General features: G+C 35.1%; 1 protein-coding gene across 2 annotated transcripts; it reads left to right on the top strand.

Moving 5' to 3' along the window:
* The first annotated feature begins 23,001 nt into the window (after positions 1–23,001).
* Positions 23,002–141,139, top strand: BRWD3 (bromodomain and WD repeat domain containing 3). Of its 2 annotated transcripts, none has more exons than XM_070606232.1 (41): positions 23,002–23,455; positions 23,579–23,637; positions 23,840–23,869; positions 24,278–24,337; positions 35,397–35,547; positions 37,150–37,248; positions 73,288–73,448; positions 74,778–74,999; positions 78,997–79,097; positions 79,610–79,680; positions 80,659–80,759; positions 83,054–83,094; positions 85,708–85,812; positions 86,872–87,025; positions 91,024–91,158; positions 92,162–92,290; positions 93,214–93,439; positions 95,509–95,676; positions 97,229–97,412; positions 98,814–98,907; positions 100,816–100,965; positions 102,566–102,642; positions 103,225–103,393; positions 104,241–104,354; positions 107,047–107,154; positions 108,748–108,872; positions 109,676–109,758; positions 110,849–110,960; positions 111,922–111,983; positions 112,086–112,241; positions 112,906–113,026; positions 114,307–114,432; positions 114,520–114,598; positions 120,479–120,535; positions 121,678–121,818; positions 122,777–122,851; positions 124,233–124,385; positions 125,714–125,877; positions 129,004–129,101; positions 129,669–129,827; positions 135,383–141,139. In XM_070606232.1, the coding sequence occupies exons 1-41, from the start codon at positions 23,425–23,427 to the stop codon at positions 136,135–136,137; spliced, it is 5,406 nt and encodes a 1,801-aa protein (XP_070462333.1). In that variant the 5' UTR covers positions 23,002–23,424; the 3' UTR covers positions 136,138–141,139. The 2 variants fall into 2 exon arrangements, with proteins under 2 accessions (XP_070462333.1, XP_070462334.1); XM_070606233.1 differs by having other exon boundaries at positions 23,031–23,455; positions 129,675–129,827.
* The last annotated feature ends 3,040 nt before the right edge of the window (positions 141,140–144,179 follow it).

Here is a 144,179-nt window from a genome sequence, read left to right as displayed (position 1 = left end):
AAATTCATTGCAATACAGGCTCACCTCAAAAAACAAGGAAAATCTCACATAAGCAACCTCAAAAGACACCTTACAGAATTAGAAAAAGAAGAACAACCAAAGCCAAAAGTCAGTAGAAGGAGGGAAATAATAAAAATTAGAGCAGAAATAAATGATACTGAAACAAAAAAGACAGTAGAAAGGATTAATGAAACAAAGAGTTGGTTCTTCGAAAAAATTAACAAAATCGACAAACCCTTAGCCAGACTCAATAAGAAAAAAAGAGAGAAGTCTCAAATAAATAAAATCAGAAATGAGAGAGGAGAAATCACAACGGATACCAAAGAAATACAAGGGATCATGAGGGAATACTATGAAAAACTATATGCCAACAAATTGAACAACCTAGAAGAAATGGATAAATTCCTAGACTCTTACAATCTCCCCAAACTGAATCAGGAAGAAATAGAGAATCTGAATAGACCAATCACAAGTAAAGAAATAGAAACAGTAATCAAAAACCTCCCCAAAAATAAGACTCCAGGACCAGACGGCTTCTCTGGAGAATTCTACCAAACATTCAAAGAAGATTTAATACCTATCCTTCTCAAACTATTCCAGAAAATTGAGGAAGATGGAGCACTCCATAACACATTGTATGAAGTCAACATCACCCTGATCCCCAAACCTGACAAGGACAACACAAAGAAGGAAAACTACAGGCCAATATCACTGATGAACATAGATGCAAAAATCCTCAACAAAATTCTGGCAAACTGAATACAGCAATACATCAAAAAGATTATACACCATGATCAAGTGGGATTTATGCCAGGGGCACAGGGATGGTTCAACATCTGCAAGTCAATCAACGTGATACACTATCAGTAGCAGTTTCACAGAAAGTCTTGCAGACTCTCCTTAACTATGGGAGGGCCTTATATTGGGCCCTCCTCCAAAGGTATAATACAGGGGTGTCAATAAAGCCATGACTTAATAACCTTTTCTTTCAGATACCATTTATAACAATTTTTATTAGCTTTTTGCAACAATATTTGTAATAAGGTTACTTTGGAATTTTGAACTTTTTGGTTTTAAATGCAGTTCTTAAATGACTTATCCAATTGAAATGTTCCCTCTAATGGCTAATGTACAAGTTTTGGAGGCTCAAAGGAGCCCCAAAGTGGCCACTGTAATTTAAAATTATCCTAGGTTATCTTGATCAAAAGATCCAACCATTTACCGTTATCCCCATTTTGTTAAGCACTTGCAAGTGTTTGCTCCATATGTATTGTACATGAAGCCAGTCAGAGTTCCAGGAGGAGGCTACCCACTTAGGAACTGGTCAGCTTTTACAAGCCTGCTTTCCCATTTTCTTTTAGTTTCATTTTACTGCAAAGTCTGAACAATTTCTATTAAATAATTTGTTCAGACATTATAGACACAATTATTTCTAATTTAAAGACAAATTAAAGATCAGTATGCCTTGTTCACTTCAAAGTCCCTCCTAGGCTCCCCTGGCCTAGGAAATTCCCCCTAGGTTTCTCTTACCTAGCAAATGTACCAGTAGTCCTTTAAGACACGTAGTCTTAACACTTGAAACAGCTCAAGTAAAAATCAGGACCTATGACTTAAATAAAGAGGTCTGGCTTTCAGGAGAAACTCACCAGGGGCACCTGAAGAGTACTTCAGGTGCGTTTTACCAAGCAGCAGTTCAAAGTAGATCCAAGGTGGTGTCCAGGGGGTTTCTCTGAAATCCTGCATCCTATGCCAAGAAATATTAATGCAAAATAACCAATAACCATTTTACAGATAAGAGAGATAAAGTGAATTTTACTTGAGCCAAACTGAAGATTATATTCCAGGAAGGACTTTTCCAGAAAGGAAGAAAGTGTTCTGGAGAAGCATGGTTTTCAGCACAGTCTTATACATTTTTAGAACAAAGAACACACATTAAACACACCCTGGATACATATTCATCGAAGTTTAAAATAGGTATTCTGTTGCAAATTAGCAGGTCAACATGATTCTCATGTCTGGAAAGGGACTAAGTGTTACCAATAGGGTGTAGGAGAGGATGTATGCATTCTTATGTTAAGAGAGTGTGTTCTTTACTTAATGGTTAAAGCTGATGTACAATGTATTTTTGATAAGGCATAAGTCAAGCATCTTTAATTCAAGCAAAATCAGTTTTGAACCTGAATAGTTAACCCATAGGCCTCAATATGTGAAAATGTCTTGTCAAGAGTTACCTACCTCCTTGCTTACTAGCATTTTTAATCCAATCAGATTAGAGAGTCAATTCCCCAAACCCCAGAGCCAATTCAGAATACTCATCCATAAAATTCTGTTCCTTTAGGAATTGGCTCACATGATTATGAAGGTTTAAGAAGTCCCATGATCCACCCCTCTTCAAGCTGGAGACTCAAGGAAGCCAGTGGTGTAGTTCACTGAAGTCTGAAGCCCTGAGAACCAGGGGAGACAATGGTGTAAATTCCAGCCCAAGGGCAGAAGAAGATAAGATGAGGTGTTCTAACTCAAGCAATAAAATAGGAAACAAGGGGAGATCTCGTCAAGATGGCACTGTGAGCAGACGTTGAACTCACCTCCTCCCACAAACGCAACCAGGTTACAACAATTTTGGGAAGAATCACCCTGGACTGAAAACTGAAAACTGGATAAAGAGAACCCCCACGACAAGGGACAGTCCTGACAAAAGCAGAAGAGGCAATAACTCTGGCAGGAGAGGAAAAAAGCCACCTTTGGGAGCAGCGGAGCTTCTCAGCTGGCCAGGCAGGAGCCACCCTAAGCTATGCAGCGCTCCCTGGAGGAGTGAGGTCCGGAGCAGGGGCAATACTGCTATAACCATCCTTCCGACTCAGCCCAACTGAGAGGGGGGTCTTACTGTCTGGCTTTGCTGGCTATTAACTGCAGCGAGGACACCCCAGAAAAGCTATCAGCCGAAAGCTGAAAAGATCCGTGTCTTAAAGGGCCCATGCGCAAACTCACTCATTGCAGCAACCTAAAATCACCAGAGAGAAGGCTGACTGTCCTTTGGTGAAACAAGACTCACCTGGTGGGCTCTGGGGGCATCTTGGTGACAGGAGGATCCTCTCCTGTGACTGAGACATTGGTGGGGGCCGTTGTTCTGAGCTGGTCCAGGTGTGCTGATATGGACACCAGTGAGGGCCATTGAGGTGCATCCCTTGGGCTGTTAGCCCAGGGGTCTGCCACACCCACTAGAGCACAGATTTAATCCAGTTCAGCCAGGGGAGGCAACCTGCCCTAGGGACTGGCCCCACCTAACAGCAAGCCCTCAGGCTACTTTTCAGCCTGCATTAACTGAGTGCCTTGATCCTCTACAGGCAGGCAAGAGTGTCTGCCTCTGTGGGGCAGGGCTTGTGTGAGGACCAGGTGAACTGTGGGGGGCATTGGGGCAGAAGTGGGGGCCTCTGTAGTGTGGCATTGGGGTACGCTCCAGGGGTTAAGTGTGCACGGACCAGGACTGTGTTGACAGTGTATGTGGTCCAGTGGGGGGTGAGGCTTATCAATGGCAGAAGACTTGTGCTTCACAAATAGCCATACAAAGGATCAGCCCCACCTTCCAAAGCCTGAAACAACTGAGTGCCTCCATGCCAAGGGCTAGCCCCACTCAGCTGCACTCCTAAGAGAACTGACAACAGCCTTGCTGGCCTCAGGCCTATCACAACTGTACACCCCTGAGCCTAGCAACCAGCTACACTGGGTACCAATGCAATTAAGAGGACAATTGCAATAAGAGTATGCTAATAGACTTTGTAGCCAATAGTGCTGAGGCCCCTCCAAACTGGATTTACAAATAGCTGGCCAGGGAAGGAAAGATCAGACTCCCTGGGTACCTGCAGTGGGAGCAACCCTGCCACAGCAGAAGAACACAAGTAGCCCACAAAGGGGTCACTCCTGGTTCTTATGGTCTGGTGACGAGAGGGAAGCACACTGCTGGGCCTCATAAGGCATCTCATATATAAGGCCACTTCTCCAAGATCAGGAGACATAGCCGACTCACCTAGTACAAAGAAAATAGCACAGAGAAAGAGGCATAATGAGGAGGCAAAGGAATACTTTCCAAGCAAGAGAACACTACAAAACACCAGAAAAAGAACTAAGTGAAACAGAAACTAGCGACCTCCTTGACAAATAATTCAAACAAAATATAATGAGGATGCTCACAGATATATGGAGAAGAATGGATGAACACAGTGAGCACATCAGCAAAGAACTGGGAGATATAAAAAAGAACCAATCAGAAATGATGAATACAATACTCAAAATGAGAAATTCACTAGAGGGACTCAATAGCAGAGTAGAGGATGCAGAAGAATGGATCAGCAAGCTAGACGAAAGATTAGAGGAAATCACCCAAGCAGAACAGAAAAGAGAAAAAAGAATTAGACAGAATGAGAACAGTGTAAGGGAACTTTGGGACAATATCAAGTGTGCTAACATTCGGATTATAGGGGTCCCAGAAGGAGAAGAGAGAGACAAAGGGGCAGAAAATTTATTTGTCAAAATAATAGAGGAAAATTTTCCTGACCTGAGGAAGGAAACAGACATCCAAGTTCAGGAGGCACAGAGAGCTCCAAACAAGAGAAGCCCAAAGAGGACCACACCAAGACATATTATAATCAAAATGTCTAAAATTAAAGACAAAGAGAGAATCCTAAAAGCAGCAAGAGAAAGGCCACAAGTGACATATAAAGGGAAGCCCATCAGGCTGTCAGCGGACTGCTCAGTCGAGACCCTACAGGCAAGAAGAGAATGCCACAACATATTTGAAGTGCTAAAAGGAAAAAACCTACCACCAAGAATACTCTATCCATCAAGGCTGTCATTCAGAATAGAAGGAGAGATAAAGAGCTTCCCAGACAAGCAAAAATTAAAGGAGTTTATCACCAAGAAACCAGTTCTACAAGAAATGCTGAAGGGACTTATTTAAGTGGGAAAGCAATGACCACAAATAGAGATAAAAGGAAAAAAATTATCAAAAATAACCCAAAACAACAACAAGAAAAAACAGGCAATAAAATCACTTGTAAGGTAAAAGTATAGTAAAGGCAGCAGATCAACTACCTGTGAAGGTACTATGAAGGTTAAGAGACAAATGTACTAAAATTACCTATTTCAATTATAAGAGGGTAATGGATAGACACACACTAAACAAAAGACTATATATGATGTGAAAAACGTATAATGTGGGAGGAAGGGAGTGAAAAAGTAGATCTTTTAGAAAGAGGTCAAGCTAAAGAGGCTATTTACTCAATGTAGACTGTTATATGCATAGTATATTAAATAGGATCCTCATGGTAACCACAAACCAGAAACCTATAACAAGCAGGAAAAAAAGTAAGACAAAAGAAATCAAACATATTACTAAAGATAGCCATCAAACCACAAGTGAAGAGAGGAAGAGAAAAAGAAAGGAACTGAGAAGAACTACTAAAACAACTAAAAAAAAGAAAAAGTGACAAAATGGCAATAAATACATATTTATCAACAGCTACTTTAAATGTCAATGGACTAAATGCTCCAATCAAATGCCATAGGGTGGCCAATTGGATAAAAAAACAAGATCCATCTATATGCTGCATACAAGAGACACACTTCAGACCTACAGACACTCACAAACTGAAAGTGAAAGGATGGAAAAAGAGATTCCATGCAAATGGCAAAGAAAAGAAAGCGGGGGTAGCAATACTTATATCAGACAAAATAGACTTTAAATCAAAAACTGTAATAAGAGACAAAGATGGGCACTACATAATGATAAAGGGAACAATACAACAAGAAAATATAACACTTGTAAATATCTATTCACCCAACATAGGAGCACCTATATATATAAAGCAATTATTAACAGACATAAGAGGAGAAATAGACAGTAACACAATAATAGTAGGGGACTTTAACACTCCGCTTACACCAATGGATAGATCATCCAAACAGAAGATCAATAAGGAAACACTCCCCTTAAAGGACACATTAGAGCAGATAGACTTATTAGATATATGCAGAACATTCCATCCAAAAACCACAGAATACACATTCTTTTCAAATGCCAATGGAACATTCTCCAGGATTAATCACATATTAGGCCACAAAACAAGTCTCAATAAATTTAAGAAGATTGAAATAATACCATGCGTCTTTTCTGACCACAAAGGTATGAAACTGGAAATCAACTACAGAAAGAAAACCAGAAAAGCCACAAAAATGTGGAGATTGAACAAAATGCTACTGAACAATGATTGGGTCAATGAAGAAATCAAAGAAGAAATAAAAAAATTCCTGGAGACAAGTGAAAATGAAATCACAACATGCCAAAATCTGTGGGATACAGCAAAAGCGGTTCTACGAGGGAAGTTTATAGCAATTCAGGCCTACCTCAACAAAGAAGAAAAATCCCAAATAGACGATCTAAAAGTGCACCTAAAGGTACTGTAAAAAGAACAACAAACAAAGCCCAAAATCAGCAGAAGGAAGGAAATAATAAAAATCAGAGCAGAAATAAACGAAATAGAGACTAAAAAAACAATAGAAAAAATTGATGAAACCAAGAGCTGGTTCTTCGAAAAGATAAACAAAATTGACAAACCTTTAGCTAGATTCACCAAGAAAAAAAGAGAGAAGACTCAAATAAATAAAATCAGAAACGAAAGAGGAGAGATTACAACAGACACCGCAGCAATACAAAAGATAATAAGATAATACTATGAAAAGCTATATGCCGACAAATTGGATAATCTAGAAGAAATGGATAAATTCTTAGAAATGTAAAACCTTCCAAAACTGGACCAAGAAGATATAGAAAATTTGAATAGACCGATCACCAGTAAGGAGATCGAAACAGCAATTAAAAATCTCCCAAAAAATAAAAGTCCAGGACCAGATGGCTTCCCTGGTGAATTCTACCAAACATTCAAAGAAGACTTAATACCTATCCTTCTCAAACTCTTCCAAAAAATTGAAGAGGAGGGGAGGCTTCCTAACTCCTTCTACAAAGCAAACATTATCCTGATATCAAAACCAGACAGGGACAACACAAAAAAAGAAAATTACAGGCCAATATCACTGATGAACATTGATGCAAAAATCCTCAACAAAATTCTAGCAAATCGAATACAACAATACATTAAAAAGATCATACATCATGATCAAGTGGGTTTCATTCCTGGGATGCAGGGATGGTTCAACATCCGCAAATCTATCAATGTGATACACCACATTAACAAAATGAAGAATAAAAATCACATGCTCATCTCAATAGATGCAGAGAAAGCATTTGACAAGATACAGCATCCATTTATGATAAAAACTCTAAATAAAATGGGGATAGAAGGAAAATACCTCAACATAATAAAGGCTACATATGACAAACCCACAGCAAATATCATTCTCAATGGAGAAAAACTGAAAGCTATCCCTCTAAGAACAGGAACCAGACAAGGATGCCCACTGTCACCACTCCTATTTAACATAGTATTGGAAGTCCTAGCCAGAGCAATCAGGCAAGAAAAAGAAATAAAAGGGATCCACATTGGAAAAGAAGTGAAACTGTCACTCTTTGCAGACAACATGATTGTATATCTAGAAAACCCTAAAGAGTCCACTAAAAAACTTTTAGAAATAATAAAGGAATACAGTCAAGTTGCGGGATACAAAATCAATGTACAAAAATCCGTTGCGTTTCTATACACTAACAACGAAGTAGCAGAAAGAGAAATTAAGAATACAATCCCATTTACAATTGCAACAAAAAGAATAAAATACCTAGGAACAAACTTAACCAAAGAGGTGAAAGATCTGTACACAGAAAACTATGAAACATTGTTGAAAGAAATCGAAGAAGACACAAAGAAATGGAAAGATATTTCGTGCTCTTGGATTAGAAGAATTAACATTGTTAAAATGTCCATACTTCCTAAAGCAATCTATAGATTCAACGCAATCCCTATCAAAGTTCCAACAACATTTTTTACAAAAATAGAACAAAGAATACGAAAATTTATATGGAACAACAAAAGACCCCGAATAGCCAAAGGATTCCTGAGAAAAAAGAACAAAGCTGGAGGTAAGACACTCCCTGATTTCAAATTATACTACAAAGCCATAGTAACCAAAACAGCATGGTACTGGCACAAAAACAGACACACAGATCAATGGAACAAAATTGAGAGCCCAGAAGTAAACCCACACGTTTATGGACAGCTAATATTCAACAAGGGAGCCAAGAGCACACGATGGAGAAAGGAGAGTCTCTTCAATAAATGGTGTTGGGAAAACTGGACAGCCACATGCAAAAGAATGAAAGCAGACCATTCCCTTACACCCCGCACAAAAATCAACTCAAAATGGATTAAAGACTTGAATGTAAGACCCAAAACCATCAGACTTCTAGAAGAAAACATAGGCAGTACGCTCTATGACATTGGTCTGAGCAGCATATTCTCAAGTCCCATGTCTGACCGGTCAAGGGAAACAAAAGAAAAAATGAACAAATGGGACTACATCAAACTAAAAAGTTTCTGCACAGCAAAGGAAACCATCAACAAAACGAAAAGACAACCTAACAATTGGGAGAAGATATGTGTAAACCACATATCAGATAAGGGGTTAATATCCAAAATATACAAAGAACTCATACAGTCAACAACAACAAAAAACCACCAACAATCCAATTAGAAAATGGGCAAAAGATCTGAACAGACATTTCTCCAAGGAAGATATACAGATGGCCAACAGGCATATGAAAAGATGCTCAACATCGTTAGCTATCAGGGAAATGCAAATCAAAACTACAATGAGGTATCACCTCACTCTGGTCAGAATGGCTATAATTAACAAGACAGGAAACAACAAATGTTGGAGAGGGTGTGGAGATAAGGGAACCCTTGTTCACTGCTGGTGGCAGTGCAAACTGGTCCAGCCACTATGGAAAGCAGTTTGGAGTATCCTCAGAAAATTAAGGATAGATCTACCATATGATCCAGCTATTCCACTGCTGGGTATTTATGCAAAGAACTTGAAAACACAAAGGCATAAAGATACTTGCGCCCCTATGTTCCTTGCGGCATTATACACAATAGCCAAGACTTGGAAGCAACCTAGGTGCCCATCAAGGGACGAATGGATAAAGAAGATGTGGTATTTATACACGATGGACTACTACTCAGCCATAAGAAATGACGAAATTCGGCTATTTGTGACAACATGGATGGACCCTTGAGGGTATTATGCTGAGTGAAATAAGTTAGAGGGAGAAAGTCAAATACCGTATGATCTCACTCATAAGTAGAAGATAAAAATGACAAAAAAAACCCCACATAGCATTGGAGATTGGACTGGTGGTTACCATTGGGGAAGGGGGGAGAGGGGATGGTAAAAGGGGTGATTAGGGTCACATGTGAGGGGATGCACTATAATTAGTGTTCGGGTGGTGCACATGATGTAATGTATACAGAATTTGAAATATGATGTACATCCGAAAAAAATAAAAATTTAAAAACAAATTTAAAAAAAGGAAAAAATGATCAATCTTCTCCTTCCTCCTCCTTCTGTTCTTTTCTGACCCTCAATGGATTAAATGATGTCTACCCACACTGGAGAGGGCAATCTACTTTACTTAACCCATCATTTCAAATGTTAATGTCATGCAGAAACACCCTCATAGACATACATAGAAATAGTGTTTAATCTGGATACCCATGGACAGTCAAGTTGACACATAAAAGTAACCATTACAACATTCACAAGAGGTATTGACTATGGTTTTCTTTTCTTGTGATGTGTTTGTCTGCTCTTGATATCAAAGTAATATCTCATAGAATGAGTTACAAAGTATTTTTTCCTCTTCTATTTTTTTTGGAAGAGTTTGTGAAGAACTGTCATTCATTCTTCTTTAAATGTTTGCTGGAGGGTCAGTCCAGTGGCATAGTGGTTAAGTTCATGTGCTTCGCTTTGGCAGCCGAGGGTTCATGGGTTTGAATCCCAGGCGTAGACCTACACACCACTCATCCAGCCATGCTGTGGTGGCATCCCACATACAAAATAGAGGAAGACTGGCACAGAAGATAGCTCAGGGCCAATCTTCCTCACCAAAAAAAGAAAAATAACATCTGCTAGAATTCACCAGTGAAACTAACTGGGCCTGGGCTTTAGTTTTTGGAAGTTTCTGGATTACTTTTTGTTTCTCTGAGCTTGGCAGTAATATCTCATCTTTCATTCCTGATTTTAGTAATTTGAATGTTCTCTACTTTTCTTCTTGGTCAGCAAATCTAGTTTTATTGATTGCTTCAAGTTAACAACATTTGCTTTCACTGATTTTCTCTATCATTTTCCCAGTACTTTATTAATTTTTTCTTTAATTTTCTTATTTCCTTCCTTCTATGTGTTTTGCATTTCATTTGCTCTTCTTTTTCTAGTGTATTATGGTGGAAGGTTAGTTTATTAATTTTGGACATTTATTCTTTTCCAATAAAGGCATTTACATCTTTAAATTTCCCTCTAAGCACTACTTTAGATGCATCTCATAAGTTTTGTTATGTTTTGTCTTCATTGTCATTCATCTAAAAGAATTTTTAAATTTCCCTTTTGATTTCTTCCTCTTTGGTTATTTAGGAATGTGATGTTTAATTTCCACATATTTATAATTTTCCCAATTTTCTTTCTGTTATTGATTTCTAATTTCATTCCTTTCCATGTCACTTGAGATGAATGTATAGTCTGCTGTTGTTGGGTAGAGTGTCTGCAGATGTCTATTAGGTCTAGTTGTCTTATAGTATTGTTCAAGTCTTCTATTTCCTTGTTGATATTTTTCCTGGTTGTTTCATCCATTACTGAAAATAAGGTATTGAAGTCCCCAACTATTATCATTGAATTGTCTATTTCTACCTTAATTTTTGTCAGTTTCTGCTTCATGTATTTTGGTACTCTGCTATTAAGTATATATATGTTTATAATTGTTATATCTCTTCCTGATGTATTGAACCTTCTATCATTAATGTTCCTCTTTATCTCTAGTAACATTTCCTGGTTTTAATTTTATTTCTTCTGATATTAGTACAGACACTCCAGCTTTCTTGTGGTCTGTTTGTATGATATATATTTTTCCATCATTTAATTTTAATCTATTTGTATCTTCATATCAAAAATGTTTCACCTATAGACTGCATACAGTAGGATAATGTTTTCTTTTAATCCAGTATGACAATATGTCTTTTCATTGTGTTTTTTAATCCATTCATATTTAGTGTTACTATTAATATATTTGGATTTACATGTGTCATTTTACCTTTTTCCAACTTTATTGAGATATAATTGACATATAACATTGTGTAAGTTTAAGGCGTACTATGTGATGATTTGATACAACTATACATTGTGAAGTGATTACCATACAATATTAGTTAACACATCGTTCACCTCACATTATTAGCAATTTTTATTGCTGTTATGGTGAGAACATCTAAGATTTAATCTCTTAGCAACTTTCAAATATACAATACAGTATTGTTAACTATAATTGCCATGTTGTACATTAGTGTTGGGAGTTTAGCTGAACTACTCCACAATATTGCTGCCTCAGTATCCATTTTGTATAGGCAAGCAGCCTACAGGGCCCTTGAACTGACCTTAGCTTCTCCTAGGAGCACATGCCGTATATAACAGCCTGCAGAGTCACAAGTAAATATATGTTCCTGATATGACTCCCCTAAAGGCCCTTGTGATAAACAGTCTCCACTGCTTGCCAGAGCCTTCCCTTTGTGGACCCCTTAGATAAAACTTCTGTGCAGCTTACCAAACACCTCCTCCTTTGGGTTTAAATTGACCAATCTGGGGCCAGCCCGGTGGTGCAGCAGTTAAGTTCACATGTTCTGCTTCTTGGCAGCCCAGGGTTCGCTGGTTTGGATCCCGGGTGGGGACATGGCACCGCTTGGGACGCCATGCTGTGGTAGGTGTCCCACATATAAAGTAGAGGAAGATGGGTACGGATGTTAGCTCAGGGCCAGTCTTCCTCAGCAAGAAAGAGGAGGATTGGTGGCAGATGTTAGCTCAGGGCTAATCTTCCTCAAAAAAACCCAAACAAATAAATTGACCAATCTGGCTTTAGCCCAGGAGCCCCAAACTACTCCACACTTGGACCCTAACAAAGGCATGTGTCCCAGGTCCTGTCACTCTTTCTCTGCCTGCACCTTGCCTTGATCTCCCCACATGGCCCCTCCTCCAGGATTTGTGAGTAATAAACTTCTCGATTTCAATTCCCTTGTGGTCTTTTGTTGAACCGAGGCTCACCATTCCACAGCCCGGGACTCTACTTAACAAATGATACTTTAATGAAGTCACAACAATTAGATCCCCAGAACTTATTTATGTAATAACTAGAAGTTTGTACTCTTTGACCATCTCCCCATTTCCCCCAACTCCCTTGACCCTGGCAACCATAATTCTACTCTGTTTTTATGAGTTTGTTTTCTTCAGATTCCACATATAAGTGAGATTATACAGTATTTGTCTTTTTCTGTCTGACTTATTCCACTTAGCAAAATGCCTTGCTTCATACATCTTGTTGTAAATGGCAGGATTTCCTTTTTTAATGGGTGAATAATATTCCATTGTGTGTGTGTGTGTCATATTTTCTTTATCCATTCATATGTCTATGGACAGTTAGGTTGTTTCCATGTCTTGGCAATTGAGAGTAATAGTGCTATGAACATGGGGGTGCAGATATCTGTGAAATCAGTGATTTCATTTCCTTCAGATATATACCCAGAAGTGGGATTGCTGGATCATATGGTAATTCTATCTTCAGTTTTTTGAGGAACCTTCAAACTGCTTTTCATAGTGGCTGTATCAATTCACATACCCACCAACCGCTATATCATTTTACTTTTTCTTTTCTATATATGTGTTGCCCTTTTGTTCCTCTCTCCTTCCTTTACTGCTTTCTTTTGCATTAAGTGAATCTTTTCTAACAGAGCATTTAAATTTCTTTAAAAATTCTTTCTCTATATTTTTTGAGTTATTCCCTTAGTGTTTATTCTGGAGCTTAATATGTTCATTGTAACTCATCAGAATCAGCTTACAATTTATACTAACTTAATTCTGCTGAGATATAGAAATGTTACTCTGACATTATTCCACTTTCCCCCTTTTTGTGGTGTTAATGTTAAACATACTACATCTATAAATGTTTCAATCCAAACTATCTATTATTATAATCATTGCTTGTATAATTTAATGTATTTTAAAGAACTAAAAGAAGAAAGAAGAGCTGGTATATATTTACAGCTTTTGTTATATTAACCTGATTGTTTGTCATTTCTTGTTCTCTGCATTTGTTCCTGTGGATTTGAGTTAGCATACGGTATTGCGTCCTTAGCCCAATATACAGCTTTGTTCCCATTCACCTCCTTTTTGCTGTTATTGGCAAATATATTACATTTCTATAGGTTATAGACAAAACAATACATTATATACACATTATTTTATACAATTTTTAGAAAAATAATGTAAGAAAAGAGGAAAAACATGTATTTTCATTGTCTTTTATCATTGCATAGTTATCTTTTCCATTGGTCTTTGTTTATTCTATGGATTTGAATTACTGTCTGGATTCAGTTGCTTTCAGCTTTCAGCCTGAATAACCTCCTTTAATATTTCCTGTAATGTGAGTCTGCTGGCAACAAAGTCTCTCACTTTTTGTTCATTTGGCAAAGTCTTTATTTCATCTTCATTTTAAAAGATTGTTCTTTTGGATACAGGATTCTTGATTGATTTTTTTCTTTTGCTGAGGAACATTCATCCTGAGCTAACATCCATTGTCAATCTGCCTCTTTTTGCTTGAGGAAGATTCACTCTGAGCTGGCATCTGTGCAAATCTCCCTCTATTTTGCATGTGGGCTGCCACCACAGCATGGCTGCTGATGAGTGTTGTAAGTCTATGCCTAGGAACCAAACCCGGGCCCCCAAAGCAGAACTCGCCAAACTTAACCACTAGGCTATGGGGCTGGCCCCTTGTTTGATTTTTCTTTTTAATATGAGCATACTGAAGATGTTATCTTACTGCCTTCTGGTCTCTATTGTTTTAAATGAGAAATCAATTTTCAATCTTCTTTTGTAAGGTAGAAATCATTTTTATTTTGCTGCTTTCAAGATTTTTCTTTTGTCTTTCAGCATTTGTACTATAATATGACTATTTGTGGATCTCTGCATTTTTCCTACTTGCATTTCATTGAGTTCTCTTAATGTTTAATGTTTTTCAATAAATTTTGGAAGTTTTCAGCCATCATTCCTTCTAATATTTTTTTCTGCTCTCCTTTCTCACTAATACTCCCATTCCATATGTTGGTACTCTTAATATTGTCCAACATTTCTCTGAGGTTTTCTTCATTCTTTTTTTCTCTGTTCTTCAGAGTTCATAATTTTGTATCAATTATTCATCGGTTGTTAATTTTTTATTGAGGTATAATTCAAATAAAAAATACATTAGTTTAAGGTATACAACATAGTGATTTGATATTTGTACATATTGTAAAATGACCACAACAATGTCTAGTTAACATCCATCACCATACATGGTTACAAAAATTTTTTCTCGCCATGAGAACTTTTTTTTGAGGAAGATTAGCCCTGAGCTAACATCTGCTGCCAATCCTCCTCTTTCTGCTGGGGAAGACTGGCCCTGAGCTAACATCTGTGCCCATCTTCCTCTACTTTACATGTGGGACGCCTGCCACAGCATGGATTGACAAGTGGTGCGTAGGTCCACACCCAGGATCCAAACTGGTGAACCCCGGGCCGCTGAAGCAGAACATGCAAACTTAACCACTGTGCCACCAGCCTGGCTCCATGAGAACTTTTCAGATCTACTCTTTTAGTGACTTTCAAATATGCAATACAGTATTAGTAACTATAGACATCATGCTATACCTTACATCTCCATGACTTATTTATTTTACAATTGGAAGTTTGTACCTTTTGACCCACTTCATCCACTTTGCCCACCCCCAACTCCCACCTCTAGCAACCACCAATCTATTCTCTGTATCTATGAGCTTGGTTTTTTCCTTGCTTTTGTGTTTGTTTTTTAGATTCCATTTGTAAGTGAGATCATACAGTATTTTTCTTTTTCTGTCTGACTTATTTCACTTAGCATAATAGTCTCAAAGTTGATCCATGTTGTTGCAAACGGCAAGATTTCATTCTTTTTTTTTATGGCTGAATAAGATTCCATTGTATATACAGACACACCACATTTTCTTTATGTAGTCATCTGTTGGTGGACACTGAGGTTTTTTCCTTGTCTTGGCTATTGTAAATAATGCTGCAATGAACATGGGAGTGCATATATCTTTTTGAATTAGTGTTTTTGTTTCCTTCAGATAAATACCCAGAAGTAGAATTGCTAGATTATATGGTACTTCTATTTATTATTATTTGTGCCGATCTTCCTCTGTTTTCTATGTGGGATGCTACTGCAGCATGACTTGATGAGCAGTGTGTAGGTCCACATCCAGGATCTGAACCCACGAACCCCGGGGCCACCAAAGCAGAGTGCACAAACTTAATCACTATGCCACTGGGCCGACCCAACTATTTTTAGTTTTTTGAGGAACCTCTATACTGTTTTCCATAGTGGCTTCACCAATCTACATTCCCACCAACAGTGCACAAGAGTTCACTTTTCTCCACATCCTCACCAACACATGTTATTTCTTGTCTTTTTGATAATAGCCATTCCAACAGGTATGAGATCATATCATTGTGGTATTTTTTTTTGCTGGGAAAGATTCGCCCTGAGCTAACATCTGTTGCCAATCTTCCTCTCTCTCTCTTTCATTTCCATCCCTAGCCCCAGTACATAATTGTATATTCTAGTTGTAAGTCCTTCTATTTCTTCTATGTGAGCCACTACCACAGCATGGCCACTGACAGATAAGTGGTGTGGTTCTGTGCCCAGGAACTGAATCCAGGCTGCCAAAGTGGAGCATACTAAACTTTAACCACCAGGCCATCTGGGCTGGCTATCTTATTGTGGTTTTGCTTTACATTTCCCTGATAATTAGTAATGTTGAGCATCGTTCTCATGTACCTGTTAGCCATTCATATGTCTTCTTTGAAAAATATCTATTCAAATCCTCTGCCCATTTTAAAAGGAATTGTTTGGGTTTTTTTTTGCAGAGTTGTATGAGTTCTTTTTTTTGAGGAAGATTAGCCCTGAGCTAACTACTGCCAATCCTCCTTTTTGCTGAGGAAGACTGGCCCTGAGCTAACATCCGTGCCCATCTTCCTCTACTTTATACGTGGGACGCCTACCATAGCATGGCTTTTGCCAAGCGGTGCCATGTCCACACCCAGGATCTGAACCAGAGAACCCCAGGCCGCCAAGAAGCAGTATGTGCAAACTTAACCACTGCGCCACAGGACTGGCCCCTGTATGAGTTCTTTACATAGTTTGGATATTAACTTCTTATCAGATATACGATTTGCAAATATTTTCTCTCATTCAGTAGGTTGCCTTTTCATTTTGTTGGTTTCCTTTGCTGTGCAGAAGCTTTTTGGTCTGATACAGTCTCAGTTGTTTATTTTTACCTTAAGTTTGTTCATTCTTTATTCTGCCAGTTCAAGTCTACTCTTGTTTCCTCTAGTGAGTTATTAATTTCAGTTGTTTTTCTTTTGAACTCCAGAGTCTCCATTTGGTTCTTTTTAAAAATAATTTCTCTCTACATTCTCTATTTGATGTGACATTGATGTCATACCTTCCTTTACTTCTTTAATCATAGTTTCCTTTAGTTCTTTGAACATATTTATAATTGCTATTTTGAAGACTTTGTCTATTAAATCTAACATCTGGTCATTTTCACAGAATTTCTGTTGCCCCCTTTTTGCTGGTGTATGGTTCATACTTCCCTATTTCTGTGCATATCTCATAAATTTTTTTTGGAAACTGCACATTTTAGATAATATATTGTAGCAACCCTTGGTACTGGTCCCCTCCCCACCCAGGTCTTGTTATTGTTATGTGCTTGTTTTCTTCACTGTGTGAAGCCCCTTGATGTTGCCCCTCAGAGGTTGCAGTCTTGAGTATGCACACAGTCATCTTGGGAAGACAATTTTTGCAGGGCTCTTTTTGTCTTTATTCATAACCACTCCCAGCTCTTAAGTTTCTCTTAAGAAACTTGCCTGTTGTTTTCTCTATCGTTTTCAACAATGCCCTGGAGCATAAATTGCTTCACAGTCTGATCCAGTCAAATTTGAGCTCCTTTAAAGGAATATTTCCCTAGGTCAGTTTTTGAGATTTGCTCTGACCTTAGGAGGGCTCTTTTCAGTTGTGTTTTTCCTCTGTTTCCATCCAGCAAACTAACCAGCCTAAGGTTTAGCCCATAATTTCCATGAATCTAAGAATTTCCTTCCAATTGTGTTTTACCACAACTTTCACTGTATTTAAGAGTGCTCTTAGGCTTGAATTTCTCCAAACTCAGTTCCTCTGGGGAAAGATTCAGAGCTCTCTCTTCTAAGCCCTGCTTCCCAACTTGGGCAAAATCTCTGAGCTACAGCTCTGGTACTGGGGACCAGGACAATGGCAAACTTCTCTCTGACATCTCTGCTTTTGGATATGAGTGCTCAGTATAGGAGGGGGGCAGCAGGCCTAGGTTTCTTTGCCTTGCCTCTCTTAGCACATATCTCCTGTGCCTCGACCCAGTGCAAGAGTGATTGAGGCCCCAGTACTCTTAGTGACATCATGTCCAAGATCTAGCCTTGTCCCATGGTGGAGGATTAGTGAAAGATAGAAGTCCCCACTTCTTGGCTGCACTGTATTACAACTTAGCCTCAACAGGTAGTTGGGAGTTAGTATGAGAAACACTTATGTCTTGTCCCACTCAAGAACATAGCCTTTCAACTGAGAACTAGGGGGAGAGGAAACCTTGTTTTCTTGGTTGTTCTGCTCTACCATGGTGTTTCCATCTTGGTAAGTTTGAGGGGAAGTGGGTCTTGGTTCAAATACCATAGACGTTCACTGTTCTTAAACTTTTAGTAGATTTTATTGAGTACATGATTTTTTCACTTGTTTTATGCCATTAGCACCATTTCCAGAGACTTTAAATGGTTGTTTACATTTTATAATTTTCACTATGGAGCTAGTTCACAAAGCTCTTCATGCTGTCATGATGGAAGTGGAACCTATCCATTCACATGTAATGTTACTATTGATGTAGTTGGATTTATGTCTGCCATTTTAATTTTGTTTTCTATTTGTCTCATGTCTTTTTTGTTCTACTTCTCCTTTCTTAGTTTCTTTTGCATTAACATTTTCTAGTGAAACTTTTTAATTCTTTTGTTTTTTCCCTACGTTTTTTCAGTGGTTCCTCTAGAGCTTACCATATATTTCTTAACTTAATGAATATAGTTCACTTTTATACTAACTTAGTCCTTTTGAGATATACAAATGTTACTCCTATATAGCTCTATTCCCTCTTCCTTCTTTTTTTTGCTATTTTTGTTATGCATATTACACCTATGCAATATGTTAAAATATTTAACATATCATAATGTATGTGATATGTTTAAAGTTTAATACATTATTTTAATCATTACATTATATAATTTTGGGTTTTTTAAAGAAACCAAGATAGGCAAAGAAAGCAACTATTTATTTATACAGTGTGTTATATTAATCTTCTTATTTACCACTTCTGTCCCTCCATCTCAGGATTTTCTACTTTTTTTGCCATTCTAGGAAGAACTGTTAAATTTTCAACCTTGATTGTTAAATTTTGAACCTTGTGATTTTTTTAAGAGCCAGAATAAAATAAATGATTTATTAGATTGAATTGTGTCCCTTCGGAAAGATATGTCCGTGTCATAACCTCCAGTACATGTGAATATGACCTTATTTGAAAATAGCCTCTTCACAGATGTAAGTTAAGGTTCTCAAGATGAGATCATCCTGGATTTAGGGTGGGCCTCAAATCCAATCATTGGTGTCCTTATAAGAAAAAGAAGACAGAGACTTAACACAGGGACACATAAGTAAGAAGGCCATGTGAAGATGGAGGCAGAGATTGGAGTTATGTTGCCACAAACCAAGGAATGCCAGGAGCCACCCGACGCTGGAAGAGGCAAAAAAGATTCTTCAGTAGAGATTTTAGAGGGAGTACGGCCATGGAGAAATTTCGATTTCAGACTTCTGGCCTACAGAACGTTGAGAACAAATTTCTGCTGTCTTAAGTCACCTAGTTTGTGATACCTTGTTAGGGCAGCCCTAGGAAATTAATACACGTATAAGATAAACATTCCAGATTTTTTTCTATGTAAATCCATATTTGTTTTAGTTTATAAAATTTTCCTTCCTCTCCCAATTAAGAATTTGGCTACAGGGTTAAGATTACTGATTTTAATTGTGATAAAGTAATTCAAAGCATTAGGCTTATCTTGTACAAATGAACACTTTTTATGTTAACATATACATTTTAATAACTTTCCTTTTATCAACCTCATCATTACAGTCAAGAAAACAGCAAGGGGGGCCAGCCCAGTGGCACAGCGGTTAAGTGCGCACGTTCCGCTTTGGCGGCCTGGGGTCTGCTGGTTCGGATCCCAGGTGCAGACATGGCACTGCTCATCAAGCCATGCTGTGGCAGGCGTCCCACATATAAAGTAGAGGAACATGGGCACGGATGTTAGCTCAGGGCTAGTCTTCCTCAGCAAAAAGAGGAGGACTGACAGCAGTTAGCTCAGGGCTGATCTTCCTCAAAAAAAAAAAGAAAGAAAAAGAAAAGGAAAGAAAGAAAGAAAGAAAGAAAGAGAGAAAGAGAGAGAGAGAGAGAGAGGGAGGGAGGGAGGGAGGAGAGAGAGAGAGAGAGAGAGAGAAAGAAAGAGAGAAAGAAAGAGAGAAAGAAAGAGAGAAAGAAAGAAAGAAAGAAAGAAAGAAAGAAAGAAAAAGAAAGAAAGAAAGAAAGAAAGAAAGAAAGAAAGAAAGAAAGAAAGAAAGAAAGAAAGAAAACAGCAGGGAAGTTGGGCCAGTTTATTGATTTGTGACTTATCATCTCCAAATTCTCCCTTACTGACTGCTCTATGAAAATGGATCCAGGCGATTTAAACATTTTTCCTTTGGTCAGCTAGAATGGAAGCTTTGTCAGTAGAGGGAACCGGAAGGACAGTGGAGGAAGAAAGGGTTTTGCTTTCCCTTCCAGTGTGCTTATTGGGCAGGCTGCCCCTGCAACTTGTGCAACATTCTCCAGTGCCTGGCTCCTATACTGCATGGTTTTGGTACACCCAACAGCTTCCCCTGGCACCCTCCCTCTGCCGATTTTGTAGTAAAGTGCTTCCAGTGAGACACCTCCCTGTGAACATATGTCCTAATCACCCTAGAGTGCTGATTCCAGAGGGTAGGCTTCTAACAAGTTCCAGAGGGCAGTGTTCCAGCAACTTCCAGAGGATGGAGTTTCAGCAAGTTCTGCAGGTAAGGTACCACAGCATCCTTCCTGCCACTGAACGAGCCTCGGCTGGCTCTGTCCTCCCCAGCAAGGTCTGAATCTTAGCCCTGGGTAGAGAGTAGGGATTGATGGTACTCTCTCTCAGCTCTAAGGGTAGTGGTTATTATATCTGCTATTATATTATATAACTAGCCCTATATTCTTTAGTATTCTCTTTACTCCTTACTAGGCAATCCCTCATTACACAAATCTCCTGTTATTGTTAATAATTCTGTATCTTAAACTTTCTCTATTTAAATTCTGTATGCTTTTTCTCTCCTGATTGCCCCCAAACTAATATGGAAGTTATCACTGGACTAACAATCTAACAATGCTCTATAAAGTTTGAAATACGACACAAATATATTCACATGCCTTTTACAGCAATTCCTGTGAAGTGGGTACAGCAATTGCTATTACAGTAGTCACCCTTTATCCATGGTTTCACTTTCCACAGTTTCAGTTACCTGTAGTCAACCATGGTCCAAAAATGTTAAATGGAAAATTCCAGAAATAAACAATTCATAAGCTTTAAACTGTGTGTTATTCTGAGTAGCATGAAGAAATCTCGAACTGTTCTGCTCCATCCTACCGGGATGTGAATCATCCCTTTGTCCAGTGTATGCACAGTGTATACTACTTGCCTGTTCATCACTTAGTAGTTGCCTTGGTCATCAGATTGACTGACGCAGTATCACAGCGCTTGTATTCAAACAACCTTTATTTTACTTAATAATGCCCCCACAGCACAAGAGTAGCGATGCTGGCAATTTGAATATGCCACAGAGAAGCCATAAAGTGCTTCCTTTAAGTGAAAAAGTGAAAGTTCTCAATTTAATAAGGGAAGAAAGAAGTCATATGCTGAGGTTTCTGAGATCTACAGTAACTTTTATTACAGTATATTGTTATACTTGTTCTATTTTATTATTAGTTGTTAATCTCTTACTGTGACTAATTTATAAATTAAACTGTATCATAGGTATGTGTGCATAGGAAAAAACGTAATATATATAGGGTTTGGTATTATCCACAGTTTCAGGCATCCACTGGGGATCTTGGAAAGTATCCCTCATGGGTAATGGGGAGACTACCACATTCACATTTTATAGATGAGGAATAAAGATCACAGAATTTAAGTGAGTTGTCCTAAGTCACATAGTCAATTTTATCATCTATAAAATGGGGATAACAATAGAACCTAACTTCTAGGGTCATGATAAAGATTAAGTGAGGTCAAGTATGTAAAGTACTTAGTACATGGTAATGGCTTGATAAATGTTCACTGTTACATACATTATACTTGACCTGTAAAAAATATTCAGACACCCTGCAGTTTTGCTAAACTACTTGCAATTAGGTATCTAGGGCTTATATATATTTTCAATATCTAATTTTTTTTTCAGTTAATGTGATTTGTTTTATCCCGTGCTATAGCATAACGACCAAAGACAGCCCTATCATATCACAATTACCTTGTGCGGCTATTTCTTTCTTAGGGGAAAAAGTGGCCAGTGAGAGCTAACCAACCTAGGCCAAGTTTACGTCAGCATAATGCAGCTCTAGGTCCACTGTGGTCTATGGTTGAACTCTGAGCGAGGAAACCAAATTCCTAAGAATCCGGCCCTAAACTTAAAGGTAAACCTTTTAATTTGAAAGTAAATAGTACATTCAGTTTAATCAGCATTCTGGTCTCATCACGTTCAGCTTCTATTAGTGACTTCTTTGGTCAAAGCTTCAAGTGGGACCAAGATATTAAGGGAAAGTAGGGAAGTAGACTCAGTTTACTATACCTGTGTCAATTACTCTACAAATCCTTTGATCACTTAAGATTTCAGTGAGCAAATACCACAAGTCGGTACTGTACTAAGAGCTTGGGGCTATACATTAAACACCAAAAGCTGCCCCAAACTTGCAGAAACTACCCTGCATACAAACATGGAATAACACATAAAAATCCACGGTAATGTAAAATACTTTGGCAGTATTTGAAAATACAACTTAATATTATCCTATAGGAACGGAATATGGAACTTTCAGAAGGTGAAAAAAAAGGCTTCATGTCTTTTTTTCGTCAAATTCCTCCCATATATTTACCAGAACTGAGGGACATTTTCAGAACTGGTCTTTCTCTGTAACAATATGAGCTCTGCATTCTGGACTGGGAATTACAGCCTTTTCACCAGGTACAAAAATTATTTTAAAGAGAAATAAGGGACGACCAAGTTGGGGCTTCTTTCCCTCCCTCAGTCCCAAGATCCTGTAGCGCCTAGCCTCCCGTCCGCGGAGGAGAGACAAAAAAACAAAGCCTCTTGGCGGCCGGGAGGAAAACGAAGAAAGCAGCTAAGTCGAGCCCGCACCTCACACGTTCCTCACGATCACGCCAGAGAGAAGCGCTCCTCAACAGGAAAGGGCCGACTGCCCTCACAGGAAGGGCAGCCGGCTGGGGAGCTCGCGGAAGAGAACGCTACCACTGAGTTCTACGCGGCTGCCAGAGCGTCGGCCGTCAGCTCACACCTCCCCCTCCTTCCGGGAGCGGTAGCTAGGCAACCGTCGGCCATCTGGGAGAGCGGAGGCCGGGCAGCTGCGTTAGTGCCTCTGGCGGCGAACTACCAGCGCTGCAGGCCCCTCTCACAGTTTTTACCCTCCCCTATCTCCACCCCTTTTGCCCCCGCCCACCCCCTCCGCCACTTTGGCTCCTCCCTCCTCTTCTCTCTCTCCCTCTCCTTCCTCCTCCGCCTCCTCAGCTCTTGGGCTAGAATATCTATGGGTCGAAACGTGATGCGATGAATCCGAGAGAGACTGAAACTGGGACGAGGAGTGCGGCGGAAGCGGCGGGACTCCTGGGCATGGGGGCTTCACCACAATAGAGGCAGCGCCCCCACCCGCCCCCGCCAGCCCCTCCGGAGCGAAGCCCCCAAACCCCCTCGGGAAAAGGATGGCGGCGGCACCTACCCAGATCGAAGCCGGTGGGTAGCTGTGTCCGGGGGGCTAAGGGGATAGATGCTTAGGGAGACGGCTGTCAGTTTCTTTTGAAAAAGCTTCTATTTCTCTTTGCCTCCCTCTCAACCTCTTTTTCCCCTCTTCCTCAGAGCTGTATTACCTGATTGCTAGATTCTTGCAGTCCGGACCCTGCAACAAATCTGCTCAGGTGAGAGGCAGGAGGAGATCTGGGAGTCGTGGGGGAATGGTCCCAATGGGGAAATCGAGGCAGCGGGGTGCGCGGTTCGGCTGAGGGTGAGGGAAAGGCCGGCCTTGACTAGTCTTAGCGTCAGCGGCTGGGTTAGAAGTGGGAAGGGAGGAATGGGTTGATGGCCCGAGCTGCTCCTCATATCCGTTTCCCTTTTGCTCAGGTGCTAGTGCAGGAGCTCGAGGAGCATCAGGTACGGAGCCCCTTCGGGAAGAGGTGGGGAGGGTTGGGGTGAGACTGGAGGAAGGGGAGGGCAAGTCGGGGGGGAGGGCAGCGGCCGGGAGGGAGGCTTGGATCTGGGCACTCATGGCCGTTGTCACAGGGGTGAACCGGCTTCTTCCCTCAAAAGGGGCGGATATCGCTGGGGTCTTAACTCGCCCCCTCTTTATGCCTGTGGGAGGCGGTTTTTCAGGATTTCCTCTCCCTCGGCCTCCTCCCCCCCACACTCGTCTCGCTCTGAGGCAACAGCTATCGGGCCAAGAGAAATAAAGACGCTAAAGGGTCGAGGATCGGGACCCAGGCTGGGTCGGGTTGATGGGGAGCGGAGGCTTGGCTTTTATCGTTTGCCACCCCCACCCCCTTTCTTTTCTCCGGCCCCCAGCTGATTCCGCGCCGCTTAGACTGGGAGGGGAAAGAGCACCGAAGAAGCTTCGAGGATCTGGTGAGTAAAGTTTTCGTTTCAACTTAACCCAACTCTTTCTCCACTCGCTCCCCACCTTGTTCCCCCAACCCGCCCCCGACCCCTCAGCCAACAGGGCTATAGAGCTCGCCGCTGAGCCCAAGAACGACAGCCCCTTCCCCCCTGCCCGCGAGTCGGAGAAAGGGTACCTTGCCCTCCCCTTGGCCTCGCTTGTTTCCACCCGAAAACTTTGAAGAATGTGAGTTGGTTATCAGAAATGCCGTATTGTGGATTATAAATACGTTACAAACATCGGGAAAGGCCCATTGTAGGGGGAAAACGGAGAGAAACCAGGGGGTTATCTTGGGGCACGTACCAAGGACTGACGCTGGCCAATGACAGCGTTGGTAACAACCCGGAGTTCCGGATTAGTGGAAGAAAACTGGTTTCTGGTTGGTCCTGGCTTGAAATACGGGAACTGAGGCCAGGCTTAGTCTTTTGGGGCGGGGGGAGGGGGGGCATACGGGGGAGGGGGCTTAGGAACGGAGTTGACCGACCCAGGATTGAGAAAAACCACACAATTAAAAATAATAGGGAACATCAAGCGAATTCCAAAATTTGCCGGATTTAGATATTTGACTACCGAATAAAAAGCATAGTCGTTGTATATCTCAGATTTTAGAAAATAGCTCATCAAATCATTATTAAATCGCGTTTGTGCAGATACGTTTTCACTAAATAACAGCCATGGATTATGACCTTTTTGAGAATTGACGAAACACAATTTTGCAAGGAGACAACAATAGTCATGTTTTAAAATACACCGTACTTTAGTAAAGGAGGCATTGGATTGATTGTGTTCTTTCTCCTACGAGTATAATTCGTAGTGTAAATGCACCTTCTGTTCCTCATTGACACCCACAAAAAGGTGATCCTTTTTATTTTGGGGAGGATGTTCCCTTGTGTTAGCCGCTGGCACAGTGAATTGGAAGGAAATGAAAGGAGAACGGGGTGGTGTTACTAAAATCTAAATTCAGCTATCTTCCCTTGAAATAAGATCCAAATGGAGGAAAATCGGACAAAGTTAAAGAAAGTTGGAGGGGTACCGTAGATTCTAAATGTAAATTAAATGATTTAAAATTTGTTTACAATAAGATAATATGTAATTTGCTTTGGTGTGCATTTGGTATTTCTCTTTGTATTAAATTACAGAGGGCACTTTATTACTAAATTTTTTTATTAATTTTTGCAAATCACAGAAAATGGTATAATTGTAGTAAGGAGAAGCTCTACCAGCTGTACTATTAATGGTAAAAAATTCTTAGATGGATAAAAATTATTTTTGAAAAACCACATGTATTACTAGTTTATTTAATTTGTAGTCAGACTTTTTGTTGGACTTAAGTCCTGCCGAAAAAAAGGGCAAAAAACAACAGTGCCTACCAATGTGTGTTTTGACACTTTATGACTTATGTGGTTTTGAAAATACAATTTTATACTTAGGTGTGTTGAAAATGTTTTTGTTTACATTTGTCTCCAAGTGGACCATTTTAAGCAAGTAGCAAAAGGAGACTTAAAAGGAAAAAGCTTTCCTAAATTAACTTGACAGTGATAAAAAGTAAATGAACGTCAAAATAATTAAAAATACAGTCTCCTAACCATACACACACAGAAAAACAAAAAAAACAAAACTCATTTTACAAGACTTCCTTTCCTTGTATTGTAAAGGCGTATTTATGTAATTGTAATCAATGTCCATTTTATGCTTTATGTGTTCTTAACACTTTTGCATATACTTATCTGTATTTGAATGGTCATTGTTATTTTAATGGTAAGAAGAAATTCAGTTGTATTTAAGTTGCTGTGGTTGGAACTCAACTTCCAGTTAAGCATTTGGGTTGCTTCCAGTTTTTCACTAATATTTTTGCATAGTTAAGTAGTCTTTCTTCTTTTCTCTTTTTTCTTTTGCGTTATTGTCCTGGGCTATATTCCTAAAGTGGAGTTATCAGGTCAAAGGGTCTCATCAGTTTTATAGCTCTTGTTATATATTGTAAGATTGCTCTCCAGAAGATTGTACTAGTTTATAATGTCACTTGGTACTTAGTGAGTTTTTTAAAATATTTTTTAATCTTCTGGTGGCTTTAATAGGTGAAAATAGCCTCTAGTTGGTTTAATTAGCACTTTTTTCCATTATTAGCGAGGCTTAAACTTTAACCAATTATTTTTTTTTTAATTGTTGTTAATCCATTTGTATATCCCCACATATACTGGATTTTCACCTTTATCTTTTATTTGTTTTATATTTCCTTATACATTTCAAAATTTTTAAATACGCAGAATTTCTTCTCTTTGAACATTATCTGTAGTTTGGATAAATAGAGTATCTTTTTTTGTTTTTAATTTAGCTTTTATATTGTACACCTAGATTGTTTTTTTCCCACACTGGGATCCGGTTTTTCTAGTGATACTACATTTTGACAATATAGCCTTATTTTAAGTCAAATGTCTGTTCTCTACCTATAGATTTCATTGTAAGGGAAGATGGGGCAGGGCTGAGTGAGAATTTGAACAGAAGAAAAAGAAATGTAGAGGCTGAGAACTAAGTGTGCAGTGGTAGATTGATTGCTAGATTCATCAGTTGTATTGTTGATTACAATTATTTCACATCTGACCTCTGATTTTGAGTGGCTTCTTTGTGGGCAAGATGGATCTTTTTCCTTGGGGTACGTGTTTCTTAAAATGCTATTAGAACAATGGATTTATACAGTGTGATGTTTGATTTGGCTAAATGTTTTGAATTGAAATTTAGGACAAAGTATTTGTAAGTAGTATAATCTGGTGTGTTAATTTCTATAGCAACACTTCAAATTTAAGATGTACTGGCTTATGAAAAGGAAAGACTACAAATGCATAATGATGAGGTGAAAGACTACAAACAAGGATATCAACATACTGACTTGGGGTTGCATAGCCATGTGTACTACATATTTGAAACAAAAGTCCTGCCTTTCAGTCCATATGTATACTTTCACTTGAATTGTCTGTACTGCTTAACTTCATTTATACAGAAGAATATTAAGATAATAAGTTCAATTTCTTCAACACTTCATTATACTGTTACTATTACGTATTCTAGAAACCCTCTTTTTTCTTTTATAAATCTGATTTAGTGTTTTTACTTATAATTTGGAACCCAAGGGAAGGTGCTTTTTTGTTAAAGCTACTGACAGGCAAGTATTGACATTTCTAGATCTGAAGTGCCTTTCAAAAAGTGAGTCCTTACATGAAATGTTTGTTAGTTTACGTTGAACCGTAAGATTTTTGAATATGGCATTCAAAATAAAACATTCTAAATTAATTTTCAGAATTTTAAGTAATGATATAGGGAGAAATTTCAAGTTATTGTGATTGTTTTTGAAGTTTGATCTGAGCATTTTTCTTTATTTCTGCTTGACTGTTAGTTACAACATAATAGAATTAGATTTACTTCTTAGAATTCATCTTAAGGTAGATAATTTAAATAATTACAGATGTCCTTTCATTTGTGGTGACCCTGTTGAATTGTTGGCTATTTTATTGCTTCCTCCTTGGACCTTTACTGGGGACAACAAACATAGTAATGAGCGGTGTGTGTGTGTGTGTGTGTGTGTGTGTGTGTATAAATAGACAGGTTTTGTTAATATACAAATTTTGTATATTGAAATGGTGACTTGGAAACTTTTTTTAAAGACACATTTTAAGAGTTTTGAATCATTTTAAAGACACTCCTATCATAAGAGTGAACCAAAGGCATAATTATCTTTAAGTGTGGTATATATTTTTATATTTATTCAGCATTTTTCATCCATAGACTTGAAAGAACCAATTAGTGCTTACATTTGGAATGATAGAAATTATATTACCTTCATTTTATATACAAAAGAGAAAGCAATTTTATGCTATTGAAAAAAGCTTTTATCAAGATTGTTTGTTCACTACTATCTTTAAAAAGAATACATACATCTATGATGATATATGTCATTATAAGAACTTGCATCTGCATATAACATATTGGAGTTTAAAATTGTTTTCACATTGTCTCATTTGACCCTTACCAACTACTTTAAAACACTGTATTTGAATTCCAGACATACCTGTATTTTTTTCTTACCTTACTCTGCTCATGTTCTCTAATTACTAGTAATAGTTTAAATTGTCTAATAGAACAGTAGAACGATCTTTGACTGCTAGTAGCATAGTTATTGCATCTCTAAGTGTGGAAGCAATTTAAGCATGTGTGATTTATTAACTGCTATGTGGATACACAGCCATAGTTAGGAAGAACAGAATGCATCATGGGAAGCCAGAAAGCATGTGTTGCTCAACCCTGGTGTGGATATAATGCTGATAGGTATATGGCAGAGAGCAATCAGTGTCTGGAAACTAGTATTCCTCAGTACTGATTTGCTTGAGCCATGTGTGCACTCTTGCTATCTGTAATATGCTGGCTTTAGCTATTTGTCTGGATTGATCCTTGGCTTTTTTTTTCACCCTTAGGCTCTAGGAACATACTTTAAATGATTAAAATCCTTTTAGAGATTTATCATTAGTCCTAGGAGAACTAGTATCTGAGTACACATGAGATGGGATTAAGAAAGTGAAGAGAGCTGCTGTTAGGGACAAAGAATTTGGATTGGGTTAGTGTTCTTAGTAAAATTTTGTTCTGAAAGCACCTTTGTCAAATTTGAATATTACTTTAGTTTGTGTGTTTGTGTTCTTGTTTTACTGATGTTGATTACTGATTAATGAATAATTTTTTTTGGTAGGGAGCAAAATAGTAATTTAAAGCCAATTTAGTAGTTGTACCATATTTTAGAGATAGCCTTGTTTAACATTTCTCACATAGGATGATTTTGTGGGTAGTAGAAAAGACCATAAGATTCAATCTGTAAGATAGCTGTTTTTTGCTGAGTGACCCTGGGCAAGTTACTTAGCCTTTCAGAGATTTAATTTCCTCGTTTATATAATAAAAATCCTTACCTATTTTACAAGGTTGTTTTGTGAACCAAATGAGATAAATATGAAAGAATGCATTTTATTAATTGAAATGCTGTGCAAATGAATTGGTTACTACATTTTTTTTTTTTGAGGAAGACCTGCCCTGAGCTAACATCCACGCCCATCTTCCTCTACTTTATACACTTTATACGTGGGACACCTACCACAGCATGGCTTTTGCCAAGCAGTGCCAGGTCCACACCCGGGATCCAAACCAGCAAACCCCGGGCTGCCAAGAAGTGAACCGTGCGCACTTGACCACTGCGCCACCGGGCTGGTCCCTGGTTACTACATTTAAAAAATAGGATAGAGAGGTTGAATGGCTAGCATGGAAATCTGGAGAACTATGACCCAAGAATTTACATTTTCTTAGCTAATTATTAGCACCTGGTTTTCCTAATATTTTATTAAGGTAAGGGACATATAAAATAGTACCATTAAAAAAAGAGTATTTAGAAAGTGTCAGAATTGAACCCAAAATGCGTGTTTGAAGTGCATCTGTGTTAACTCAAACAAGAAATGATAATTATGTCAAAATATATTTAGTGTTTGCATTTTTATGAATTACAGAAAAATAATTCCCTATGATACTGGTATAGTATTCACTTTTTTAAGTGGGAGGTATGTCTTTTTGATGTCTTGTTGCAGGGATCCTCAACCCTTTTGATTGATATCTTCTTATCCTGAATTTATTTTCTATACATTATCGATAATTTGTTGTATTTGAATTTACCTTGTTGAAGATGTTTTCTCATGACCTTTGTTATCTACCATAGTGCTTTATGTTTAACTGGTCCTCAGTTATTATTTATTCAGTTTTCTTAACTTTTGTTAGAAGAATTCCATGACGTATTTTTTTAGGCTTATTTAATCTGCTAGCTGGTACTGAGTTGTTTTATTGGACCTTTCTCTACTGAGAAACTTGTAGGATGTGGGTGAGTCTCTTGTCCTTGTCTTAATATCATCTGTCGTCAAGGTTATAGTACTTGTAGTGCTTTCTTGAGGCAGTGTAACCCAGAGAATACTTGAGCCTTTGTGGGTTGCTCTGGCTGGCTCATTTATGAGGAAATCTTATAACTAATAAAAAGAAAAATGCTGTGAACAATGATTAACATTTTCAAAGGAAAGTGATAGGAAGTCTTAACACTTTATAGCCCACTCTGCTAACCAGTAGTATCACTACAATAGAAAAGCTTACCTGTTTTCTTTTCCTTTCTGCCCAGTTTTTCCCCCTCTCCTCCTTCAAATTTAGCAAACAGTAAAACAACATTTAAACTATAAAGATATAATATCAGATTATTGCAGACATTTATATTTTACTGAAAAATGTCAAGAAGAAAATAAACTATTAATTTTTTTGTTTTCTTCCAGTCTTTTTTTTTTTTGTACGTGTAGTTTTTTCCTTCAATATCAGATGATAACTCTGGATAGAGTTTTTATACTTTTTCTTTTTTTAACAGCATTGTAGAGGAGCATCTTAAACATTGAGGAGATATTGTGTGCTAGTCACTGAGCAAAGTGCGTTTATTGGGTGGGGGGGGTGCCTTTCTCTTTGCCTGGAATGCCCTCCCTTCCCTATATCTGTCTTGTGAACTTTTACTTAGCTTTCAAGTGCGAGAATGGACATGAACCCGTACCCCCAGGCCAAATTTAGGTACTGTACTTCTTTGCTTCTTTAGCTCTCTGAACAAACCTCTGGGCATTTACAGCTTTGATTTATTTCTATTTAGTACTAGTTTATTTACCCCACTGGGACTATGGGTTCCCTGAGGGCAGCAGTTCAATCTCCTTTCCATTGCATCCCTATACTTTAAATGTCTGAATGAATTAATGAATGCATGAGTGAATGATTTTGTTTTGGTTTTAACCAAATCATATGAGGTGGTTATCATTACTCCCTGTTTTACAGCTAAGGAAGCTCAGGCTCAAAGAGACGGCGTAACTTTTCAGGTCAAGAAAGTAGGAACTGAGGATCCTGGAAAAATTCAAATCTAGGTCCTTTCTACTGTATCACACTGCCAGAAAGAGTAACAGCTAGTAAATTTTAGAGCCTGAATAATCCAGGCTCTCAGACTTCAGAGTACCATGCTTGTCTCTATACTATACTTATATCGATGTATTTAAAACCTTGCTATATTTTTCAACATCTGTTTTGTTTTCTGTCCCTAAATATCAAAAATCATGCGACTAATTTTCTGTATGTACTTCTTCTATCTCCCCCACCAAAAAAAATATAAAAATTTTTTTAGATAAAATGTTGCCTTTTACTTCTTAAGCATATGATCCCAGTTTGATTATTCTTTTTACCTGTGTAGGCATGATCTTAGAAAACAAAACACATAAACAATTCTCTGTTTTGTGTTTTAGAGTTACTTGTCTGATCGTATTATTTCTAAAAGCTAAAGTAAAAATGATATCATTGCCATTTGAAAATTAGTATTTCAAATATAGTTCTTGGTATAGGCCTGGCCCCCTGAGATTAGGTGCCTTTTGCATTTTATTCAGTGCCCAGCTGGACTCCTTTTAACTAATTATGATGAGTAGGATCATCTCAGTGAGCCCTCTGGTCTTCTCAGTTGTCATGATTCTGATGTGTGATAATTCAGTTTGATTTTCTCTTTAGGTCAGCCAATCTTCCTACCAAGAAGGTATATATTCTAGGTTTCATTTAATTTATTTCAGTTTATTCAAATTTATAGTTTTAACTTTTTGCAGTCTTTGTGTTGTCTTCATAATTTTTTAACTGCCCTACTAGGACAGTAATAGAGCAGTGGGCAAGGAGACCCAGATTCATTCCTTGTGACCATTGGACTTCACTTTTCTGGATCTGTTTTTCCTACTGTAAAATGTGGAGTTAGGTTGATTATGTATAAGGATCCTTCCAATTCAGGGATTCTGTAATTTAACTTTTTGGAGCTGTTTTCTAGAATAACATAGAAGTTTATCTTATACTCTTGAAGTTTGTTTTTAGAGAATACTTTTCTTCTGCAGATCTGAAAGCACTTGTCCTGTTACTTGTTGGCATTATATTTCAGAAAGAGAAATATGGCTAAATAACTGAAATTAGAATATTTGAACTTTAACTGAAAAGTGACTCATTAAGTCACAAATTTCATAGAATATTTTAAATACATACTTTTAATAATACATTTTATTATATATTACATTGTATTCATACATAATTCTAATGTAGAATTTTAAAAACTTAAAAAATAATTACTGAGGATAGATGAGTGCTTATGCCTAAAAAGATCGCCTTTAAAAAATTCCAGCTTTAATCAAAGTAAATGGATTGAAGTAAATGTTAACTACCACTTATAAGTTCTGAAGTTTGATTTAGAAGAAATTATTATTGCAAGAAGTACGCTGATATAGTCTGGAAGCCTGTTAGTGTTGTTTAAAAAAGAGAAACTATCATGTTTAAACTCAAAAGTATTTTTATTATTGTGTTGATAGATTCTGTGTTTCTCTAGTACTGTTTTATAATCAAATTTTTTTTGATTTCAGAGGAATGGACTGTCTGAATGGGACCACTTAGAAATTGAGCAATTTTCTATTGTAGGGTGAAAATCAAACTTGTGAAATTTATTTAATAGTTTACAATACAAATCTTCAAGGGGAGAATTTGGGATTAGATAAGCCTTGTTTTAGTTGTTTAATGATTTTGTAGTTTTAAATTATTAGTGAAGAATTGATAAAAAAATTTTATATAATTAGCTGAAGATCAAACATCATTGTTTCTATGAAATGAAGTAGCCAGGGGGCTTAAGATGTCAGTTTAAGATATAATTCTGACAGATTTTCTGTAAGAGGATAATTCTAAAAATTCATATAAGAGAACTCCCATTTTCTGGATTATATATTGCTGGATATATTGCAATTTCTTGGATAGTTACTTAGATTTTTGTAACAGGTGAATAACTCTTGAGATGGTAATAGGATGAAGAAAAGAAAATTTTTAGAAAAGAAAATGCCAGTAAAGACATCAACTACCATCCTATGAAAAGACTCATATAGCATTTACTTGATTAAAAAGTAATGACTGATATCAGAAGCCCAGTTTATCCAAGACAGTGTTGGGGGGGAAAATGGCATAAGTTATTATAGATCTTAATATGCAATATTTAAGTATTTTCTTTGAGATATATATTTTTAGGGGTATTAACTATGTTTTCATGTGGGCATGTTTAGGAAATGCCCTAATACAGAGGGAATGAATTACAAATTAGGATTTTAGGATATCAGTGTCTGTAGATAACAAGAAATGGTTTTTAGATGGAAACATCAGCTGCTTTGGGTTTAATATTACCTGTATATTTTACTGAAAGATACTTCTATATAGTTATTTGCTTGAGAAAAAAACTAGAGATGTGAGAAATAACTGAGAGAATTTGCTTGATCCTTTGTTCCCATTCAGAAGTTAAACCTTGTAGATGCAGATAATACAGTAAGCAGGTTAAGTTGCCATTCTTCCTGAGCATTGTGACAGTTGCCCAGGCTGTACTTTTTTTTTTTTGAGGAAGCTCAGCCCTGAGCTAACATCTGCCAATCCTCCTCTTTTTGCTGAGGAAGACTGGCCCTGAGCTAACATCCGGGCCCATCTTCCTCTACTTCATATGTGGGATGCCTGCCACCGCATGGCTTGATGAGAGGTGCCATGTCTGCACCCGGGATCCGAACCGGTGAACCCCAGGCCGCCAAAGTGGAACATGTGCACTTAACTGCTGCACCACTGGGCTGGACCCTCCCAGGCTGTGCTTATTTTGGTAGATTAAAATTGGTTTTTGTAAGGACTTACAAAACATAATTGGCGGGAAATAATTTTTAAAAATCACAATAGAATCACTTATTCCTAGAATTCTGAATACATGTTGGATTGTAGTTCTTTGACCTGTTTGCTAAGAAAACAAGAAAAGGCACTCAAATGTGAGAATCTACAATTTTTCCTCTATGTATTCATGTGATATTGCTTATAAATAGACTTTATTTTGGTTTCTATTCATCATTGATTTGATGATCAAATATTTATCGAGAACACACAATCTCTTCTCTCATGGTAATCATTAGGAATGATTTTACAAAATTATTCTTTTGTGTTGTATTGTTCTTGACCTGGTGGTGGTTCTCTGTATTGTATGTGATGATAGACATATGTATTTATATTTTTCTCCTCTCTCTCTATATAAAATATTATTAAAATTGGCATTGTAGCCAGAAATAGATTGATTTCAGGACCTTATGTCAGGATGAGAATGTAGATTTTTTTTTTATCTAAGCATTTTTAATATTCTAGTTTTCTCTGCTTACTGTTTTAATAATTAGGTATTTATGAAACACATCAGGGACTTGAACATTAGCTTAGATAAAAAATGAAAAATTTTGTTGTTTTATTGTCTCATCACTATCTACCTATGTTAACCATCTTCAGGAATTTACTTGTGTGTTTTAAAAATGAGTTAATGTTGCAATGAACTTTGAGCACATAGTTGTTTAGGGCATGATATTTATAAAATCATTAATTTGATACTATTTTGGAAATTAGTTAACTTTCTTAGGAAAAACAGTTGTGCTTTATTAAGCAAATGTGTCCTGTTAATCCTAAAGGGACTTAGGTGAAAGTTTGGTGTAAGTAATACTTTTTGTTTGCGTTCTTAACATTGGTATAGAATCTAGAGCCTCTGATTTTTTATCAGTTCATCATTATTGAATAAATTGAGTACTGGTAGAGTTGACCTGTCATCTTTGTACTTTAATTTTAGACATGCTGACTTTTGCTGTTTTGTAATACTTATTTCCTAAGATTAACAGCTAGGCAAATGATTTAATCAAGGCATGCAAAAGTAAGTTAGAGTGCTGTGTCATTTAAATCTTATGTCATCTAAATGTGCTTAATTTTTGTAGCTGTTTCTTAAGTTTAGTTTAAATATTAAATATTTTAAATGTTATTTTCTTGATTCCATATTTTATAATTGTACTTTGCTCCGTGATGGAACAGTTTGGTAATGGAATAGATTAAGGCCTTTAAACCACATTTGTTTTCCTGTGTTTTATGTATGCTTTTTAGGTGGCAGCCAATGCACACATTCCTCCAGACTACCTCCTTAAAATTTGTGAGCGGATTGGTCCCTTACTAGATAAGGAGATCCCTCAGAGCGTTCCTGGGGTGCAGACATTGCTAGGTGTTGGTCGGCAGTCTCTGTTAAGGGATGCCAAAGGTAAGATTTTCACAGTTTTAATAAGAGGGAGTGGAGAGCAGCATATTTTTATGTTAAGTAAATGTTCCCATGCTTTTCTAAATACTAATGTTCTTCTAGTTTTTCTTATCTTGCCAATCTTGTGTTTTTGTTCTTAGTTTACAAGTAATCTTTTAGAGGCCTAAAAAGGAGCCCTTTTCCGTAAAACAGTGATACTGTAGAGGTAAAGAATATAAAATCTCTTTGTAATCCTGTGGAATAGAGATCTCAAAAGATCACTACTCTATTAGTTATAGTATAAATGCTTAAGATATTCTTTCATTACATTTTAATGTTAATTGTTATGAGTCTTGATATTATCCTAATCACATTGTATATTTCATAATGGGTAAATAAAAATGATGATACGTAAAAATTTTTATAATTGAAAATATTTAGACAAAAATATCAACCCGTCAGTGACTGTTCAATAACAGCTTCTCTCTTCCACTATTTCTCAGGCTTTTACAGATTTTCTCCAAAGTTTTACACGGAACCCCTATATATGTAATATATAAAGTAGTATTTTATGAACATAAAAATGTGAGATTAGGTGTTAATGATGCCTCTTAGTGAATAATACTTCAGGTCTAGCAACCAGTTTATTTCTATGTTTAATTTTATTATAATGTTTTTAAAAATCCTAATTCACAAAGATAAATAGTTGAATAAATCATACCGGTTTTTAAACATCTCATTTTATCATTTAAGGAAATTCTCCTATTCAGTTAATTTGGATGCTTTCAAGAGAATAGTAGAATATTTTTGTTTCAAAGTTGAATTATTAGGAATATTTCATATTTGCTTGAGTTTTTTGACATAAACCTAAAAGACAAAAAACACAACTATTTATAGTTGGTTATCATCTGATTTGCAATGTTGAAACCTGTTGTGTCACAATTGGCAGGCATTCCATAGCATGAGCATGTAACAAGTATAAATGATTCTGAATTTTACCCAGCATATTTGTGCTGTAGTCATATCCTTGCTTATACAGTTTTATACGAGTAGATGTGTATAAGCCTAAAGATCAAGAAGGAGCAATGTAAACTTAAAACCTTATTAATCCATGGCATAATTACATACGATTCAAATATATGTACAATGGAAGCTTTAGTTCTAGATCAGCACAGAAATAAATTATTCTGGTGATATATTAAGGTGTTGCTGTTTACCAGTCATAACATGGTTTATAACACATTTAAACTTATGCATGTTACTTTTTTGTTTGTTTTTCTTTGTTTTTGTGTGTGTGTGTGTGAAGAAGATTGGCCCTGAGCTAACATCTGTGCCGATCTTCCTCCATTTGTATGTGGGATGCCACCACAGCATGGCTTGATGAGCGATGTTTAGGTCTGTGCCCAGGATCTGAACCTGTGAACCCTGAGCCGCCCCAGTGGAGCGTGCAAATTTAACCACTATGACACCAGGCTGGCCTCTGCATGTTACTTTTTATTGTGGTGTTTTAATAGTTAAAAATGTATTCTGAAATTGAAAATAGACATTTGCCTCTGAGGTATAGTTAAAAAAAGACAAACGAACACTGTTCTATTCCTTGACTGACTTTTGAATCTTTTTCTGTAGACTGTAAGAGTACACTATGGAATGGGTCTGCTTTTGCAGCTCTACATAGAGGCAGACCTCCAGAACTACCTGTAAATTATGTGAAACCTCCAAACGTGGGTGAGTAATGTCCATGTGAGTTATAAACATATTCTTGATTTGTTCCTTCCTGAACTCATTATAAAGCCAAAAATAGGTACCAGAATTAAATTCCAAGTATAAACAAACTGCTTACATTCTTGAGGAGTTTCATGGTGGGTCCAGATATTTTATAGCATTTTTACTTTAAGCAAATATAATCATGGTTTTATAAAAGGTGACCTTGTTTTCTTTATTTCATTTCTTCCTTCCTTCCTTCCTCCTTTCCTCTCTCTCTCTCTCTTTCTTTCTTTCTTTTTTCTTAGCAGAAGCATTTCTTTTTTTACGTGCTACAGGTGTTTTTTAACCGTATGAATGTCTATTTACATATCTATGTGCTAAGCTCAAAAATTTTACAGGAAACTATGTAAAGATTGCTTTCAGAAGGAAACAAAAGTACATTCTGCTTATATCTGCTTGCCAAATTTATAATGATGTAATAAATTTTATATGTCTTTATTAAAATGAAAAATCACTTGTCCCACTTATAGTTTACTAAAATTCACATGTCCGATTCAGAGTTTTTCTGGGACATCTCTGATCAGACCATTATGAAGAAATACTAGTAGTGGTTCCCAAGGAGATCTAGCTACAAAAGCATATATACTAAAGTTAACTCTTACAAAGAAGGTACAAAACCAAGCATCTAGATGAGTAACTGCCACTCTACTTCCCTAGTTTCTCACTCTTCTAAAACATTGTTATTTCATATAGTGCCTATTGCCTAGAGTATCTGCCTTAAATTGAAAAATAATACTTTTTTTCAATTTTATGTAATAAGCTTATAGAACTTATTTACGCTGAGGTTAAATAAATTTAGGCTAGAAGTAATTTTAAAAGATATTTAGATTCATAAGGGTTATTAAGGTAAATTGGGTACTTTAATGTATATTGCCAACAGTACTCTTCCATAGCTTGTATATTACTGGGGAAAAGTACACTACTGGATTAGGTCTAATTGAACTTGGTCTTTTTCACTTCTTTTTTTGTTTTTAGAGTTAGTTCATCTGCCCTTCAGAATTTTCCAGTGTTCACTTTTTCCTTAAAGCTTTATTCATAATTAATTTATTGAATTGGATTGAGATAGCTTTTATTAGTCATGCATTTATTTATGTTCAAAAGATAGAATATTTTTCGCCACACAACATTATTTGTAATGCTTTATATGTCCTTCAGTGGTCACAGGTGAAGCACTATTAGCCTTTGAAGTGTTAGTTTTTCAATCTTTCTTTATTCTTTCTTCCCTTTTCAAAAAGTCTTTTAACTATGCACAAAAATTCAAACTTCTGCTGATTTTGTGCAGTAAATGCTTTACATTCTCCCTTAAATCACTTTGTTGTTCTTACAGTAATTATTTAGGAATTTTAGACCCTGGCATTGATGCTTTCACGCCTTAAATCTGCCCTGTTATTTGAGGAGGAGCTGTTAGAATAGAGATAATTCAATCATGTCTTTTTGTGTAGTATATACCAGTTAAGATCCTTAAGTTTAGGATATTTAGAATTCAGAACCTGATGAAAGCTCAAAGTAGTTTACTAGGAAAGTAAGCAAGATGAAGAAGAAATCTTTTTAAATTTGTGATTTGACACGGTTTTGTCATTGTGGGCTACAGTTCTCCACAGCCGCTTTAAAAATCAATGTTTTTTACTTTTCCAGTGAAAATAAAACTTAAGGTAAATCTTGAAAGTTTCTTCAAAGAATTTTAGGATTAGAAAGAATTTTAGCAACACTATTTCTTGATAAAATGGTTTCTTTGTCAAGTAAATGTGGGAAACAATGAGTTTAAAAAATACGGGAAAAAATGAATGCTGTGTAGGACTACTCAGAGCCTTTCATATGCTAAAAGGCATTGTTAATCACCTGATGGGGAGCATTTCCTAACTAATTTGACAGTGGAAATTCTTTTCCCAGGATACCTGTGACATTCTGAAAGTTTGCTGGGAACAGATTTGGGAAACTGGATTGTAAACCCCTGTTTAGAGCAGAAACCCAAAGCCCAGAGAAATATGTGACTGCCATGAGTTGCACTGCTTGCCCTCCAAACAGTCTATCTCTAAACCATTTCATGGTCAGATGTCACCATACTTACTTGTTCTAACAGATCTACACTTATAGAGCTCCAAAGATAGAGGATTAGCCACATTACATTTATTTTTTATGTCAAAGATTCACATAAAACTCTCCCTTTTTAAGTGTGCAGTTCAATGAGTTTTGAGAAATGTATATATTTGTATAATCACCCACACAGTAAAAATATAGAACATTTCTGTCAGCCCCGAAATTTCCTTCATGCCTCGTTGCAGTCAGTCTCCTACCTGTCCCTCAACCACTAGAAACCACTAATCTCTGTCATTGTACTTTTGCCTTATTTAGCATGTCATCTAAATGACATCATACCCATATAGCCTTTTGTGTCTGATTTCTCTTGGACCTAATACTTTTTTGATTCATGCGTGTCATTTCATGTATCAGTAATTTGTTGCTTTTTGTTACCAAGTAGTGTACCATTGTATGGATATACCACAATCTGTCCATTCACCAATTGATGGACATTTGAGTTGTTCCAGATTTTGGCAGTTACAAATACAACTACTGTAAACATTCTTGTACAGGTCTTTTCATGAACATCTGTTTTCATTTCTTTTGGGTAAATAGGTAGTGGGATTGTTGGATCATACAGTAAGTTCAGGTTTAATTTTTTAAGAAACTGCCAAATTATTCAAAAGTAGCTATTCTATTGTGTATTCCCATCAGCAAGGTATAATTTTAGAATTAGCTTCTCAATTTCTGCAAAGAAAGCAACTGGGATTTTGATTGGGATTACATTGAATCTGTAGTACATAGTATATAGTAGATCAATTTGGGGAAAATTAATGTCTTAAAAACATTGAGCTTTCCAATCCAGGAATATAGTAAAATTCTCCGTTTATTTAGATCTTCTTTAATTTCTCACAGCAGTGTTTTGTAGTTTACAGTGTACAGGTCTTACACATCTATTGTGAAATTTTTCTTTAAAATTTCATGGTTTTTGGTGCTATTTAAATTGTTTATTTTAAAATTTCAATTTCCAGTTGTTTGCTGATAGTAAGTGGAAGCAGTTTTTTTTTTCTTTTGTATATTGACCTTACTAAATTCACTAACTAGATCTAATAGCTTTTGTTTTTTGAGATTCTTTGGGATTCTCTACATAGATGATCATGTTATCTGCAAATAGACAGATTTACTTTTTCCTTTCTAATATTTTCCACATTATAGTTCTTTTTCTTGTGTTCTTGAACAGCTAGTGCCTCAAGTACAATGGTGAATTGAAGTGGTGAGACTGGACATCCTTGCCTTGTTCCTGATCTTAGGGAGAAAGCAGAGAATCTTTCATTATTAAGTATGATCATAGATGCCCTTTATCAGTTTGAGGATGTCCCTTCTGTTCCTACTTTGCATAGAATTTTTATCATAAATAGATATGTCCCATTGTCTTATTTTATCGACTATAGTTGGAATTATGCCAGTTATTTCTTGGGGCTCATTTTAACTGATATTTTATGTATAATAGTGCTACCCAGTAGAACTTTCTGTGATAATGGAGATGTTCTGTCCTGTGATATCTGAAACAGTAGCCACTAGCCACATGTGACTATTGTATCTGAGGAACTAAATTTTTATTTTTATGGAATTTTAAGTAATTTGACATTCAGTAACCACATATGGTAATGGTTACTATATTGGACAGTGCAGATCTAGAACAATATAGAAAACAGTAAGTAGCTTTCTGGATAGGTGCATAATTTGGTAATAATGTATTGAGTAATGATTCATTTTACAAATTTAACCAGAAATTTTACCTGTTTTTGTACTTAGAAACTACTTTTAGCTTTTCCTATTTTGATTTTAGTCTCTCTCTTCAAAAATCACATTGTGCCATTTCTTTCCAATGAAAATTTTGTAATTATCTTTGGCCCAAAACAGTAAATTCTGACCTTATCTAGACTCTCGACTATATTGGCTTGTTTATTCAAATGTTCACCATCCTTTATGCACTTAACAATATTATTTAGTAATTTAATGAAATGGAGGTGAGGGAACATGTGGATGGAATTTGGGAGTTAATTCCCAGTTTCCGTTCTCCAAAGTAACTACTGTAATTCTTTAAATTACTAAGGGTGAATTTCCAAATTCCTATAGGGCAAAAGCAGAGATGCCTATAATATTCATATTATTATAGGTCTAAGCTCCAGTCATGCCATTTAATTAGCTGTATGATTGACTAATCTAATTGGTTTTGCATTGTGCCTAAATCAAATCAGAGGAAGAAAACTGAACTAAATTGGAAACAGTATTAATACCTGATGCCACTCAAAGAAATTCTGGGACATATGTAATTATTATTTGTAGTATTATTTGAGATCTTGCACTATAATGACTATGTATTGTTATTTTTTCATCTCTTTAAAGATTAGTATTTGTTTTGGAAACTTTGTAGTAGTTACACTAAAACTTGAAAATAAAATTTCACGCAAACACAACTCTGCTGCTGAGCTAGTTTGTCAGTACAGAAGTAATTTTAAAAGTCTGTTTCATGTCTGTTTGAAATGAATATTTGGAAGAACTAGTATTTCAGCTATTATCTGTTATGGTAAAGGTTTCAGCAATTTCTTACATTATCATATTCTAAACAATTTTTATAAAATTATCTGTAGAAATGGCAGCAAGATGCCTTGTTCATTTGAGTTAGAGACTGACATTATACCCAAGGAACAAATGTACATACTTACATTTCTAAACTGAGTCAAGGGCATGATGCGTTAAGATTCTATTCTTAAACTTTTTGTTCCCCCTTTTATCTTTTAGTACAATTGACATATAGCAGTGTCCTGTAATGTACATAGTAGGCCTGTAATTTATACTGTATATGCTCAGGAGGTTTGCATTAACTCTGTAGCCAAATTAATGTTTATATGTTGCCATAAGCTTCCATTTATCATTGATTGGCATTTGACTTCTTGGCCATTGTATGGTTATATGTCACACTTAAATCCAGAATTCACTTGGAGGTGGGAAACCTGCCTCTTGTTAGTATGTAAATGTAAATTGAAAGAAAGTAGTTTAATCTAAACTTTTTATTTGGCTGAGTGATTGGGTTTCTGCCAGGAATATTTGTCATCCTCACTCTAATTTTGTGTGGTTCTTATCTCTTGCCCATGGATCACACTTTTGCCAGGCCTTGCTTTCTGTTGCCTGCTTTTCTTGACTTAACCACCTTCCTCCTTTTTGTACTCATATCATTGTGCATGAAACAAGTTGCTCCCAAAGTCATTACTTTTACATATCTGGAGAGGAGCAAGGGATTTTTGTCACACCTGCAAGTAATTAGAACTGGAATATAAACTTAGTATCTTTTGTGTGTGCTACATTGTGAGTGCTCACTAAATATTAAATGAATGGAAGTGCTATAATTGCTGCCACATGGAAATGGAAGCATCCCTTTTAAAGACATTTATATGGTTTTATACTGCTCATATGAGTTTCTAGCCCCTTTTATTAATTTCTGGAATTAATATTGTATTAATATTAGGTTTAATTTAATTTTTTTATTTAAAAAAACAGATTTTATTATATGAGCCTTAGTATCATCATATAAAATATAACGAAAAAAGAATTTCTTGGTTTAATCCTATTATGAACATTCTTTTCCTTTCATCATTATTCTTTGTCATTCCTTTAGCTTTTTCTTTCAACATAGACCAAAGTATTTTAAAATAATCTTTTAGTATTTGTTCTATACATTTTACTTAGTACCAGGTAGAAATAGAACTCTATATTTACAGTTCATAAAAGGAATCTGTAAACAGTTTTGAATTTGTTTAGTTGAAGGAAAAGGCAGTCTAAAACATCTGTGTATAATAACCAAATCAGGTTAAATCGTTTAGAAGAAGATAGTAAAATAAAGATTTATGATATTTATTCTCAAATTATATTAAGTGAACTTGGCAGAAAGGCTGAATGGAATTAGAAATACTGTGTCTTTACCATATCTCACTTAATGTTGTCCTAGCAATAAAACTTTCAATGACCATGAATATCAATAGTTTGTAGGACTTAACAGTGTTATTTAAACTGTACTGTGGATGGGTGTTATGGGGGTAGGAATGGCATCAGCCTTACAGACTGTAAAGCTGTTACTCTGTGTGGTCAAGATTTCAGAGACATATTTTGATCCATAGTAGCATCAAACCCATGAAAGAAATAATTCTCTTGTGCTTTTGCTGCAGTTTTCAGGTTTTATTAAAATTCATTTTTATTCTTTTCCTGGCATCTTTCAAGATTTTATATTAATTTGTTTAGTTGTTAGATCTTTTTTGGGAAACCCTGCAGGCTACACATAGAAAACATTTCTAGTCATTGTAAATCTAGAATTGACACTGAATTTCTTCAGTCACTTTGCAGGGTTCCTTTTTTTTGAGGAAGATTAGCCCTGAGCTAACATCTGCTGCCAATCCTCCTCTTTTTGTTGAGGAAGATTGGCCCTGAGCTAACATCCGTGCCCATCTTCCACTACTTTATATGTGAGACACTTACCACAGCATGGCGTGCCAAGTGGTGCCGTGTTCGCACCCAGGTTCCGAACCGGCGAACCCCAGGCTACCGAAGCAGAATGTGTGAACTTAACCACTGTGCCACTGGGCCAACCCCTGCAGTGTTCTTGACAGAGTATTTTCTTAGTCTGTTGTTGTCCTCTCTACTTACAGGAGCTGATACGTTCAACTGCATTTTAACCAATCAGAAGGTTGCATGTATGCTATTATTCTATTTTTGATTAAAATTTTAAAAAAATGAAGCTACGGATGTTGACCAAGTGACTTTTTTGTAAAAGAGAAAAGACTAATCCAAGATTATTTTAGCCCTTTTTAAATACAACTTGTTCTCTGAGAAACTTTGTATTTGAAGATGATATTGATGGTGATGGGCATGCTACGAGAAGCTTGTTCTGTGAACAATAGTCCTTTCTGCTTTGTGTGTATAAAGCCTTAAAACTGTTACTTGGTTAGCAGTTTATTGGCTGAGCCTGGTACTGTTTTTGATTCAGTCTTAAGCTTTTGCTGAAAGCATCCCTCTCCCCGTTTCATTCTCCACCCCACCCTCACATTCCTGAGGTTTGTCTTTGAGGTAGGAGTGTAACTACTGTTTCTTAGAAGTTAAAAACTTGCTTCATTATTTTGTAGTTACTTTAGTGGATTTTCCAACATTACTTATTGATCCTATAGGCATCATACTAGAATGTGATTTTGGTAATTGTGTCCTTTGTCCTTCATGTCCCTCACAAGGCTGACCTAGCAAAGTTGGGTTGAGATTATTCTTTAAAATACCTAGACCTGCTATTTTCCAAAGCATTATTGGTAACGAGGCGCCTTTAAACTCTCTGGGTTGTTTATGGCTTCGATGGATGTGAAGTTTGCTTGACCTGTGGTTAAAAGAATTAATTCAGTATATCTTTCAATGCTATTTATGGAAGAATTGGAAACGTTCTATTTTTTATATAATCTGTATTAAAGTTTAAAAATTAAAAGTTAGAAAATTACACAAGGATTTCATCAACACTATGTATAGCATATTATTAGATTGTGACAGATAAAATTTCTCAAGAGTTATGTGACTCATTTGTATTAAAAATCGGTTAATATCATCAATTTGTATGCTTCTGGTTTTATCTGGATCTTGATGCCAAGTTGATCATACCCTCTTTCGCCCAGCACATACAGCACTTGCCTGGCTTTGGTTAAGTACTATATCACTTAGCATCACTGATCAGATATTTCCCGTGATATGAGCAGTAGAATTCAGTGAGGTATTCATCTTTCTTGGCAGTGAGAATCTCTTATGGTTAGTGATTTTCTGGTTTAGGCTTAGAAAATTTTTTTTCCGGGTGGGAGGGCTTTTGTCAGTACTAAACTGCTGAATCTGTAGGGCAATTCAAAATAATTTACCTTGGTAAAGACTTGTCAACCAGAGACCACCAGGAACAAGCCTGACAAAATCAGATTTATTGACTCATAGTGAGGGAGTTACACTCTCTAGGAATCACAGAAGGCCTCTGGATAAGAGGGAGGAGGGAAGTGTCTTTTTTAAGTTTTGGTTTACTACTGAAGAATTCTGAGGAGGGTCTGAAGGAAGCCAGGATTAATTCTGGGTTGGTGGCTCCTTCTGAGGCAGATTGAGAGAAGTGGGGATTAACTAGAGATAGGGTGCTGTCATGAAACAGGGCAGTTTAGAAATTGGGTATCTCCCTCTAGTAATAAATTAAAATAGCAAAATGAGTCTGGGGGCGTTATTGGTAAGAAAGCAGTAATCACTCAAAGAGGGGGTTGTTATGATATTTTACAACTGCTTCATGACCTTGGGAAAACAGTCTTTCCTGTTAACTTTGCAGCTGGCTTTATCTGTTTCTGTCCTTCCCCCTGATTAATTGCAAGGCTGCTTTTTTCTTTTTCAGTCCTGGCTGATATTCACTCTTTCAGGCCCAGATAGATTTTGATTCTTTTAACGTGTGGTTTTAAAAATCTTCCAGAAGCACTTTGTCAGCATACAACAGTTTGTTATTAGTTGTATTTAAGGGCTTTTCTGGATGTTCTTAGACTGTTGAGTTGAAAATCCTTTGTTTTAGCCTAGAAACATTTTCTGACACCAGTTCAAAGTTCCATGCCAGTGTTAAATGATTTTAATACAAACAGATTTTTTTCCACTGTAAATAGAGAATGATTGGAGTAGACTAGTTGTCTGACAACTCAGATGTGGCCATCTTAGAATACTCTTTGGATCTTGGGGAACTTTTTAGTACACCCCAATTTAGTAGACAGCAGAGTGTTGATTTTGTTCATTGTCTTTTGTGAGTAGAGGGAAGACTGAGGAATATAATGTAGAATTTTTGTTGTTAAAAGTGATTTCCTATTTCAGGCTCATAGCAGATTATATTTTCTATAATGTCATTGAATAGATAGCATTGAAAAGGGGGAAGACTATTGAACTAGAATCAGGAGACCTGGATTGATCCTAGGCTCTGCCATTTATTGGCTCTGTGATATTAGGCAAGTCACTTAGTTTCTTTGGGGTTAATTTCTTTGTTTACAAAGTGAAGAAAATGCTTGCCTTCATATGTCACAGGATTACTGTGAACTCAAATGAGATGTCTGTGGAATTACTTTATAAACCTTAACATTTTATGCCAATGTAATTTGTAATTATGAAATTGGGTCACAGATGCTGATAATGTTGATAATAATAATAATGACTTATAGATTAAAGATCCAGTATTTGAGTTTTCATGAAAAGATTTTCCAGCTCACATGCAACTATAGTGGGGCACTACTTTAATATCTAAACCTAAGTCTCAGACCTGACCCTTGACTCCAAATACACTGCTCTTCCCACAAAATTCTCAGCAAAGTAAATAATTTGTATTTCCTAGTTGACATAATAGAACATCCTGTCAACCATTGTAACTGCTCTGAGATATTTATAATATTCATATTTGCTATCACTTTCCCAAATAGTTTCCAGCCTCTGATTTATGTTTAGAATCATAGTTTTCACATTGATGTATGTGTTTTAAATAAAACATGAGAGAATATGGTGGGTATTGGTAAACACCATCATTTTATTCAATATACTTTGAGGTCCAACTGTATCAAGTACACCTCTTTGAAAAATGAATACTGATTTTATTCAGAATAGAATTTCCTATTTGATAAAATAGTAGCCTAGATTTTAAAGTGGGAGATGAGACTGGAAAGGGAGGTTGAAGCCCAATTATTCTGAACAGTCCATGCTAGGAGTCTGTAAAATTTTTTATAAAGCACCAGATAGGAAAAATTTTCAACCTTCTGGGTCATTTGGTCTCTGTTGCAAATACTCAGTTCAGTGGTGGTGTGTAAGCAGCCATAGATAATATGAAAATGAATGAGCATGGTTGTTTTCCAATAAAACTGTATTTACAAAAACAGGTGGTAGGCTGAATTTGGCCCCTGGGACTTAGTTTACCAACCCCTGCTCTGCACTATACTGATGAGTTTAGACTTTGTCCTATAGGTGCTGAAGAACCATTGGATACTTTTGAGTAGGAAAATTACATGATTGGATTTTTATTTTGAAAAGATAACTCAGGTGGCAGAGTGTAGGATAAATTGGAGAGGAGAGAGGCTGGAGGAGGCAGACAGGGAAATCAGAGGAAAGGCTATTACTGTAGATGTAGATGGGAGATGATTAGAAATGGAGATAACTGGATTGATTCAAGCAAAGTTTTGGAGGTGGGATTAATACTACAGTTTGATTGGATATGAGTCATAAAAGAAGAGTAAAAAATAATTTGTTAGTGACAAAGTTGAAGAGAGGGAGAATATAGGAAACTTGTGATGGAAGGATAATAAATTTGATTTGGGAAATCTTCATCTATGGTACATCTAGATAGAGGGGATGCATGTCAATTAGGTGGTTGAAAGTGTGGACCAGGACTTAACGTTAAAGATAAAGGTTAGAGATAAAGATTTGATGGTAATTAGTATGTGGGTAGGTAAGATTGCAGGGACTGCATGAAGACAGAGAAGAGAGCTCTTGATAGAATTTGAATGAACTATTAGAATTTCATCATGGGTGAGTCAGAGTAGAAAAAACAATATAAGAAACTAAAAAGGCAAGGTTTAGAGAGGCATGGGTAGAATCAGAAATGATATCTTATAAGTCATAAGAAGGGAATTGCAGATTTGATCAATATTCCTTATGAAACCTACTGGCTCTATGGAGGTTATATTCTCAGTGGTTTTGGAGAGTTGAATAATAAGAAAAATTCCTTAAGTTTCTAGAAATAATTTTTATTCAGTTCAGAAAATACTTGAACACCAAATATATGCAAAGCCTTTTCTAAGTGTTCAAGGAAGTCTTTGCTATAAAGGATTTTACTCTTTGATTGGGGAGGTTTAGACAGATGCTGGAATATGATGGTAGTACAGGGCATTGCCTCAGTCCTTTCATCCTGCTGTAACAAAATAGCATAGACTGGGTGGCTTATAAACAACAAACATTTATTTCTCACAGTTCAAGAGTGTGAGAAGTCCAAGATCAAGGCTCTGGCAGATTCAGTGTCTGGTGAGGACCTGCTTTCTGGTTCATAGATGGTGCTCTCTCACTGTAGCCTCACATGGAGGAAGGGTCAAGAGAGCTTTCTCTCACCTCTTTCATAAGAGCACTAATTTTGTTCATGAGGGCAGAGCCTTCATGACCTAATCACCTCCCAAAAGGCCCCACATCCTAATACCATCACATTGGACTTTAGGTTTTCAACATATGAATTAGGGGGAGAGATACAAACATTCAATCTATAGCAGGCATAGACTAAGTGATTTAAGGGAAATACAAAGGGTAATGGGAATTCAGGAAAGAGAGATGAAACTGATTAAGAGAAGCAAGGAAATATTTTAAGGAATAAATGACATTTGAGATGAACTTTGAAGGATTATTTATAACTTGAGGGATGGGACATTCCAGGAGAGAGAATATCTGCATAGGATGGGGGAAAAAAAGACTTGTCTGAGAAACACAAGTAAAAAGAAACAATGGAAATATAGCGCAACTAGAAAACAAAAGATAAAATGGAATATTAAGTCCTCATATATCAATAATCACTGTAAATGTAAATAGATTGAATTCATCAAAAGACAGAGTGGCTAGGTGCATTAAAAGACAAGACCCAACAGTATGCTGCCTCTCGGCGATGCATCTGAGCTCTGAATACAAACATAAAATCTACGAGATGCAATGGAAGATGATACTCCAAGCAAATGGCAACCAAAAGAAAGCAAGTGTAGTGATAATTGTATCAGACAAGATAGACTTCATGCCAAAAAATAACAAAAGACAAAGATGCACCTTATATAGTGATAAAGGGGACAGTCTATCAAGAAGACGTAATATTTACTTATATGTATGTACCCAACATAGGAGCACCAAAGTATATAAAGCTACTGTTAATAGACCTAAAGGGAGAAGTTGACAGCAACATAATAATAGTAGGGGACTTTAGTATCCCACTTACATCAGTGGAGCAATCATCCAGGGAGAAAGTCAACAAGGAAACAGTGGCTTTAAATGAAACACTAGTCTAGATGAACTTAATAGATATATATAGAACTTTCCATCCGAAAGCATCAGAATACACATTTTTCTCAAGTGCACATGAAACATTCTCAAAGTTAGACCATATGTTGGGAAACAAAACAAGTCTTAATAAATTTAAGAAAATTAAATCAAAGCAAGCACCTTTTCTGACCACGGTGGTATGAAAGTAGAAATCAACTACAAGAAGAAAGTTGGAAAAGAAACAAATATGTGGAGATTAAACAACATGCTACTGAACAACTGTTGGATCAATGAAGTAATCAAAGGAGAAATCAACAAATATCTGGAGACAAATGAAAATGAAAACATAACATACCAAGATCAATGGGATGCAGCAAAAGCAGTACTAAGAGGGAAGTATATAGCAGTACAGACCTATCTTAGGCAAGAAGAAAAATCTCAAACAATCTAACACTCTACCTAAGAAACTAGAAAAAGCAAATGAAGCCCAAAGTCAGTAGAAGAAAAGAAATAGTAGGGGCAGGCTCGGTGGGATAGTGGTTAAGTTTGCATGCTCTACTTTGGTGGCCTGAGGTGTATGGGTTTGGATCTTGGGTGCGGACCTGAACACTGCTCGTCCAGCCATGTTGAGGCAGCATCCCACATACAAAGTAGAGGAAGATTGGCGCAGGTGTTAGCTCAGGGCCAATCTTCCTCACCAAAAAAATAATAATAATAGTAATAATAAAATAAAAATCAGAGTGGAAATAGATAAAATGGAGACTAAAAAGACAATAGAAAAGATTGATGAAATTAACAGCCTGTTCCTTGAAAAAAATAAAAATGACAAACCTCTGGCTAGACTCACTAAGAAAAAAGAGAAGGCTCACGTAAATAAAATCAGAAATGAAAGAGGAGAAATTACAGCGGACACCACAGAAATACAAGGCCTCATAAGAGAATACTGTGAAAAGCTATATGCCAACAAATTGGATAACCTACAAGAAATAGCTTAGTTCTGTGGCCTGCCTGGTGGCACATGGGTTAAGTGAGCACCTTCCGCTTCTCGGCAGCCTGGGGTTCACTGGTTCAGATCCTGGGTGTGGACATGGCACCACTTGGCACACCATGCTGTGGTAGGCATCCCACATATAAAGCAGAGGAAGATGGGCACGTATGTTAGCTCAGGGCCAGTCTTCCACAGCGAAAAGAGGAGGATTTGCAGCAGTTAGCTCAGGGCTAATCTTCCTCAAAAAAAAAAAAAAAAGAAATAGCTAAGTTCTTAGACACATACAACCTCACAATCAAGAAGGAATAGACAATCTGAATAGCCAGTCACTAGTAAGGAGATTGAAACAGTAATCAAAAACCTCCTCCCCAAAAAACATTCCAGGGCCAGATGGCTTCTCTGGTGAATTCTACCAAACATTCAAAGAAAATTTCATACCTGTCATTCTCAAACTCTTCCAAAACACTGAAGAGTAGGGAACATTTCCTAACTCATTTTCTTTTTTTTTGAAGAAGAAGATTAGCTCTGAGCTAACTGCTGCCAAGCCTCCTCTTTCCGCTGAGGAAGACTGGCCCTGAGCTAACATCCATGCCCACCTTCCTCTGCTTTATATGTGGGATGCCTACCACAGCATGGTATGCCAAGTGGTGCCATGTCTGCACCTGGGATCCGAACTGGCGAACCCTGGGCTGCTGAAGTGGAACGTGCGCACTTAACCACTGTGCCACTTGGCCGACCCCCATCCTAACTCCTTTTCTAAGGCCAACATTACTCTGATATCAAAACCAGACAAGGGCAACACACACAAAGAAACAAAATGACAGGCTAATATTGCTGATGAACATAGATTCAAAAATTCTCAAGAAAATATTAGCAAATCAAACAAAATACATTAAAAAGATCATACACCATGATCAAGTGGGATTTATTCCAGGGGTGCAAGGATAGTTCAACATCTGCAAATCAATGTAATACACCATATGAACAAAATGAAGAGTAGAATTTACATTATCATCCCAATAGATGCAGAGACAGCATTTGACAGTATTCAGCATCCATTTATGAGAAAACCTCAGTAAAATGGGTATAGAAAGAATGTACCTCAACATAATGAAAGCCATATATGACAAACCCACAAACAACATCATACTCAATGGTAAAACACTGAAAGCTGTCCCTCTAAGAACAGGAACAAGACAAGGATGCCCACTCTCACTGCTCTTATTCAACATTGTATTGGAAGTCCTAGTCAGAGCAATTATACAAGAAAAAGAAGTAAAAGGTATCCAACTTGGAAAGGAAGAAGTAAAACTATCACTATTTGCAGGTGACATAATTCTCTAGATAGAAAACCCTAAAGAATCCACCAAAAAACTATTAGAAATAATCAATTAGAGTAAAGTTGCAGGGTACAAAATCAACAGAGCAAAATCAGTTGTGTTTCTGTACTATCAACAAACTAGCATAAAGAGAAATCAAGAATACAATCCCATTTACAATTGCAACAAAAAGACTAAAATACCAAGGAACAAATATAACCAAGGAGGTGAAAGACCTGTACACTAAAAACTGTAAGACATTGTGGAAAGAAATCGAAGAAGATGCAATGAAATGGAAAGATACTCTGTGCTCATGGGTTGGAAGAATTAACATAGTTAAAATGTTCATATTACCTAAATCAGTCTACAGATTCACTGCAATCCCTATAAAAATCCCAATGAAATTTTTCAGAGAAATAAAGTCTCTTAAAATTTATATGGAACAACAGAAGACCCCTGAATAGCCAAAGCAATCCTGAGAGAAGAAGAACAAAGCTGGAGGTATCACGCTCCCTCATTTGACAATATACTACAAAGCTATAATAATTAAAACACCATGATACTGGCAGGTAAACAGACACACAGATCAATGAAACAGAATGGAAAGCCCAGAAATAAACCTACAGATTTATAGATAGCTAATTTTTGACAAAGGAACCAATAACATACAATAACAAAAGGAAAGTCTCTTCAATAAATGGTGTTGGGAACACTGGATAGCCACATGCAAAATAATGAAAGTAGACCCCGCTATCTTACACCATACACAAAAATTAACGTAAAATGGATTAAAGACTTGAGTAGAAGACTTGACAACATAAATCTCCTAGAAGAAAACAAAGGCAGCACGTACTTTGACATTAGTCTTAGAGGTATTTTTTTAAACATGTCTCCTCAGACAAGGGAAACAAAAGCAAAAATCAGCAAATGGTCCTACATCAAATGAAAAAGCTTCTTCATGGCTAAGGAAACCATCAACAAAAGGAAAACACAACCTACCAATTGGGAGAAGATAGTTGCAATTCTTATATCTGATAAGTGGTTAACATCCAAGATATATAAAGAACTCATACAACTCAACAAAAGCAGCCAAGCAACCCTAATAGAAAATGAGCAGAGGATCTGAACAGACATTTTTCCAAAGAAGATATACAGACGGCAGCAGGCACATGAAAAGATGTTCAGTATCACTAATTATTGGGGATATGCAAATTTAAACCACAATGAAATATCACCTCATTACCATCAGAATGGCTGTTATTAAAAAGACAAGAAATAACAAGTATTGGAGAGGATGTACAGAAAAGGGAATCTTCATAGCCTGCTTGTGGCAATGTAAACTGGTACAGCTGCAATGGAAAACAGTGTGGAGATTTCTCAAGAAATTGAAAATAGAACTAGCTTATGATCCAGCTATTTCACTTTTGGGTATTTATCCAGAGAACATGAAAACACTTAATTCAAAAAGATATATGCACCCTTATGTTCATTGCAGTATTGTTTACAATAACCAAGACTTGCAAACAACCTAAGTACCCACTGATGGATGAGTGGATAAAGAAGATGTGATATATATATATAATCAGCAATAATAAAAGATGAAGTCTTGCCATTTGCAACAGTATAGATGGACCTTGAGGCTGTTATGCTAAGTGAAATGTCAGATGGAGAAAGACAAATACTATATGATTTAATACATATGTGGAAGATAAACAAAGAAATAGATATGGAGAACAGATTGGTACTAGAGGGGAAGGGAGGTGAGGATTGGGTAAAAGGGGTAAAGGCGTACATTTGTACAGTGATGATGGCAGCTAGACTTTTGGTGGTGAACATGATGTAGACTATACAGAAATCAAAATATGATGTACACCTGGAATTTATATAATGTTATAAATCAATGTTACCTCAAAAAAATAAAAAAAAGAAGCCTTGTTTGATTTCAAGGGGAAAATTTATGCCCCGGAGGAAAAGGAATTACAGTTGGATATTTTGGGAAAGATTGGACCAGATTAATTAAACAAATACTTGATTGTCTTTTACTTCCAGGGTACTGAGCTAGGTCAGTGCATGATGCATTAGACATTAATTTCTATCATAAAAGTGCTTACAGATCAGAGATATGTACAGATAACTAATACAAGGACCATGGTAAGGTTCAGAAGGGAGGCTGGAGAGTTCACTTTTAGCTAAAGTGATTGAGAAAGATTTCATGAAAAAGGAGGTGATTTTAGGCTGTGCCTCTAAGGATAGGAAGGATATTACCAACCTGAAATGGCAGAGGTAAGTGTAAGGTTAAAGGAATAGCATAAGCAAAGGTGTTGGGGGTGGTTAAAAGATGACAACTCCCTAAAGGTTCAGATGATGGTTAGCATATTTTATCAATATTTTTTAATTAAGGTATGTACTTTATTTAGACATATTGTACATTTAATAGGCTACAATATAGTGTAAACATAACTTTTATGTGCACTGGGAAGCCAAAAAATTCATGTGACTATTACAACACTTGCTTTATTGCTGTGGTCTGGAACCAAACCCGCAATATCTCCAAGGTATTTATACAGTAAGCATTGACACGGGAAGGAGTAATCCCTCCCACTTTATTTTTTGTCAAGATTGTTTTCAATATTCTAGGGTCATTGCCTTTACATATAAATTTTAGAGTAATCTTGTCAATGTCTGCAAAAGCCGTTTGAAAGGAATTGCATTAAGCCTGTAAATCAGTTTGGGAGAATTGACATGTTCACTACGTTTGGCCTTTCAATCCGTGAATATAGTATCTCTCTCCATTTATTGAGGTCTTCTTTGACTTCTTTTATCAAGATTTTGTAATTATAGCATACAGAATTGTACATGTTTTGTCAAGTGTATATCCAAGTATTTAGTTGTGATTATAAATGGTGTTGTGTTTTTAATTTTGGTTTCTGCATGGTCATTGTTAGTGTATAGAAATGCAACTGATTTGTGTGTGTTGATCTTATTTCCTGCAACCTTGCTGAGCTCACCTATTATTTCTAGGAGTTTTCAATGTCTTTTTAAACATATTTCATCCTGCTTTTCTTATACGACACTTTTGGAATTGGATGTTAATTATGTTCTGGGTTTGTTTGGGCTAGAATTTTAAGGTTTGGAGTGAAACATGTCATAGTCATCGGACTGTAATTTTACCTATTGGGGCAAATGATAATTTTTAAAAATTTTTGTCTCTTAAAATTTTCAAGAAAGGTGTTTTAGAATACTGTTTAAGAGATCAGCCTCTGTAGCCAGATTCCCTGGATTTGAATCCTGCCTCTGTGGCTTACTAGCTTGTGATCTGGGAGAAATTACTTCTCTATGCCTCCATTTGCATATCTTTAAGAAGAGGATATTAATAGTACTCACTTCATATGGTTAAATAAGTTAAACATTTAAAGTGCTTAGTACAGTGCCTGGCACATAGAAAGCGTTAAATAAATGTTAAGTTTTATTATACAAGACGGGATTTTTTTTTTGGTCCAGTTTCGTCAGCAAAGTATGGGTAATATTTTTGTATGTGTTTTGTCATTTTCTTTAGCATAGAGATCACTATCCATTAGAGTCACTAATCTAAATACCAAGCTTTTTCCCCTTCCCTCTACCCCACTCATTTTGGAATGTGAGAGCATAGATCCCAGAGAGGAAAGGAGAGGGAAGAGGAAGAAGGAACCAAGCTTCACAGGAACTAAGCCTACTGTGCTAGATATTCCACAAAATTCACCTCACTTAATTAGCAAGATAGGTGGTGTTATGCCTATTTTATAGATTTTATAGATAAGAAAGAAGCTATGCCACTTGTTCTTTTCTCAATACTATGTTGCTTTTTTACTACATCATGCTGCCAAAATAGGGGGATTTGCTAAAGTCAGAGCCAACTCTGCCAGCACCTATTGAGCTACTTGCCTGGCTTATTGATTTTCCCACAGGATTACTATGTATTATGTCCTTTGCTTCCACGGCCCCCGCCCCAGCCCAATCATATGTCCCATGGTTCACCTTTTTGTATTGAATAGCAACTTGGTACCCAGAAAAACGGGTGCAAGTTTACTGCTTTAGACCCATCAATATCTTTTATTTGGTGAGAGGTAAACGTTGCTGATATATTTGAACGTAAAGCAGTAACTAGGAGGCAGCTGTGGATTAAGAAAAAGAACATTGGACCCAAATTCAGGCACCTTCCTTCTCTGTCAGTTATTACCTGTATGACTTTGGAAAACTTGCTTCACCAACCTGGATCCTAGTTTTTTTGTATGTAAAATGAGTGGTTGGACTAAAAATTAATCTTTAAAGTCCCTTCAAGCTCTAGCACAATTCTGTAATAGACACTAGTTCAATGAGAGAAAGGCAAAACACAGTTACCTATAGACTACTTCCTAGGACCTCAGAAATGGTGATTCGCCTTTCAGAATCTTCACTAGTGTTGACTTGCAGTTTTTTCTTTTTGTTTATTTTTGACAAAATTGTATATTTTAAGGTGTACAACATGATGTTTTGATATATGGCTATGCTGTGAAGTGATTACCACAATAAAAAAAATTAACACGTCCCTCACCTACCATAGTTAACATTTTTGTTTGTGTGTGATGAGAGCACTTGAGATCTACTCTCTTAGCAAATTTCAAGTATACAGTACATTAACTGTAGTTACATTGCAATGTATTTGGTTTCCAGAATTTTTTCATTTTATAACCAAATATTTTTACCCTTTGTTTAGTATCTCCCCTTCTCCCCAATCCCCTAGCCTCTAGTAACCACCATCCTACTTATTGTTACTGTGAATTGAACTTCTTTTTAAATATTATGCACATAAGTAAGATCATGTGGTGATAGTTTTTCTCTGTATGACTTACTTCACTTAACATAGTGTCCACCAGGTTCATCCATGTTGTTGTAGATGGTAAGTCTGCATTTTCCTATTGTCAAAAGCAGGTGTTTTTCCTGTGTCCTACATTTCCTATGTCTAGAATTAAAGAGGACTAAATGTAAAGGTAAATCACAATGAAAATTTCATCAAGATAGAGAAAATGAGTAGAAATGTTAAATTTCTAATTGCACCTGTGGGCAAATGTTTCTTAATATGATTGAATTGAATGCTTATTTGAACCTATGCTTTCTACAAAAAAGGCCTTTTTAATTGAAATACATGTATGACATATAACTGTAAATTTGAGGTGTACAGCATGTTAATTTGATACAATTATATATTGTAATGTGATTGCCATTGTAGCAATAATTAGCACCTCTATCACATTATATAATTATCATTTTTTTAACAGTTGGAATAATTAAGTTCTAGTCCCTTAGAAAATTTGATGAGTATAATACAAAATTGTCTGTATTCACTATACTGTACATTGGATCCCTAGAACTTATTTACTACTTGTTTCAAGTTTGTACCCTTAAACAAGATTGGTCCTGTGCCCCCACCTCCCAGCCCCTGGTAGCCACCGTTTTATTCTGTACAAGTTTGGCTGTTTTAGATTCTACATATAAATGATATCATACATACTTGTCTTTTTCTGTCTGACTTATCTCACTTAGCATAATGTGCTCAAGTCCATTCATGTTGTCACAAAAGGAAGGATGCCGTTCTTTGTCATAGCTGAATGATATTCCATTGTGTGTGTGTATATATGTATGTGTATATATATATATATATATATATATATACACACCACATCTTCTTTATCCATTCATCCGTTCATGGACACTTAGGTATTTTCCACATCATGGCTATTGTGAATAATACTGCCATAAATATGGGAGTGCATATATCTCTTCAACATCCTGTTTTCCTATCCTTTGAGTATATGCCCAGAAGTGGAGTTGCTAGATCATATGGTAGTTCTATTTTTAATTTATTGAGGAACCTCTGTATTGTTTTCTGTAGTGGCTGAACCAACTTACATTTCTACCAACAGTGAACAAGGGTTCCCTTTTCTCCACATCCTTACAAGCACTTATGTCTTGTCTTCTTGATGATAGCCATTCTAACAGATGTGAGGTGATACCTCATTGTGGTCTTTATTTGTGTTTCCATGATGATTATTGATGTTGAGCATGTTTTCATGTACTTGCTGGGCAATTGGATGTTTTCATTGGAAAAATGTCTATTTAGTTCCTCTGCCCATTTTTTTAATCAGATTATTTGTTTTTTTTGTTATTGAGTTTTATGAGTTCTTTATATATTTTGGATTTTAGCTCTTTGTCTGATACATTGTGTACAAAAGTTTTCTCCCATTTTGTAGGTTGCCTTTTCATTTTGTTGATTGTTTCTTTTACTTAAGCTTTTAAGTTTGATGTAGTCCCACTTGTTTATCTTTGCTTTGATTCTTTGTGCTTTTGGTGTCATATTTGAAAAATCATTGCCAAGACCAGTGTGAAGGAGCGTCTCCCCTCCCTTTTCTCCTAGGAGTTTTATGGTATCAGGTCTTATGTTTAAGCCTTTGATTCATTTTGAATTAATTTTTGTGAGTGATGTAAGATAAGATAGGGGTCCAGTTTCATTGTTCAGCATCTGTTTATCCGGTTTTCTCGGCACCACTTGTTGAAGAGACTTTCTTTTCCCCATTGGGTGTTTCTGGTTTCTTTGTTGAATATTAGTTTACTGTATACGTAAGGTTTCATTCTGGGCTCTCTGCTTTGTTCCATTGGTCTATATATCTATTTTTATGCCAGTTCCATACTGTTTTCATTAATATAGCGGTATAGTTTGAAATTGTAAATTGTGATACCTCTGGTTTTGTTCTTTCTTAGGATTGCTTTGGCTATTTGGGGTCTTTTGTGGTTCCATATACATTTTAGCGTTTTTTTCCTATTTCTGTGAATTATGCCATTGGAATTTTGATAGGAATTCTATTGAATCTATAGATGGCTTTGGGTAGTATGGACGTTTTAACAATATTCATTCTTCTGATCCATAAACACGGAACGTCTTTCCATTTGTCTTACTTGATTTCTTTCAACAAAATCTTGTAGTTTTCATTGTACAGATCTTTCTCTTCCTTGGTTAAATTTATTCCTAAGTATTTTATTGCCTTTGATACTATCATGAATGGGTTAGTTTTGTTTTCAGATGTTGCATCGTTAGTATGTAGATGTGCAACTGATAGCTGTATATTAATTTTATATCTTATAACTTTACTGAATGTGTTGATTAGTTCCAACAGTTTTTTGCTTTAGTCTTTGGGATTTTCTATATACAAAATCGTATCATCTGCAAATAACAATTATATTTCTTCCTTTTCAATTTGGATGCCTTTTATTTTTTTGTCTTATCTAATTGCTAGGACTTTAGTATTATACTGAATAAGAGTGGTGAGAGTGGGCATCCTTGTCTTATTTTTTTTTAATTTTTAAAAATTATTTTATTGAGGTCATATTGCCTCATAACGTTGTGTAAATTTCAGGTGTACATTCAGGTATACATCCAGGTGTATTTATCAGTTTCTGTATAGACTGCATTATGTTCACCACCAATAGTCTAGTTTTTATCTGTCACCATACATGTGTCCTTTTACTCCTTTCACCCTCCCCTCACCCTCTTCCTTTCTGGTAACCACTAATCTGTTCTCCTTATCCATGTGTTTGTTTATCTTCCACATACGGGCGAAATGATATGATAATTCTCTTTCTCTGTTTGGCTTGTTTCACTTAGCGTAATACCCTCAAGATCCAACCATGTTGTTGCAAATGGTACAATTTTGTTCTTTTTATGGCTGAGTAGTATTCCATTGTATATATGTACCACATTTTCTTTATCAATTCATCCATTGATAGGCACTTGGGTTGCTTCAACGTCTTGGTTACTGTGAATAATGTGGTGATGAACATAGAGATGCATAAATCTCTTTGAATTGTTGATTTCATATTCTTTGGATAAATCCCCAGTAGTGGGATGGCTGGGTCTTATGATATTTCTATTTTTAATTTTTTGAGAAATCTCCATACTCTTTTCCATAGGGGCTGCACCAGTTTGCATTCCTACCAGCAGTGTATGAGGGTTGACTTTTCTCCACATCCTCTGCAATATTTGCTGTTTCTTGTTTTGTTAATTATTACTATTCTGACGGGAGTGAGGTGAAATCTCATTGTAGTTTTGATTTGCATTTCCCTAATAATTAGTGGTGTTGACGTCTTTTCATGTCCCTGTTGGCCATCTGTATGTCTTCTTTGGAAAAATGTCTGTGTATATCCTCTGCCCATTTTTTGATTAGGTTGTTTGTTTTTTTGTTGTGGAGTTGTATGTGTTCTTTATATATTTTGGAAATTAACCCTTGTCAGATATATGATTTGCAAATATTTTCTCCCAATTGGTGGGTTGTCTTTTTGTTTTTCTCATGGTTTATCCTTGTCTTATTTTGGATCTTAGAGGAAAAGCTGTCAATTGTTCACCATTGAGTACAATGTTAGATGTGGGTTTGTTGTATATGACCTTTGTTATGTTGAGGTGTGTTCTTTCTATACCTAACCTGTTGAAGGTTTTTATCGTGAAAGGATGTTGTATTGTGTCAAATGCTTTTTCAGCATCTATTGAGATGATGTGATTTTTTTCTTTTATTCTATTAATGTGATATATTACATTTATTGATTTGTGTATGTTGAACCATCTTTGCATCCCAGGAATAAATTGTGCTTGCTCATGGTATATAATCCTTTTAATGTGTTCTTGAATTTGGTTTGCTAATATTTTGTTGAAAATTTTTGTGTCTATATTTATCAAGGATATTGGTTTGTAGTTTTCTTTCCTTGTAGTGACCTCCTCTCGCTTTGGTATCAGAGTGATGCTGGTCTTATAGAACGAATTTGGAAGTGTCCCCTCCTCTTCAATTTTTTGAAAGAGTTTGAGAAGGATTGCCCTTAATTCTTCTTTAAATTTTTGGTAGAATTTCCCTGTGAAGGCTGTGAAGTCCTGGGATTTTCTGCATTGGGATGTTTTTGATTACCAGTTCAGTCTCTTTACTTAATATTGGTCTGTTCAGATTTTGTGTTGGTTTCTGATTCCGTCTTGGTAGGTTATGTGTTTGTAGAAATGTATCCATTTCTTCTAGGTTATCTAATTTATTGGCGTGTAATTGTTGCTGCTAGTCTCTTATGGTACCATGTATTTCTGTAGTATCAGTTTTAATTTCTCCTCTTTCATTTCTAATTTTATTTGACTCTTCTCATTTTTTTTTCTTAGCCTACATAAATTGTCAGTTTTTTTATCTTTTTGAAGAACCAACTCTTAGTTTTGATGATCCTTTCTATTGTTTTTCTGGTCATCTGTTTCATTTATTTCTGCTCTGATCTTTATTATCTCCTTCCTTCTAACTTGGGGCTTAATTTGTTCTTTGTTTTGTAGTTCCTTGATGGGTGAAGTTATGTTGTCTATTTGAGATCATCTAATTTCTTAATATATGCATTTATTGTCATAAACTTTCCTCTCAGAACTAGTTTTACAGCATCCATAGATTTTGGTATGTTGTGCTTCCATTTTAATTTGTTTTGAGATATACTTATATTTCCTTTTGATTTCTTCTTTGACACATTGGTTGTTCAGAAGTGTGTTATTTAGTTTCCACATACTTGTAGAGTTTTCAGCTTTCCATTTGTTATTACTTTGTACTTTCATACCATTGTGGTGAGAAAAGATGGTTGGTGTGGTTTCAGTTTTCTTAAATCTGCTAAGAATTTCCTTGTGTCCTATCACATAATCTATCCTGAAGAATGCTCTGTGGGCACTTGAGAAGAATGTATTTTCTGCTGCTGTTGGATGAAATGAGATATGTGTGTGTGTGTGTGTGTGTGTGTGGTTTGTCTGTTTGGTCTAAAGTATGGTTCAATTCTAACATTTCTTCATTGATTTTCTATCTGGATGATCTATCCATTGTTGACAGTGGGGTATTGGAGTCCCCTAGCATTGTATTGTCTGTTTCTCCCTTCAGATTTGTTAGTATTTGCTTAATATATTAGGTGCTCTCATCTTGGGTTCATATGTATTTATGATTGTTGCATCTTCTTAGTGTATTGACCCTTTTATTATTATATAATGACCTTCTTTGTCTCTTGTTACTGTTTTTTGCTTAAAGTCTATTTTGTCTGGTATAAGTATGGCTGTACCTGTTTCCTTTTGGTTTCTGCTTGCCTGGAATTTCTTCTTCCATCCCTTCACTTTGAGCTTATGTGTCTTTAGAGCTGAATTGGGTCTTCTGTAGGCATGTAGTTTAGTCTTGCTTTTTTATCCACTTGCTTTTTTATCCATCCAGCCACTCTGTGCCTTTTGATTGAATTCAATCCTTTTACATTTAGAGTGATTATTGATATGTAATGCCTAAGTACAGCCATCTTATTGTTTGCCTTGTGGTTGTTTTGTGTCTCCATCATTTCTTTTTCCCTCTGTTTCTGCCTGCCTTTGTTAACTGTTGGTTTTTCATGGTGGTGTATGTCCTCGGTCTCTCCTATTTTTAGTTTCATGAATCTGTTTTAGATTTTGCTTGTGGTTATCATGAGGCTTACATCAAACATATCTTAAATAAAACAGTCCATTTTATGCTGATAGCAACTTATATTTGTTCACCTGTAAATTTTCCACCCCTTTTCTCCTCTACTTTTATATATATATTTTTTTTTAAGATTTTATTTTTTCCTTTTTCTCCCCAAAGCCCCCCGGTACATAGTTGTGTATTCTTCGTTGTGGGTTCTTCTAGTTGTGGCATGTGGGACGCTGCCTCAGCGTGGTCCAATGAGCAGTGCCATGTCTGCGCCCAGGATTCGAACCAACGAAACACTGGGCCGCCTGCTGCGGAGTGCGCGAACTTAACCACTCGGCCACGGGGCCAGCCCCTCTACTTTTATATTTTTGATGTAACAATTTACCTCTTTTCAAGCTGTGTATTTCTTAACAAATTATAATAGCTATAGTTATTTTTAGTAGTCTTTTTCTTTAACCTTTCTATTGTAGTTAAGTGATTAATGCACCATTCCAAATCATTCTAATATTTTTATGCCACTTATTAATGTCTTTTCATTTCAACTTGAATAATTCTTTTCAGTATTTCTTTGAAGGCAGAGTTCTAGTGGTGAACTCCCTTAGTTTTTATTTTTCCCGGGAAAACCTTTGTTTCTCCATACTTCAAGGAAACTTTGCCAGATAAAGTATTCTTGGCTGGCAATTTTTATTTTTCAACTTTGAATTTGTCATTCCACACTCTTCTGGCCTGTAGAGTTTCTACTGAGAAATCCACTGATAGCCTAATGGGGATTCCTTTGTAGGTTTCTTTCATTTTTTTCCCTTGCTGCTTTTAATATTTTTTATCATTTATTCTATTTTTTTATGTGTGAGGAAGATTGGCTCTGAGCTAACATCTGTTGCCAATCTTCCTCTATTTAGTATGTGGGACACTGCCACAGCATGGCTTGACGAGTGGTGCTAGGTCCGCACTCAGGATCCGAACCTGTGAAACCTGGGCCTTTGAAGTGGATTGCACGAACTTAACCACTTCGCTGCTGGGCCGGCCCCCCTTTATCACTGATTTTGAAATTTTTATTATAATGTGTCTTGTAGAAGGTCTTTTGGCATTGAGATAATAAGATGTTTTATCAGCTTCATGGACTTACATATCTAAGTCTTTTCACAGGCTTGGGATGTTCTCAGCTATTATTGCTTTAAATAAATTCTGTCCCCTTTCTCTTTCGTCTCCTGGTACACCAATTATTCTTATATTTGCCTTTCTGAGTAAATCTGATAACTGTTGTAAGGTTTCTTCACTTTTAAATTTTTAGTTCTCTCTTCTTTTCTAATTGAATTATTTCTATATTCCTATCTTCCAAGTCATTTATTCTTTCTTCTGTCTGATCTGCCCTGTTACCAATGCTCTTTATTGCATTCTTATTGTTATTCATTGAATTCTTTAGCTCTAGAATTTCTCGAGAATTTTATGCTTTCTTTGGATCCACAACTTTCGCTTAGGTCCTGTCTGCCTACTTTTCGATGTACAGTTGGGTAGAAACCTCACAGGTGTCCTGGCATAATGTACAGAGACACTTTTGTTCAGCTATGAATGTCCAATTAGTTGTTAATCAAAGGGGAGAGAAAATAGGAACCATTCATCTGCCATGATGCTGACATCATTCCCCTAATGCACTTTAAATTGGGATTCTGCTATTGATACTTGTATCTTAGCAAGAAATCATGTGGAGTATGAGATTCTGTAAGAAATACTCATGTTAATTCTAAAATGGAACCACATTTTTAAATAGGTTTCCTAATAAACTAGCACTCTTAATTTACTTTAGAGGTCTAATTCAAAATTTTCTTTATTTAGTATATAAAATATCAAACCTTAAATTTAGTATTAAATAACAAATATTTTATACTTTATTACCAGTTTTCTACTTTCCTCAATTTTTAAATTATTTACTACTTTACAATTTCTGTCCTTTCTACGTGTTATATAATTGTTTCAGTATGTTTCAGCATAGGCTTTCTGATCTTCTTTTGGTCTAATAATGTTCTATCTTTCATGTATAAAGATAATAGAAGGGAATGTGCTTTGAGGTGTTTTTCAGAGAAGTTATGTATTTGCAATGATCCTGTGTTTCTTCTTGGTTACTGACCTAGGTGTTTTGATGTGATTGACTGAATTTAGGAGAACAGACTGTAGTCTTTAACTATTGTAGTAATAACCTGATGTACTAATAAAATTTTCTTAGTGCAATAACCCTGCAATAAATCCTTGATTTGAATTTATTGTTATTAAGCTAAGTGTCCTTTGTTATTGAGTCTTGTGGATCTTTTTGGTTCTTTTAAATCATCATTTCATATTTTGGAGTCTAGTGCTAAGCTTTTAAGTCAGGATGGTAAATAGTATATCTTGTGCCACACACAACAAATGTTCTAAAATAGATGCACTTTTTTATAACATTAGGATTTTAAGAGGTTATTGGTAGTTTTTTTTTTCTTCTATAATATGATGGAATGGGTCAGTAATGGAGAGAATAATGAAGACAGGAGTAGCATAAGAAAAGAAGTACATCCTTGTAATAAATTCAGGATGCCACAGAGTGAGAAAGACAAAGCTATTAATGAAGACTACATGAAGAGTCAGTCTGGTCTGAAATTTATTAATTTGGGTTACAGTGTCACATCTTGTAATTTGGAAACATAAAATTTGAATATGTGAAATGGTGTATTAATATCCAACATACACTAGAATATCATATACTTCAAATTATGACGTTTTTCTTTTCCTTTTTTTCAAAGTCCATTCAGTATTCTTAATTTCTAAAGGCAATTCAATAGCATTTAAAATGTTAATAGATAAAAAGAAGAATTTCAGGAGAACTTTTATATGAATTTTATTCAATTTTAATTAATTCTTTAATATAGTCTTGATAAAATTTAAGGCTTCTTATAGGATAACTGTGACTTTATATTCTCTCCCTTTTACTGTTTATTAACACTTAAATTCATATTGAGAAAGCACAGGAAATTAAACTGAAATAAGTTAATTTTACTGTTTGTTAAGGACACTGGTTAAATTACCTAGTTTTTTTTTTTTTTTAAAGATTTTACTTTTCCTTTTTTCTCCCAAAGCCCCCCGGTACATAGTTGCATATTTTTAGTTGTGGGTCCTTCTAGCTGTGGCATGTTGGATGCCACCTCAGTGTGGCTTAATGAGCGATGCTGTCTCCGCGCCCAGGATTCGAACCAGTGAAATCCTGGGCCGCCGAAGCAGAGCGTGCGAACTTAATCACTCGGCCACGGGGCTGGCCCCATAAATTACCTAGTTTTAAAAAAATGATATGATGAAGATATAACATAAGGAAAAGATCCGTAAAGGAGGAAGTGTCCAGTAGTTCACAAGAGAAAACATTAAGGTTGGGCAGGATATTTATAATTACTAAGTATAATGCAGCAAAGTGACCTAGAAAATTTAACAGAGAGAGAGAAAACAAACCTGAAATGGTATCAGTGCTTAAACTGTAATGAGTGTCTATAATTGGTTGTAAAAAAACAGATCTAATTCGAAGATGAGGAGTAGCGGTGCATGTTGAACATATTTAGAAATCCATATACCAAAATATAGCTATACTGTGAAAAACAGTGGGCGGAGATAAAAGAAGTGATAAATTTATATGAGATTATACTATAGACTGGACATTATGGATGATGCTTTCCTCATGGAGAAGTACAGAAGCAGAATACCTAGATCAAACTAATGCTTGATTTCCCACCATTCCCCACCACTGCAATTATAGCTATTATATTGAACCATTTAAAATTACTATTTTTTTATGTAGAAAATGGTTGACTATCACAATTTTATATGGTTTGACCCATATAGGAATACCCTAAAAACATCTTTAAAGTTCAAATTAACATATGGAGAAAGAAGTTGTAGACTTTAGAAAAGAATAGATGGTATAAATTCATAGGTAAAATATAAGAGCTGGAGATAACCATATTTTGTTTTAGTTTTCTCTATCAAAGAGAATGATCTCTTAACTGTAAAGGGTAGAGCAAGCATGTTTAAAGGAAAGAAAACCCAAGATACATGAGTACCTAACTACTTAAAGAGGCTCAAGTGAATTAAATCCTGATATACTGAAATAGTTTTCACTGGCGGGTATTTTTTGTGAAATCAGAGTGGACAAGTATACAAAAGGAAACAAAGAATAAGATTCTAGAAAGTTTAGATTGGTGAACTTAGCTTTAACCCCAGGCAAAATTTTAGACAGGTTTATTCAACAAGGTGTTTTGTGTACTCTTAGAGAAGAAAGAGATGATCATCAGGAACTTACATAGGTTTACAAAGAAAGAATGCCAAACTAACTTTATTTCCTCTTTAAGCTGATCAATAGTAGTATAAAGAAGCTGTTTTTGAAAACTGATGTAGACTTTGCAGTCTTAAATTGCATTTGTAGAAGTATAGTTGGAAATAATCCACTGTACTCTGCTGATCGGACCACTGGAAGTTTTGCTCAGCTCTTGTTATTTTAAGAGGCTCAGACATTGATGAACTAGAGACTTCTCAAAAAAAAGAGAAAAGGCAAACACAGTGGTGTTTATGGTGAAAGAGTGTTTTTCTATGGGGGAATGATAGGAAAGAGAGGTGTTTGTAAATTATGGCTATGATTTAGAGGGGACCCCACATTTTGAGAGAAGATTTAAGGCACAACTGTAAGATATCTGTAAATATTTCATGGATTACCAGGTGACAAAAGAGATTTGACTTTTTTTAGTGTAGCTTCCAAGGGCAGAACCTATATGACTGAAAGTTACGGAGAGATTGAGCTCAATTAAAGGTAGACTCTCCCCAAAATTAGACCAGCTCAACCTGTGAATTGGCCATTTTTGAGAAATAATAATCTTCTGTTTACTAGAAGTGTTTAGACAGAGGCTGAATGGCCATCTGCCACATACGTTATAGAAAGGATAACTTTGGGGGTAGGGAGGTTGGGCTAGAATTGGTGGTTCCCAAACTTGGCACAGTATCAGCATCACCTGCAGAGCTTATTAGAAAAACACACTTTGAGAGCTGTATATATTTCTGTAGGTCACTTTTCCCATTAAAGTATCTTACTCATTTCTGAAATCGGGTAAATGATGAAAGTTTTGTCCCGTGGAATAGAAATTCCACTTGGATGAGGATCTTGTATGACTTATTTATAAACTGTATTTTTAGTGTCTATCACAGTGCTTAGCTCATAGTAGCTGGTCAACAAACATATGTATTAAAGAAAGGAAGCAGTTATTCCATTGATAGCTGTTGATTAATCTCTGTTACTTAATAAATTTGTAAATGCACATAATAAGTCCTATCTTGTTCTTACTTGAATCTTTACGCATTTTGATCTATTGATGAATTAGTTCATACATCTTATCTTTTTTTAGAGAATAAGTTAGAAGCTTATCCTACAAAATTTCAAAGAAAAAATTTAGGAGATGTAATTAATTCTGAATAGAATATTTTGTATTCAAATACGTTTTTACATATATACATTTGTCTAATTTATCTACTAGTTGAATTTGTCAACATTGCTAAATAGGAAGAAATGTATCATGACATCAAGGATGTTTCTCTCAAAAGGGAAGTTCTTAACATATTTCAAGACAAAGTTGGCATGTTCACATCACTTCTAAAGAGAAAATGGTCTGTAGTTGATTGTTGGAAACTGACCCTGACTATCTCAGCTTCCCAAATGAACAGGTGTCATTAACTATGTACAGTATACTATTTTTCTAAGGTTGCCGAATCCTTAACAACAGTGGATGGAGAAACAGGCATTTTTTTCTGACTAAAATTATGTTGATTGGTTGTCCTGTTTTAACCTGTGTTTTTAGAGTTGTATTGCCATTTTACTTTTGTGGCTCTTTGGGGCTTAATTACCTAGTAAATAGAGGCTAAGATAACATTACTTACCCTTTGTAGTGTTTTTGAAATACTTAAGTAATTAATCAAGGTAATTAATTATATGTACTAAAACTTATCACATACTTTGAAGTACTGTAGATTTTAGAATGCAATAATGACTTTATAGTGAACATATTGTCATAGGGTTGTGGTAAGTTTTTTCTTATTTGTAGTTGTTTCTTCATTATACTTTGTTAGGATGAAAGTTAAATTGCTCATTTCTAAACTTGAAGTATGCTTATAGTAGAAGAAGAAACAATACACTTTTGCAAATAGTACATTTGTTAGAGACATTCAGATACATAATGATAATTGAGTGTCCCTTTATTTTATTGTTACTCTTGAGAAAAGGAATAATGACTTTGAGCATCCCCCTCCCCCAAACGAGCTATATACTATTCACGCTAGAAGAATGAGATCCACTTCTGAGTAAAATATTTGAGAGTTGGTCAAAAATGAACTCTTTTTAATTGTATCTTTATAGTTAGTTATCAGCCATTAACAATTGGGGAAAATGTTCCTGATGAAGTGCTCTATAGATAAAGATAAGTGATAAAGAGAGTGTTGATAGAACTCCTTAGTGTATAGAGCCTAAGACCTATTGACATCACCAAATGACTGAGAAAAATGTATAAATGTTATCATCTCAGGTGCTAGATGAATAAAAAAATATTACTGAGATGGGAGGGAAGGAATATTTGATGATGCTGCTGTCCATATGCAACATACCTTATATTAGAAGTTTTGAATAACTGTTAGTGATGACTAGGAAGAACCTAGTAGAAAACTTGTGTTTAACATAAAGATTGTATTGTTAAGAGGGTTTTAAAAATTTACCTATACTTTTATCACAAAGCAGTTGGTTTCTTTTCTCACTTCTTTTTGGTCTTTATCCATATATGAATGTGTATCTTTACCTAATTTAAATGATATTATACTTGCAAGTTAACATTTTATACTTTTGGCTTTATAGTTCCTAAATTTTTCCACATTGCTGTAGTTTTCATATTTTAATTATTAATTCCTGCAGAATAGTCTATTATATATCCCGTAATTTACCCATTTCCCTGTTTTTGGACTTAGGTTATTTATAATCTTTTGTTCTTACAAATCGTACTCCGTTAAACATTTTGTACATGTAACTCCTTTTTGCTAATCAGTTTTGTCCCTAGGATAGATTCTCAGGGGTTGGGCAATGGGTGTGCATATTTTCATGACTCTTAAACTGTATTGTCAAAATTATTTTTCAAATGGATCATGTCACTTTATGGCACATCTAGAAATGTAGATGTATACCAGTTTCAAATAGTAATTGTTGACATTAGGTTTTAGAGTTTTTAAAATTCGAATTTATTAGGTATAAAGTATTATCTTATTTTCATTTAAATTGCTTTTGATAGTTGGCAAGAAAGTTGAGTATTTTCTGTAACTTAGTTTATTATTTGTATTTCCTACATTGTGACTTATCTGTTAATTTCCTTTATCCACTCATCTATTTGATCTTGATGGTGTTCTTATAGATAGTTTTATATGTGTTTTAAAATTTTAAGACTGTCATATTTGTTGCAAATAATTTCCATCTTTTCTTTTCAATTAGCTATAATTTTCTTTGTAAAGGAGTCTTAAAAGTAAAAGCTAATTTGTATACACTATAGAGATGCAAAAAGTTTTCAGTAATTTTTCCTGACTTAAAAGTTTGGGCCTTACAATGGAGAAAAGAAAGTCTCTTCAAGAAATGGTGCTGGGAAAACTGGACAGCCACATGTAAAAGAATGAAAATCGACCATTCTTTTTCACCATTCGCAAAAATAAATTCAAAATGGATCAAAGACCTAAAGATTAGGCCTGAAACAATAAGTCTTCTAGAAGAGAATATAGGCAGTACACTCTTTGACATCAGTTTCAAAAGAATCTTTTCGGACACTATAACTCCTCAAATGAGGGAAACAATAGAAAGAATAAACAAATGGGACTTCATCAGACTAAAGAGTTTCTTCAAGGCAAGGGAAAACAGGATTGAAACAAAAAAACAGCCCACTAATTGGGAAAAAATATTTACAAGCTACTTATCTGACAAAGGGTTAATCTCCATAATATACAAAGAACTCACACAGCTTAACAGCAAAAAACAAACAACCCAATCAAAAAATGGGCAGAGGACATGAACAGACATTTCTCCAAAGAAGATATAAGTATGGCCAATAGACACGTGAAAAGATGTTCATCATCGCTAATCATCAGGGAAATGCAAATCAAAACTACACTGAGATATCACCTTACACCCGTTAGATGGGCAAAAATACCCAAAACCAAAAGTGACAAATGTTGGACAGGTTGTGGAGAAAAAGGAACCCTCATACCCTGTTGGTGGGAATGCAAACTAGTGCAGCCACTATGGAAAACAGCATGGAAATTTCTCAAAAAGTTAAAAATAGAAATACCCTATGACCCAGCTATCCCACTACTGGGTATCTATCCTAAGAACCTGAAATCATCAATCCCAAGAATCCCATGCACCCTGTGGTCATTGCAGCATTATTTACAATAGCCAAGACATGGAACCAACCTAAATGCCCAGAAACTGACGACTGGATAAAGAAGATATGGTATATATACACAATGGAATACTACTCAGCCATAGAAAAGAACCAAATTGTTCCATTCGCATCAGCATGGATGGACCTTGAGGGTATTATGTTAAGCGAAATAAGCCAGACAGAGAAAGACGAACTCTAGATGACCCCACTTATAGGTGGAAGTTAACATATAGACATGGAGAACTGATCGGTGGTTACCAGGGAAAAGGGGGGGTGGGGGGAGGGCACAAAGGATGAAGTGGTGTGCCCACAACATTACTAACAATAATGTACAACTGAAATCTCACCAGGTTGTAATCTATCATAATCTTAATAAAAAAAAAAAGTTTGGGCCTGAGGGGCCGGCCCGGTGGTGCAGCGGTTAAGTTTGCACATTCCTCTTCTCAGCGGTCCCGGGTTCACCGGTTCGGATCCCGGGTGCGAACATGGCACCACTTGGCACACCATGCTGTGGTAGGCGTCCCACATATAAAGTGGAGGAGGATGGGCACGATGTTGGCTCAGGGCCAGTCTTCCTCAGCATAAGAGGAGGACTGGCAGTAGTTAGCTCAGGGCTAATCTTCCTCAAAAAAAAAAAAAAGTTTGGGCCTGAGATACTAACTTTTAATTGGGTCAAGAATATTTTGTTTATATGCTTAAGTTGTGTTCTTTCATTCATTGAGTAACTCAGATATTTGTTGGATGAATGACTGGATTTCTGGTAGCGATTTACTTTTCCTCTCTGTCTTTCACTGCTTCTTTCTCTTTCTATCTCTGTTCCTCCTCTTAAAGTTGCTTGTCTGATTTTTTTCTTCCTGTTGATGTTACTGTTTTTTTTTCTTTATACTTCAAGCAGTGGTTTTCAAACAGAAGCAGTTTTCTCCCCCAGGAGAGTTTGGCAATGTCTGGAGATACTGTTGCTTGTCAGGACTTGGTGGTGCTGGAGTGATACTAGAATCTAGTGGGTAGAAGCTGGGGATGCTGCTAAATACTCTACAATAGGCTAACAGTCTCCCACAATGAAGAACAACCAGGCCCAAAGTGCCAATATTTCCGAGGTTGAGAAACCTTGCCTTAAAGTAACATACCTTTTCCTCTATCTATTTGCAAAGTGTGGATAGAAAAAAGCAGAGCAGAAATAATAGTTGATCATCCCAAGGAACTCAGAGCAGTAAGAAATGTTTGGAGAAGGAAGATTCTGAAGTCTCAAAGTTATGGTGCCTGCTCTTTCCATCTTAGAGTTGTGGAAATTTCTAGAGGTTGAAATGGGGAGACGCTACCAATGAGAAATCCTCTAACCTGGTACAGATGCTTATGGGTTTTCTACCATTATTTATTCAACATCTTATGATATTACATAAATACTCAGATCTCTAATGTGTTCTTATGATTTGCATTCAACGTTTCATTGGTTTTGCTATTCATCATTCGTTTTTTGTCATTTTGTCAGTTTAAAATGGCCAGTGGATCTACATTTGCCAGGAAAAAAAAAAAAGACTTCATTGCTCTTAAGATTGAGACATTGAAAGGTTTCGTACTTTTGATTGTGGCATGGCTCTAATTGTGCTAATCTAGCTACAGCTCAGTTCCTGCCTTAATTTTGCCTTGCTTCAACATAAAGCTATTATCATTTGTACTATATTATTTATGCACTAGGGTAAATTGTCCCCTTACCTCAAGGTGACTTTGAACTTAAAAGGACCCTATATTTTGATTAAAATATAATGTGTGGGATGTTAAATATTTTCAGTGTATAAGGGAAGGCTCAAGGAATTTCACAGAGCAAGTGAGTGCTTGTAAATTCTTACATGGGGATCAAGATCTCCATTTTAGGGAAGTGAGCAGAATCCAGATGATATTTGTAGGAGAATTGTAGACTTATTTATTCTGGCTACTTTTTAAGAAAATTAAGAACAGGGCAAAACAAACAAAAGAAAGGAGATGGGATCTAAGATGACCTCATAGGAGATGAAGCCTCAGAAGTTCATTGGTAACCAGAGGAGGAACCTCCAGTTTCAGAAACCAAAAAGGGGAGAACCTACAGACAAGCCTAGAAAGGATTGTATGTTACTGAAAACCTATGTGGTATAATAGCTTCCTTTCTCTTTTCACTGTGTAAATCTATTGTATTACTCTTGAATTTTTAGGGACAGCTGTACATGGGGTGGATGGGTGTGAGGAGGTAAGACAGGAGTACATAAACTTCCCTATATAATTTTTAAGATGTATTATACTTAACTAAATATAGTCTTTATTTTAAAATTTCTTCATGTTCTAGTAAGATTTACCTATATATTTAAAGTGACAGTGTCTGACTATAGTCTACCAAGAAAGGCAAAACGGGAATGAACTTGAGAAACCATAGTAAGGCAAACAGAAAATCAGACTTGTGGGATTTAAAGAATAGTATTCTTAGTGCTTTGCAGTAGTGGATTTGAGTTCATAAAATCATGAAATGTCTAATAGAATTTAGACTTCTCACAGGATAGAATTGCTGTGGTGTGTGTACCCTGTTTTGTCTCATCTTAATATTCATTTTTTATTCATGAAGTAGATTTTGCTTTAGGTTTTAAGCAGTGAATCTCCTATTTTATGTTTTCCAGTGAGTATCACCTCTGCCAGGCAATTAACCGGATGTAGTCGCTTCAGCCATATTTTCCCTTCATCTGCTTACCAGCACATTAAGATGCATAAGAGAATTCTGGGGCACTTGTCATCTGTCTACTGTGTAGCATTTGATCGAAGTGGGAGAAGAATTTTTACAGTGAGTTTAAAATTTATGATACTGTAGCATATTAAAGATTTACAACAATTGAAGTTAGATTTCATGGCATTCAATTATGCTCTGTAAGCAGTTCATCCTTTTCAGGTACATGAATACAAGAAAAGATTAGTGGAAATTGAAAATCTTTTCTCATTCTATATAAGTAAAAGGGTGGACTATAATATCCTCTATGTTTTGGGAAATCTAATTAAAAAAATTAAATCTTCAGAAGGCCTTATACTCTAGTGATGGTTAATTTATGTGAAAAAAATTTACCTACTCAATTTCATTTCATTCCATTTTAGCAATCATTTATTAAAATGCATTTTCCATTTGTCACTTAGTGGAATTGGTGCCAGTTCGGCATAATTAATGATTACATCATCCTTATGGTTGAATAGTTGAACTACACAGTTAGTAATGAAGATTACAGTAATTGTGTATATCTTTCTTTGATTTTAGTACTGTTTTTTAAAATTAGGTTTTTATTAACCAGATCATGTTGTGTGCTTTTTAGTACAAAATTGTAGCACACTACCATTTCCAAGAAAAAGCTTATTCTCATTGCTTCAGTACTAAGTTAACATAGAAGTGTAGGTAAGGGCATAATTTTCTTTTTAAATTTGTATACTACAACAAAGGAAGTGGTTTGTATTTTGAGAAGTTAAACTCCTTGGCCTTCATTATAGATTCTTCAGTTGACATTTTCATGACTCTAAATACATCATCTAAGTATTTGCATGTTGATGATCATGATGAGGATGATGATTGCCGTCTTTTTATAAACAGATAATTATTAAATAACTTATCTACCACATTAGAGTAGAATTGCTCTTTACTATTTTTAAATCTTTTTTGAAATTCTCATTAGGGAGTTTAACAATGTTTCCATCAGAGATTATTAACAAAGCCTCATATTTACTGAGAAATACATATAGACTTTAGGTTAAAATTTTAAGTACTTGTAGAAAAAATATTCAAGCAATTAAGAAAAAAGGCTGTAAGGCCTAAGGAAAGAAATAATGGCAGAGATACTTGATGCCAAATCACTTAAAAGTGACTTAAAAATATTTTGAGTTATCAGGATTGGTAGTAGTTTTGAGGAATTCTTCACAAATGCCATTATCAATTTGGACAATGCTTTGTCAGTGCTTTCATTTTGACATCGTTTATATTTCCTGCTAGATCCATATTATATGGAGAGAAGTCACTAAAAGTAAATGCTTAGAAGTAACAATAAAATCCTCCCTTTGTCTTTTGTCTTTTTTTGGGGAGGGGTTACGAATTTCTGCTGTGTTGTAAATCTTCTGTCCTTTTGTGTTATTCTAGGGTTCAGATGACTGTTTAGTGAAAATTTGGGCAACAGATGATGGACGCCTCCTTGCTACTCTTCGAGGGCACTCTGCTGAAATTTCTGACATGGCTGTTAACTATGAAAACACTCTCATTGCCGCAGGCAGCTGTGATAAGGTTGTAAGGGTGTGGTGTCTTCGAACTTGTGCACCAGTTGCAGTCCTTCAAGGACATTCAGCTTCTATTACTTCCATACAGGTAAAAAAAAAAAATGAAAAGACACTTCTAACATAGGTAATAAGGATGAGAATTCTCTTGATTTTTGTTAACATTATGTGGATAATATAAAGAATAGCAACAGAAAGATGTTGATCTCTTAAGGGCTTAGTTCCTACCCTGCAGACAGGTATTTTTTAAAGTTCCTTTTTCATATAAATCTGTTCTCTTTAGAAATAAGTAAAAAGATCATTGAAAAGGTTTTTCAAATAGGGTGTGAGACATCTTATGCATCTCACTCATATTTGTGAAGAAGGGAGAAGACTTGTAAATGCCTTAAGGAGCAAAACTGATACCTGTTAGTCAGGATATAAACAGGTTCTAAACTTGAATGTTGACATAGTTTGTGTTAATATTTAATGTAGGGTGTTTGTCAGTCAGATTTTTTGTGTGTATGTGTGTAGTTTAGGGAAATTTTTATTCTTAGTTTCAGTAATTTCCTGTTTCAACTTGATGTTTGACATACAATACGTTGACTTCTTTTAAATACTTACCCATATAGTGTTTTTACCAGATGTTGGTAGTGAAAGTCCTGGATACCCCCAAAAGAACTTAATAAAACTAAGCAGAACTTTTGTTCTGTTTCTTTGTGTTGAGAACAAAACAGAGGAACCCTTCTGAAACTGTCTTTTACATGTTGATCAAGGCGCCCACTTTAGTGGATGAGATAATCACTCCCATTTGCTTTTCCTTGTTCTTCAGTTGCTAATAAGTATGCCAGTCAATTTTTTGTGTTATTTAAATAACATATCTCCTGTTTATGAGGTGCTAGCAAAAGTTGGGTTCAGTGCCTATTGGATTTGAAAAATTTCATGTCAAATTTTTGATCAGTTGAAATCATTTTATGAATTTTGTTTGGAGTTACTTGTGTTCCCACTATCCTATCTGGCAGATTATTTCTGGAATTTGGAGATACTCTCATACAACATAAAAAAAAAATATGACCTTTTGTTTATACTCAGAAATGTTTATGATACTGTTTGGCTCCTTTGTAGTTTCATTTGCTAATTTCTACCTCATTTCATTTACATGTGGGAGTACCCTAGAGATCCATGGACCTCTTTTCTATCACATTATTTCCCTTGGTGCTCTCATCAAGTCTCATGGCTTTGAATTTCATCCATAGGCTCATGACTCAAACTTATATTTCCATCCTATCTTTCAGCTCCGTACTTGTGTATTCTACTACCCACTTGGTATCATCACATGAATATCTATTAGGCATGTCAAACGCAACATATTCAAAATTGAACTCCTGTCTTCCTTCCTCAGATCTCTCAAAGCTTTCTCCATCTAAACGAATGGCAGTTTCATCCTTCCAATTGCTCAGAGTAGTCGTCTCTGACTTTTTTCTTCCTCTTCTATCTCATATCTAAATTGTTAGCAATCACGTTGACTTTAACCTCAGAATATATCCAGAATCTGACAAATTCTCATGACTTCCATCATTACTACCCTTTTTCAAACCACTCTCATCTGTGACCTAGATTACTGAAACAGACTTCTAACTGATCTTCCTGCTTCTTCTCTTCCCTCTCTCTTGCCCTAGTGTAGCCTCTGCATAGCAGCCTGGGTGATTTTGAAATGGAAGTTAAATCATGTCACTGGTGCTCAGAACCCTAAATAGTTTCCAAACTCAGAGTTAAAGCCAAAGTCTTTACAACGACCGCAAGGCCTTACATTCTCAGCCCCTTGTGTTCTTTGACCTCATCTCCTACTACTTGTTTCCTGTTTTCATTCTGCTTTAGCTGCTGTCCACTCTACCTTTTTAGACCACTCTAGTTACATTCTTGCCCTTGCTCTTGCAGTTGCATGTCTTTGGAATGATCTCCCTTGGATATTCACATGGCTCGTTCCCTTACTTTCTAACCACTTTGTGCCAATGTCACTCTCTCAGGGAGCCCTTCTCTGAACACCTTATCACTCTAAAATTGTAAATTGTTCCCCTCACCAGCTCTCTGTATCTCTCTTTAGTTTCATTTTTGTCATAATGATTATCATTTAGTGTGCATTCTGTATTATTTATTTATTTTTTGCTAATTAACTGTCTGTCTTAACAGCGTGGTGTATTATCCTTCCGGGTTCTTTGTTTTTCTTTTTGTAACAAAATTGAGTTAAAATGGCATGATGTTAACAATAATTGCCTCTGGGTGGTGAGATTATAAGTAGTTTTGATTGTTTTTTCTATATTTCCTAAATTTTCTTCAATACCTATGTATTAATTTGTATTCAGAAATGTACATATATATAGTGTTTTTGTTTTTTATAATCTCTAACATGATTTCTCATTTAAAGACAATCCAATTAAGGTATATTAATAGGCCAGATCCCCCTTTGTGACTGATGAAGCAGTTTAAATATAATGGGGATAATAAAAGTTTCTTTAAACTTAATAAAATATGTATGTATTTTATATATAGTATACAGAATGCATACTGAATAGTGATCATTATGACAAAATGAAACTAAAGAGAGATACAGAGTGCTGGTGAGGGGAACAATTTACAATTTTAGAGTGATAAGGTGGACAGAGAAGGGCTCCCTGAGAAAGTGACATTTACATAAACTTAATAAAATGAAATAATTATGAAATTATATTATTTCATACTTAATTGTCTCATTCCTGTAGATCAGAGATCAGCATATTTATGGGCAAGATAGTAAATATTTTAGGCTTTCCAGGCCATGTGGTCTCTGTCGCAGCTACTTAACTCTGCTGTTGCGGTGCAAAAGCAACCATAGACAGTGTACACTGACTGTGTCCCAATAAAACTTTATTTACAGAAATTTTATTTCTAGGCAGCAGCCTAGATTTGGCATGTGGGCCATAATTTGCAGACTCCTGCTATAGTTTATGTATTAAGCTTTCTAATGCAAGCTTCTGTATCTCAGAAATGAAAATATAAGCATGCTACCTGAGCGCTGGTTTCTTTACTATGCATCCACTAATAATGGATAATATTAATTGATAATTTTTGTTTAACTTAAACACTGCAGTCTTTAGAAGCTCTGTGCTTCCATCAAGAAAACTAAATAAGTGACTTCTAGTATCTATAATGATCACTTTCTTTTGATTTGAGTTCAAAATTTATCAAAACCCTATGCATCTTGATCCTTAATCTTCATCTCAGTGGAAGGTGTTTATTATCTCTTTTGGGATTTTTAAAACTCACAGGCATGCTAGAGACCCTAGCTTGCTTTTCAACTTTTTCCTGTGTCCCAGGCATCAGGAGCCCAGTGGCTCTTCTTTTCTGTGTGAGTCTCTTCTGAGGACATGTAAAATACTGAGAGTCCGAGCCTAAGAATCCTATGTGATAAAGGCCATCCACGGCCCATCTAGGATAGTAGTCGTCCCCTAAATTGGCAACTTAAGTATATTTATTAATCTGTCTTTTCTACAATGATGCAAACAGAGATGACCTATTTTACATTATTCATGAAAATTATTTAAATTTAAAAAAGACAAAATTGCCATCATACTTCATTGAAGTTTGAAGTAATATTAAAACTCAAATACTTGGTTTTTAACATCCTAATCATTGGTTTTAGATTTAGTTCTAATGCCCTATTCATATGAGCTATAAAAATTCCATCATTGTTGCTATATAAACATATGTTTAGCAGATTTGTAATGGTTTAACTAGTAATGACTTTGTGAATTTTATCTTCCTTCAAAGTAGTGAAATAATAATCTTAAAAGATGATGTTGAATAATTTTAAAATAATTGTCTTTTAGGACTAAAATATTTTATCTTAAATTCAATGACTGACTTTTTTTTTGCAGTTTTTTGATATTTTAAATTTTTCTAAGGTATTCATTAAGAAATTTATATAACTAATTTCTTGAAACTGAAATTCTTAAGTGAATTTATTTAAAGTATATTTGTTAAAGTGATTATAATTTTAGAACATGCTATGTTTAAAATAAGTTTCAACATGAAAGCTTTCTATTTGAATTAGAATTTTTTTTTGTTTTTAGTTTTGTCCATCAACTAAAGGCACAACCAGATACCTCACTTCCACTGGTGCTGATGGAACAATCTGTTTCTGGCAATGGCATGTAAAAACAATGAAGTTTAGGTAAGTTTAGAATTGGGTTAGAAATTCCATGAAAAATCAAGCATATTCACTTTTCTTTATTCCCTCGAGAGATTTTTAATAGTCTATGTATTTAAGTATATAAATGTATGTGTGCTGATGTATATATACATCCATACCTACTTTGATGTTAGACATTTTAAAATAAAGTTTTTCTGAAACCAGTGCTAAAGTCTAATTTATACACAAAATTTTGGTAAGGAGTATTTGTTTCAATTCTTACTCAGATAAGAGGACTTCGAACTTCTCTTAATGGTAGTAGCAAGTAACATGGTAATTTGTAAAGCTATAATAGTAATACTGATATCATAAATTATATTTGCAAGGTTAAATGCATTTTTAATCTGAATGATGGGAATAGTACTTATTGACCAGTTCAATTTGGTGGTTTCTGTAATATTGATGGTAATTCAGTCAACATCCAGCCATGTGCTAAAATTCTTGCATATTTAATGAACATGAGGAAAAATAAAAACATCTTTCTTTTCTCTTAGAGATCGCCCAGTGAAATTTACCGAGAGATCCAGACCTGGAGTTCAGATATCTTGTTCATCTTTCAGTTCTGGTATGTGTAAAAATTGAATGTTTTGAGTACTCAAAATATTAAGTGATCCAGTTGTGAAAGGTATATCTTTGCAGTTTTGTGGAGGAAAAAAATGCATATCTTTCAGTGTTAATGGAAGCATACCAAAAATGTGAACCATATGTTATGATAGATGGACCTTTGTGGACTCTAATTAACATGTAATAGCTGTTGAGTTTTTTTCCTTATTTACAATTAATATGTTTTTATATAATACAGCATTTATTTGGTAAAATGTATAGCGCCCCCCCCATCATTAAAATCCTGCCCTGACTTTTCAGAAAACATTTACTGTGGCTCCGTATAGAAGACAGTTTTACAATGTGTAAACAGTGCTTTTCTAGTGCTAAGAATCGTGCAGTAGTTAACCTTGTCTTTTTTTAATTATAGTAGAGTATAACATAATATTTACCTTTTTAATAACCATTTTTAATGTACAGTTCTGTGGCAGTAAGCATATTCACATTGTTCTGCATATATTACCACCATCTATCTCTAGAATATTTTCATCATCCCAGAAGCGGTTGAGTTTTTACACTTAACCACTATAGCTACTATAAAAAGAATTGTAGATATAGGTTATATATATATATATATATATATATATATATATGTATATATTTTATAAATAATTTTGGAACGTTGTATTTTTACATAAAATAGAAAGAAGTGAGATTCCTCAAGCCATGACCTTAATGTTTATGATCCAAAGGCCTATATTTAGTGTATAGTTGGTGAGTTTTTATTAGGTGAATAGTATAGTTGTCCTTTAAATATTTCTCTTGTTTTTCTTGAATTTTACTTATTTATCTCTGAAATGTTAGTATGTCTTTAATGATTAGAAGGTAATGTTGTGTTTCTTGCCTTTTTGTTAATATAAGGTAGCATATAACTAAGGAAGCAATCAGAGGGTTGTCAAAGTTCCTTGGTACAAAGTTTGTTTGTTTTTTAATCTTCCAGGTGGTATGTTCATTACAACAGGTAGCACTGACCATGTGATTAGAATCTATTATTTGGGTTCTGAGATCCCTGAAAAAATTGCTGAATTAGAGTCACATACGGTAAGAGCAAAATGAGAAATTTAAATATATTGCTTTCTTTTTTAACACCCCTGGAAAATCAGTTTTATTTCTTCTTTGCTGATCTGTACCCTAATTTAATATAGATTGGTGCTAAAACCCATATGGTAAGATGTCTCTTTAGTAATGAAGATCAGTGTGAAATTTTAGATTTAGTATGTTTATATTAAAGACGAGTTCTATTTGACTATATGGAAAAGGAAAAAAATATATATTACAGTAATAGTTTATGAAAATCCTCTTTCATCCTGCTGTATTTTATTAATTATATAAGCTGTTTGTTACTTTAAAATCTACACACTTATTAAAAGACATATTAAGTATGCCTTAGGAAAAAAGTTCTTTTTATTCAATTTAGCTTGTTGATCTTAGTATGAGTGTTTCCAGAATGCCATCAAAGACTCCTGAAATCTAATCTCACTTTGTTATCAATAACAGCCTTCCATACAGGTAACAGCTTTATGCTTGGAGTGACAGTCATTGGTGACTGGCACTTTTCCTCTCAAGTTATCTTCACTCCCTTTTGGCTTTTTTAGGAAGCTTGGAGCCACTATTGTTTATTCATATCCTTGTGCACTTTTCATCTCTTCCTCCTCTTTCTTTCCTTACCTTCTTTTCCAGATAATTATTTATTGTGGAAAATGGAAATATTTCTGTTTCAGCTCACTGTACATGTCACGTGATTCATTGTCAAAGCTATATAGTTAGCATTTGAAAGCAGTCAGCTTTACAAGTCTTAATGTTACTGTTCTTACTACTGTTGACACCTCATTTGGAATACTGTTAGTGCGCATCAATAAAACACACACAGTTTCCCTGAAAGATGACCTTAATAAAAAGATATTTTGTGAGTTGCAGAATCAATCATGTTCCTGAAATTTGTAGTAAAAAAGACCCCTGTTAGAAACCTTCTCCTTGTTCTTTTGGAAACAGCCTCCTGCTTTTTGTCCTATCATATAAACATAACTGGACAGTCTCCTTGTGAAGAGTTACTTAACCAAACTGAGCTCTCACCTTGATGTTACTTGCTCCTAGATAGTAAAATCCTGCAATAGTATGTAAATTTTGAAAGGAAGAACTTAGAAATATAATAAAGATCTCAATCTGAGACTGTCCAGTGGGAGAAATCCATTTGTGCTAGAGCATGCAAAAAGGCATCTTTACAATTACCACCCAAGCAGGGTGTGTACATAAGTGCAGTCAAGTCTATTGAGAGCTGAGAGAGAAGGAGGCAATAAATGAATGAGAAAGAATTGAGGGGGGAAAATATGAAGAAAAATTGATTAGCAGAGGTTTTTTTTACAGGTGCCCAGCAAAGAAAAATGTCAGAAAACTTACATATTCTCGCTTGAAATCAACAGCGACTTGTTAGTAATTGAAAATAAGATGTCCTTTCAGAAAATCTAAAACTAATTATTGCAAGTGGCAGTGAGAATCCAGAATCTGTCAGATAAATACTACAGTGAAATTATGTAACAGTGTGAATCATGGATATAAAAACAGTTTAACGATTTTTAAAAATGAAAAATAATTAAATACAAAGACATCTGGTATCTGAGCTTTTTATTAAAAATTTAAGTTCGAATGCAGTTCAATAATTGACTGATTTGTGAAAATGTGTACAACGTTTGAGGATATGTTTTAGCTTTATTATCAAGGAATAAAGAGAACTAAAGCACACATTTTGGCTTACGCTTTAATCTTCTCATCACTACAATACACATATTTGTCAAAGTATGATTTAATCTTTATAAAGGAATATTCAAATAGCAGTATCTAAATTGTAGTACCCAAAGACTGTCAGATGAATCCATTGTAAAATAATTAAATAAACCATGTAAAAAATAGGAAATGATTGATTTGTTTTCTGAAATTTAAAAAATTAACTTTAAAAAAGTTAAGTGGGGACATTTAATTCAACTACTTTTAAATCAGTTATTTTAAGGTGGCATTTCAGATTAATGTGCTGCCTTGTTATGAGGGACATAATAAACAAATACCTATTCAGAACTATCTGTCTCTTGAGATTGTGGTTTAGAAACAGGTTTGCTTATGTCTGGTTTGTCTCAAATTACTGCTGATAAAGTATTCTTCCTCAATAAGTTGTTTCAGCCTTCATTAATTTTTTTAAGAAAATTCTAGGTCTTTTAAAAGAAAATTATAGCATTAAAAATCTGCTCCATGATGCTTTTACATGTGAATATGAGGAGAAGAGTACTTTATTAATTTCACAAATAAATTAATTCTAACCAAAAATCTGTTGTTTTATGTCTTAGGACAAAGTTGTTGCTGTTCAGTTCTGTAACAATGGAGACAGGTAACTATGTAGTACTTATCTGTGTAAACAGATATTTGACATATTTTACCTCTCTTCCCTCAGACGTAGCTACCTCTACTCTAGATACTTTATTTCTGTCTAGTCACTTAGATCTGAAAGCCCTTATCTATGTTTGACGACGTCCTTACCCCATCTCTTCTAAACTCCTATCCAAGTAGTAGCCATAGTCTATCAGTTCTTCCTTTCTGAATGATTTCTTTTTTGTTTATTTTGCTTTTTCCATTTCTGTTATCACTCACCTTAGTCAAGGATTCCATTATTTGACCCATTACCTTCAGTTTTCTTCTCCATTCTAAATATATCCTGTCCATCTCTGCCAGATCAACATTACTCTGTTTGGATATCTTTAGTGTTTTCTCTTTGTCTATAGACAAATATCTTAGTCTGGCATTCAGAAATCTCTACAACTTGACTTAGACCTACATTTTCTTCTCATCTACTATTCCCCATATATATAAACCCTTAGATTTAGCCTAATTGATTTAGTCGTTGTTCCTGTTACATCCCATATATATTCTCTCATATATTCCTTTATTTATACTTTACCTTATACCATTCTTACCCAGAAATATCATCCCCCACCTCCTCTTCACTCCTCTTTCCTTCCTATATCCTTTCTATCCCTTCCGTTCTCCTTCAGTCTATTTTCCCTCTCCTTCCTGTATCTCTTCTTTTCTAAGTCCTATCTTCCTTTTGAAGTTTATGCCCTGCCTGACACCTTTCCTGACTACTAAAAATTTTAGCTATCTTGTCTTCCAGTGAACATCTGTATCACTTATTGTTTGTTTTACTCGTGATACATATTTCCTATCTGTAAACTCAGAAATTACATATAGGTATTTATACACCCTCTTAAATATCTGATCTCAAAAAGGTAGTAATCTTCTACCCTGGCCTGCAAATTGACCTAGAATAGATTTAAAAATTTAACCAATTAACATAAATTTATATCCACATATGTCTGTAAGGACTTTATGTGGTTGACCATGTTTTATTTTAAAATATTTTTCGGACAGTGGGTGATTACTATGATGAATTTGTTCATCTTTTTAAATGCAAGAGTAAATAATCATGGTCCATAAAGAATGACATTTATATTAAGAATCAAAAAACCTGCAAATAATTTTTAAGGTTGGTTTATTGCACTATACTGAGTTATACACTTAAAAATTTGTACAACTGTATTTCTTTCATGCTAGAAGAATCTGAATTTTTTAATTCCTTGTTTTTTTCCTCAAAGGAGAAGCATTATTTTATCTTAATTAGTTATGTGGCCAATAAACACATCGAAAGATGCCCAGTTTTACTAATAATCAAAGAAATGCAATTTAGAATAATACAAACAATATTTTTCTTTCATAATGACAAGATAAAGAAGAATGATAACATCCAATATTGTCAAGTTATAGGGAAAATGGGCACTCTACCACAACTTTTGTTGAGATTGTAAATTGTTAAAAAGAACAATATTTTTCAGGGAAGTAATTTGTCAGTATGTGTCAAATAAAGCTTTAAAAATGTGCCTCCCTTGACTCACCAAAGATATGTATAAGGTTGTACAAAGATGTGCATAGAGATATTCATCACTACATTGTTTATAATGATGAAGACTGGAAATGGTATGAATATTCATCAGTAGGGGGTTGATTTAATTTTGATACATCCATATAGTTGAACACTTATTAAAAGTAATGGGTAGTTTTATATTTGTAAGCATATAAATGTATCTACAAAATACACTTAAGTTAGGGAAAAATAGTATAAAACATTATATGTTGTATAATTCTATTTCCTATAGGTCGAAATATATAACTATGTATGTATGTCTTTGACAAAGTCTGCAAGAATAGAGACTGAAGTGTGAAGAGTGATAGAATTATGGGTGAATGAATGTATTTTTTTGTAACAGTTTTATTGAGATATAATCCACATAACATATAATTCACTGTTTTTTAGTATGTTCATAGGGTTGTATAACATTTACCACAGTCAATTTTAGAACATTTCATCATCCCCAAAAGAAATCCAATACCCTTTAGCTCTCAATCCTCAATCTTTTTATGCTTCCACCCTCAGCTTTGGGCAATAGTTAATCCATTTTTTGTCTTTATAGATCTACCTATTCTGGACATTTCATATAAAAGGAATCATATAATATGTGGTCTTTTGTGACTGACTTCTTTCACTTATCATAATGTTTACATGATTCATCCATGTCGCAGCATGTATCATTATTTCATTTCTTTTTATTGTGAATAATATTTGATTGTGTGGGTATACCACAATTTGTTTATCCATTTATTGGCTGATGGATATTTGGATTATTACCACTTTTTGACTTAGGAATAATGCCATGAATATTTGTGTACCAGTTTTTGTTTTTTCCTCTTGGGTATATATCTGAGAGTAGAATTGCTGAGTCATATGGTAACTGTATCATGTTGAGGGATTCCCAAACTATTTTTTAAAGTGTGCCATTTTTAATTCCCCCCAGTAGTGTATGAGGATGAACATACTACTTTTATAATTAGAAAAAAAGTGATTTTCATTTTGGAGGAAAATAATAAGGATATTTTAACTGTTTCTTTGCAGTTTAAGATTTGTTAGTGGAAGTAGAGATGGAACAGCGAGAATTTGGCAATATCAGCAACAAGAATGGAAGAGTATAGTACTAGATATGGCTACCAAAATGACTGGGTAAGATTGGATGTTAGATATTTCAGTGGTTCTCATATGGTATAGTATCTTTTACTTTATTAAATTGTACTTAATAATGAAAATAAAATATCCTTTTAGATTAGCAAATTGTTTGGAATTAATTGGTAGATGTGATGTTTGCATCTGTATTTAGTCTCTAAGTAAATTGCCTTTTACTGTTGATTGACAGACTGGATGATAGGAACATTGCTGATTTGTTCAAAATTCTGGTTCACTTGTGACCCAAAGATCTCTGTGCTCTACTAATACCCATAGCGTCATTCTCTGCCTTGGTTTTCCATAGATCATGTTTTTATATCTATCTATACTACTTTCTACTTTGAGGGTTGTCCCTATTAAATGTCATCATATGTTTAACTATTTCTCTAATTTATTGAGAATGCCTTTGTAATGTTTCATATTAGAAGTTTTACTGCTCAAGACTGTGAGTCTACTTAATCAGCATTCTATTTCATCATCTTCACTGTTGATTGGAAGATATATAATTTCCTCTTTGGGACACTACAGTTTCTTTAGGGTATGACCCTGAAATAATTACCTTCCCATTAATAACAATGTAGAACTGATTTTATAGTCAGTTCTATATCAGCTACTGATAATGTAATACTCTGTTAAGTCAGAAATTACTAAATTTCTTACTGCTCTCTTACAAGATCTATTAGTTTAAAAAAATTTAATATTTAAGGGAACAAAGTGTCCATTATGTGTTTTCTTCATATTTTCTGGTAGCCAACATGACCTTGTGTTTTATTTTTCAAAATATTTGTAGATTTTTTTCTCGTTTCCCTTTTTTTCTTGTTCTTGGGTAACTGCAAAATTTTTGCCATTTTGTCTGCTTCTCTCCCTAAAATAAATTTAAGGGTACCCAAGTAGTTAGTTTTTATTATTTTCTTTTGTGAGTACTTAAAAGTATAGTTTAGAATTTTTTTATCTAAAAATTTACATGCTTCTGGAGAGATCTTTGTCATAATTTGCTACTTCAGATGTACCTTTGTTAAAAGGTTACAGTGTATGAATACTGCAAATTATTTTGTTTAGGAATAATTTGCCATCTGGAGAAGACAAGGTCACTAAACTTAAGGTGACTATGGTGGCCTGGGATCGCTATGACACCACAGTTGTTACTGCAGTGAACAATTTCCTTTTGAAAGTATGGAATTCTATCACAGGGCAACTTCTTCATACTTTATCTGTAAGTATTCTATTTTTATAAAAATTAAAATGGTCAAAAAGTTCAATATTCTAGAAGAAAGGAAATTTAAGTGCTAGTTTACTTTCTGTGACTTACTGTCCCTTGGAGAGGTAATTCTTGGAGGTACCTTTGTTGCCATATCTGCAAAACGGGGATGATACATGGTATAGTTGCTAAAAGTAGGCACAAAAACCTTTCAAGATCATTTCCAGGTCTGATATTTATTTATCTATTATGTTATTGTATGCAGTTAAGGTTATATACATTATTTTGTTTTTAGCATGAGTTGGGATTTTTTGTTATTGTTTTAGGAGTAGAGCTAACTTTATTTTGATGGGTCTCCTGTATTCTCTTGTCTTCAGGAGTTAGTTTAGAAGAAGTAGAGGTAAGAGGAAGAAGTAGAAGAAAAAGATGCCTCTTCCTCTTTCTTTTAAAAAATGTTATTTGTCATAGTAAAAGGCTCCAGTATTTGTGGTGTGAAAAGTTGATGTGATTGATAGCAGAAATCACATGAGTAGGGTTGATGTTTATCGTGGTGTGGTTTGATTTCAGGTTAAATTCCGCATAAGAGCCTTATTTCCTATCTGGTTGAATTGTCAGTTCATCAGTACTTTAAGGAGAAGGGCCAAGTGATTGTCCTATAGTTTACCTAGTAGTAAGTGATAGGGACTAGAAACAAATTCTCATGACTCAATTCTGTGTAGTATACCATGGTATCATCCTTATTTGACTCCTCTGTGAGATAATCCTATTCAAAGCCTCTGAGGTTTCTAAAGATTTGTTTAATTTTGGGAAGATTTCCAATTTATCTTGCATATATCCCCCACGTCCTCTTTCCTAAATAAAGCCCTAACACTGTGTTAGTGGAATTTTGTATTCTTCCTTTTGTCTGTTAAACCAGTGCTTACTTCATTCTGGCTTTCCCTATGCCCTGATACAAGTTTCTATTAATATGTGTGGGAAAAAATATGCTGTTTGCTTGGTTCTTTCTTAGGAAATGTTTGTGTCAGAACACTCCAATAGAAATATAATTTGAGCCACATATGTAATATTAATTTTTCTAGTAGCCACAATAAAAACATAAAACACAACAGGCAAAATTAATTTTAGTAATATATTTTCTTTAACCCAGTATATCCAAAATAGTAGCATTTCAACATGTAATTAATAGAAAAATTATTAATGAAATATTTTGCATTTTTTTTCGTACCAAATCTTTGAAAATCTGGTTTATATTTTGCACTTAAAGAATATCTCTTTACAGACCAGCCACATTTCAAATGCTTAGTAGTCACACGTGGCTAGCAGCTGCAGTATTAGACAGCACAAGTCTGTATCTCTAAAAATCACGATTTCAAAGGCCATGTAGCCATTGGTTTTATAAATCCAAGTAAAATTATGTTTTAATAAGTACCTTAATTTAGAGTTGTTTTTAGTGGCACTCTTCCCATGGGTCATCTGTTTTCAGTGAATTTTACTGAAGAAATTTTAGAACAGACTATTTTTGATCCTTATATCAATCAAATCTACTTAGTTTGGGTATAGGACTTATATATTCTGTGTTAATAATTTGTATATCAGTGTCTTAATGGGGTGTAAAGTTCTTCCTTCCATTCAGCAAATACTTATTTAGCATCTAGTTTGTGCCAGCCACTGAGTTAGGTGTTAGCAATAAATGATAAATTAAAGAGTGCCTGTCCTCCTGAAGAAGAGAGAGAGAGAAAACAAAAATTTGCTCAAATTCTAAGAAAGAAATGTGCAAAATACAATGCACATTTCTAATAAGGTGACCAAACCTAGTCTGGGAGGGTCAGAGGAAGCTTCCTGAGGAAGTGAAGTTTAGGTTAAGATTTGAAGGATAGGTAGAAATCACCCAGGTCTCAGCCTAAATGTCACCTCTTTGACAAGGCCTTCCCTGATCAAACAATCTAGAATAGCCTCCCAGTCTGCCTCATTACATCACCTTGCTTTATTTTCATCATAGTGTTTATCACGACCTGATGTTTCCTTCTTTTTTATTTTCTGTCTCAACATGGTAGAGGGTCAATTAATATTTGGTAAATTACGTATGTGAGAAGGTTGGGAGGTTCTTCCAGGAAGAGGGAAAAGCATATACAAAGGTCTTGAGGTAGAAGGGAGTTGAAAGAAAGCCAATTTACGTTGTTTCTTGGCCTTTATAAGTGGCTAAGATCAAGTGAAAGAAAACCAATTTCTGGCTAGAGCAGAGAGCAGAGTGTCACCAGATAGGACTCAAGAGATGGACAGGGGCCAAACTATTCAAGGTCTTGTAGGATCTATCTGAAGACCAATTGGAAACATTAAAGGGTTTAAAAGGAAAGGAGTGACATGTGAATTTTGCTTTTGAAAAATACCTTATAATTCTGATGACAGAGTAGAGAGAATAGATTCGAATGGAGATAAGAGTAACTCTGGCACACTGTAGGAGTCTATGGTAGAATGGGCTATGGTGATAATTTAGATTTGAGTAGCTGTGCTGGAAATAGAGTGTGCTTAATAAATAAAAATAGGGCGGATGATAAATAATAAGACATTAGTGAATTTGACTAGGTTTTGTTCCCCATGATCCAGTGACAATGTCCTATCTTAAGTCAGGTGACCAACAAAATAAAATCCTCTATTTAAAATCCTCTCTTTCCCAGTGTACCCTTAAGTAGTTGTATCATTTTCATTTGAGTTTAATAAAGTAATTTTATTGTTTACTGGTTAGGAATCTGAGAAAGTATTTACTATATCATTGATTATTCAGCAAGAGATTTTGTTATAAGAAAGAATTTTTTCGTAGTTGCTGAGAAAAGAGTTTTGATAAACTTTCAGTTGTTAACATAATTTATTGTAATGGGATTTTACCTACTAATTTTAACATTTTGCATTTTGAGCCAGTCTACAGTTATTTTTTGATAAGCTGTATTTTTGTCCATAACGGTAGGATACTCTATTATTCCATTTTTTAATACAATGATTTGAAATAAAATGCACTTCTTAGGTTCACAATATATGATCAACTGTAGAAGCTCCTAATGTGTAAGCTGCTGATGTGTTCTTAAGTGAAATGCAACTTCAGAATGTCCTGTATGCTTTCTAAGACTTGGAGCCTGTTGTTAATCGTGTACTCTTTAGCCAGGAGTTAAGGAAAATCAACAATGATCTAAATCAGGTGTCAGCAAACCTTTTCTTTAAGAGGCCAGATAGTAAATATTTTAGCTTTGCAGGCCACGTATGGTCTCTGTTGCATATTCTTTGTTTTTTACAACCTTTTAAATGGTAAGAACCATTCTTAGCTCACAGGCTGTGTGTACAAAAACGTCTGGGAACTGGATTTGGCTGGCAGGCTGCAGTTTGTAGAATCCTGATCTATGGTGTCTATATACTGGTATTCATAGATTTATTGAAAGTGAAATGTATGCATAAAGCATTGGTTTTCAAACTTAGAGCTTTTGGCAGCAAACCCATTTTTCAGATAGCATATTATATGAAATCTTCAAATAGAAAGTAGATAAAGGGCAGAGCCATTATACTTTGTTGTTTGAATGTGTCCTGGGGCCTCCAAAATACAATTTGAATACCAGTGATAGAAAGTGCTGGATGAAGAACAGTGAAGGTTTGTCGTCACTGTGACAGAATTGGGTGTTAATGAAAGATTGTGCTTGTCACATTTTCTTTGGCCTTTTAAATAGCAGAGTCCTAGAAATATGAATTCTATTTCAGGGGCCTGGTTAATGAACTGCAACTGTTTGGACTATCATTATTTTAAACACCTTTTCAGGTCTTCTGTCTATTGAATACTTTATGAAATCACCACTTAAACATGTAAGGAACTCTAACTGAACTATTTCTTTCAGCGTCCATGTTAAATTGCTGTTAAATTGGTGTGCATGAATTCATCTGAACCAGATTGATGGCATACTCTCAAGATCTTTTGACCAAGTAAACCAGATACTCGGTGTTGCTTTTCATTATTAATATTGATTTTATCACAGGGACATGATGATGAGGTGTTTGTTTTGGAAGCACATCCATTTGATCAAAGGATCATACTTTCGGCGGGTCACGATGGGAACATTTTTATTTGGGACCTTGACCGGGGGACCAAAATTCGGAATTATTTTAACATGGTAAGGAAAATCTGTGCTTAGTTTATATTAAAACAGACTTCTCTTATATGAAAACTTGGTAATTAAAAGCATACTTAGTACCAAGGAACCCCTTGTCATCTTGTGTTTAAATTCATACAATACCTTAGAGATTGACTCAATACCTGAGGGTAAGGCCAGTAGAGAATTATGCCTTGTAACTTTATTATCGTGGTGTTAGCATTTTCTAAATTCTGGTCCCCAACTTTAAACTCTAGAAATTTAAATTTAATAAGCATTTGGAGCTCACACTAACGAAAATCACGAAAAGGTTAATGTTTAAACCATAATCCTAATTTATGAATCACAGCAATGAGTATATTGTATATGCCTCTGGTAAACCCCATATGGCTTAGTTAGTAATCAAGAAGTTGTTTTGCAAACATGGAATTGGAGATATGGGTACTAAGATATATTTCATACAAACCATGCAAAAATCTGGTGACCTCTCTGTTCTCCCAGTAGACCACCCTCCTGTGGTGATGAGACTACTCATCCTCCATATTTAGTGTCCCCTTCTGAAGAATAGTTCTGACTAAACGTTTCTAAATTGTTGGCCTTTGAGCTCCCTTTTATAGGTTTTATACATATTCAGATTATTGATAATACCCTCTGTCTTTTGTTAGTAAAATTGATTTGTGTGCTTTAATTCTGGGATGGTTATTTTAAAGCTTACTTTCATTACAATTTAAGATGTGAAAATAATATCTTGACTTTCTGAGATAGCACCTTTGTCAACTTGGTTGTGTTTAGGTATTTTTTTAATTCTTCTCTGTCACTTATTTAGTACTTCTTGAGATGTGACATTGCTGGTAATGTTTGATGCCATCCATTACATTCTGGGTTCTGGGTATAGAAGCCAGAGAGTACATTGGAATATTGATGCATCATAGAATCCAAGATATGAACAAGCAGAAGCTATTGCCTACTTTTTATTTGAAAATTACCTCTTAAAATGACTTAAAGTGACTCCTCTAAATTTCAGATTGAAGGCCAAGGCCATGGTGCAGTGTTTGATTGTAAATTTTCACCAGATGGAAACCATTTTGCCTGCACAGATTCTCATGGGCATTTGCTGCTTTTTGGTTTTGGATGCAGTAAATACTATGAAAAGGTTAGTATATTTAATTTTTGTTGTAGACTGCAATTTTGGATTGTATCATTCATAAATTTTATTTGAAGGCTTCCAGTTAATAAGGGTTGATGTGTGTCAATAGATATAAAATAACAAAATCACCTTTTGTGGTAAAATATTTCATCACTATCAGAACATAAGACTTGGCAGTGTGAATCACTATTAAGATGTAGAGGGATATACATATAAAAATTCATTAGGAAATCATTTTGCTTGGAAGATATTCTCTGTACTGCCTTTCAGGTGAATAGGAGAACAGTTTTCCAGACAGCATCCTCTACTTACCATAAATTGGGAATAAACAGCTGGTGACCAAATGATTATTTTCTTGCTTGTCTACTTTACCTATTATTGATCTTGTTAAAATACTTTGGAAGCTAACTTAATTGGTTCCTTATATGTTATTAGCTATGAACTTGGAATAGATTATAGAATCTTGGAGTTGGAAGAGAACTCATAATCATTGAGTTCAGCTCAGTACTTTCCTCACCTTTGAATGTCTTTGATGCGACTGATATTTACCTGCCTTTCCATTTATATTATACTCCATCTACCCTTAATTGAATAAAAATAAGCAAGAAAAAATAGTTATAAAGGTTTGTATGATTTTTGTGACTTAAATACAAATACCTAACTTTATCTGTTGCTTTACTTCTTCCTGTCCTAATTGGAGAAATAGGATATAGTGCCAGAAAGTAATACAGATGGTAGGATTTTGTGGAGAAAGATATGATTATGACCTAGGTGATTCATTTCTACCTAGAGGGAGCATATGACAATAGAGGGCTATAAGAGAATGCAAAAATTGTCTGATTTTAAAAATACATGTGCTCTAGGAATGAAAATATGTGCTTATCTATAAATTCCCTGTGTGCGTTAATTACTAAAAATCTATCATAAAGATTCCAGATCAGATGTTCTTCCACACGGATTATCGACCTCTCATTCGTGATGCTAACAACTATGTATTGGATGAACAAACCCAACAAGCTCCTCACCTCATGCCTCCCCCATTCTTGGTGGATGTTGATGGAAATCCTCATCCCACAAAATTCCAAAGACTAGTACCCGGACGGGAAAATTGTAAAGATGAACAACTTATACCACAGCTGGGATATGTGGCTAATGGTATGTTTTCTCCAAAATTAAATTTAAAACATTTTGCAAAATGTTGTACTTGCTACTGTTCTCTCTTATGATATATGCCCTGTGCTAAACTCTGTAGTAAGTGATAATACATTTTACCTACTAATTCTATTAATTTTCAGTTCATAATACTTTTTACCTTACCAGAGTACTTTTACATTGTTTTTCTCACCTAGATACAGATAGATGGATTAGGACAAGTAATCATATTCTCAAGCAGAGAATGTGTTGGCCTATTGCCTTAGAATCCTGAACAAATGTATGATCCTATTGTTTATAGTATTGACTGCTAGTAATGATTAAATGTACTAACTTTAACGTGTCAGGGTTTTATAATTGAAATTTCACTGCTCATAATATTGGTATTTTAATTTGAGAGTCCATAGTTAATGGAGCCAAGAAGAGGAAATTTCAAAAACCACAAACTGGAAAGTGGCTATTTACCCATCCTCATGGTTGAAATGCAAAGAATTATTGAGTGTTGGGGAGGGGGTGTGAGTGTTTAAATAACACTCAATCTTAGAGGATATTGTGGAAGTAGTGATGAGTGTGATGCATGATGGGAAGATAGTAGAATAAGACATTGAAATAAACTATTCTCTATCAAAACAACTCTCCTGGTTGACATATTTTTCTTAAGTATACTGCCTCTTCCACTCCTACCCCCCACATATACCAGAATATCTTTATATTTTAGTTTGTTTCTTGTAGGTTTTCTTCCAGGTGTGTCGTGGTGAGTTACTGATTTGTAAATGGAATTTTATTTCCTTACTAGGGAATTAAGACTTAAATTGATCATTATAGAGTAAAATGTTACACATCTTTTTATGTTGTTTCTCATAAAGGTTTGTAGAGCAATGAGATGTGTTACACATGTGCTGGTAGTTACTTTAGTGATGTCATACTTATTAAACAAGGGAGAAAAGCATGAATATTAAATAGGAGATGAAACTAAAAACTGTTGGTCTAGTGGTTAAGATTCGACCATCTCACAAACACGGCCCAGGTTCATTTCCTGGGCAGGGAACCACACCACCCATTTGTCATTTGTCATACTGTGGCAGCTACCCGTTGCTGTGATGCTGACAGCTATGCCACAGGTATTTCAAAGGCCAGCAGGGTCACCCATAGTGGACAGATTTCAACAGAGCCTCCAGACTACGACAGAGTAGGAAGAAGGACCTGGCAACCCACTTCTGAAAAAGTTGGTTATGAAAACCCTATGAATAGAAGCAGAGCATTGTCTGATGTGGTGCTGGAATATGAGAGGATGGCGCAAAAAAGACTGGACAGGGTTCTGCTCTGCTGTACGTAGGGTTGCGAGGAGTCAGAATTGACTCATGATGGTACTAACAACAAAAAAACCTAAAAACATCTGAATAAAAAAATCTGTAATTCATCACATTTCATTTCCTGTAAGACCTGATCACTTGGCTACTCTATCACATACCATTTAATCTGACTAGAAGGCAAGATCAAAACGGGTCTAAGATGTATTTAAGAAAGAAAAAGATCATAGAAGTAAAGTTTTTATTCAGAAGTAATCATTGAATTTCAGTGTATAATAAGAAATAATTTCTCTACTCATCAGTACACTGAGATGTTATCAAAAGAGACAATATTTGAAAGGCCGTAATTTTGATTTCTTTCAGAAAGGAAATTCTCCTGAAAGAAAGATGCAGAACATTTTAGTTATCTATGACTGAACTTGTTTAAACCTTACTCAGATCTCTCCTCTCGATTTTTAGCTTGGAGTATTCTATGGAGAAAAGTCATTTTTAAATTAACAATTTAATAATTATTCTTTAAGATAAGAAGGCCCTCATAACAATGTCTAATTTGGGGACATTGGTTAAGTCACACACAAGCTGACATACTGAAAAATTTAAAAATTCTTTAAAAAACATTTTGTTTGATATATGCTTTACTTTCATTTTAATCTTTTTTTATTATTTATATAGAAATTTATAGATTAAGCTTGTTTTTACTGTATTTAGGGGTATACTAAAATGTAAGTAATTTTGTGGCTTTTTATCTTTGGTCTCATTAAGGTGATGGTGAGGTGGTAGAACAGGTAATTGGGCAACAAACCAATGACCAAGATGAGAGCATTCTTGATGGAATAATCAGGGAGCTACAGAGAGAACAAGATCTGAGACTGATTAATGAAGGAGATGTTCCACATTTTCCAATTAATAGATCATATTCTGCTAATGGTGGTAAGTGCGTATATATTTGTAAAAGATATGATGAATGTATTTTATTTTACTTGTACCAAGTAATTATATGTGAGGAACATTTTAGGTTTTTAAATAAAAACAACATTAAAAGCATTTTTATTAATTACAGTTGTGATATCAGATATACCAAAGTGCCATAATCTCATTATCATTTGTGCCTAAAATGACTTAGCATCTCCTAAGAAGTACATACAGGTGGTATATTTTAATACACCGTTTTCTTTTACCTCAATAATGTATTTGCAGTCTTTACTTTTGTTCTAATAAGCGATGTGCTGCAGTAAGTCCAGCTGTTTTGTATGGGAACCAACCTATAAAGTTTTCAAAATTAAAACCACTGTGTTTAAAAATTACTACCCAAAATGTTTACCCTCCTTGGTTAAAAAGAAAGCCACGTATCACCTTTCTCTCTTGAGTTTACAAAAACACACTGAAAGACAAGCAGCCCTCTTCTTAGGGAATACAGATGCAACTTCTAAATTGACTTAGAACAGTTTCATCTTAATTACCAGTATTGTTCTAATCTTTTGTATCTCTTTCTTCACTTAATGTGGAATGTGCCTATGCATCTGAGTTTTATGTCAGTCTTAGCTTGTGTCTGTTTTACTTTTATCAAGAATTATTCTCCTTTAAAATGCAGTCCTCTTATGGGATTTTGGCAAATGTGTTTCTTTTTACATTTATCTAATTGAGGTCATTTATTTGGATATCATGAAATTTTGGAGTCCACAGAAATGAATAAGATGATTTAAATTTGAGGTGATTCACAGGGTATTTTACTCATTTCCTGATTTCTTTAGTATCCCAGAAAATTAAAATAAAAATGTTCTTTGTTCAGGACATTTGGAGGACCAAACTCATAAGCTTTTCTTAACCTGGAACAAGATAAGAAGTGAGCTGATAATGCTATGTATCTGGGCTCTCTGTTCCTAAGAAATAAAACTTTCGTAGAACCCTGATTTAGAGATCCATTAATGAAATCAGCATTCAGCTTTACCTTCAATACTAGGTTTCTATGGATAAATTTGAAATGCCATTAGTTAGAGGGACCCCATTGACTTCTGTTTGCAATTTTCATTTGTTTTGGGGTTTTTCTCTTGCTTATTTTAACAGTTGAATGTTTCAGTTTGCATTTTTGTTTTATTTGCAAATGTAACAAACCTTTTAATGGGCTAAATAAAAGTAAAATTTAGATTAAAAAGCTGCTTTCTGATCTACTACTAATAAACATTTGTGAGTCTACCAAATCATGTTAAATACACTTTTTGTATTTACTGAGCGTTTAGTAGATGACAGATGTGAAAGTGCTTTAAAAAAATTAAAAGAGCCATAGAAACTTTAAACATTTATTGAATGCCTGCTTTATTCATAACACTATAAAAACCACAAAAGGGATACAGAAAATGTAGAACAAAGGGATAGCAATATTGTCCAGCAGTACTATCTTTGAATCTCCTGTTTTAGAGCTGTGATCTGGAAAATTTTGGTGACTTTGCTCAGAAAGTAGTACCCTTCTTTGTTTTTATTTTAGCTCTGAGAAGTCCAAATATGGATATATCTTCTTCCCCCAATATTGGGCTTCGACGTAGTGGTCAAATTGAAGGTGTCCGACAAATGCATAACAATGCTCCTCGGAGCCAGATGGCCACTGAACGAGATCTCATGGCATGGAGCAGAAGAGTGGTGGTCAATGAATTAAATAATGGGGTTAGTAGGTGAGTCAGTAAGGTAACACTGATGAAAAAATTGAGAGCTTTATTTTTTAGTAAGTAAATTAAAATGTATTGTGTTAACCTAGTAACTATGGTATTTTTTATCCAGCTGAGTTGTGCATTAGTTTTTCTGTATTGTTCCAGTTAGTTCATTCTGTGACAACTATTTAACAGTTATCTTCATTTTGCTTAGCTTTATGCTAAATGGTTTGGGGAATACTGAAAAATGAAAGACATGATCTCTGTCTTCCAAGAGTTTATAGTCTAGGTTAGCAAATAAGAATACAAATTCTATTAAATAAGAACATGAAGCTGTATGTGATTAGATATGTCTGTGATATATGGACTCCAAATTCAACAGTGATTTTGAGGAAAAGGCCATCAACTCTATATTGGAGCAGTGTGGGAGTGCAATATAGATATGTAGTAGACTCCAGTGCTTAGGGTATGTTTAGAAGTGTCATTTAAGTGGACTTCCTTGTATGAAAGGATATCATTAGGATGAATTTCAAATTTAGACTCCCTATCCTAATTTGTAAACCCTAACATTTATTGTAATATCAACTCCAGATAATCCACAGCAACTGGAAATATATTTAGAAAAGAGAAAGGACACTGACAGAGAACATATAAAATCCCTTTTAATTATGTTATCTCCCTAAACAAGCCTTTTATGAGCTCAGCCAACAAGTAGCAAAATTAGTTTGGGTTCACCTTTTTTTCTTCAGCAGTAATAAGTAAAAAGGCAACATAGCTAATTTATAAACTGAATGCTACCCTATGGTAGTAGAGCAATTTGAAATAATTCTTTGCTCAAAAAGTTAAAAGTAGAATTGAAAGCAGGGACTCAGAGAGTTGCATGTCAGTGTTCTATGCAGCATTATTCACTATAGCCGAACAGTGGAAACAACCCAAGTGTCTGTCAACAGATGAAAGACTAAACAAATGTGATATATACATACAGTGGAATATTATTCAGCCATAGAAAGGGATGAAGTTCTGATACCTGCTACAACGTGGATAAACATTAAAACATTGTGCTAAGTTAAATAAACCAGACACGAAAAGATAAATAGCATATAATTCCACTTGTCTGAAATATCTAGAATAGGCAAATTCATAGAGCCATAAAGTAGATTAGAGGTTAATGGCCTGGTGGAAGGAGAAATAGAAAGTTACTGCTTAATGGTTACAAAGTTTATATTTGGAGTGATGAAAAAGTTTTGGAAATAGTGGTGATAGTTACACAACTTTGTAAATGTCAATAACACCACTGAATTGTGCACCTAAAAATGGTTAAAATGGCAAATTTTACTTTTAAAAGTATTTTTACTGTCTGACTTTTAAACTATTGGTTTACTTTTTGATGATTTTTTGCTACTTTGACCTTTGATTTGTTGTTAGGGTTCAGGAAGAATGTCGAACTGCAAAAGGTGACATAGAAATCAGTCTTTATACAGTTGAAAAGAAGAAAAAGCCATCTTATACTACCCAAAGGGTAAGTTTAGTTTTACAGTACTTTGGAATACACTATTTGCAAATACCAGGTTTTTGAAAGGTGGCAATTAGATATTAAGGGACTATTTGGATAGGTGCCTGTGTATAGGGAACCTATTTTTTGAACTCAAAATTGAGATGTACAGTTATTATTAATAAGGATAAAATTATACAAAGTCAGAACTGTCCCCAAAAATCTAGGACGTGTGGTCATTGTAGGTATAGGATATTTGTGTTAAAATACCATTTTCATTTGGTTAAATTAGCACCTTGAAATTATGGCTTCATCACTAATCACAATGTAAAACAAATGCTCAGATACCCTAGGCCAGGGGTTGGCAAACTACTGCCATGGGCTAATTATGCTCTACTGCCTATTCCTATTTTAATAAAGTTTTATTGGAACGCAGCCACACTTACTCATTTATATATTGTCTGTGGCTGCTTTCACACTATACAGAGTTGAATAGTTGCAACAGAGATCATATGACCTGCAAAGCCAAAAATACTTACACTCTGGCCCTTTACAGAAAAAGTTTGCTGACTACTGGCCTACCTAATCATACAAGAGCAAAATTTTGATCTATACTTTGGGAAGATTCCTATTCTCAGTAGAAACTGCTAAGCAGGAAGTAAGATTCATGTACTCCATTAAGAACATGTTATGCCCCTTACTCGTACTCTGAGGTTGAATGAATTAGTGGCATAAGAACGTGTGGTTTTATTCCAAGATCTAACTGTAACTCCTGAAAAGTATGGTAACTTGGAAAGTCTAGGATGATTTCAGTTTTATTAAAGAAATCTAGGCGATGGACGCTGAATTTTAAATGTTTTTTCAGTATTTATGAACAGCCTTTTAGGGAATTATCATATGAATATCTCCAAGTATTCTTAGATCATTTTGATGCCCACTTTCTTAATTTCTATTGAGGTGTCATTGGCTTATTTGATGTTCTCTGATAAGATTGTTTTCTTAGAGATTTTGAATAACTCAGATCCATGATTTATATTCTTTTTTCCTGCAAAGCTGATTTGTCAAACATCAGACTCATCAAACTACTGCCCATGGGCTAAATGTGCTCTACTGTCTATTCCTGTTTTAATAAGGTTTTATTGGAACACAGCCACACTTATTTATATATTGTCTGTGGCTGCTTTTACACTATACACTCTTGAGTAGTTGCAACAGAGATCATATGACCTGCTTTATTTTTGCTAGAGGAAGATTAACCCTGAGCTATCCCAGTCTTCCTCCACTTAATGTGTAGGTTGCCGCCACAGGTCCACACCGGGGATCTGAACCTGTGAACCCGGGCCGCTGAAGCAGAGGATGTCAAACTTAACCACTACGCTACGGGGCCGGCCACTAGACTTGTTTACTCCTGATAACATATTAGGGTTGTAGCTTTGACATATGGTATATTAGTAATAATATTTTATACTTGTAAAGGTTATAATAAAATAGTTTTCACTTTACATTTCAGTTATTAAAAATGAAATTTTTATTTTGATCTCTTTACTAAATGTAGTTTTTTATAGAAGTACATATTATATTAAGAATTATATATACACAAATATGATGCAGTTATCTTGCTTCATCCTTTAATAAATTGTGAATAATATAGTATATGTAAATTTTGAGTGGGCAAACTCTTGCAGCCCAAGCTTTCAGCACTGTCTTACAATTTGATCACAGTTCTCAAAATAAGAAATTAATCAATATTAATGGAAAATGTGTTAAATATGTGTAAATATAGTTATCTTGGGTTTTCTTTTTGGGGATTAATTCCTATCCCTCACCTCCACTCTTACCCCACCCTTGCCCAATTGACTTGCTTTATATATGTTCATTTGTGTATGTTCACTGAGCCTTTCATTTTTTTAAATCTATTTTCCTTCTGTTTTACAGAATGATTATCAGCCTAGCTGTGGGCGGTCTTTACGAAGGACACAACGCAAACGTCAGCATACTTACCAAACACGGTCCAACATAGAGCATAATTCACAAGCATCATGTCAAAATTCGGGTGTACAGGAAGACTCAGACAGCTCCTCAGAGGTTAGATATCTGCTGATGTTTGTTTACTCAGTGTATTTTTTGTTTCCCAGTTAGTATCATTGGTTTAGGTTTACTTCTTTAATAGGAAATTATTTTAGTGATTTTCTTATAAGAGGATTATTCATTAATGAGGCATTTAAATAGGCAAATCTGAACATTGTATTGAATTCCTTTAGGTATCTTCTCTGATATGTACCTAAGATATTATCTTAGTTGAGGGTATCTCTGATCAAGATCAGAAAATCTTGATCCGAAAAGTTTGGCTTTGGGACAGTGAGAAAAGAGAGTGAAAGGAAATCTGCCTAGAAATGGAAAGAATTGAAATATAAGCAATGATAACTAGTTATACAGTCTCAGAACTGGTTGACTGTGTAATCAACAGAATATACAGTTTTCTGTTGCTGTTAACTTCACCAGTAATGAAGATTACTGAATGATGGTTTTTCTTAGTCCCACCTTTTTTATGGTAATGGAATAAAGAGTATAGCAGTTCTTTTCACGTTCCTCTCTTCTCTAGTCCTTTCCTTCTTTTCTCTTAACAACTGTAGTCATTAAGTGAATAATGAGGTTTTAATTTTGCCTTGGCAGTATATGGCCCCCCCTTCTTCTCCCACCATTCACAGTTCTTTAACTTTTATCAATGATGTCCCTCCTTCCCTCCCCCACCCATGAAAATCTTGATCTGAAAAGAATGATCAGGTATTTAGGAATCGATGTTACATTTTTAACATAATCATGTATTGTGGTTGTGTTGAAAAACAGGATTTTAATCTTAATGAGTATTTATAGTTAAAATGCTTTTTTTGGTCAGGATTTACGTCAAAATAATTCCTGGGGTATGAGGCAGTTAGTGAGGATACAGATAAAAAAAAAAGATAGGCAGTGAGGTATTGTCTAAACTGGAGATTATGTACACAAGGGTTATCTGTTCCGTCTACTTTGGTATGTTTGAAATTTTAGATAGTAAAATAATTACTAAACTTTTTTTTTTTTTTTAAAGAATTTATTTTTTTCCTTTTTCTCCCCAAAGCCCCCGGGTACACAGTTGTATATTCTTTGTTGTGGGTCCTTCTAGTTGTGGCATGTGGGACGCTGCCTCAGCGTGGTTTGACGAGCAGTGCCATGTCCGCGCCCAGGATTCGAACCAATGAAACACTGGGCCGCCTGCAGCGGAGCGCGCAAACTTAACCACTCGGCCACGGGGCCAGCCCCAATTACTAAACTTTTTATAGATAATAATTATATTACCTTGGTGGAGGCATATAGATATTTTTAAAACAATGGTTTTAACATTTAAGAAGGTTATATTTGGAGTCTTAGGACTTATTCAGTTGTAGGGAGTCTATTTCAGTCTTTGAAATAATAAAAGATGCCTCATATCAATAAGATAGCAGATGCTAGAAATTTTTTAAATACCTAGGAGGCTTAGTTGTGAGTTAAAGATGTATGTAGAGAAATGATTATGTACATTTTTAACTAAAAGTTTTTGTAGGCAGAAGGGGAAATACAAAAAAATGTTATAAAACAGGTAGTGTGTGCTAATTAATAATATGCTAGTTAATAATAACCATATATCTCAATTGCTGGCTCCTTGTTGCAGGAAGATGAAACAGTTGGCACAAGTGATGCTTCTGTAGAGGATCCTGTTATTGAATGGCAAAGTGAAAGTTCCTCCAGGTAGTTTTCATGGTTTTGGTTTGGTCAAAATTATTTGACAGTTTTGATGTTAAATTACGTTGTTGTAGGAATTTGCTAAAACCAGAGTTAAAATAATATTTTATAGTAGAAAGAGTACTGGGTTGGAAGCCTGTTGTTTTATCCTGGCTCTGCCAATATCTTTTTGGGCATGTCACCGTGGGCTTTAGTTCCCTTATCTGTAAAATAAGACCCTTTGTAAATCCAAGATTCTATATCTTGGCAGGCTATATGTATTTATTTCAGTTTTAAAACAACTACATTTAACCATTTCCAGGGATAAGGAGCATCTTTATTTAAAGAAGCTTTTGTGATTTGGACAGGAATTTTGAATTTTAAATCCTGTAATGGGAAACTAAACATTACTATATCCAAGAAGCATTTCATTAAAATCACTTAGGTAACGATCAAAATTCTATATTGATATTTTTTCTCTTCAGTTAGAACAAAATCAAACCATGTCATTTATAATACTGTTTGATTACAAAATGATCATCATTCAATTATGAGACAAAACTATTCCTTTTCTAAACTTACGTATTCATAATTTTTATTTATTTACAGTGATTCATCAAGTGAATATTCTGATTGGACAGCAGATGCTGGAATAAATTTGCAACCCCCAAAAAGACAAACCAGACAGGCAACACGGAAAATATGCAGCAGCTCTGAGGAAGAAAATTTAAAGTCACTAGAAGAAAGGCAAAAGAAACCGAAACAGACTAGAAAGAAGGTTTTTAAGTTTACAAGTTGTTTTTTGTTTTTGCCTTTAATACTTGAATATTTAACGTTAACACCTGACTTTTCTCTAAAAATAGCATTCCATCTGAGAAGCTAAGTAAAATTATTTAAAATGACAAGAATTTTTGAAATTATTCTGTTATTAAAAGTAACGGCTAGAATTTCTTCATTATTATTTTAATTGTTATTAAATTAAAACATATTTGCAATTGTTTGTTAAAATGTAGTAGCGTTTTAAATAATAAGCCTCTATAGTATAAAAGTGCTATTCTTGTCATGTCATCTTTCATAAATTTTTATACATATTTGACTTGTAAAATGGAAAGATATGATAAATCACGTAGATTTCTTTATTTTTATTTCATCCCAATGATGGTTTCTTTTCCCCACTATAATTTCATTTGGATGATGTAAAGACTTAATCCACATAGTTCTTTGAATATTAATTTAAGAATTTATTATGCACACATTCTGTAGCCTGTTGCTTTAGTAGGCAGAATTATCTTCTTGATTGTCACTATTTTATTGGCAAAAGGTGATTGTGTTACTTGTATTTGAATTCATGTGGTATTCTAGGGACATGAGTAAAATTTGTGGTTTTTAGATAGTGTATAGTGTCATATTATGTGTCAGCCATAGTTGAACAAACATGTTGAAGACCTCACTTGATTATTTTATTCATACAAAAATTGTGCACAATTAGATGGTAAAGGAAAATGTTTAAAATTTGTATATTTTAGCTTTAATTATAACCTGATATTTTTAACATTCTGTACCTGGTATTTTTCATACTACTGTTCATATATTTATGGTTTATATATTTGTGAACTATATTTTAGAAAGGAGGACTGGTTTCTATGGCAGGTGAGCCCAGTGAAGAATGGTTTGCCCCACAGTGGATCTTGGATACCATACCAAGACGTTCCCCATTTGTCCCACAGATGGGAGATGAGGTAATTGTTACCTGTTACAACCTTTTTCTTTTGGAATCTCAAGAGCCCTCACTTTAATCAGTCTTAGGGCATTTATATTCTCAATTATATTATAGTTATATGTGCACTATTTTAGCTGTTCTGCTTAGTGATATTTTTTTTTGTGGACGGTGACTGAATTTTATTAATCTTAGTATCCTTTGTAGGCCTAACACAGAGTCTTCAATATAGTAGATGCTCAGTGAACACTGAGATAAATTGATTGGCTTGTGAAGTCGTGAAAATAATTGTCTTGATTTTCATTTTAATTGTTAACTTAGTAGAATATATTGGTATTATGAGGCCTGATTCAAGTCCTAATATTGTTTTGAAAAAAAAAGCAGCCCATGCTCAACCTGATAGAAAATATAATAGAGGATAATTATCCCTTTCAATGATTAGAGAAATGTCATACCACAAACAAGGCCTCCTGCTGAGCCTATGATTGAATAACATAACGATATATATGGTTGGTGAGTCAAAAACTGATTTAAATTCTATCTGATGAAAAGTTTTTAATTTTCGTTTTCTTATGAAAATTCTGGTAGCATTATAATATTTGAGCTCTAGTTAGCCAGTATAGTCTTTGATATACTGAATAATCATTCATTTTTGAGTGATTAAATGCTTACAATTTTCAATTTAAGACTAATAGTAGGAATATAAGGTTGTCATCGTAATAAAAGAAGGAGTAAAACCTTGCAAATGGATCTAAAAGTCTTGAGACCAGTAAAAATTTCACCAGACATTTCTGTAATTGCCTGTTATAGATACCTCGTACCAGAGATAGCTATCAAGTAGCCTTATGAATAAGCTATTACTTGCTGATTATCTTGATATTATTAAAATGTTTCCTTTCATATGTGTGTCATCTTGTAAGATTGGACTTTTGAGCAATGCTTGTTTGTGTAGTTATTTTAGTAGAGCATGCTCTGATGAATGCTGTATTTAAAAAACTTAGGGTTTTTTGGGGGGCATATCCAAAAATTATGACTTCTTATGTTTATTGCCTGTTTTTATGGAGGCTTAAGAGAGAGTAATTTTGATTTAATCTTGGAAAACTTTACAGAACAAAAGGAGGATCTGTGTACTCTGTGATCTGATGAGACTCCTCTCTGTTCCATATTTACCTTGCTGGAATCACTTTCCCTCTATTTTGTTAAACTTAGCACATGCTTATGTGCTTCAAGACTAATGTGTGTTAGATAATGAGAGTTTAGGTAATGGAAACAATGTAAAGAACTCATAAAGGCGGAAATATGCTTTTTATATAATCAATCTCTTAATGACTGCATTACTTTTTACTTTTTCTAAGTGTTAAGCCCTCATTATTTTGGCAGGAATACCCCTACCCACAGATCATTGCCTCTCATAATGCTCATTCGTTAAGGTCTAACTTAAATGCCAACTTCTCCTGGATGTTTATCCCTACTTTTTGTTTGCCTGCCACTCCTTCTAATGAGCTTTGCCACCTAAATTATTTCTTTATTTTTCTATTTTTTGATACATATTGCAGTCTGCCTTGCACTGTACTCATATATCTACATGTCTGTCCATATCCTTGAGGGAAAAAGATTTTATTTTGGTGTGTTTCCACAGCACCCAGTGCTGTGTACATACATGTTTGATCAATATTTGTTCAGTATAGGAATAAATATATAAGAAAGCATATCAGAATAACATGCTTATTATTGACTTTTTTACCCTTACCCCTACAATTATGTTTATATACTAATCTTTAAGTCTTTTTAAATTTCTACTTGTATTTTTAGCTATTGGGAATTCTGACAGAGAATATTGATTGGTAGAATATGTCGGTGTATTTTAAAAATCTCATAGTATGATATTTTGTATGTTACTTTCTTATATTTATTTATTTCTACCACCACTTTAGAATTATTGTGACAAGGAAAATTTTTTTAATGAATCAGAATATGGTAGTGAATCCCGTCTTAAGGAGGTGAAGGGTCTTACCAAGTTCTTGGATTCATTTTCTTTCCATACCATTGCTAGTTCTGATGTTAATTCTTGCAAAAGAAAAATTTTAACTTGTCTGGAAATTACTCTATTTCGTAGCCTGTGGTGAGAACTGTATATAAATATATATAAAATGTGTTGGGGCCTGCCTGGTGGCGTAGTGGTTATGTTTGTGTACTCCACTTTGCTGGCCCAGGATTCACCGATTCAGATCCTGGGCATGGACCTACGCACCACTTATTAAGCCATACTGTGGCAGATGTCCTACATATAAAGCAGAGAAAGAGGGCATGGATGTTAGCTCAGGGCCAGTCTTCCTCAACAAAAAAGCATACACTGACTATTAAAATTTTGATATTTAGAATATCAATTACAATTTGAAATATAGTACTTTAAGATATAACTGGTTTTGTGTACATTTATCATTAGTTTCTGTTTCTTCAGAAATTTATTAAGCTGCTAGAGAGAAAAGGATTGTGTGTGCAGTGTTTATATTATGCACTATTTAGTTCAGGGCTACATAGCCATGAGTACTGAATGAATGTTATTTGATAGTGACAAGTACATTTATTATACAAATTTTTAAAAAATTATGTTTGTTGTAAACACAAGAGGATGTTTGTAGGAATATATATTGGGATGTATAGAGTTGTTAAATAGGATGCTGCTGTTTAATACCTCATATTTTTTGTTTTAGCTTATCTATTTTAGGCAAGGACATGAAGCTTATGTGCGGGCTGTAAGGAAATCAAAAATATATAGTGTTAATTTACAAAAACAGCCATGGAATAAAATGGATCTCAGGGTAAGTTTGCCAAATTCATAAGCTATTCAATTGAAGTAGCTTTGGAATTAAGTTACTTGCCTGTAGACTTTTTCTCAGTTTCATGTTGATTGTGTATCCAAGATAAGGTGATAAACCATATTCTTGAACAGCTGGGTGTTATGGATCACATTTTAAGTTTCCTGAAATTTGTATGGCACGTATTGTCTTGATTATTTGACCTAATTTATTTTAAGCTTCAGCTCCTCTAGTGTACACCATTCTATAATTGGAACAAAGCCATAGTTCCCTGGTGTGGATCTTTTCCTAAGCAGCTTTGTACATCCCAGAGGCTCTATAAACTAACTGCGGGTGCGGACTATGAGCGCTCTCGAGGTTCCAGCAGCTTTAGGATATAGTAAATATCTTAAATCCCAAGAATCTCAAAATTTTGTAGTGCTTTATGAATTCTCTTTTGATATTCTACCTATGTAGCTACATGGTATTGAGTAAAATGGGTATGTATTCTTTAGAGGTCTTTCTGACTATAAATACATAGTCATTTGTTCATTCATACATATGTCCATAGACAAACAGACGTAGGGATACACACAACATCATTTCTACTTAGGTTTACATGTGTTTTGTTCTTTTGTTTTTCCCACTTGGAAAATGAGACAAAAGGGCAATTTTACGATGATTTTCCAGGTAAATGAAAGGTTGTTGTGTGATGATGCTTAGCAGGAAGGGTACAAGAAAGAATGTGTATATTTATTGAAACAAAGATTGAGAAATTTGTAAAAAATTGTATTAAGGTTGTAAGGTGCTAAAGTATCTTATCATGTGGACTTCACATAACCATCTCCTGCGAGATAGGGATGCTACTTTATTCTGAATCAGGTGAAAGTTGAGTGGGTTTTTTTTCCCTAGAATCAGGGGAATGAAGAAAATGTGTGATTTCTTATTTAAATTCTAACTCTGTATTTCTAGGAAGTTTTAGGAGGCAGCACATGTGTGCTGCAAGAGCCTGGGCTTTTGAATAAGACCTTGATTTCAATCCCAGCTCTGCTGTATACTAATGTGTAACTTTAAGCAAGTCACTGTACGCACGAGGCTCAGTTTTGTCATCTGTTAAGTATGACTTATAATCAATGTATAAGAGTGGTATTGTAAAATAATATTGTGAACAGTAAAAAATGTGAGTCTGTTCCCTGAACATACATGTATGTGTCCACCTGCATATATACAGACTGTATTTCTGCTGGAGGAGTGATTCTTAACTAGGCAGAGCATCATCATCCCCTGGGAGGTTTTTCAAAATATATATAACTGGGTTGCATCCTAAACCTTTACTGAATTCAATTCTACAGGAGTAGAATTTAGGAACATAAATTTTAAAAAGGTTCCTAAGGGGATTCTGCTGCTTATCCTTGGTTTAGAGCCCTGTGCTAAGCTACAACATGCTATTAAGGGTCGAGAGCCATGTCTTATTACCTTTAACACTTAGTGGAGTGCCTAGTATTTCCTGGGTATTCAGGTGATTTTTAAATTGTGCAAATCATAATGAAATAATATGCAAATGTTAGGTAATTATTTCTATTGAAAGTAATAATTTATTGGTATTCCCATGAATAGGAACAAGAGTTTGTTAAGATTGTAGGAATCAAATATGAGGTTGGACCACCTACACTGTGCTGCTTGAAGCTTGCATTTCTGGACCCCATTTCAGGCAAAATGACTGGAGAATCTTTTTCCATTAAGTGAGTAGCTATCTCTGGTTTGTGTGTGTATGTGTGTGTTTTAATCCCTCTCCTGTGTGCTGCAGAGTACAAGCCTTGATAGAGAAAAAACTATAGCACTACAGGCTTTAGAGTTTTGAAGACTGAGGTTTAATTTTTAATTCCTCGTTTGTTTCTCCACTTAATAACTATATGTATATTTATAGCTATTAATGTGTACGTGTCTGTATATGTATTATATATGTAATATAATACACGCACATATAGCTAATGTGTATGTAATATAATGTATATATATTTTATGTGTGTGTATTTATATCTATAAGCACGTCTCGGAATTTATGCCTTCATCTTTAAAATAAAAATGATAGTATCTTTTTCAGGATTGTTGTGAGGAATAAAAGAAAAACCTTTATAAGTGCCTAACAGTATGATTGAAACATGGTAGTTGCTTTTATTTCTGTTAATAATAATAGGAATAATTAGTCAATAACACATTTCTTGAGGTTGAGTTTGAAATCTAAGGAGATGAAAGAACATCATTTCATACTTTTCTTAAAACAATCTTTAATATAAAATACCTTTAATAACCTTCATTGGCGTCTTTATGTTACTGAAGTGATATACAACAGTAGGCGGGGCACTCCCAAACAGATCAAAGCAGATGAGGTTTAATTTATCTAAAGGTATTTGTAGAGAGACCTTGAGGTTTGCAGCATTTTGCTTAATGGGTCCACATTAGACACATATCCCTGGATATTTCGTAGGTAACCTATACTATTATATCTAAATATTGATTCATATGTGCCTTATTTTCTGTACAGGTATCATGACATGCCAGATGTCATTGACTTCCTTGTGCTACATCAGTTTTATAATGAAGCCAAAGAAAGGAACTGGCAGATTGGTAAGTATAGAATTCTCACTTAATAACTATTAAGTTCAAAGTAGAGTAAGTAACTTTTTATCTCTGGTTCATGAGAAAGAGACTAGTTTAACATGTAGCTGGAAAAAGATGTTAGCTAAATTAGAAAAATTAAATTTTCTTTTTCAGTTACGTTTAGGTGATTTTATACACATTGTGTGTGACATATAACCTCTAAACCTTCTGGGAATACCTACTCTATTAGTATACAAATCTGAATTAAAAAGAAAATCATCAAATATCAATTGCCCTGAGTGGAGTACTTAACACTTAGGCTCTTAAACAGGCCATTACCGATTTGTGGTTTCCTTTCTGTCTCTCTTTTTCTCTCTCTGTCTCTGTTTCTCTCTTTCCCTGCCTCTACCTTTCCTCCCTTTCCTTTCCCCTCTCTGCCTCCCTCCTTTCCCCCCTCACTAGCTATTTGATCTTGGGCAAGTTTTTAACCTCTCTGTACCTCACTTCTACTATCGTTAAAATGGGAATCACATCAGGACATACCTATAAGGCTACTGTGGACAATAAGTGAGTTAATATATAGAAAGCACTTAAATGGTACCTGATGCAGAGTAAACACTATGTAAATGTTTGCTATCAGTGCTTTTAAATTTTCCTTTCTTATGTGGAAGAAACATTTTTGTCTGCAATGGTTTGTATTTGTAATCCTTAGCCATTGAGAGACAGAAAACTAGTGTGAAGACATTTTTAAAGGCAAAAAGCTGAAAGCAAAAAGAAGGAAAGTAAGAAATAACTGTAGTAATATATGCACGGTGCAAGGGGTATGCCTAATGATGATCCCAAGTAATTGATAAAAGTTAAATTATATGTGGTAGCATTTATTTAAGAAGACTTGGACATATATGGTTTATTTCAGAAAGATTACTAGCACTTGGCAATCAAAATCCTTGAAGAGGGTAAAATGTAAAATTCACTTATCTGGAAAACTTAGATTGAAACCTCTAATAATGCTAAATATAATGCTATTTCTGTATTCAACAAAAAGTAGCAATTTAGAGTGAGGAACAGAGCTTTTATTCTCAAGAGCACCCTTTAAGAATTTCTAAAAATATTATAGGTGATAGATTCCGCAGTATAATAGATGACGCCTGGTGGTTTGGGACTGTGGAGAGTCAGCAGCCTTTTCAACCAGAGTATCCTGATAGTTCTTTCCAGTGTTACAGTGTTCAGTAAGTACATTTATGGTCTTTTATGCCTGATATATTATTGGAGTACTATCCGGATTTTCTATAAACCCCACCAGGAATAATACTTTTTTATCTGATTTATCTAGTCTTATGAGACCTATGCCTATAAAGAAGCAATAGTGCCTGTGAGGAAGGAGTTGATAATAAACCATTTGATCCAATATACGTGCTAAGACAAAGCAGGAACTGAAGAATTATTTCTACCTCCCTTAATGACTGTTTTTTCTCTTAAGTATTTCTATTTTAGACACGAATTGCAACTATTTTTTTATGAAGACTACTGAAATTAATTCAGTGTTTAAAGTAATTGTTACAGCTGGAATATAGCAATGTATGTTAGTACCTAGTCTTTAATGGTCTGAATTCGAAGCAGAGGTGACTGCATTATGTTTGAACGTACTATTTGTCTGCAACTTTTACTTTAAGTTCTTCATGAAATCCCAGAGTTGTAACATTCCTAATGAATGCAGCTTTCTTCTCAAAAATGATAAAAAAATATGAAGATTGACTTTTAGTCTCCATATTACTGATCAAAAGGGAATAATAAAACTTTGGAAATGCTATAATACTTAAGCTCTAGGATAAAGTAGACGATCTTACAGAAAGAAGTGATCTATTAAATCTACTTTTTTAACCTGAAAGGAATTTTCCAAAGAATTTTTGTTCTGTACCCTGGCTTAATATCGAATATATCCTTGATTGGAATTAAAAACAAAAAAGCCAAGTAAAACTAAGAGTAAGCTTATTGCTCTTTAAGTTACATATTAGTGGACCGTGTTTTGTCTATTAGAGGTTTATTATTATCTTTAGGTAAGCAGAGTTGTACTTTAAGGAAAACTGTACTGTCCCTTTCCACATTGCACCCCTAAGAAGTCATGCAAATTATGCTAGTAAATAAAAGTAAATGTCATGTGAATTTGATTTGTATCTTATTTTTTAATAGCTGGGACAATAACGAGAGAGAAAAGATGAGCCCCTGGGATATGGAGCCAATTCCAGAAGGAAGTAAATATGCTTTTAAAACTGAATTATTATTCTTCTGAAAGAAAAATGGCAATAGCATGATACTGGAAACTAATCATTTCTGATTTTTCATCTTATACATAGCTGCCTTTCCAGATGAAGTCGGTGCTGGTGTTCCTGTGTCCCAGGAGGAACTGACTGCTTTACTATACAAACCCCAGGAAGGAGAGTGGGGGGCTCATTCCAGAGATGAGGAATGTGAACGGGTTATTCAGGGCATCAACCACCTTCTTTCCCTGGGTATGGTGAATGTGAAAGAATGTTAGAAGGATGGGAGGGAACAAGGAAAACCAGCAGAATTTTAAGTTCTACGAAAGGAAATGCATTTATTTTCAATGTATGCTTTTAACTTAAGAGATACAATGAATCTAGTTTTAATATTAACATCTTTATATGCTTGGCCCGAGTAATGACTGATAAACTTTTTCGATTCTCTGGGGGCTTGTAATAGAGAAGGCAGGCATATAGGTATCTTTTATTTTCTTGCGTCATTTTGGCTCTCTAGCTGTTCCCTGAGCCTGACTTTGGATGGGTTCTTTGGTAAAGACAGTGGGTGAGTAATGTATTTTACTCACATTACTAGTTATATTTTCTAAAGCATATCACTTGAGATATTTCGCATTTACCCAGAAAAGACATAAATTTGAAGTTAAACATGGTATTCCTATAATTTTTTCTCGTTTTACCTGATTTGAACCAGTGTATCATGCATGATTCATAGATATTATGTCCAAATAAAAAGAATAACATAATAACAATATTGGTCTAATATTTGCATAATTGAATCATTATCATTTTACAGTGTAATATGTTGCCCTCCCTTCTTGTTTATTTGTGAGTTTTTGTTAACATAAAATTTTAATGTCCTTTATAACTACCTGTTTTGATTTTGGTAATATTGTAGATTTTGCCAGCCCTTTTGCTGTTCCAGTGGATCTCAGTGCCTATCCTTTGTATTGTACTGTTGTTGCTTATCCAACTGACCTCAACACTATCAGGCGGAGACTCGAAAATCGCTTTTACAGGTCTGTTTAGTTTTATCGTTTACTAGAAAGTTTATACCTTTCCATCTTTTCTTTCTTTTTGCATTATGATACACTAATATCTGTTATTTCTTTCTTTTTTTTTTTTGAGGAGGATTAGCCCTGAGCTAACATCTGCTGCCAATCCTCCTCTTTTTGCTGAGGAAGACTGGCCCTGAGCTAACATCCGTGCCCATCTTCCTCTACTTTATACGTGGGACGCCTGCCACAGCATGGCTTGCCAACTGGTGCCATGTCCGCACCCGGGATCTGAACCCGCGAACCCCGGGCCGCCAAAGCGGAACATGTGCACTTAACGGCTGCGCCACCAGGCCGGCCCCAGATCTGTTATTTCATAGTGTAAAATAATCATTCAAAAGACCCACTCCAGAATTTCTTGTAAAAATTTGAAACACTAGTTTCCCTTTATTCAGTAGATTCTCAATCTTCAGGGTAAGAAGGGATGTGGAATAAAGAACATGGAGGAAATTATGAGCAGCACAAATCATGCATGAAACAAAAACTACAGTTAACTTTAGTTTATTAAAATCAGATTAAATGGTTTGTAGATTCATCATGATTAAGGTGCTGCAGAGACTTGGAGTATATTTAAATCCCCTGTTGGGGAATTAGGCAGCAGTTAATTAGATTTAATTACCAGCCCTGAAATGTATATAGAAAAGGAGCCAAGTTATTTTTTCCTTGGTTTTGGTTGGAAGTGGGGTGGTTAAGGGACAGTGGTGGAAGGCACCTTTTGGTACCTCTCTCACCCCAGAATCCACTGTGTCCTAACCAAAGTTATTCCATGAACTGGTTATAAATATAACCAGGTAGGTGTATTTTATAACATTACCTATAATTTCATTTGGTAATATATATCATAAAAGTAACTAGATAAAAATTTGTCCTTTTCTACAGACTGGTTTCTTTTATTCTTGCTCTTCTCATCTCTTCTGAAAACTAAACATTCTTTTGACTTTATCAAAGCATTGTTTATTTGTATTTGGTCAGATTACTGTTTACTTCATAGTGTCCTGGGTCAGTTCTTTTCCAAATTTTAATGTGCAGTCCAATGGTTCTAAATTCTTGCCTGTGCTTCAAATACTGTAACTATATACCTTCATTAGTGCCCATCAGTCACACCCGTGTATTGAGTCAATACAAATATTGGAAGACCTTTGACATATCACGATTAAGTGCTTCATTTTTCTATATTGTATATTCCTAGAATAGACTTTAAATGTATCAACCAAGAGTAACAGAGGGAATTTTTTCTTTCATAGGAGAATATCAGCATTAATGTGGGAGGTACGCTACATTGAGCACAATGCCAGGACTTTCAATGAGCCAGACAGTCCTATAGTTAAAGCAGCCAAAATTGTAACTGATGTCTTACTTCGATTTATTGGGTAAGAAGCAGTTTTATCTTTGATAGGGGCTGACTTCTGATTTTTTAAATTTTTTGAAATGTATTTTTGACCTACCTTATTTCTTAGGGATCAGAGCTGTACTGATATCCTGGATACTTACAATAAAGTTAAAGCAGAAGAACTAAACAGTACTGATGCAGAGGAGGTAAGAATCGCAGCATGATTCGTAGGCATGAATTCCTCTTCTGTTATTTGAAGGACAGTAAATATTACATGTAAGCATTATAACTGGCTATGAGCAGTGAAGCTGATTTCTAAAAACTGGCTGAACACCTGCATCTTTTTATATTAAATTCTTTAACCTGTATTTAGATAGCATATACCAAAAATGTAGTGCTGCTACAGTGTTAGTCCGAGACAGGTGGCCAGTCATCCTGTTTGACTTAGTGGGTTTCAGTGATGAGAAATCAACACTTCATGTTCCAGCCCTTAAAAACGGGACAAAGCACTAAATATTTTTAAAAAATGGTTGATTGATGGAAATTTTCGTAGAGATTCTTTTTCTTTACAATATATGTAAAATATTAAAGTAGTTTAAAATTTCGTTCAGGTTTGAAAGTCTACATTTTTAGTAGTTTTTATGCAATTACTGTTTGGTTTCCTTTATGGAAATTTGCAAACATAAACCAGTTTTTCTAAATGAAGTGAAATTCATATTGTCAACAGACTTTTCATATATCTGATTTCCCCACCTAGCCCTAAATCTAATTTACATAAAGCCCCCCCCCCCATTTTTTTGAGGAAGATTAGCCCTGAACTAACATCCGTGCCCATATTACTCTACTTTATATGTGGGATGCCTGCCACAGCATGGCTTGAGAAGTGGTGCATGAGTCCGCACCCAGGATCCGAACCAGTGAACCCAGGGCCACTGAAGTGGAGCGTGTAATTTAACTGCTATGCCACCGGGCCGGCCTCATCTATTTTTAATTTTTTGAGGAAACTCCGTACTGTTTTTCTTAGTGGCTTCACAAATTTACATTCGTACCAGCAGTGTACGAGGATTCTCTTTTTTCCGCATACTCATCAAAACTTATTTGTTGTCATTTTGATAATAGCCATTCTGACAGATGTGAGGTGATACCACATTGTGGTTTTGATTTGCATTTTCCTGATGGTTAGTGATGTTGAGCATCTTTTCATGTACCTGTTGGCCATCTGTATGTCTTCTTTGGAAAAAATGTCTGTTTTAAGTCCCCTGCCCTTTCTTTGATTGGATTGTTAGTATTTTTGTTGTTGAGATGTATGAGTTCTTTATATATTTTGGAGATTAGCCCCTTATCAGATACGTCATTTGTGAATATTTTCTTACATTCCATAGATTGCCTTTTCATTTTGTTGATGGTTTCCTTTGCTCTGCAGAAGCTTTTTAGTTTAATGTAGTTCCACCTGTTGATTTTTGCTTTTGTTGCCTTCGCTTTTATTGTCCTTAGATTTTGTCAAATCCAAAAAATTCATTGCCAAGACTGAGGTTAAGGAGTGTACTGTCTGTTTTCTTCTAGTAGTTTTATAGTTTCATGTCTTAACATCTAAGTCCTTAATCCATTTTGAGTTGAGTTTTACCTATGGTGTTAAGATAGGAGTCCAGTTTCATTCTTTTGCATGTGGCTGTCCAGTTTTCCCAGAACTGTTTATTTAAGAGACTATCTTTTCCCCATTGTCTATTCTTGGATCCTGTGTTGTAAATTAATTTACCACATATGTATTTGTTTATTTCTGTGTCTTCTCAACTGTTCCATTGATCTGCATGTCTGTTTTTATGCCAATACCATACTATTTTGATTTGACAGCTTTGTAATATGGTTTGAAATCAGGGAATATGATGCCTCCAGCTTTATTCTTATTTCTCAAGATTGTTTTGGTATTAAGAGTCTTTTTTTGTGGTTCTGTACAAACTTTAGGGTTATTTTTTCTTTTTTTGTGAAAAATGCCTTTAGAATTTTGATAGAGATTTCATTGAATCTGTAGATTGGGAAGTATGGACATTTTAATAATACTAATTCTTACAATCCATAGGCATGGAATATCTTTCCATTTATTTGTGTCATCTTCAGTTTTTAGTGTACAGCTTTCACCTCCTTGGTTAAATTTATTCCTAGACATTTTATTCTTGATGCAGTTACAGGTGGGATTGTTGTTTTAATTTCACTTTCTGATAGTTAATAAACAACTTATTTTTGTATATGGATTTTGTATCCTGCAGTTTTACTGAATTTGTTTATTATTTCTAACAATTTTTTGATGGAGTCTTCTGGGTTTTCAATATGTAATATCATGTCATCTGCTAATAGAAACAGTTTTACTCTTCCTTTCTAATTTGGATACCTTTTGCTTTTTTTTCCTAATTGCTCTAGCTAGGACTTCCAATACTATGTTAAATACAAGTGGCTAGAGTGGGCATCCTGTCTTATTCCTGATATTAGAGGAAAAGCTTTTAGCTTTCATCATTGACCGTGATATTAGCTAGGGCTTGTCAAATATGGCCTTTATTATGTTAAGGTACGTTCCCTCTATATCTAGTTTGTTGAGACATTTTATCATAAATGGATGTTGCTCTTTTTAGATTAGCACTCCCTGAGTTAGAAAATTAAAGTAAAATGTAATTCGACAACTTTATTTTATTAGAAAGGGGTACCAATAGCTCATGAGCTACTTTTGCTTTCTCCTAGGCATTACCTATGTACTGTACCATCACCAAGTAAATAGTGGTGCATGGACCTTGCCTCTTTGTATTGAAAAACTATCCGTCAGAGGGGTACTTTACTGAATCTTAGATTTTAATGCACATTCATATATTCCCTATAAAAAAGAGATGTATTTCTTGAAATAGCAAAAGATTAATCATGGATAATTCATGATTATATTATATTAAACTAGCATGTGATATAGAATAAGTTGTTTTTTTTTTCAATACTAACATTTAGGTAGTCAGCCCTGGTGGTCTAGTGGTTAAGATTCAGCACTCATAGCTGTGGCCCAAGTTTGTTTCCCAGTCAGAAAACCACACCACTCATCTGTTGGTTGTTGTACCGTGATGGCTGCCTGTTGCTGTGATGCCAAAATCTATGCCACCAGTGTTTCAAATACCAGCAGGGTCACCCATGGTCGACAGGTTTCAGCAGAGCTCCCAGACTAAGACAGACTAGGAAGGAGCAGTGTTGGATCTGGTTAGTACCAGGATGAGAGACAGAGTAGGAAGAAGGACCTGGCCAACCACTTTCGAAAAAATTGACCATGAAAATCCTTTGAATAACAGTGGAGTATTGTCTGATAGAGTGCTGGAAGTTGAGAGCATGGCGCAAAAAAGATCGGACAGTTCCGCTTTGCTGTATACAGGGTCAGTAGGAGTCGATGGCACTAGCAACAAAAATTATTAAGGTACAACTTTAGATACCAGTCACTATACATCCATACTTTGGAGATCTTTTGGGTTCAGTTCCAGACCACAGTGACAAAGCAAATAGCACAATAAAGCAAATCACACAAATTTTTTTGTTCCCAGTTCATGTAAAAGTTATGTTTATACTATACTGTAGACTGTTAAGTGTGCAATAGCGTTATGTTTAAAAATATATACATACTTTATTTAAACAATACTTTATTGCTAAAAAAATGCTAACCATCATCTAAGCCTTCACTGAGTCATGATCTTTTTGCTGGTGGAGGGTCTTGCTTTGATGTTAATGGCTGCTAACTGATGAAGGTGGTAGTTGCTCAAGGTTGGGGTGGTTGGGGCACTTTCTTCAAATAAGACAATGAAGTTTGCTGCATCGATTGACTCTTCCTTTCATGAACAGTTTCTCTGTAGCATGTGATGCTGTTTGATAGCATTTTACCCATAGTAGAACTTCTTTCAAAATTGGAATCAATCCTCTCAAACACTGCTACTACTTTATCAACCAAGTTTATGTCATACTCTAAATCCTTTGTTGTCATTTCAGCATTCTTCACAGCATCTTCACTAGGAGTAAATTCCATCTCAAGAAACCACTTTCTTTGCTCATCCATAAGAAGCAACTCCTCATCTGTTAAACATTTATCATGAGATTGCAGCAATTCAGTCACCTCATCAGGATCCACTTCTAGTTCTCTTGCTATTTCCACCACATCGGCAGTTACTTCCTCCACCGAAGTCTTGAACCCCTCAAAGTCATCCAGGAGGGTTGGAATCAGTTTCTTCCAAACTCCTGTTAAAATTTGACCTCTTCTGATGAATCACAAATGTTCTTAATGGCATCTAGAATGGTGAATCCTTTCCAGAAGGTTTTCAATTTATTTGCCCAAAACCATCAGAGGAATCACTATCTATTGCAGCTATAGCCTTACGAAATGGATTTCTTAAATAATAAGACTTGAAAGTCAAAATTACTCCTTGGTCCATGGGCTAGAGAGTGGATGTTGTGTTAGCAGGGATGAAAAAAACATTGATCTTGTTGTACATCTCCATCAGAGCTCTTGGGTGACCAGGTGCATTGTCAATGAGCAGTAATATTTTGAAAGCAATCTTTTTTTCTGAGCAGTAGGTCTCAATAGTGGACTTAAAATAGTCATTAAGCCATGATGTAAACAGATGTGCTTTCATCTGGCTTTGAGGTTCCATTTATAGAGCATAGGCAGAGTACATTTAGCATAATTTTTAAAGGCCCTCAGATTTTCAGAACAGTAAATGAGCATTGGCTTCAACTTAAAGTCACCAGCTGCATTAGCCCCTAACAAGAGAGTCAGCCTGTCCTTTAAAGCTTTTAAGCCAGGCATTGACTTCTCTCTAGCTATAAAAGTCCTAGATGGCATCTTCTGCCAATAGGAGGCTGTCTCGTCTACATGGAAAATCTGCTGTTCAGTGTAGCCACCTTCATTAATTATCTTAGCTAGACCTTCTGGATAATTTGCTACAGCTTCTACATCAGCACTTGCTACTTCACCTTGCGTTTTTATGTTGTGGAGGTGGCTTCTTTTCTTAAACTTCGTGAACCAATCTCTGCTAACCTCAAACTTTTCTTCTGCAGCTTTCTTGCCTCTCTCAGCCTTCATAGAATTGAAGAGAGTTAGGGTCTTGCTCTGGATTAGACTTCAGCTTCAGAGAATGTTGTGCCTGGTTTGATCTTCTCTCTAGACAACTAAAACTTTCTTCATATCAGCAATAAGGCTGTTTTTGCTTTCTTATCATTCATGTGTTCACTGGAGTAGCACTTGTAATTTCCTTTAAGAACTTTTCCTTTGCATTCAAAACTTGGCTAATTGACACAAGAGGCTTAGCTTTCAGCTTGTCTCAGCTTTCAACATGCCTTCCGCACTAAACTTAATCTTTCTAGCTTTTGATTTGAAGTGAGAGATGTGTGACTCCTCCTTTCATTTGAACACTTAGAAACCATTGTAGGATTATTATTTGGCCTAATTTCAATATTGTTGTATCTGAGGGAATAGGGAGACCCAAGGAGACTCGGGAAAGAAATGGGGGAATAGCCAGTCAGTGGAGCAGTCAGAACACACACACTATTTATCAAGTTCACTGTCTTATATGGGCACAGTTTGTGGCGCCCAAAAACAATTACAATAGTAACATCATAGATCACCATAGCAAATAAATACTGTGAGAATAACCAAAATGTGACACAGAGACAGGAAGTGAGCACATGCTGTTGGAAAAATGGTGCTGATAGATTTGCTCAACACACAGTTGCCACAAACCTTCAATTTGTAAAAAAACCCACAGTATCTGTGACGCTCAATAAAGCAAAGGTCAATAAAAGGAAGGTATCTCTGTACTTCTTCCTTCATTTCCTATTCTGATTTAAAGAGGAACCTTGTTTACTGTTCTTCTCCCAGTATATTTTCCATCTTGTACACAGCATGTAGGCAACATTTGAAGTGAGAAGTGAGTCTCTTTCTGACCTTTGTTCTGCTGCCTGGTCCAATGATGGAGCAATTGTGGTTGTATTTGCCATTTCTTTGTAAATATTCATCTAATTTGTAAGACTTTGAATGTAACTTAACATCTTCTCCTGTTCCTCCCTTTTAATTTTAGGATACAGAAATGGTTGATTTAGATTCGGATGGTCCTGGTACTTCATCTGGAAGAAGGGTGAGTGAACAAATGAACTGCTGATAAGAAAAGTTTTCAGGCGTCCTGTGTTGTGGGATCCCTAACACCAACTGTACCTGTCTGGAGAGTTGCTAGAAAGACTCTGGAAACTAAGTATATCCAGTTGTTACTCATTGCTAGGATTTATTACAGTGATGCAGTAGGTAGGGTTTTTTACAGTCGTACACAGCTGGATCACAGGGAAAAAGACAGAGGCATTCTGGAGGAATCCATTTGCAGACTTCTTTATGATCTCTTTCCTTTGATGGGCCACACAGAGCACACCCTTCCCTCTGCAATGAAAATGTAGCAACATGTGTGTGATTAGAGACTCAGTCTCCCAGGAATTTATTGGGATCCGGTTATGAAGACACCATCTGACTAGCACATGCCAAGATTCTAGACTGCCAGAAAACAGGAAAGCATAGGAAATGTACAGGAAAGCAGGTGTTCAGCACTAATCACATTGTACAAACAGTGTAGGCACGGTAAACCACCTTTATTATTAAAGAAACAGTTCAAGTGCCAAATTACTAGATGCCAGCCAAGGGCCAGCCTTGCAAGCAATCCCTGCTAAAAGATAGCAACCTTAGGTCTGTTATGTTAATTCTCTTCTGCATAGTTCCTGTCTATGATAATTAGACAAATATTTGTTCTATATAATGAAAACTTTTCTTTAAAATACTGAAAGATATCATATAATAAAGACATCAAATGTGAAAGGTCAGAATTTATTATGACCACAAAGGATTTACTAAAAGAACAAAATATATCATTCAAGTGTTATTTAAAGAAAAATATGGTACCATTGTCAAATATACTTAACTACCAGAAAATATTAAGGCCTTAAAATTATGAACCTGGTAGAGGGAAAAAACTTGTTCGTCTGTGTTTTATTTGAGGTTCACATATTCTTAAAATGAAATTTCAGAACACTTGAATTCTTGCTCTTTCCATGAATATAATATCTAGCTTCTATTTGTTCATATTTTGGCCAGGGAGAATGATGTCTAATCTAAACTAAGAAACTTTTAAATAGGAGGTGCTCTATCCTCTGTAGATATATTAACATTAGTAAAACGAGAAAATCAATGAATAATTAAGGAAAGAGCTTTTAGGTATAATTCTATTAAAATCTACAGGTCAAATGCCGAGGCAGAAGACAGTCTTTAAAGTGTAGTCCTGATGCTTGGAGAAAACAGTGCAAAGAACTGTTGAGCCTCATTTATGAACGTGAAGACTCAGAGCCATTTCGACAGCCAGTTGATCATCTTTCTTATCCAGTAAGCATACAGTTGTTCAATTAATTGCCCAAGTGTAATTTCCCAAATATGTCCATGCTAAGATCTAGTTAAGAGCCACTTTCCCCCTTTTTTACTTCCTTCCTTCCTTCCCTCCCTCCCTCTCTTCCTCCTTCCTCCCTCCCTCCTTCCCTTCATCCCTTCCTTCCTCCCTCTCTCCTTCCTTCCTCTTCTTTGTGTATCTTTGAATGGTGAAAGTGGGTAGTATGATTAGTCATGACTTTTTAAAATGCCTGTCATGCACTTTGTGTGTAAATCATGCAGTTTTAAACCAAATTTGCATCTAAATACCTTTGTGATTCCTTCTTGCTTTTATTTCAGATATTTGTTTAATACATTTTAATAAATTCTAATACACTTCTACACCGTATAGACCCTTGGTGACATATGTCAGCCCTGTTTAATTTATATTCAATATGTTATTCAATGTGGTCACTTAGAGTAACCAATATACCATATTAATTTTCATCAAAGATAAAAGCATGAGAACTTAGATTATAGGATTCTTTTTCTAGGAGTATATCTATTTATATGTTGAATAACCTTTTAGTATAGATAACAAATCTATTTCAGCTTTTTCATAGGAAAGGCACAGCAATATTTCAGAAATACCTCAGACCCTCCTCTGAAATTAGTAAACATCAATATTCTCTGCATACACAGATTTCAGTTGAGAAAAAAATATTCAAATAAGGAACAAAATTATGTTCAACAAAGCTTGCTTTGTTTGTTTGTACAGAGTTTGAATAGAATAAATTAGTCTTCTGTTTTTCATATCAAGAAGAATAGTGAGCATAGAATTCCTTCATCTTAAAGTACAATCAGTAAAAACATAATTCCTATTTATGGATCTTTGAGCCTTAAATCATAATAACACTTCAAGTCTTGATATTTTGTTGTGGTGGTCTGGAAACACAATAGATCTTCTTTACCCTAACAGGGCCATCAAGAACAAGAGGGAGAATCCTCAGAGTCAGTTGTTCCGGAAAGACAACAAGATGGATCTCTTTCTGAGGTAGGCCTAGTGGTCTCTGAAATGACATATACTGTTTTTTTTTTGAGTTGTTTTACTTTTTAAAATCTCCATATTGTAAGTGAACTTTTCATAATTTGTAAAGCTGTTTTCCAATTCTGCTCACTCTCTTTTTTACCTTTGTTTGATTTTTTGGTTTATTTTTTGCTTTTTAAATCAAGACGTGTTCTCAAGAGTGTTCTTTGTAGCATCTGCATAGATGTTTGTTTCTATAGATCTAAAACTACTGTAGCAGGATAGAAAACATCAATTACACCTTATAATTATGTCTGTATTGTGGCTGATTATTCCCATTGGGACTTCCTTCAGCAGCTGACTGGGTCTTTTGAGTTTTGGTCATCATATTACACAAAGTTCTCACATTTTTCCTCTGTGAAAATCTTTGTTTCATAAGCCATGCCGTGTTGGAATACACTTTTGATTTTTATGATTTAAGCAAAAGAATTAAAAAGATAAATTAAGAATAATTGTGGTTTCTCATACTTTGAAAAATATTTTCTCTCCTTTTATAATAGCTTTCCTTTGCCCCTTTTTCTGGCTCTTTAGTTTCTCCTTCAAGAGAAATGTGGTGATTTTACTTCTTAATGATTCTAAATAGGATGTGGGATCTAATACTGACTGTGATTTCACTCATGTTTATTTATTGGTGGTTGTGGTATATATAGGTATAACTTTCAGGTGTAACTCCATATGATGAACCTAGTAATATCTTAAGTAGACTTGATTTAGGTTAAAATAGAGAAAAATCTTCCCCCTTCCCTAATCAAAATCAAGCTAATTCTGAATCTATGAGACTGAAGATCTTAGATGAAGCAAAAGTGTCACATTCATTAAAAAACAAAACGATAGGAGAGAGACACAGACATAGCCAGTTTGACTTTGACCTTCTTACTAATGATGCCTTAGGTAGAATGTCCTCATAACTGGAGATAGCTTGGAAATATGTAGCTAATTTGTGACATGCAGCTATTTAATTATATATGAATAATCCCATCTTGTACTTCCATTGAACAATTAGCTGGGAAATTGGGGATTGCATCAACCTTTAAGCAAGAAATGGAATTCCGTATTATGCACTCTGTAAGGCTGAAGCCAGTGGCTTTGTATTTTCTATTCTGTCCCTTGAGAGAGTCATATGGTTATTGATCGCAGGGTGAGGGCTAAGGCCCTCCCACAGACCCCTGCTGTTTTCATTTCCAAAAAAGCTCTGTTAAATGGATGGTTTGAGGTTGGGGAGAGGTAGTTGACAGATTGAAAAGCAATGTGTTTATTTCTTGGGTAACTGGTAATGCAAATCTTGGTCCCATTGTATTATGTAGTATTGTTACCCAGACTGTGTATTTAATAACATTCTTTTTTGTAGGATTACCAAGATGTTATAGACACTCCTATGGACTTTAGCACTGTGAAAGAAACTTTGGAAGCAGGAAACTATGGTAGTCCTCTGGAATTTTATAAGGACGTCCGCCAAATATTCAGCAACTCCAAAGCTTATACCTCTAATAAAAAGTCAAGGGTATGAAAAACCAATATTAGGTGGATTAATTACCTAAGCATTTCCTTATATATATCAAGCAGTTTTCTTTCACCAGTTTTAAAATTGCTAAACAAGTATGTACTATAATTCTGACATAGTTATTGAAGTTTGATTCTCAGTATCTTCTCTAAAACAGTTTATTAGGCATGCATAAAGATACACTTAGCATATTCATTCTGAAAGTAAGCACCTCTTCCCTTCTCTACCTGCCTCTTCTTTACTCTATAGTAATACTTATATCTGCCAGAGAGAGGTTAAGGAAAGAAAACGTGGTAATTTAAGTACCCTTTAATATGGCCAATAAATAATTTGGTAAATAAAAGTGGTTGACAGTATTAATTTGTATGAAATATTTGGATTAGCTCTAAATACTTATATTCCCTTACTATACAAGTAGTGAACCATATTGGGAAGTTACAACTGTTTATTTGTACTCCCATTTAGTACTTTATGTTTTCTCAGAACTAAAATATCTTGCGAACAAAAATAATAGTAACAATTTTTGTGTTTTGTAATCACTCATATCTGATTAACTTTTGAATCAGTTACACAATAGGTATATACTTGCCCACTTCCCCTTTATATAAAATGAATTTTCACTAATTTCTGCAGACATACTTTTTTCACATTCATTTCCTACCGTTACATATATACTTACGTATGTTCATATATTTTTTAAAACAGTAGGTTTTATATTTTGAAGCCTTTTTTTAACTTATATATAATGAACATTTTTCCATGTCATTATTACTTTTTGAAAACAAGAATTTTACTGTCTCCATTGTATTCCGTTGTGTGGAGGTTTTATGTTATTTAACCAGTATCCTGGTGCTATAGATTTAGGTTGTTTCTAGTTTTTCACTTTACATGGATAATGCTATGGTAACATCTTTAACGTTCTTGAACATAATTATTTTCTCTGGGCAATTCTCTGCTATTTTCCTTAGCATAAATTCCCAGAAGTGAAATTATTAGACAAAATATGTGTATATTTTTAGGTTTTGGGTACATATTGCAAATTGTCCTTTAGAATGTTGTTCCAGTTAGAATACCCACTGGCAATGTCTGAGAATCTTTTTTTCCTACCCTTCCCAGCATTAGGTATTATCTTTTAAAAATCTCTGTTAACTTTTAGGTGAAAATGGTATGTTGTTTTAATTCTTCAGGTAGAATTTTTCAAGTATATGAAATAGTGTGTATGTTTTGTCTGAAAGGATGATGCTGATATTGTTCCAGGCATGTTTATGTGTTTTGATTTTTATATAATCAACTAGTTGGTAAAATAAGACTAATTTCTGCCTTTTCAGATTTATAGCATGACACTGCGATTATCTGCCTTATTTGAAAGTCATATTAAAAATATCATATCTGAATACAAGTCAGCAATCCAGAGTCAGAAGAGGAGAAGGCCACGGTACAGAAAACGTCTAAGAAGCAGCAGCAGTTCGTTATCTAGTAGCAGAGCTCCTAGGTATGTTACATTGATGTGACATTTTATGTTTTCAAAGCATTTTGTATGATTTACCTCATTTCTTAAAGTTTATTGAATAGTTTAAGGGGATCCCAAGACCCAAGGGATGTTTTCTAGAACTCTTGCACCTGTATAAAGATACAGTTGGTAACCTATAGCTTTGTTTATGTGGATTTTACTATACCAAAATTTTTTTTAATTTTAATGATTGAAATTTAATGTTGTCTTATTACCAATTCAAAGCATTTCTTTTTTTTTCTTTTCTTCACATATTATCCCCCATTTCTTCTTTCTCACAGAATTTCCCTTCTCTATCAATGGCAATTCCATTTCTTTTTGGCTTGTGCGAAAAAGCTTAGAATTGTTTCTGACAGCTCTTTATTTTTATTCACCAAATCTAATTCACCAACAAATTCTGCCTAGCTCTACTCTTCAATATATATCTAGACTTTAATAAATTTCACCACTTCCCTGCTACTGTCTTCTCTCAAGTAGCTATCATTTCTCACCTACATTATTTTATTTTATTGCAGTAACATTGGTTTATAACATTATGTAAATTTCATGCATACATCATTATAGTTCAGTTTCTATGTAGACCATGTGTGTTCACCAATGAAAGACTAACTGACATCTGTCACCATACACAGGTGCCCTATTCTATTACCCCTTTTACCCACCTCCCTCCCCCCTTGCCCTCTGGTAACTACCAATCTAATGTCTATATCTATGTATTTGTTTGTTGTTTTTGTTGTTGTTTTTATCTTCCACTGATGAGTGAAGTCATGGTAATTTGACTTTCTCTATCTGACTTGCTTCACTTAGCATCATACCCTCAAGGTCCATTCTTGTTGTTGCAAATGGCAAGATTTCATCTTTTTTATGGCAGAGTAGTATTCTACTTTCTTTACGCATTCATCCTTCTTCATCCATTCATCCATTGTTGGGCACTTAGCTTGTTTCCAAGTCTTGGCTATTGTGAATAATGCTACAATGCACATAGGGATGCATGTATCTTTACACATTCATGTTCTTGTGTTCTTTGGATAAATACTCAAAAGTAGAATATCTGGATCATATGGCAGTTCTATTCTTAATTTTTTGAGGACTCTCCGTACTGTTTTCTGTAGTGGCTGCACCAGTTTTCATTCCCACCAGGAGAGTATGAGGGTTCTCTTTTCTCCATATCCTCTTCAATACTTGTTATTTCTTGTCTTTTTAATAATAGCCATTCTGATGGGCATGAGGTGATATCTCATTGTAGTTTTGATTTGTAGTTCCCTAATAATTAGTGATGTTGAACATCTTTTCATGTGCTTGTTGGTCATCTGGTTATCTTCTTTGGAAAAATGTCTGTTGAGATCATTTGCCCAGTTTTTAATAGGTTGTTTTTTTTTTTTGTATGAGTTCTGTATATATTTTGGAAATTAACCCCTTGTCAGATATATGATTTGCAAATATCTTCTCCCAATTGTTAGGTTGTCTTATCGTTTTGTTGATGGTTTCCTTTGCTGTGCAGAAGACTTTTAGTTTGATGTAGTCCCATTTGTTTGTCTTTTCTTTTGTTTCCCTTGCCTGGTGAGACATGATATTTGAAAAGATGTTGCTAAGACCAATGTCGAAGAGTGAACTGCCTGTTTTCTTCTAGAAATTGTGTGGTTTCAGGTCTTACATTCAAGTCTTTAATCCATTTTGAGTTAATTTTTGTGTATGGTGCAAGATAATGGTCTACTTTCATTCTTTTGCACGTGGCTGCCGAGTTTCCCAACACCATTTATTGAAGAGTTTCCTTTCTCCATTGTATGTTATTGGCTCCCTTGTCGAAAATTAGCTGCCCATAGATGTGTGGGTTTATTTCTGAGTTCTGGATTCTGTTCCATTGATCTGTGTGTCTGTTTTTGTGCCAGTACCATACTGTTTTGATTAGTATCAGGGACTGTGATACCTCCAGCTTTGTTCTTTTTCCTCAGGATTCCTTTGGCTCTTCAGGGTCTTTTTGTTGTTCCACATAAATTTTGGGATTCTTTGTTCTATTTCTTTGAAAAATGTCATTGGGACTTTGATAGGGATTACATTGAATCTGTAGATTGCATTAGGAAGTACACACATTTTAACTTTAATTCTTAGAATCCATGAGCATGGGATATCCAGTTCTTTGTGTCTTCTTTGATTTCTTTCAATAATGTCTTATAGTTTTCAGTGTACAGATTTTTCACTTCTTTGGTTAAATTTATTCCTAGGTATTCTGAAGCATTTTATTCTTTTTGTTATGATTGTGAATGAGATTCTTGTATTCTTGATTTCTCTTTCTGCTATTTTGTTGTTCATATATAGAAATGCGACTGATTTTTATATCTTGATTTTTATCCTGCAACTTTATTCATTTATTATTTCTAATAGATTTTTGATGGATTCTTTAGGGTTTTCTCTATATAAAATCATATCATCTGTAAATAGAGACGGTTTTACTTCTTCCTTTCTAGTTTGCATCCCTTTTATTTTTTTTCCTTGCCTAATTGCTCTGGCTAGGACTTCCAACACTGTGTTAAATAAGAGTGGCGAAAGTGGGCTTCCTTGTCTTATTTCTCTTCTTGAAGGGATAATTTTAAGTTTTTAACCACTGAGTATGATGTTGGCTGTGGTTTATCATATATGGCCTTTATTATGTTGAGGTACTTTCCCTCTGTATGCATTTTATTCAGAGTTTTTATCATAAATGATTGTTGTGTCTTGTCAAATGTTTTCTCTGCATCTATTGAGATGATCATGTGATTTTTATTATTCGTTTTGTTAATTTGGTGTATCACATTGATAGATTTCTGGATGTCAAACCATCCCTGCATCCCTGGAATAAATCCCACTTGATCATTGAGGGTGGTCTTTTTAATGTTTTGTTGTACTCAATTTGTTAGTATTTTCTTGAGGATTTTTGCATCTATGTTTATTAGTGATATTGGCCTATAATTTTCTTTTTTTGTCATTTTATGTCATTTAATCATTACTTTTTTCATATTACCAATTTGCAGCATTTCTTCTTTTGTCAATTTAAACATTTTATATCATGCTATCTATCATAATATCTTACTAATAGAAAAAATGTTCATTGTTATATATTTTTATTTGTAGTCCAAAAGGGAAACAGAAACAAATGAAGTTGCAGCCTAAAAATGACCAGAATACCTCAGTGTCTTATGCCAGGACTAGCTCTCCTTTCTCGTCTCCTGGTAAATATGTGTTTTGTTTTTGTTGTTGTGTATTTCATTTTCATGCGGATATTAGGATATAGAAGAGGCAGTATGGTTTATAGCACAAAGAACAAGGATTTGGATTTAGAAATGTTGTTTTGTAGTCCTAATTCTTCTCTCTAGCTTTGTGGCTCTGGGTAAGACAGTAGGCTATAGTATTCAGTTTCTTCATTTTTAAATTGAAGATCTTCAGAATAGATGAAATTTAAAGTCTCTTTGGGTTTAAAATTCTGTGACTTTATGATTTTTAACATCTGTAATATCTCAGAGTACTCATCTACAATAGATTTGCCAACATAAGACTTGAGGATTCGTTATATGGGCAGATGGTGTCTTTGGACAAGTTTTTCTGACTTTCTGTGCTTGAAAGTTTAATGATGTGTTAAAACATTTGTTCTCAAAATATTTATATTTCCTTCTTCAAACAACTTGTCATTTTGATATTAGAGTAAAATAACTGAATGAGAGAGAGTTTTAAAAACAGCCTGTTTATCTTTCCTGAATATATAATAATTGTGTTAACATTACAGTCTTTTAAATTGTAAGTTTCAGATGCTGCTGAAGGGCTTTCACTATATTTACTCGATGATGAACTGGACGGGCCATTTTCTTCATCTAGCTTCAGTGGCTATGGCCGAAGTGGAAATTGCCATGACCCAGGGAAAGCCAAATCATTTCGGAGTAGGGTCTTGCCAATTAAACAAGGTAGGAAATAAATATGGACAGGGCATTTATTCTTTGTTCCCTCATGATGGTAGACGAATTACTTAAAAGCTGATGTGTTTTGGTAGTAAAAATTAGCATGTCTTTCTTTATAGCTAATGAGGATTTTAATATTGTCAAATTTGAATCATACGGAGTTTCATATCCACAACTAGAAACAGGCTGTTAACAGATTTCCAATAACTATTTCCAAACATATTTTAGTCTTTAGTCTTTTAAAATAAATTGTAAAATTAATAGGGAGGAAAAACTAAATGAGATCTTTCCTCAAGCACATAAAAACAAGACTGTTAGACACATTAAGAATTTTTTATATATTAAACCATATTAATAAGAAAGGAAAAAAATTCTTAAATCATCTTTAAATAAGACTCATATTTTTAAGGGCTACCTCAATTTATGGAAAGGATTTGGGTTGAAAAATGAGCTTTCTTTTAGTCAACAGCCACTTCTGCCACCTTCCTTTGGTTTTCCAGTTACATAGCTCAGGTTTTCTCTTCCCTCAAGTCCTGTTCTCTCAATAATTCCATGGTTTTCAGACTGTACTCTGCCTATTTCTGGATAATCCATAGAGATACTTAGGAATTCTCAGAAGAGCCTTCTTCATTCAACCAGAACACCTTAGTTTTTCATTTCATGTAATGAACTTCCATCTAACTTTTATTTAAAGAAAAATTTTCACTGCTTAAAAAGAAATCACTGACCTCATAATTCATCATCATGTGCATCCGTTTTGGACTACATAAGAGGGAATCGGTTGTGAATACTTGAAGGTTATTGTTGATATGCATACTTTTTTCTTATACTTAGACCTATGTTATGGACCCTGAACATTTTCAAAGAGAGTTCTAATATGTTCATCTATTGGAAGTTTGTAAAGAATAGTTAATATACTTTTACGAATATCTTTACTGGAATATGTAGTTTAATTTTATATAAATTTTTAATGAAAGATTAGGTAGCTTCCATTGTCATTGAAGTATCAAATAACTTAAAAATAGACTTTCTAAAGATATTTTGTATTTGTTATTTGAGAAATATTAAAATATGTCTGATTACTTTAAAATAGTGCCTTTATTTTTCCAAATTTGTATCTTTAATCTCTCCTTTGTCCTGCTGTACATTGCATGCTCATGCCACTTCCTTTTCTCTTTGTCCTTCCCTTCACTGTCAAGCTTTTAAAAAGAGTAGCTTATACTTCCTGCTTCTATTTTCTTTCCATCAAGACATTCATTTATTCCTTGTAGTCTGACTTCTGCCCCCACCACTGTCACAAAAGCTCTTCTCCCTGGAATCACCAGTAATCTTCAGTTACCGGCCAGTGTCCTTTTCTGAGTCGGTGTCTCCTTGGTCACTCTATCTCTTTGGGTGCTATTGACCACCCGCTGTAGGAACTCTGCTGCCTGGCTTCTCTGCTCTACTGATTCTTCTATATCTCTTATCTGTTTCTCCTATATTTTCTGTTTCTTTTCTTTGGCCCTACTTGCCTCCTATTTGCAGAGTTGCCCACTGTTCTTTTTTTTGTCCTTTTTTTTTTGTCTTCTACAAATAAAGGATCTAACAGCTACATCAGTCATCTTTATGCTGATAACTCTCCAAATTCATATATCTAGCCCTTACATCTCATTTTCTACCAGTCTCATTTCCAAGTGTTTCCTAAAAAGAAATTTCCTTTGGGTGTTTATCATCTATCTTTTTGTCTCAGCTTGCTTCTTTTTCTGCACTCACTATTTTAGTTAATGGCACCACCATCTTCCTAGTCATCCCACTTAAAATCTTGCAGTGTTCTTTGACTCTCCTTTTACCCCTTATATCCAGTCAGTTGCTAAGTTTTGTGCATTCTACAACTCTTTAATATCACTTAAATCTCTTGTCTACAGTTTCTATTGCTATCTCCTTAGTCTCTAACCTTGATATATTAGTCAGCTTGGGCTGTCACAACAAGATACCACACACTGGGTGGCTTAAACAGCAGATACTTATTGTTTAAGCAGCTTTGTTGAGATATCATTGACATAAAAATTGTATATATTAAAGTGTATAACTTGATGTTTCGATATGTATATATTGTGATGTGGTCACCACAAACTAATTAACATATCCATCACTTCTACATAGTTACAGCATGTACATGTGTGTGTTAAGAAGATTTGAGATCTAACCTCTTAGCAAATTTCAAGTATACAATACAGTATTTTTAACTGTAGTCACCATGTTGTACATTAGACATCCAGAATTTATTCATCATGAATAACTGAATCTTTGTACCCTTTGACGAACACCTCCCCATTTCCCCTCCCCCCAGCCCCTGGCAACCACCATCCTATTCTCTGCTTCTATGAGTATGACTGTTTTAGATTACATGTATAAGTGACATCATGCAATATTTCTCTTTCTGTATCTTGCTTACTTTGCCTGTCGTAATGTCCTCCAGCTCCATCCATGTTGTTGCAAATGACAAAATTTCCTTCTTTTTTAAGGCTGAGTAATATTCCATTGTATATATGAGTATGCATATATACACACACACACGCATATATACACACGTACATACACCACATTTTCTTAATCCATTCATTATTTGTGGAATGACATATATGTTGTTTCCGTATCTTGGCTATTGTGAATCATGCTGCAATGAACATGGGAATACAGGTATCTCTTCAAGGTCCTGATTTCAATTCCTTTGGATATTTACCCAGAGCTAGGATTGCTGGATCAAATGGTAGTTCTATTTTTAATTTTTTGAGGATCCTCCATACTGATTTCCATAATGGTTGTACTAATTTGCCTTCTCACCAACAATGTACAAGGGTTCCCTTTTTTCCACATCCTCTCCAACGCTTCTTTTATCTTTTTTTTTTTTTTTTAAAGATTTTATTTTTTCCTTTTTCTCCCCAAAGCCCCCCAGTACATAGTTGTATATTCTTCATTGTGGGTCCTTCTAGTTGTGGCATGTGGGACGCTGCCTCAGCGTGGTTTGACGAGCAGTGCCATGTCCGCGCCCAGGATTCGAACCAACGAAACACTGGGCCGCCTGCAGCGGAGCGCAGGAACCCAACCACTCGGCCACGGGGCCAGCCCCCAACGCTTCTTTTATCTTGATAATAGCCATCCTAACAGATGTGAAGTAATATCAGATTATGGTCTGGATTTGCATTTGTATGATGATTAGAGATGTTGAGCACTTTTTCACGTATTTACACAGACGTTATTTTCTCACATTTATTTTCTGGATGCTCAAAGTCCAATATGAAGGTGCCAGCAGGGTTAGTGTCTGGTGAGGGCTCTCTTCCTGACCTGCTGATGGCTGCTTCCTCACCATGTCCTCATGTGGCTTTTTCTCTCTGCATCCACAGACAGGGAGAGAGAGAGCAAGCACTGGTTTCTCTGCCTTTTCTTGTAGGGACACCAGTCCTAGTGCATTAGGGCCCACCTTTATAACTTCATTTAACTTTAGTTAATTCCTCGAAAGCCCTATCTCCAAGTATAGTCACATTGGGGGTTAGGGCTTCAACATAGGTATTTTCTTTTGGAGGGGCACAGTTCAGTCCATAACACCTAGACTATTAGACTAATCTTGTAAGTTTTGTTACTATGCAAGCCTAGTCTTTGCTTCTTCCAGTCTTTCTAGTCCACTCTCCTGTTTTCCTCCTACCTCACTGGCTATTCTTTCTCAATTCACTTTGCCAGTTCTTCTTTATCTTTAAATGTTGGACTATCCCAAGTCTCACTCTTCAGCCACCTTCTCTCTCTTTAGTTGCTCTCTTAATGAGCTCTCTCAGTTCTCTTGACCCTAGTGTTGTCTCTTTACTGAACATTTCCAAAATTATATCTCCAGCTCTATCCAAGTCTCCCGTGAGCTCTAGACTGATATATCCACCTGCTTTTTTTCTTTTTCTTTCTTTAGTGTCTTTACTTGGATCTCTAGTAGTATATTTAAAACTGGAACCTTGATTTTCCCACAAGCCTACCCAAACCTGTTCATCCTTCATTGTTCTCCAACTTAGCAATGTATCTCTACCATTCACCCAGTTGCTCAGGCCATAAAACCTAGGAGTTGGGGCCAACCTGGTGGTGTAGTGGTTAAGTTTGCATGCTCTGCTGCAGCAGGCCCAGGGTTTGCAGACACAGACCTAGACACTGCTCGTCAAGCCATGCTGTGGCGGCATCCCCTGGGCAAAAAGAGGAAGATTGGCAACAGGTGTTAGCTCAGGGCCAATCTTCTTCACACACACACCAAAAAAACACCCTAGGAGTTGACCCTCATTCTTTGCTTAACACTTGACATCCAATCCATCAGCACTTTCTGTCAGTTTGAAGTTTAAAGATAAAAGTTGGTTGGGGCCTGCCTGGTGGCATAGTGGTTAAGTTTGCATGTTCTGCTTTGGCAGTCTGAGGTTCACCAGTTTGGATCCCGGGTGTGGACCTACACACTACTTGTCAAGCCATGCTGAGGCAGCGTCCCACATATAAAGTAGAGGAAGATGGGCACGGATGTTAGCTTAGGGCCAGTCTTCCTTAGCAAAAAGAGGAGGATTGGCAGCAGATGTTAGCTCAGGGCTAATCTTGCTCAAAAAATTAAAAATAAAAGTTGGTTCTGGTAGCTCCTCTCTAAGGAAGTATTCCAAATCTAATCACTTCTCATCACCTCTGTTGGTACATCCCTCATCATGTTTTACCTAGACTATTGCAGTGGACTCCCAACTGATCTCTGCTTCCTGTCTTGTTCTTTCTGTAATTTGTTCTCTACACAGCAGCCACAGCACTCTTTTCAAAATCTAAATCAGATCTTGTCATTGTCCAGTTTTAAAACTCTTCACTGGCAGTCATCTCCCTACTACGTCCTGTTTTTCTCTTTCACTCTGGTTACACTAGGTTTCTCTTTCTTCCGCTGCAATGTTCTTTTCTCCAGATCTCAACTCATTCAGTTCTTTTCTCAAATACTCTCTCTGCAGAAAAGTCTTCCCTATCTAAAATAGTCCCCCCAAACATACACTTGTACTCTTTTTTTAACCCTCTTTTCTTTTTCTTTATAGTAGGTATTGTTACTCGAAATTATTTATTTGTTCACTTCATTGTCTGTCAAGCTTTCCCCACTAAAACATAAATTCAAAGAGCAAGGGCTTTGTCTCATCATTGCTGTATTCCAAGCTCCAAGCAATGCCTGGCTCATAGCAGGTAACTGGTAAATAATTTGGTGAATGAATGAATAAGATTATTCTGAAACATGTTCCCAGATAATTCTTTCTAGAGTTCAAGCCCTTAAAATTTCTGCCCATCTACCTTACCACAGATATCCCTCCACACTCTCCTCCCCATCTCCCTTTGAAAAAGCAGTCAGACAAAAATCAAACTTTAGTTATCTTCCATTCCCATCAGATTTAAGTTCATATTCTAGCACTATCCATGATTTTCCCCCATCTATCTTTGGGTTGTAAATATTTTTTGATAGACTGTTTATTTTACTTTTGAACCTAAGTAACCATCTTATCAAAGTCAAAGCTTAACTTGAAAAAATCATTATCTTGATCTAGATCATTCCCTTGATGGACCCCTTACAAATGGTGATGGCAGAGAGCCCCGGACAGGAATCAAGAGAAAACTACTTAGCGCGTCAGAAGAAGATGAAAGCGTGGGAAGAGAAGAGAAAGAGAAAAAAGAAGCAAAAGAGAAATCACATTTATCCTCCTCAGAGAGTGGAGAGTTAGGATCCAGTTTAAGTTCTGAAAGTACCTGTGGTTCTGATTCTGACTCTGAATCAACTTCCAGAACAGATCAAGATTACGTAGATGGAGACCATGATTATAGCAAATTCATACAAACTAGACCTAAAAGAAAACTCAGAAAGCAATATGCCAATGGAAAAAGAAACTGGAAGACGAGAGGCACAGGAGGAAGGGGCAGATGGGGCAGATGGGGTAGATGGAGTAGAGGAGGCAGAGGAAGAGGAGGCAGGGGACGAGGGGGTCGAGGAAGAGGTGGAGGTGGCACTAGAGGGAGAGGGAGAGGGAGAGGAGGAAGAGGTGCTTCTAGAGGAGCCACCAGAGCCAAACGTGCACGTGTTGCAGATGATGAATTTGATACCATGTTTTCAGGACGTTTCAGTAGACTGCCTCGAATTAAAACAAGAAACCAAGGCAGGAGGACTGTTTTATATAATGATGATTCTGATAATGACAATTTTGTGTCCACTGAAGATCCTCTGAATCTTGGTACATCCAGATCAGGCAGAGTGCGTAAAATGACAGAAAAAGCCAGGGTTAGCCATCTCATGGGATGGAATTATTGACAGTTAATAAATTTAGGATAATTTAAAAAATTCAATGGCCTTCTACTGCAGGGAATTTACCAGGAAATCTACAAAGCAAGTTGTGTGGGGACTTCTGCTTCCTTTCACATTGGTGCTTTTTCCATTATGCCAGTATACATTTGTTTCAAGACTTTTGATCTCCACACTTCATTTGTTCAAACAAGCCTTACTCATTAGGCCTTAAATTAAAAAAAATTCTGCGCCCACACACACACACACACACGCGCGCGCGCACACACAAACAACACATACACACTACAGATTTACTACATTAAAGGAGCATTCAGCTTCTTAAGAGTAGCATGACATTTTTATCTCAATGGAATATCCCTCTTTTGCTTTTGTATCACAGAAGTATAGCACCTTCTTACAGAGTTTTATATAGTTTGTTTTTGCCATTTTGATTCCTGTACCCAGTAATAATAACTTTTGCACAATACACCAATCCTAAAGGCAGCTATTAAATGTTTACAGTTTCTATATTGTAAGAACGATCTGGATTATTTTACTCTTCCCAGGCCAAACTTTCATGAATTGTACTGAACTGAAGTATATATTTATACTACAGTTTTTTGGGGGGTGGGGGGAATATTGATATGCTTTTCATTGATTTGCTTAATTCATGTTAAAGGTGAGAAAAGGGTTGGTGCCTTGTAAATATGTAGCAAATCTTTGTGGTGTGTCCTGATGTGTGCATTAACTTTATTAAAAAAGAATACTTGAGGTATCAATCTAGACAAGGTGCCAAATGCAAAAGTTTCTTGCATCCATTTTCTTTTTCCTATTATATTTTATTGCATTAATGAAACTTGTGTAGCTTAAAGAATAACTTAAACATTTGAGAAATCCTCATCCACAAAGAATAACTTCTTTGAATAGTAGCTCAGCTACCTCTATTAACTACAACTACTGGAAATCTTAAGGAAAATAGATGCTATTATTCATTACTGACTAAGAAGAAACAGAACAAGCTTGGTAGGAATGAATACTCATAAGTTATAAGCGGAGAGGTTGTTAATAATTGTTTTGGCTCTCAAATTAATAGTTGTAATTAACTAACTTTCAGAAGTATAGTATGTTCTACTCTAGGCTTTTCTTAGAACATATTCATGTGAGTAGACTTGGTCTACTGCTTATATATCTCTGCTAGCACTTACTATTTAACAGCTGTGAGTGACTGGTTTTCATTTGAATTTTAAAATGTAACAAAGCACCTAGTTTGAGTTGGAATGTGTTGGCTAGCTAGTCTTTTGAATCAACTTTAACAGGTTCTGCTCATACCATTCCAAAGGGTTTTTTTCTGTTAAAATCTTTCAGAAAAGAACCTCATTGCACTGCACACTGATATTTTGAGTCATTATTTTATAGATGAAAAAAATTTTTAAACCTTTCTGGTCTTGTTTACAGCAGTAGAGTGCACGTGGTTCCATAAGTGAGCTTGAGTTCCAAGATCAATTTTACTCCTCAAATTTGAGAGATTGCAAATTTGCTAATTTGTTAGATACTTAAATTTTTGAAGTGAGTAGAGAATATTGATCTCTGTTTTTGTAACAGCAGATTTGTTGCATTTAGATCAGGCTTGTGGGATAAAAGAAACTTCTTAATGTATGCTTAGTAATCCCAGGATATTTCATAACCTAATATGTTTGTCTCATGCTTTCAATCATTTCATGCATCTGAAAATCCTTAAGTGCAGAGGAAGGAGTACACACATAACTTTGCTTTTTGGTTGGGTTGGGTGAAGGTTATTCTTGGACTGACATCTTTAAACAATTTTCACTTGCAGTAGAAATGATGTTCAGGCTTTAAAAAAGTATTGTTGTGAATTGTTAAGGCACTAACTTCTGTTACTGGACAGTAGATCAAGCTGATTATTTTTAATAGCCTTTTTTTCGCTATACCAAAACTACTTCTGGTTGTAACTCAGCTGCCACTTTTAACCATAGTATAGATTCAAAAACATTCATATTTGAAACTCTACATTTGATTTTTGCTGAAATGTACAATTTTAGTTATTCATCTCTTGGGCATTTAGACTAAAATTTTGCCTGTGTTTTCCTGGAATCAGTAACACTTTGGCCTCCCCTAATCAAAGTAACATAGTTATTTAAATTCATGGATATACCCAAATGTGTGTCATGTGTATCATTTTAGTGTGAAATTTTTGTTGACATTCTTCTATGAAGAGCTGACCTCTTGACATGTAGAAGAATTGCCATTTGTGTGATTTTAGCTATCTCAAGCTTTATTTATAATTTATTTTTAAAAACAAAAATGCCACATTTATTCCCCAAATGTCAAGATTTTCTAGGTTTAGATAATTAGAATAATAAGGCTGAAGACATTTTTAAGCATATTTTATATGTAGTGAAATACTGTGAAAATACTAGTGAACAGCATTTTGCTGTAACATTGATTTCAGTTATTAGAATTTAAAGAATTAGTCACCAGGGTATGTTAGATGAGCATAGTTATCATTTATTACAAAACAAACAGATCAGTTTCTGTTTGCATGCAAATTATTTTAATGAGTGTAAAAATAAAAGTTTGGAAGATAGTGTTTTTACTTTTATATCTGGACTTTCCCCCCCCAGTTTATACTTTGCTTTTTTTGTAACACCTCCTCCTGTGAATGTATTGTAATTTGTATCACGTTGAGTATCTTATCACTTTAATTTTTTAGAGGCCCTTTAAACCTGAATAAGATCTGGGTTCAGCCATAGCAAAGCAAATAGGAAATGAACTAAGAATTTTGAAGAAAAGTCTAAATCTTAGATGAATTGCTAAGAAAAACCACTGTTACATATGGTCCATCAAAGCATACACATGTATGAGCTTAATTCTGTGCTAGATATTAATAGTCAGTGAACTGTAATATTTCTCATGAATGCTAATAATGTTTTAATTCCCAGCTTTAAGATCTTAGCATGTGTATCTGTTTATGAAAACAGAATTGTGTGTTTCTTCTATGGCTTGCTGTGTGTATCTCTTCCAGCAATAGGATGCTCTCCAAAACATTCACTAGCCTATTAGCCTAATGACTACATTTGTTTGTGTGTGTGTGCACGCGTGCACATGCACGCATGTATGTAGATTTTTTTTCCAACTTGACACACTTTATCTCAGACATTAAAAAGAGTATTTTGTATAGAAGACAGCCGTATTCACTGTCTACCGATTCTTTGCCTCTGTTGTAAAGCGCTTAGCCTGTATATATACTGCTTGATCCTCCATTTCATTATGCCTTCTAGGTAAACAATCTAGATTTTGTTGTGTACACGTGTCCCTCTATTCTTTTAATTTAATTTGCCCTTGTTTCATTTGTTTCTTTTTCTGTTTCCCTTCCCAGAGATCAGGCTTGTGCTAGAATTCTTCCATACAGCACTTTGTTTCACTCAGCGGCTAGGAAACTGAGTAAAATTCATAAATCTCATTCTACATAACTGTGTGCTCAGATATCTAACTCAGCCTTCCAATACTTTGAAGTACATTTGAGTGATTTATCTTTTTGTTGTTTTTGTCATAATCCTATAGATTGTCATCAGACAATAATAGAATCATTGAAAGAGAAAGATGTGAATGCCACTTCTAACTTTTTGATAAAAACTTTTTTGAGCATTTTTCAAAATTTGTATGTTTGTGGTGTGATAAATTAAACACCTTATTAATCGCTTATATATCTCGGGAATTATTTTATGCACATTTACCAACTGGTACCTATCTTTAAAGTCGTAATTTTCACATCCACAAAAAGGAAACTTACATCCTGTATAATTTGCAGTTTACTTTGATGTCCAGCCTTTTAAACGCTTATCACCATTTTGAGTTTCGAAATGAATAGTTCAGTTCTGGGGGAAGAAATGGAACTTTGACATTTAAAGTTCATTGTTTTAAATAGTAACCCCATCCCCAACATTTTTGTGGTACATGAGGCTTTATGAAAGTTTTGTTGAAAATAGAATATTCCAAGATCACTTTTAAAGCTTGTTTTAAAAATTAGTGTGAAAATATTTTCATGCTTTTTTGCTTTTCACCTGTTAGTAAAGTTTCTTTACCAAGTTTTAATTATCAAGTTTACCAAGTTTTGATTAAATTCTAATACAAAGCTAAATTTTTTTCATGGTGCTGTATTTTGTGGAATATGGATTGCCCTCAAGTTTCTTAACATTTATTATTTCTTATATAGCCTTATCCTTGATTATTTCCTTTTCCGTCATTTCTCTTCTGCTTATCTTTATCCTCACTTCTCTTTCTGCAATGAAGATTGCACCTAATTTAGCATGCTTCAACAAGACTGGAAATTTATGATTTATTGATGGGAGAAGTATAGTAGAAAGGCCCTGCAGTTTAGAGTTAAGGTTTGTTTGTTTATTTATATGTATGCCCATTTGTTGTTCTTATACCTATCTTAATTAAATCAAGAATATGAGACTTTGACATATAAAAGCATGATAAGTATTTTCTAAAAGATAAAACTATTGATGCATATTAAAATCGCCATTGTAATTGACTTTTAAAATCACATACAAAAATATTTTGAAACCCAGTTGGGAAATGTGTTTTTACATAAGCCACCAGATACACATTAGGCAGTACTACAAATGTTAATTCTTTAAACAATACTGTGGTGATGGCAATCAGTAATTTATTTCTTTGTCCTGTAACTTATCATCCTTGTCTTTTGTAATCTCTTTCAAAATATTAACAAACTGTACCTTATGTTTGTTCTTAGTATCCATAAATTTTAAGATGGAAAATCATTCAGTTAATAGTTGATGTGATGTTGTATATGGACAAAATGTCCATTAAACTAAAATTCAGTAAAGAAAGGTAAACTAAACTGGCTTCGTTTATAAAAGATGTTTTGTTTGGCAGTTATCAGTCATTATAAGCAATTATCTTCAAAGATAAAAAACTGGACTAATTTGTTGCCATTCTTTATGGGATGTTTACAATAAAATTCCAAGTTGTTTGGAATCAATTGCACTCTTGATGCTTTATGCCTTAACTCAGGTACTGGAGATAAATTAACAAGAAAGAAATACTGAGTTACCTTTCCATTATCCAGCTTCAGAGATTGTAACCATGTAACTCTTGTGTCTTTTCTTTCTGTTTCTTTGTCATATAATATTTTATTATTATTACCTTTTAATCTGAGAAACTAGGGTGCTTCTTCCTATCAAAGAAAATTAAGACTTTTTTTTCGCTGTAGTCATTGCAGATATTCTTTGGGTCACTTTTTGGTAATAAATATGTTAACATTTTAAATGTGGGCTGCTTGGTGCATTAAATAACAGCCTGCAGAGCTTTAGTCAACATTTTGTTGTGTAGAGCTTTTTGAAATTAATAGATTTCTAATTTGTTTATGGATTATAAGTTTTAGAGCTGAGCTATGAATCTCTGACGTTTTTATTTATAGTAAAATTGCCCACAGAGGCTTAACTATATTATGAACGGTTCTTTAATTGAGTGTAAGCGAAGGAGGGAGAGAAGTAAGGTGAGAGTTAACTTTTGAGCCAGGAGCTGAATGCCCTACCAGGAACATTCCTCCTACTTCTGCAGCTATGTAGTTACCGTCAACCCTTTATCCAATGGTGAGAATTCCACTTGCTTCAAGGTAAGTAAGCTGGCCAAAGACTGGGACTGAGTACATATATATACTGTTTCATACATACACTGTTTTGTGTATTTAAAATCAAGAAATAAGGTATTTAGAAAAAAAATCACCTTTGTCTTCTGGCATTATATCCTATGGCTGTGAAAGTAACCCAGATTTTCACAATATTTGGAGATTGAGGTGGAGATACATTATTTGGTATTTGTGTTGAATTGCTTGATTGGTTAAAGACAGCCCTCTTTAAAGATGTAAAAGTGTATGTTAAAAATTCTTTATTAGCAGGCTTTGATGTTTTCTGACTTTACCTGCTAGGTTTTTAAAATAAAAAAGTAAAGAATGTGTCTAACAAAATATTACAGCAGTATTAAGAAGAAAACCCATTTCTTTCTTCTTAAAGATTGGCCCTGAGCTAATATCTATTGCCAATCTTTTTGTTTTTCTTCTCTCCAAAGCCCCACAGTACATAGTTGTATATTCTAGTTGTAGGTCCTTCAAGTTGTTAGGAAAATCCATCTTTTTCCCTAGATGAGATGGTCAAGAGCAGAGTACTCTTTACCTTCTTTCTCAATTATATGCCACTGACAATTTAAGTCTGTTGTACAGAAATGCACAAAATAAATTGAAACCAATATATTGAACCTGTGAGTTGGTTTTCTTGGGATATTTAAGCCCATACACTTACAGTTGCTGTCTTAGGTCTTCAATGTAAGTACTTGAAAGGATTTTTTTATGCTACGTATTACTGGCAAACCAAATATAACACTAAATAAAATCAACTTTATGGTGTCAATATTTTCCCAAAGTTTTGAGAAAACATTTTTTCTTTTTCTTTCCTTTATTTGTAACTTTAGTATGTTTTTCTTTGCCACCTATGGCAATTGCCTTAATAAAGTTACCTCTCATCTGGAGATTACGAACATCTAATAGATAATTTTAAATAAGTTACTGATTATTAACAAATTAAAGTTTAATTTGATGTTAGAGAACTTTTGAAAACAGCTTTCAGCAGCTAGTATCCTTTCATTAATTTGTAAATTTTGAATTGTCGGCTTGCCTGCTCAGCATCTTTATGGTTCTTTTCAGAGAATAAGTTTTGTGATAAATACATGAAGAAATTGAAACATTTCAATTGCTTGATTTAGGTTACTAATATTACTTGGTGGAATTTGCTCATTTTTAGGAATGTTGTTGTGGTTGATTTTTCTCGTTACAATCCTAAATAGAATTTGTATAGCAACATGTTAATTTATATTAGGAATTTTGTGTAGTCTGTCAAGTAATTTAAGGCAGTAAAACTGACTTAAGGTGTTTTTGTTTTGACGTTTAAAAAAAGTGTAGAATATCATGTTAAAATGCAATTTGCAGCCCAAATTGTATAATAGGGGGATATTTTTAGGGGGATATTTTGTTACCCTTGGGTATTGTTCATCTAAAGTATTAATAATGAAGATCTGGTGGTTCTGAATTGTTTCCGTTTAAATTTTAATTTATAAATTAGAGCAAACCTTGTATATGAAAACATAAGTGTTAATTTTGTCTAGTCTGATCCCATGGAACAGAAAATACCATACCCTTGACATTCTCATAGTCACATTGCCAAGTAGTCTTTTCAGTTTTGTAGGTTCCTATTCGTTTTTATTGTAATTGTGGTTAGTAGTTTTCATGATAAAGAAAAATAGTTATTAAATCAAAATAATAGTTCAAGTTTATGGTAGATACACTTTTGCTTTCCACTGGCCTCAAAAATATAAGATTGGTGAATACGATAAGTTTTTAACACTGTAAAAATATTAATCTTTTATTGCTTTGCTTATAATTATTCAAGCAGAAATTATCAGAGAACAATCTGAGATGATGTTATGTTCTAGAAATTGGGATTTCCTTCATAGAAGGAGAAATTTACCAGCAGTAATTGTAGCCTATATTCTTTATATCAGTGATAAGAGATGGCTAAAGAAAAACTAGTCTGTTGCTTCCCAGACTTGTTTATTTGTTTATTCAGTCATTCAACATTTACTGAGTACCTTCCATGTACCAAACACTGTAATTTTATAAAGAGCTTTATGATTTACAAAGGCCATCTCTCAAACATATTCTCACTCGCCAGAATGACACCATAAATAAATTCCATTTCTCAGATCAGAAAAATGAGTTTCAGTGAAATCAGTCAATTTACCAAAAATCACATGGCTAATAAATATTAAAGCCTTTATGTATTCAGAATATCTGCTTCCAGATTTCTAGTCTTAGCTTTTATATCTTGTTAAGGGGATGCTGTTTGGTTCCATTTTCCTCCTTCCCATTCTCCATGAAATGGAGACTCCAAAGTCATGCATGTGTACCTTGAACATCACATCTTCTTTTGTTTTTGGCTAAGATCATTTAATAAAGAGGACACTGAGAT

The sequence above is a fragment of the Equus przewalskii genome, chromosome X (assembly GCF_037783145.1).
Source record: "Equus przewalskii isolate Varuska chromosome X, EquPr2, whole genome shotgun sequence".
NCBI classification, from domain to species: domain Eukaryota; kingdom Metazoa; phylum Chordata; class Mammalia; order Perissodactyla; family Equidae; genus Equus; species Equus przewalskii.
The sequence above is the reverse complement of the archived record's forward strand: the minus strand, read 5'-3'. Positions and strand labels throughout refer to the sequence as shown.

Excerpts from the sequence above, each read along its gene's own strand:
- BRWD3 (XM_070606232.1), top strand. The coding sequence starts at position 23,425 with ATGGCGGCGGCACCTACCCAGATCGAAGCCG. Across the intron at positions 73,449-74,777 it reads GTGGGAGAAGAATTTTTACA|GGTTCAGATGACTGTTTAGT; the intron begins GTGAGTTTAAAA and ends GTGTTATTCTAG. Across the intron at positions 109,759-110,848 it reads AGAAAGGAACTGGCAGATTG|GTGATAGATTCCGCAGTATA; the intron begins GTAAGTATAGAA and ends AAAATATTATAG.